The sequence below is a fragment of the Callithrix jacchus genome, chromosome 1 (assembly GCF_049354715.1).
Source record: "Callithrix jacchus isolate 240 chromosome 1, calJac240_pri, whole genome shotgun sequence".
Classification (NCBI taxonomy): Eukaryota; Metazoa; Chordata; class Mammalia; order Primates; family Cebidae; genus Callithrix; species Callithrix jacchus.
Window position 1 is genome coordinate 5,952,945 of NC_133502.1, and position 144,179 is coordinate 6,097,123.

The 144,179-nt window shown below is 35.6% G+C and overlaps 1 long non-coding RNA gene and 1 pseudogene across 1 annotated transcript; both read left to right on the top strand.

The window, feature by feature from the left end:
• The first annotated feature begins 28,836 nt into the window (after positions 1-28,836).
• Positions 28,837-74,668, top strand: LOC144578924 (uncharacterized). Its single transcript, XR_013525490.1, has 4 exons — positions 28,837-28,976; positions 42,631-42,737; positions 44,856-45,007; positions 70,331-74,668. It is a non-coding gene; the product is annotated as an uncharacterized LOC144578924 (long non-coding RNA).
• Positions 35,444-36,278, top strand: LOC100399727 (fatty acyl-CoA reductase 1 pseudogene; annotated as a pseudogene).
• Positions 74,669-144,179: the final 69,511 nt, after the last annotated feature.

Consider the following 144,179-nt stretch of genomic DNA (forward strand, 5'->3'; position numbering starts at 1 on the left):
AACTAAAGCTAAGTATTCACGAATTTCAAATAGCGGAACAATTCATAGAACCAGAAAAAAGATGCCAAAATATCTATTATTATGGAAATATTTGTTTTTAAGTCATTGGTTGTTTTCAGAAAGTAATTCAAGTGTTTTCTCTTTCATTTTCAGTATTTGTAAGAGGAGCAATGATTGCTAACTAGTTTTCACCAAATAAAAGCTGTGTTTATACTAGGCCCATCATTAAATGTTCTTGGAAAAATACTTACTTGATAAATGAAGCTTGAAAAATATAATTTATATTTACTTATTCATAATTCTTGGTAGCCCTGAATCCTGCTATAAATAACTTTTTAATGTTTCAATCCACAGAAATTGCATATGTGTGTGTGTGACAGTCTTTTTTTTTTTTTTTTCGATTAGGCATCCATGTTGGTGTTCTGACAACTGAATACCCAGATGACTTTTGAAAATATGTTGGAGCACAGGGGTACCACCCTGAAGTTTAGTGTGAGCTCAAGTCATGCCAACTTAGTCTTCTTCTTATTATTATTATACTTTAAGTTCTGGGGTACATGTGCAGAATGTGCTGGTTTGTTACAAGGTATACATGTGCCATAGTGGTTTGCTGCATCCATCACCCCATCATCTACATTAGGTATTTCTCCTACTGCTATCACTCCCCTAACCCCTATCCTAGCTATTCCTCTATCCCCCCAACCCACAGAAATTGCATGTGTGTGTTTGTGACAGTCTTAACAAAATATTGCTTCAAATTGTGATGTAATAGTTTTCTCCTCTATAGCCATTGAATTATCATATGAAATTGCCTTAGATTATGATTTCCTAAATGTTAGATACTTTCCAATCTCATATTTGGTGGGAGTTTAAGAAGACCATCATAACCGGATCCATCATATGAGTATGCAATGAATTTATATATTCATTTTTGAATCTAGTTGATTTTACTAGAATAAGTTGTCTATGGTTTAGATTATGTAGCTGAGGACTTTTCTAATTTACCAACATAAAAACATCAATGTATAAAAAGCAACCACTCATAATTTCTTCTGAAGATCCTATACAAATATGTTTTTTAAATTATTTCAATTTTTTTAAAAAACAGAAAATTAAAATTTAGATTTTTGTTTTTTCAAAACAAGTACTTTATATTTTCTCTCAAATATAAATTAAAATAAAAATCAAAGAGAGACCCTAGAAGTGAGAAATAAACTCGTGAAATTAAATATTTATTGGCTCAACTTAATAGCTGCATGAATATTTCAGAAGAATAAACAAATTGATGGTAGAACGATATGTTATTCAAAATGAGGAATAGAAACAATATTACCAATAATCATAATAACTAGAATATCAAGGTGACGTTAGATGGTATCATATGATCAAAGCACATAGAACAGGAATGACTGTGAGAATAGGACAGAAGAAAAAACCTAGAAGTCTTGAAGATGTTATGGCTGAAAATTACTCGTACTTGTAAAATTCATAGCTGTTACATAGATTATTTTTAAAGTCCATGAAAATAAACCTCAAGAAGCAGCCACACCCAGGCACAGCATAGTCAAGCCATTAAAAGTTAGATATATGGAGCGAATTTTGATAGCAGCAAAAGACAGATGACCTGTAACATACAATGAAACATCAATGCAATTAACAACTGAAATAAGAGGATGAAAGAAGATTGGACATGCTTAAATTGCTGAAAGAAAAAAAGAGAAAAAAATTCCCACAAAACAAAACGGTCAACCCAGACTTCTGTTAGTGGTAATATCATTCATGAGTGAAGGCAAAATAAAGACTTTTTTAATACGAATAAAACCAAGAGAACCTGTTGCCAAGAAACTGTGATACCAGAAAAGAAAAGCAAGCATCAGAAGTGGTTAGTATTTGAGTATATATAAAATTTTGTTTCTTTTCTACTCCTTCTTCTTATTCTTTTTTAAAACATGATTTACTGAAACTAAAATTATGACACTTCCTTGTTAACATTATCATATAACTTTGTGTATTACATGTAATGATTATAAGGACAGGTTGCAGTTTTGCCAAATTTTAGGATCATTTATTGTAATTTAGACTGAATTAGAGCACAGTATGAATGGAAAACTCACAAAATAATTTTAGAAAGCTTACAATACGTGCTCAAAATAAAATTATATTATATAATATTTTATCAAGTTTAAAGTGTCTCTTTTACCAAGCATATAATTAGGCTTTGTTTATTTTATCCATTGACAATCTGTTTTTGAAATGTTTAAGTCCATGACATTTTATTTATTTATTTATTTAGAGACAGAGTTTCACTCTTGTTGCCCAGGCTGGAGTGCAATGGTGTGATCTCGGCTCACCGCAACCTCTGCCTCCTGGGTTCAGGCAATTCTCCTGCCTCAGCCTCCTGAGTAGCTGGGATTACAGGCATGCGCCACCATGCCCAGCTAATTTTTTGTATTTTTAGTAGAGACGGGGTCTCACCATGTTGACCAGGATGGTCTCGATGTCTTGACCTCGTGATCCACCCACCTCGGCCTCCCAAAGTGTTGGGATTACAGGCTTGAGCCACCACGCCCGTTCATGACATTTTAAAGTAATTATCAGAATGGTTAGATTTATACCTAACCTATTTTAGTTTTCTTTTCAAGAACATACAGAAAAGAGAGAGCAAAGGAATAACAACAAAGAAAAGAAAAAAACAGGAAAGAAAATTTGAAAATAAAACTAAAATAAGTTAGGATATATTCAAAAGTAGACGTTTAGTTTTCAAGTTATATTTTTGTAATGGACACCATGGAGTTAACAACATATATACTAAGGAGGTCTCATATCTAAAGATATTTTAATTAAAATATATTTTAATATTCTTATAACTGAATAAGATAAGAGATTGGGGAACATAAATTTAGCCTTTGAAACTGTAAAGCTTCTCCCTCAAAATTCCATTTTAGTAGAATTTGATGTTACAGTATAATCTCAAATTAGAAAAATTTTTTCTCTCTCTGGATGTAACTTTATCTGATTTTTAATTTTTATATTTGCTTTACTTTATAGTTATAATCCAAATCATGTTTCTAGGGTGTGCCTAGTTTATTTGTCTTTTATTATAGGTGCTTGGATTATGGTTATCTAATTACAACCTAATAATCTGCATGCAATGTTTCTGTTACATATGAAATATATTCAAACAACATGTATTGTGAATGTTTTGATTTGCTGTTGTTTTTTATTCCTGAGTTTTCCCATCTGAATACTAATATTCTATATACTGACTCCTGCTTCCTGTCCTTATCTATAATTTTCTTTCTCATCATATTTTTTTATCCTTTGTACTATTCCTCTGTATTCTAAAAATAATATTCTAGTCTGCCTTCCATATCATTCACTCGATTTTTTTCCACAGAAATCAGTTTTTCTCAATCTAAAGACTAGTTTTCTCAGTTCTACTGTTTCTACCAGCTTCTGCTGTGTCTCAGATCACCCACAAGCTTTCTTCCTTTCAGTCATCTCTCTCAGTATATTGCATTTTTACAGAGACAAAATACTTCTGTACTATTTTGACTATGACAGTCTTGGGTGTGCAATGACTTTTGGAAATATCTGCTGCTTCTGATTCTTTCAGACTCATTTACTCTTCCTTTTTATGTGTTACTTGTGTTTTCTAATCAGCTTTCTTCTAGCATTACTGTCAATTTTTCACATTCATAATGTATGTCTAAGTACTCACTATGTATCACAGTTTATTTTGAATAATAGAGCATGTAACATAAGACAATTATATGAGGCCAGGATTGCCAAAATTGATGAATATGTTCAAGATAAAAGGTTCATGGGGGAAATAAAATGTATAGTAAGCTCTTTATGTGTTACCTGGCCACTTAAGTCAATGCAGAAGAAGCTCAATGCCTCCTATATTATTTAAATCATATTTTCATCTTGACAGAAAATGTAAGTAGTTCCTGGTCTAATGTCTATTTTATAGCAGTTTTCACCTACTGTTGTATTCACATGTGCCTTCTTTCTATCCTCACTTCCTGAGTCTTTTTTTACTCTTCATAGGCAGAACATATAGAAAATATTGACCCATAGCTTTTACTACTGCTCCCAATTCTCTTCCTCTATAATCCCTACATCCATAGGCCCTGTATGGTGCGTTTCTCTCAAAATATTTCCATACTCCCCCCAAAATTACTGTTTATTGCTACAAATTTCCATAATGCAAAATACTATTGGATTTTCATTAACTGATTAAATGAAGTTATTTTCTTTTATTTAAAGCAACATTTTGATGATTAAATAGCAGATATAACATTTGAAGTGTAGAAGAAAGCAGTTACCTCCATCACAGAACAATGAAATAAGTCAGGTTTGCTACATAGAAATAGACTAGACATTAGAGTCAGTGGACAGATGGTTGAAGAGGCATGAAGTACCTTCATACCTATTTAAAATGGTCTCTCTTTTATAAAGTAAAGCCAGGGTGTGCCAAAATCAAATGCCGAGGTTGGTTTTATCTCAATCCCATTCCATCTGCTTTTTAATTAGTGGCAATTCCTCCCAGATTTTGGTATTAATTGCTTATGAATTTTAGCTTCCAAAGCTATTGAGATATGTGCCTTTCTCTGTATTTGCATAGATTTTTGTAGTGATAATCAGTAATAAATGAATGAATTAGATTCCATTTTAAACCCGAGCACAATGTCTTTCTAGGTTTTAAAAGTTGGATAATTACTTATTCAATGTAATAGTATAAATTATTATTAAATATAAATGGCAGTCAAGATGACTTCATTAATTTTCCCAACCAATAATTTAAATGCCTACTATATGACAGGGATGTTTTGTTTTTATGGTAGATCAATAACATATTTTTTTGCATAATGGGGCTTTATATTAATTGAGGGAAGCATTAAAAATGTAATTACACAACTGATAAATCTAGCTTTGATTAGTATAGTAAAAGAGTGTAGTGGATGACAGCATATTATGAATATAGTTTGAGATATCAGGGTAGTGACAATAAACTGATATCTAAAAGATAAAGGGGACAAAATAATATAGGGAAGAGAGATAGTCAATGTAAGTATGGATGGTAAAGAGCTGAAGATGGAATAGAGTATTGTGTACTTAAAATCTGGTAGAACAAAGAGGTGGATTAACCCTTGGCAAAGAGGGACATTTCTTAGAAATGCTTGGAGGGTCTCATTAGCTTTAGTATATCTTTTGTCTGTCTTACGCATAGCATAAGCAGATATCTATGCATAGCATAAGCAGAGATGATCAGATTTGGTTGAAATGGTTACAGTGTCTAGAACTGTGCTTTCCAATACCCTAGCCACTGTGCTGGTCAATAAAGTTGCACTGGTCTACTTTCTAGTGGCTAAGAGCCATATGTGGATATTGGCTGCCATATTACAGAGCACCGATTTAAAGCGTTTTCCTCATGGCAGAAGTTTCTACTGAGTAGTGCTGGTCTAGAAAATGGAGTGTGACTAATATGGGAGCCAGAATAGATACAAGGAACTATCTTTAATGGAACTGTTGTGCCAGAAAGAGACAATAAGAACTTGTTACATGTATTAGTTTACTAGAAAAACTGTAATAAAGTACCACAAAGTGGATTGGTTAAAACAACTGAAATTAATCTTTCCCGGTTATGGAGGGAAGAAGTCTGAGAGCAAGGTGTTGACAATCATGCTGCTTCTGCAGGCTCTAGGGCAGAATTCGTCCCAGGCCCAAATGATCCTAGGTCTCTTGTCTTCTTATTTGAACACCAGTGATATTGGATTAGGGCTCACCCTAATGACCTCATCTTAACTTCATTATATCTGCAAATACTCTATTTTCAAATAACATCACATTTACTGGTACAGGGCATTAGGATGTCAGCAAATCTTTTGGGAAAGACAGGATTCAATTCATGGCATCTAGGGGAGAGACATTTATAGATTTGTAGATTATTTAAGAAGTGGATTAAATAGAGAACATTAAGTGATCAGTATATTTTAAATAAAGGTGTTAGAAGAGCTTCAGCTCCCTGTAAAAACAGAGGTAGGAGAATTAATGTGGGTTAACCAACATGTGGCAAGACTCTGGCTTCCTGTGTGTTATTAGAGTCCTCTGTAAAGTACTCAAGTTGGTAATTTATTGAAAAGGCCCCACCCAAAAGGGCTGTCTACCAACAAGAGGCGACAAATGGAAGAATTAATCTCAGATCAGTATGTGAGGGACTCAAATGTGGTCTATAGGAAAAGTAGAAAGAATCAACAAGTTTATTTTAGTTCTCACATTGGATGTTTAAAAAAGAAATGACAAAAGCACCGTATAGGACATAGAGAGCATTTCATTTGAACATTTGTAATTTAGAGTACTTCAAGGAAATACCTGATATGAAAATACACAGAATATTTTCAAAATACATTGATAGTGTGTAGATCCTATATAGATTCTCCAATTAAGATCTATGTCCATCTCTCTTCTACCAAGATGGAAATGGGAATGCTACTTGCTATGGCCATTCCAAGTCTTGGAAATAATTAACTTTTGTCCATAAGATACAATGAAACATTCACCCTCTTTTGTTTTTGTAATTAAATGGCTAAAATAGACCAACATAAGTAGATATCACGTTTCACCTAACATCTCTCATTCAACTCTGAAAATTTAAGGAGAAATCCAAAATATTTCAGTATAAAGAAATGGGAACCCACTCATGACATGCAGACTCATAAACAGTTCTATGAGATGGCTTATGGTGCAGAAGATTTTGGGTTACTCTGCCTTTCATTCAATAATGCAAGGTATATCTATATATCTTAATAATCTAAAACACATGCTTCCACAATATCCTCAATATTTCCAAATAACCTGGAGGGATCTGAAGCAGGATAATGCTCTATTTTTACAAAGACTTAATGGCAATTGGGACCTACTATTCATTTGTTCAACTATTATTTAACAAACATTAAGTTACTATCATGGGCCATGCACTGGCTTATTCAGGGCATTCTTTATGGATCTACTGATAAAAATGACTTTTTATTTTCCTTCATCAAATTTGATTATCCTTCATCCTAATGAAATCTCCAATTTACTTAAAACATTTTAGCTAATATGCATTGTAGAATATCCATATATTTAGCTTTTGTTTCTTGCTCATTACATTAACTATCATATGTAGTTTTCACAACAAAACCTATTTTAAAATATTATAATTTCATTTGGAGATAGGCAAGCAGCTATTCAGGGAGGTGGTTGTTTCTAAGTGCTGGTAAGAAGTAGTGCAGGGTTAAGATATGATACAGGTTCATCCCACAGTCATCCTTCTTTGTTGCATATGTAATATTTGGTCATTTTTTTAAGTACTCTGATTCTTACTCTACTTTAGATAGATTACAATTTTTGTGAAGGTAACTCCCCTATCTATATTTGTGTCTAATCCCTGTTTTCATTCTTGAAATCAATCTATGCTTGCTTTATGTTTTAAGATTTGGGGCTTTCTCCTTACTCCTATGCCTTTTATTGTCTTTGATACTGATGTCCACTGCTCCTTCAGCCATTGTCTTCCACACTGTAATGGAAACAGTTAAAGGCAGGATTGTCATTTAGTTCTTACCAGATCATTTGCAGCATTTACTATGAATAAAATAAAATGTCCCATCCTAAAGAATTTAAAAATCTTCAAGAAAGACAGCAATTAAACCCCAAATAACATAATGGAGCAGATATCAGGGATTCAATAAAATAGATATATGGAATAATTTTTTAGAATTTACATAATCATACTTTCTCAGCATTGTTACTTCACTCATTATATCACATAATTTATGACATAGCATATGCTTCTTCATGTTATTTTCCTTTGTTTCATTGTTGTTATTTTGTTTTTGTAACTAAGAAATAATGTGACAACTATAACCTAACTATGTGCTTAACACAGTTCTAGATAACTATCAAACATTCAGTTAAGATGTGTTGATTATCACAATTATGTAATTATGAAATTGAATAGTTTTGGTATCAATATTTTCCAACAGAGAAATGTCATCTTTAAAAGTTAAGTAAATATATGTAACCAAATGAGAATTTTTAAATGAGATCCATACTCTCAGCTTTGAATTACACATAGAAAAGAAAACATAATTTTCATTGATATGTTTTATTAAATCACAACTATAAAATATTATAAAATAAATAAGATGCACATATTTAGAAAAGAAAAACTTTGAACGCCCTCAGTATAGAAATTAAAATCCATGTTTTTTAATATTTAGAAGACTAGAAGAATAGTATTAAGTTATAAAGATGTGAGACATATCTTTCTTGAAAGGAAAAGCCAAGAGCAGCTGCAGTCAAAGTCATCAGACTGCCATGAAATTTGTAAAAGAGGGAACTTGTCAACAGTGTCTGCCATGGTCTGTTTCAACACAGCTGCAATTGGGATTTTCAAGCTGACCCCCATCTGGTAGGATGATGATGCCTTCTGGAAGATTCTCAACAGAGCCCAAATGACCAACAGAGTAGGTCAAAAACAGAAGGACAGATGGCAAAGTAAGTTGAAAACACTTGATAATTTTCAATTATGAAAAGAAAAAAAACCTTACTCCCAAGAATCCCTAAGAATATGCTTGTATCTGCATTTAATGCTTCATAATAAAGAATTTGTTTGGGATTTTGAGAGCCATGTGTGAATTTAAAGCTTGGAAAGTTTTTCATTTTTTACAATATTTAAAGAGAGCATGATACTTTTCCTGGGTTTAGGATATATTAGAAGTATGCAGCATTAATAAGAAATTCCCCCAGAAGCCTGTTTTATTTCTGCTTGTATCTAAAATAGAGTTTTCTAGTAATTGCAGGCTAGACACATATTTTAATAGTAGTGTTAAATATAAAATGTACAAAATTAAATCTATGAAGTTCACGGTCTAATATAAAATATATATTAATAAAACCTGAGTTCATTTAAACCACTAAGACAATGCATGCTATAAATACATAAATCATATAGATGTAATTTATATATAATATGTAGTATAGAAATTATATATTAAATATATATACATATACATATATATAAACTTGAATTTTCTGTTACAAATTATGTAGTACTTTAAAAAATATATTGCATTGTGATTGTATAGTATGAGCTTGTTTTTGTTAGAAACAACTAGAATCTACATAGAAAATTTATGTAATTTCTACATATGATTACTATAACTCAAAATACTGGAATTGTTTAATTTAAAATATTGCATTTGAATCCTATTGTATATGTAAATTACCAAGATAAACATTTGTTATAAATATAAAATATTCTTTTATGTTTTTACACATTGTAAACCCATTGATTTCTGACATTCATTCTCTGAAATTACGCAGTTTACTACCTTAGTTGTGTGACTTTTCTGAGTTATCCATATTGAAAAGACATGTGTATTCATGTGAACTTAGAATAAGCTATAGCTTAGTGATTTCTTACCTTTTAAAAATACCCATAACCAACTATTTTTTGACAAAACAGGCAGAAATATACAATGGGAAAGGGCACACTGCTCAATAAATGGGACTTGAAAAATTCGATACCCATATGCCAAAAAAAAAAAAGAATCCAGATTCCTAGATCTCACTATATACAAAAATTAACTCAAGATGGATTAAATATTTAAATGTAAGACTTGAAAGCATAAAAATCCTATAAAATGCCCTAAGAAAAACTCTTCTGAAAATTGGCCTAGGATTTATGACTAAGACCTCAAAAGCAAATGTAGCAAAAACAAATTTAGATGAGTGACGCTAATTAAAGAGCTTGTGCAGAACACAAGAAATAATCAGCAGAGTAAACAGACAACCAATAGAATTGGAGAAAATATGTATAAACTATGCATCTGACAAAGAACGGTACAAGAAACTAAAACAACTCAAGAAGAAAAAAACCAAATAACCTCATTTAAAAATTGGTAAAGAATATAAACAGACATTTCACCAAAAAAGGCATAAAAGTGATCAACAAATATGAAAAAAATTCTCAATATAACTAATCATCAGAGCAATACAAATTAAAGCAACAATGAGATATCATCTCAAACCAGTCAGAATGGCTGTTACTAAAAAGTAAAAAAAAAAACACAGATGTTGATGAGGATGCAGAAGAAAGAGAATGCTTGTACACTGTTGGTGGGAATGTAAATTAATACAACTTCTGTGAAAAACCATATAGCAGTTTCTCAAAGAACTAAAAATAGGTCTAGCATTTGACCCAGAAGTCTCATTAGTGGGTATCTACTGAAAGGAAAATAAATTGTATAAAAAATAAGAAAGACATCTACACTCTTACGTTTATTGCAACACTATTCACAATAGCAAAGTCAGGAAATCAACCTAAGTGTCCATCAAGAAATAATTAGATAAAGTAAAATGTGTTATATAGACACCATGCAATACTGTGCAGCCATAATAAAAAACAAAATCATGTATTGTGCAGTAACATGGATTGAGCTGGAGACCATTATCCTAAGTGCATTAACTCAGAAACAGAAAATCAAGTAGCACATATTCTCACTTAGAAATGGGAGCTAAACAATCTGTATCTAAGGACATGCAGGTGGAAATCATAGACACTGGGGTCTCCAATAGAAGTAAGGTTGGGAGAAAGATTAGGATTGAAAAATTACCTATTGGGTAAAGTGTTCCTGTATGGATGATGGGTACATTGGAAGCCCAATTTCACCATTATACAATATATCTACATAGCAAACCTGCATATGTAATCCCTGAATGTATAAAAATTTAAAAATAGTGCCAAAAATTATGAGGCTTATGTACCTGTTTCAACAATATTACCATTACTTAATTTAGCTGCTACTTTTTGTCCCTGAACCCCATTTTCTGACCATGCTCAGTAATCTCCAATGTTACCTTTTGACAGAGAAAGGGTTTTTGGACAAGAAATGGTCAACTCATTCACACATTCGAAAATAGCAAGCAAACTCTTTACAGAGCATGGGATTTGAGATATTTTAGTTTCTAATCTACCACATTATTTAGCTAATTTACTTGCTATTGCTGTGTTTCTGTGCCATTATTAATGCCAAATGAGCAATATATGTTATTTTTTAAACTGAGTATAATGGATTTATGTAAACTACAAAGCACTTTGGGAATTGCTGTTACATATTTAGTTTATATCATGTGTTTTTACATAGTAAATCAAATCTGAAACTAAAGAAAATCTAAACAGGAGAATTCCAGAACAAAATGGTAAATAAAAGACCTGTGACCTAAAATTCTGTCATAATCATGAAAGGTAAGGTGTAATATAACACGGAATTTGATACATGAAAGACAGGCAGGGAGACAGAGACCATTTTTCAAAATTGAAGAAATAGAATATACAGCAGTGAGTTCTGTGCTAATTGTTAAATCTGGATATTTTAGCCTCTCATAACACACAAAATAAAACATGCCTTTTTTCTTTTCTCATCAAAAAAATATGTAGATTAATTGCAATAGCAAACTCAAATGAAAATGTGTCATGCATGCATCATACAAAAAACACTTAAAAATATGTGTAGAGTTATATATGTTAACTTTTGTATTAAAAATAGCAGTGTATAAAATAAATCATGCTGACTGATTATTTCTTGATAGTTAATAACAAATATCACAAACTAGATGTTATATGTTAAATATTCCTTTACAATATACACTTAATTATATTCTTGTTTGCATTTTCACAGATAGGTGAAAGAAAACACACTGCCTGAGTATTTTCCACATACCCAGTGACTTTCTCATTTTTTTAATTTTGAATTTTATAGATACACATTAGACATATATATTGATGAGATACACAAGATATTTTGATACAGGCATATGATGTGTAATCACAAGATGGTAAATGAGGGACCCATCACCTCAAGCATTCGTTATTTATTTGTGTTAAGAAGATTCCGATTGTACTTTCTCAGTTATTCTAGAATGTAGAACAAATTACAGCTAACTTTACTTACCCTGTTGTGCTATCAAATACTAGATCTTAATTATTCTAAGTATATTATTGTACCCATTAACTATCTCCCTCAGTACACTTCCCAGCCCTTGCTAACCATCATTCTAGTTGCTATCTCCATTAGCTCAATTGTTTTAAATCTTATAGCTTCCACAAATGAGTGAGAATATGTGAAGTTCATGTCTCTGTGCCAGGCTTATTTCATTTACCATAATGTTCTCCAGATCAATCCATGTTACTTCAAAGGACAGAACCTCATTCTTTTTATGCCTGAATAGTGTGTACATGTACCATAGTGTCTTTACTCATTCATCTATTGATCACTAAGGTTGCTTTCAAATCTTAGCTATTGTAAACAGTGCTGCAATAAACATAGGAATGCAGATATATCTTAAAATCAAATCAAAATATATTAAATGGTGAGAGATAGAGCCATAGATTTATTCTTCTGCATTTGAATATCCTCTTTGCTCAGCACTATTTACTGAAGGGACTGTCCTCTACCCTAGTAGTATTTTAGCTAATTAGACAAAAATTACTTTTTTCCATTCTTCTAGTCATATTTCTTTTATGCAGTGTTATAATAAATATGTTCATGTTACTTTTCATACCTGAGTGATATGTCAATTATATTTATAATACAAACTAAGTATCATTAAATAATATTTAGTTGAACATTTGTTTCAATGGTAAAAGCATGTGGCCAACACCTTAGAAGAATAACTTTAGTTCTTCTCTAACTTAGTTATTAATTCAATTGGTTAAACATATATTTTGAAAGAATACATACCATCACAAACTTTCTCCCACTTAAGTCAAACTAAAAAAAATAAATATTTTGCTGAGAAAAATCTTTAAGATGATTTTTTAACACCTACATTGTTCTTTGACATTCCACATTCATTGTATCACAAGGTAAATTTTATACAAGAGTATAAAGTTTTCAATGACATTTTTTGGCTTTTACTTTTTGGATACTTTCCAAGTTAAAGATCTTATTTTTTAAATCATGTGTTCCTTGTGTGGAATTACATAAATTTTATCCTTAGTTTCAGTACAAGAATCTGTTTTTCTCTTAAATAAGTGATTTTGTCTTGGAATTGTGAAAGGCTGAATAATAGCTCCATAAAATATCTGGATTCTAATCCCCAGAACCTGTAACTGAGTCCTTACACGGCATAGGGAATTTTGCATATGTGATTAAATTCTTTCAAGGTGAGGAGACAATCCTGTGTTGTCCCAGTGGGCCCTAAATATAGTCATATGCATCCTTATAAAAGGAAGGCAGAACAAAATTGACCACAGAAGAGAGAAAGCGAGGGTACCACAGAAATAGAGGAATAGAAAAAGAGAGAAATTTTAGGATGCTATTGTGCTGACTTTGAAGATTAAGAAAGGTGACATGAGCCTAGGAATGTAACAGCTACAGCTGTAGAAGCTGAAAAGGCAAGGAAATTGATTTTTCCTTAGAGCCCTCCAAAGCAAATGCAGTCCTGTTAACACTTTGTCTTAGGACATGTCAAACTTCTGACTTTCAGAATGGTAAGTCAATAGATTTCTGCTATTTTAAAACATTACATTTGTGGTAATTTGTTACAGCAGCAATAAGAAACTAATGAAAATACTGAATCATTTAACTGTTCATGCTAGCTTTTTTGCCTCTATCATTAACATTGCAGGACCAAATTGCTCCCATAATTTATTTTATTTTATTTATTTTTTCAGAAAGGGATCTTGCTCCCTTGTTCAGGCTGGAGTACAGTGATATGATTATGCGTTACTGCAGCCTCAAACTCTTGGGTAGAAGTGATCCTCCTGCCTTAGCCTCTCAAGTAGCTGGGACTACAGGTGTATGCCACCATGCCCAACTTATCACAATTTTAATCAGCACACTTGTTTGGTCTGCATAGCAAGCATTTTGCCCTGGATACAATTCCCAGTTTCATCTAAATTTTCCTCCATCATTTATCATTTCTGCTGATTTTCAATCCTATCTGATAGTATTTCATTGTATTGTGTTAATTACTCTTAGATCAGCTAAAGGCATCCAACAATTTCATTTGTTATCTTTGATTTTCCATCTTATCATTTTAGTCTCAAGCATTTGGAACTTTGTAATGTATTTCCTAAAATATTATGATTCTTAGTAACCTTTGAAGTATTACACCATGGGGAATTTTATCTCCAAGTGCCTAAGGCACTAACTACCTGGTAGTAAGTTAAGGACTTAAGAAGATACTAAAAGTTTTATAGACTCTACAGTACTATTAATAATACTGAAGCCATAGTGCACTAAATTTACTGTTATGTATTTAAGACAAAACAAGCTTCTCAGCAGGTTTCAGGACATCTGTATTCTATTATTCTTGCAAAATAGTAATGAAAGAAAGAATGTAAAAACAAATACCCATTGATCATGCATTTATGTCTATTATTGTTTTGCTAAAGTAAAAAAATATTTTATGCCAAAGAGAGATCAGACATCATTCATCATTCATAGATTTAAAAACATGTCTGCACTAAATTCCATAAATATGCAGAATATTTTCATCTCGATTTTTAATTTAATATTAAGGGATTGGAACTTAAATACTAAATGAAACTACTTTGATGGCCAGTTAAACATTGCAACATATTTTCTTCTAATACTTTTATTCCTTTGACTTTCATTGTTAGATTTTTATACACTGGTAGTCCACACTTTTATTTAGGGTAGAGATGAAATAATGAGAGTTTTTCTAAAAAGGTGCTTTATGAATAAAACTTGAGTGGAAATGGAAACAGTTCAATATCAAACAGATCTTGATATTATTAACCATATTTTCAGTATATATTGATCTGTTAATATTTCTGTTGTCCTATTTCTGTGTACCTAGTTATTAAAGCTCTCTTTCCCCAGTTTTTGAAATGCTTTGAGTAATCAAAGGTTTCTGAAAAAGTATTCAATTTTTCAAACTGCTTTCTTGAGATGATATAACAAAGGCATACTAATTCAATATCATTGCAAAAACTACCAGTCAGGTAAATAACTTAAAAAAAAAAATAAAGTGTTGTTTATCTTCATTACTTTAAGTAAAAACAATGATTTGGATACTTTTACCAGAAAAATAACATGAACTTATCTTGAATGTTTTAGTCTACTATTATCTGCTAGAAAATTGTCTTTTAAAAACACTAATTACTAATGTGCTCTCTGTAGATCAGTAATTTACTCCTTTTTTCTCATAGTGAGACATCACAGTAGAGAAATTAAGTAATTGAAATGAGGAGAAATTTAAGTTAAAATTAAAGTATAACTTCCTGATAGGTTAGAAAATTAAATAAATCTTTTGATGAAAGTTTATGTAGCAGAAATTAATGGAAGTTTATGTAGCAGAAATTTATGCTTCATTGACAAGGGGCAAAGTATATACTTCCCAAGGTGCAAGAACTTCTGTTTATATTGTTCTCAATATATCCTCAGCACCTGGACCATGATGGGCACATTACATGTGCTTGATACACCTGTTAACTAGCCAAATAAACAAATATAATGATGAACGGACAGCTGGCTAAGTGGTTTAATTAATAGAATACACTTTTAATTCCATAATTTTATTATTTCTATATAATTTCTATGTGATTTTTCAAAGAGAGGACAGTTTGGAGCAGTCAGTGGTTATCCGAGAACAGAATATAATAAAATACTAAGAATCTTCAGAAAAGTAAATGCCATTGGCTCTTTGATTAGAAAATAATGTAACTAATATAAAAATAAATATATTGACAGTGAAAAATAGAAAACAGGAAATACTGAAGAAGAAAAATACATTTCTTTTTTCAAAAAATAATAAGACACACTAACAGTGGCAAGACTAGGTTTTGTTGATAACAAAATATTTTATGATGTCATAAACCTTGATAAACCTCAGTGACAAGCAAGCAAATGTTTATTGGATTTATATATACTAAAATGGACACAGAGATGTTAAAATTTTAAAAATACAATGCCATTAATGATCACTAAAATATAATAAAATGCTTAGCTGTACATTTAACAAAACCATGAAGGACTTCTGCATGAAAAATACACAACCCTGATGAAAACTATTAGAAAATATTTAAATCAATGGAGAGACATATTGGGCTCACAGATTGAAATATTTAACATAAAATAAAGATGACAATTTCCCAAAGTTATACATGGGTTTAACACAATCCCAGTCAACATCCCAGCAAGATCTACATTCGATGTTGATGTGGTTATTCAAAAATTTACTTTTTAATGTTGAGATTTGAGAATTTTAAAATATAGTTTAGACAGCTGTTCTGTGTGGGATGTGTATTAGGAAAATACTTACTTTTTTCTAGTCTGTTGTTTTTCAATTCATTCTCTTAACAGAGTCTTTCACAAAGTGAAAGTTTTTCATTTTGATGAGTCCCAGTTATCATGTTTTTGGTGTGAACTCTAAGCAGCATTTACCTATTTCTGAATCCTGAAAGTGTTTTTAGCGTTTTTCTAAAGGTTTCATAGGTTGTGTAAGTTCATGACAGTTTTGAATTAATTTTTATAAAATATATAAAATGTAGGTCCAGTTCTTATAAATTTTCTTTTGTTTTACAAATTTATCCTGTGGCTATCCAATTACTCTGCCACTGCTCATTAAAAACTCTATGTTTATGCCACTAAATTGCTTTAGTTTATTTCTCATAATAGGTTGGGCCTATTTGCTTGGGTCTATTTATGGGATCTCTACTATGTTCCATTGATCTATGTGTCTATTCCTCCAATTATACCATACATTCTTGTTTGTAGCTGAATAGTAAGTCTTGAAATTGAGTATTGTGACTCCTTCCCATTATTCTTAGTTTTAAACATTATTTTAGCTAGTCTACTTTGTTTGTCTTACTATATAAATTTTTGAACTCCTGATGGAGTAAAGATGTAAACATAAGACCTAACACCATAAAAACCCTAGAAGAAAACCTAGGAAATATCATTTAAAGCATAGGCATTGGCAAGGACTTCATGACTAAAACACCAAAAGCAATGGCAACAAAAGTCAAATTAGACAAATGGAATCTAATTAAACTTAAGAGCTTCTGCACAGCAAAAGAAACTATCATTAGAGTGAAACTGCAACCAACAGAATGGGAAAAAATTTTTGCAATCTACCCATATGACAAATGGGGCTAGGAGAGGGTAGGGGCCCAGGGGAGGGATAGCAGTCAGTGGGAGAATTGGAGAGGAATAGCACTAGGAGAAATACATAATGTAGATGACGGGGGGATGAATGCAGCAAACCACCATGGCAAGTGTATACCTATGTAACAATCCTGCACAATCTGCACATGTACCCCAGAACTTAAAGTAAAAATTAAAAAAAAAATTAAAAATAAATAAATAAAAAGTTAAATAATACAGGTAGAAAAATAGAAAAAATATATAATAAGACATTTCAATGAAGAAGATTTAAAGATGGCAAGTAAGCATATTAGATGTTTACCATTATTAGCCATTAGAGCAATACAAATTAAAACCTCAGAAAATAGCCCACACACATCAGAATGAAATGAAAAATATTGACAACACCAAATGCCAACAAGGACACATAGAAATGACATTACTCCTACCTTGTTAATGGTAATGTTAAATAGCAAAAATGCTATGAAAATATTCTGGCAGATTAAAAAAAATAAACATGGAATACAGTAGAAACTAGTATTATGTTCCTTGGCATATATCCCAGAGAAATAAATGCATTTTCACACAAAGTCTACACATTAATGCATACAGCAAGCATCTTTATTTTATTTATTTATTGATTGATTGATTGATTGATTGATTGAGATGGAGTTTCGCTATTGTTACCAAGACTGGAGTGCAATGGCACGATCTCGGCTCACCTCAACCTCCGCCTTCTGGGTTCAAGCAATTCTCCTGCCTCAGCCTCCCGAGTAGCTGGGACTACAGGCATGCACCACCATGCCCAGCTAATTTTTGTATTTTTAGTAGAGAGGGGGTTTCGCCTCGTTGACCAGGATGGTCTCGATCTCTTGATCTCATGATCCACCCGTCTCAGCCTCCCAAAGTGCTGGGATTATAGGCGTGAGCCACCGTGCCCAGCCTCATCTTTATTCTTAATAGTCTACATCTGGACACAACCTGGACGCTCTTCAATGGCTCAATGGTTAAACAATGTTTAGTACATTCATCCCATGGAAGAGTTCTCAGCAGTAATAAGGAAAATCACTGGGACACGTAACACATAACATTCCGGAGAATTATGCAAAGTCAGAAACATCACTCATAAAAGGTTTTACTCTAGAATTTCACTTATGTAATATCTTTGAAGTGGCAAAGTTGTTGAGGGAAATAACAGATTAATAGATTACAAAATTTAGACAGAGGTTCTAGTGGGAGGAAAGTAGGTTGAGACGTTCTTATGGTTTTCTATATTTCTATTGTATCAATGTCAATATCTTTGTCATTTTGCAAGATGTTACCATTGGGTAAGACTGGGTAAAGATCACAGGGGAACTTTCTGTATTATTCCTTGCTTCGTGTGAATCTAAATATATCTCAAAGTAAAATTATTAACTGAAATGAGGGATTGCACACCTATATACAATATTAATATATATGCATAGAAATCTGAGAATTTATCCAGTAAGCCAGAAATTAAAACATGGGAAATATGAAGCATAATTTAAGGAACATGACTATTGGGAGGAGAAGGTCCAACATATTCCTGAGAGGAAATATACAGAAAATATTCGCAGACTGTGATCAGCCACATAAATTAGGCTTATCCTCTAATGAAAAATAATGAAGAAATTTGTACTTTTCAAAAAATAATAAAGGTTGGAAAACATCACTTATTTAACAAGACAGTAAGTAATTTCTTAATTAGATTAAGGAGAAGCAAGTTTAGAAAGTTGAACCCATATTTGTGGCTTATTTCCTCTGCAGTCACTTGTTGGTCAAAGATACATGGCAGAGAGTTTGAGAAACTAGGAGGACATTTCTTAGACTTGCACTCCTGGGATAAAATGTAGGACCCCTGGGCCTGTCAAAGAAAGTATGCTAGAAAATGCCTTTGACAGTGGGTGAATCACAATAAGGACTCATAGTAGGAATAAGAATAAAGGAAACATGGAGCAGTTATCACAGCATAAATTTGCTGAAAAGGTAAGTAAAAGTAAGTAAAAGGTGGCTCATGCCTGCAATCCCAGGAGTTAGGGAGGCCCAGGCTGGTGAATCACTTGAGGTCAAGGGTTCAAGACCAGCCTGGCCAATATGGTGAAACCCCATTTCTACTAAAAATACAAAAATTAGCTGAGTACAGTGGTGGGCACCTGTAATTCCAGCTATTTGGAAGGGTGAGGCAGGAGAATGGATTCAAACCAGGAGGCTGAGGCAGGAGAATCACTTGAACCTGGGAGGTGGAGGTTGCAGTGAGCCAAGATTGTGCCACTGCACTCCAGCCCAGGTGATAGTGCAAGACTCCACCTCAAAATAAATAAATAAATAAAGGATGTTTTCAGACATAAATATCAACAAAAATGACAGTTATTCATTTTTACTAACAATTCCTTAGTCCTATAACTCCAGCAAATTATTATAAATATATAGTGAAAGAGCAAGAATTGGTGACATAATCAAGTTTCACAATTTATACTTCAGGAGACATGATTACTTCAGAAAGAGAGGAAAGATAGTTTATTAACATTTTTATTTTACTAAGACTAGATCATTATATGACTGGGGAATTAACCACAAAGCAATGTGTAAGCTATAGTACAATGAAATTCTGCCTAAATGCATACTAAGGTACCTTATTTAATATCATCCTACCTAGGAGAGGTGATTAAGAGTGACTCAAAGTAAGTTTCTCTTTTCATTCGCTGAAAATAAATCCATTAAATAGGGAAATTAGTAAGAAATTCATTTATTTTATATACAAATTTTTTTCTCTTTAAGCACATGTGAGAAATAGAAGGTAAGAATATGTAACAATATGTTTTGCTCTTACTTGAAATGCAAAATAATGACTAATGAAAGAAAAAATGAATTTTATTTCTTCACTTCAAGCTTCTGCTGAATTTAAAATACACATTTTTGTGTTGTTCAATTTTGCATATCTTTTCTGAGTAGATGTCACATGATGTCTATGATTATTAAGATACTCCAGCATCAATTATGTGTTTCAGTGTTTTATGTTTTATTTCTTTACTTGTCATTCTAAATCGCATTAAAATATATAATCATGATGTGTATAATATGAGTTTATAAATATATGTAATTTTTCATAATATGCATTCCCTAATTTCTATTTTTAATATATATTCTTGTGTATTATTTGCTTTTATACTATTAACTATATTGCCCTGTTATTGTATGCTGCACATTTTTAGTTTGTTTATATCTTTGTTGTTGTTGTTGTTTTTTGAGATAGAGTCTCACTTTTGTCATGAGGCTGGAGTGCAATGGGGCGATCTCAGCTCACTGCAACCTCTGCCTCCCAGGTTCAAGCAACCCTCCTGTCTCAGCCTGCTGAGTAGCTGGGACTACAGGCAAGCACCACCACGCCCAGATAATTTTTTGTATTTTTAGTAGAAATGAGGTTTCACCATATCGGCCAGGATGGTCTCAATCTTTTGACCTCGTGATCCACCCATCTCCACCTCCCAAAGTGCTGGTATTACAGGCGTAAGCCACCATGCCTGGCCACTTATATCTTGAAGAGTTTAGGCTATGCGTTTTCCTCAGTGCAACAGTTTTTAAATTAATCCATTTGAGATTATGCAAATTCCTAACTGCTAAATTTCTTACTCCACCACAATCATAATATTAGTATTTCCACTGAATTAGATTAAACATTCAGAGTCCCAGAATAATAAGAGTAGATTAAATGCATATAATTTTGAACCTAATTAATACAGCTGATACTCCTTATTGGAATATTCATTTTTAATTAAATTAAAAACTGCTTACTTCAGTATGGTTGAAAATGCCCAATACCCAGTAAAATGTATTCATCTTGTGAACTTTTTATAAAGACTTTGTAGAAAATATCATTAGGAGCTGCATATTTGTTTTTAGTCATTACATTAGAGAATACCAATATATTTTATGCCTCTTATTGAAATTGCGAATCCTTAACAAGCAAAACTGTTCATACAACTTAACAGGCAGCATTTTCCACCTATACCTCTACTGCCCACAGATGGGAGAACACTCTCCTATTTTTAAATATGAAAAGCTCATTCATAATAACCTAATGAAGTTTCGTGTTTTGATTCTTCAAGGAGTATTTGAATCTCCTGTCATCACTGCTCTAATTTATAAACTCTCTAATTCACAACTCCATCTTGTTCTTCTCTAATTAACAAATACATCTAGTTTCTTTCATTTTACTCATCATATTGCACAGCATGTATTTTGTCTTTCTCTTTTACTATATTAGAATTCCTTTGTGAGCAGAAACATTATTTGACTACAAATTAGTGAATCTTATCTTTCAAATATGTAACAGGACTTCTGATATAGCTGATGGTTAAATATTTTTTATATAACATCATTTTGCAACCCTCAATCTGCAACAGATCATGCTTCATTATTCTTCCAACATTTGTGTATGTTTCCTAGGGCCACCATATTAAGATACGAGAGGTAGATGCCTTAAAACAACAGAAATTAGTTCTCCCACAGTTCTGGGGATGAGAAGTCTGAAACAAAGGTGTTAGTAGGGCCATACTACCTTCTAAGGCTCTAAGGGAGAATCCCGTTTCTCTATCTAGTTTCTGGTGGTCCCTAGTGTTCTATGGTTTGTGGCAGTACAACTGCAATCTCTGCCTCCATCTTCACTTGGTCTTGCTTTCTCTTTAAGTCTCACTATATACTTCTCTATTCTTATAAGGTTACAGTCATTAGACTTAGGATCAAACCCAAATCCAGGATGATTCCATCATGAGACCTTTAACCAACTCCATCTGCAAAGACCCTATGTTCCAATAAGGTCACATTCTGAAGTTTCAGGAGAATACAAATTTTGAAGAGACACTATTCAACCTACTATAGTGTTTTGCATTGATAAGAATTTAGTTGATACTTAAAAATACTCCCTCCTGGGTAAAAAGACAGAATTTTATTTGGTTTAATACTTTCTTTACATCATAATGAGAATAAAAATCTCAAAGGATGAAATACAAATGATGACAGCAAAATGAATCATCTATTTTTCTCTCATGTTTAAGAAGCCAAAAATCCTGAATCATTAAAATTATAGAGGCTGGATGCTGTGGCTCATGCCTGTAATTCCAGCACTTTGGGAGGCCAAGGTGGGTGGATCTCTTGAGGTCAGGGGTTGAAGACCAGCCTGGCCAACATGGTGAAACCCCATCTGTACTAAAAATACAAACTAGCTGGGTGTGGTCGTGTGCACCTGTAATCCCAGCTACTCAGGAGGCTGAGGCAGGAGAATTGCTTGAACCCAGAGGCAGAGGTTGCAGTGAGCTGAGATCACACTACTGCATTCCAGCCTGGGAAATAAAGTGAGACTCTGACTCAAAAAAATATATAAATATAAAGATGTAAAGATTTCATAAAACTTTTCTTTCAGATCTTATAAATAGACAGAAAAGGAGGTGTGTACAGGACATTGGATATATCTTAGAGATATTTTGAGTTTGTCTCCAGACCATCTCAATAAAGCAATTATTGTAATAAAGCAAATCACATAAAATATTTGGTTTCATGGTGCATATAAAAGGGATGTTCACACTTAGTAATCTATTAACTGCACAATAGCATTATATTATGTCTAAATGAAATAATGTATATATCTTGATTAAAAAATACTGCTAAAAATGCTAAAATCATCTGAGCCTTTAGTAAGTAATAATCTTTTTGTTGATGTTGATGGCTGCTGCCTGATCAGGATGGTGGCGGCTGAAGGTTGTGGTGGTGAAGACAATTTCTTAAAATAAGATAACAATGAAGTTTGCCTCCTTAATTGGCTCTTCCTTTCACTAAAGGATTATCTGTAGCATGTGTGCTTTTATCACAGCATTTTACTTGCAGTAGAACTTTCAAAATAGGAGTCAATCTCCCCAGACTCGGCTGCTGATTTATCAAGTTTATGTAATTTTTAAGTTCTTTGTTGTCATTTCAACAACATTCACAGCATTTTAACTGGAAGATTTCATCACTCATTCCACCACTCTAACAATCCAGCCACTTCAGGATGATAGGGAACACAGTAAGACCAGTGAATTCCATGAGCATGAGTTCACTGCCACATTTCTTTAGCTCTAACATGGATGCCTTGGTGAGAGGCAATGCTGAGTGGAATTTCATGATGGTGGATTAGGCATTCTCTGAGTCCACATATAACCATCTTGGAAGAAACAATGTGTGCAGGATAGGCAAACCCATATCCAGAGTAAGCGTTTATTCCAGTGAGGATAAACTTCTACCCTTTCCATGATAGAGGAGGGTCAATATAATCAACCGGCCACCAGGTAGCTGGCTGATCACTCCAAGAAATTGTGTCAGATTGAGGACTCAGTGTTGGTCTCTGCTCCTGGCAAGTTAGGCACTTAGCAGTGGCCATAGCTAGGTCAGCATTGGAGAGTGGAAGTCCATGTTGCTGAGCCCATGCATAACCTCCATCGTTGCCACCATGTCACTTTGTTTATGGGCCCATTGGATGATGAGAGGGGTAGCTGAGTGGTGTCCAAAGAACAGTCATCCTATCCACGTGATAATTAAAACCCTCCTCTGGTGAGGTCACTCATTGCTGAGCACTCACATGGAATACAAATATTTTCACGTTTTTGACCACTCAGAGAGGTCCAGCATATATCTCTTCCCCAAATTTCTTTGTCACCAGTTTTCTAATCATGCTTCTTCCAAGTCCTTGACCATCCCACCAAACCACTGGCTTCAGCCGATGAATCAGTATATAATCCCACATCTGTCCATTTCTCCTTCCATGCAAAGTGCGCAACTAGGTGTACTGCTCAAAATTCTGCCCACTAGGAAGATTTCCCATCACCACTGTCCTTCAGGGATGTCCTAGAAAGTTGCTGCAGAGCTATAGCTCTCCACTTTCAGGTGGTGCCTACTTATCATGCAGAACCATCTATTAACCAGGCCCTAATCTTCTCTTCCTCTGTCAACGGATCATAGAGAACTCCCCATGAGGCCATTGGTGCAAGCTGGAAGAGAGAAGGCAGGGTGGCAAAAGTGGAGACTATGGGCATTTGAGCCACTTCTTCATGTAAACTGTGTCTTCAGGACCTGCTCAAGCCTGGTCAAGTATATACCACTTCCATTTGATGATGGAATGCTGCTGTGCACTACCCACTTTATGGCTAGATGGATCATAAAGGACCCATTTCATGAGAGGCAGTTCAGGTCACATGGTGACTTGATGACCCATAGTCAAACCTTCAGTTTCCACTAAAGCCCAGTAATGGGCCAACAGCTGTCTCTCAAAAGGAGGGTAGTTATCTGCAGAAGATGGCAGGGCCTTTCTGCTAAATCTCAAAGACCTCCACTGTGGTTCACCCATGGAAGCCTGTCAAAGGCTCCAAACAGCATCCTTATCTGCCACTGACACCTCAAGCACCATTGGATCTGCTGGGTCATATAGCCAAGTGGCAGAGCAGCTTACACGGCAGCCTAGACTTGTGGTGGAGCCTTCTCCTGTTCTAGACATCATTCAAAACTGGCAGCCTTTCAGATCACTCAATAAATGGGCCAGAGCAACACACCCAAATAAGGAATGTGTTGCCTTTAAAATACAAATAGGCACACTAAGCATTGTGTTTCTTTCTTGGTTGTGGGAGGGGCCAAATGCAGAAATGTATCTTTCTTCTTTTTTTTTTTTTTTTTTTTTTTGAGACGGAGTTTCGCTCTTGTTACCCAGGCTGGAGTGCAATGGCGCAATCTCGGCTCACCACAACCTCCGCCTCCTGGGTTCAGGCATTTCTCCTGCCTCAGCCTCCCGAGTAGCTGGGATTACAGGCACACGCCACCATGCCCAGCTAATTTTTTGTATTTTTAGTAGAGACACGGTTTCACCATGTTGGCCGGGATGGTCTCGATCTCTCGACTTCATGATCCACCCGTCTCGGCCTCCCAAAGTGCTGGGATTACAGGCTTGAGCCACCGCGCCCAGCCAGAAATGTATCTTTCACCTTAGAAGGAATGTGTTGACAGGCCCCACACCACCAGAGCCCTAGACATTTTGCTGTACAGCTTAGAAGGTCCCTGAATTTTAGTCTGATTTATTTTAGCACATAAGTATATCACCAATAAGTCCACAGTGTTTGCTATCTCCTGCTCACTGGATCCAATCAGAATAATGTCATCAGTGTAATAGACCAATGTGATATCTTGTGGAAGTGAAAAGTGATCAAGGTCTCTCCTTATAAAATTGTGACACAAGGATAAAGATTTTATATACCCCTGAGGAAGGACAGTAAAGGTATATTGCTGCCCTTGCTAGCTGAAGGTAAATTGCTTCTGGTGGGCCTTATAGAGAGAAATGGATAGAAAGGCATTTGCGAAGTCAATGGCTGCATACCCAGTACCAGAAGATGAGTTAATTTGTTCGAGCAATGAAACTGCATCTTGTACAGCAGCTGCAATTGGAGTCATCACTTGGTTAAGCTTGTAATTATTCACTGTCATCCTCCAAGATCCATCTATCTTCTGCACAGGCCAAATAGGAGCACTGAACTTGGTTGTGGTGGAAATCATCACCACTGTGTCTTTCAAGTTCTTGATGATGGCACTAATGTCTGCAAACCCTGTAGGGATGCAGCATTGCTTTTGATTTGCAATTCTTCTAAGTAGAAGCATCTCTAATGGCTTCCATTTGGCCTGTCTCACCATAATAATCTTCACCCCACCAGTCAGGAAGCCAATCTGGTGGTTCTGCCAGCTTCTAAGCTTGTCTATGCCAATTATGCATTCTGGCATTGGGTAAATGACCACAGGATAAGTCTGGGGACCCACTGGACCCACTGAAAGTCAGACATGAGCTAAAACTTCATTAATTACATCACGTTTATAAACCCCTGCTTTAACTGGAGGACCACAGTGATGTTTTGGGTCCTCCAGAATCAATGTCAGCTCATAACCAATGTCCAGTAGCCCCAAAAATGTGTGACCATTGCCCTTTCTCCAATGCACAGTTACCCTGGTAAGAGGCCAAAAGTCTTCTTGGGGAAGGATGGGAGAAAGATTAACAGCATAAATTGTCAGTAGGGTGTCAGGGTCCTTCCTCAAGGGGACCTGGCCTTCCCTTCATTCAGAGGGTTTTGGGTCTATAAACTGAATAAAGTCTGGAAATTGAGGGGGCTTGATTCTGTTTTTATAATTCAAATTAGTATTATTTCCATTTGACATGGAAGTTTTCTGCTTATATAAATTAAGTAGGAATGCAGTAGGCTTCCTATCAATTTTACTTCTAGGAACACTGTGATAAATTAGCCAATGCCAGAGTTTGGCATGATACAGATTACTCTCATTGTTGGTTTGCCTCTGCTGCCCATTACAGTAGCTATGCCCACATTGCCTTTGATGGTCGAGTGCCAGCACTCTGCCCCTACCACCTTGGGATCCAATTATTCCCATCGTATTTAAATTTTGCAGTTGAGTGACTACAGTTCCACTGTTAGATCTGACATACAGAGAAAAGAAATTACAGGGCTCTTCAAAGTTTCAGGTACTGCCCTCATAAAACTATTTTGTGAAGCATTGGTCAAGGGTATAGCTTCCCGACCTTCCCAGCTGGAATGAGTAGGTCTAAAGTAACTAATCCACTCCACCATCCCAATCTCCCTAAGCCTTTAAATCTCTTCCTCTACATTAAATCAAGGGAGATCAGGCATTTCCAGCTTGCTCACACTGGGCCATCTTTTAATCCATATTTCAGCTAACCAAGCAAATAAACTATTAGAACCTTTTTTTAAGTCCCTGAACTGCAACATTGAATGCAGAATTCCTACTTAGTGGGCCCAAATCAATAAATTCAGCCTGATCCAACTCAATATTCCTTCCACCATTATCCCACATCCTTAATATCCATTTCCAAGACTGTTCTCCAGATTTCTGTTTATGTAAATTAGAAAATTTAAGAAGTTCTTTTTGAGTATAGCACACCTCATCATGGGTCACACTCTGAATCTCACTTCTCGGGGCCAGCTGGGATTTTAGTTAAAGGTCTAGAAACCAACAGGGGTGTTGGAGGTGGCTCCTGAAGGGAATCAACATTATCTTGCCTGGCAACTGTGTCAGGGAACACCATCACTGTTGCCTCAGGCAGCACAGGGTTTATCTTCTCAGGCAAACATGGAAAGTTTGACAGCAGCATGGGTTGGAGAGGGGATCTTGCCACTACTGGGGATGCAGAAGCTGCTGCTTCTGAGATTGCAAGCTCAGTGTCCCTAGCTTCATTAGAGTCCTCCCACACATCCCCATTCCAAGTAGCAGGATCTCAGTTTTATCCCAATCAATGCCCTCACTTTACTAGTAGACACCTAGTGTAGCTATACATGGACCTTTTGCTACAGGTCAGCCGCTTGCATGATAAGAACTTGTGTCTGATTTTCTACAATTTTAACTCTTTCTCTATGGGAGCTAAGATGCTCACTCAGGGCAATCTTAGCAGATTTGAAGCTCAGTATCTGCTTCTGAAGCTGGGAATTATAATTCCTGAGTTCATCCTTTTTCTTCATCACTTTGTCCAGTGAACTTAGGAGCAACCAACCAACTTCATTAAAGTTCATTTGTTCTCCACATATAGTCAAAGGTCACTAAACTCCTTGCCTCTCAAGAGAAGTGAATCAGGGGTGTCACAGGCATTTATTTTCCTAACTCTAAACAGTTCATACCAAGGACAATCAGTGTTCTCCATACCTAGGGGTAGAGTCCTTAGCATTTTTGGGTCTAATTATACTAGGCAGACACCTCCAAAAACCCCAAAACCAACAAAAGAACTTCATCCTTAATATTCTGTCCCTCTAGAACCACTCCTGGGACTGTATTTGTTAGGGTTCTCTAGAGAGTCATAACCAATAGTAGATACACACACACACACATACACACACAGAAGAGAGGATTTACTTTGTGGACAATGAATGTATGGATAAGAATTAGCAGCAGCCTCAATAAATGATGGTGCCTAAATAGAGAATAAGAGCAAAACAAAATCAAACAAAGCAAAACAAAAAAACAAACGTGCACCAATAACAGAAACAAAACTTGTTTTGCTGACCATCATTAGACTCTAAGAATAATAATGCTAATAGAATGTGAGTATGCAATTTTTATATTTTTAGGACATTACAGATGCATGACTGACCAACTCTAAATAAAAAAGACTATAGGGAATCACTTAAACAGTAAACTGAATATCTCTCTTCTCTCTTCAAAAATTTAACTAGATTTGTCAGAACAGCACAAAAATGAGACGAAACTGTGACACACTTAGAGAAAGTAAAAAGCAAATGAATAGCGTTAATCAATTTAGCACAGAAATATCAAGAAGCAAGCGGATTGGCAGAACACCATTATCAGAATTCGGGGTAATATCATTGAATGTAAAAGATAAAAATCAGTGGTTTTGTTTGTTTGTTTTCCCCAGAGTTACGTGAAATTATTAAGAAGCAGTTATTTCTCCATTCCTCATTCCCACTCCTTATAACTCAGTGACTAATTCTGTCTTAACCAAGCAGATGATTAGAGGTGAATTGTTCAGAAAGAGTGAATCAGAGGGACTCTGAAAAGATAGAATCAAAGCAAAGCCCAGAAAACTTTCTGGTGAGGGGAATCGAGTGAAATTCTAGAAGTGAAAGTGGAACTCTTTCAGTCCTCTTTGCTGATTCATCTGCTAGAAATCTGAAAAGTGTGATTATAATGTTATAACCATCAACTCATGAAGTCTAAATTCCAAATAATAGGAAACAGAAAATAAAGGTAAGAAAATAATTTTAAAAAATCTTACTAAAGAATGTGAATAGTAGAAAGGGCATTATTAGGAACATACACAATGATTGAAAACTATCTTGCAACAGGATACACCATCGTGAAACTGATCATTTGGGACATAGACAAATTTCCCAAAAGTTTGCATAGAAAGGATTTTAAAAAAAAACAACTGATACATATAATACATGTAAAGCATTTAAATAGTGCTTGGAAGATGGTAAATGCTAAAAATACAAAATATGTGTGTTTTTAAATAGAAGCAATCATAATAGTAATAGTAGTGGTTGTAATGTAAAGTATTTACAATGAAATATTTCTAAATGTACAGCTGAGAAGCTACTTGTTTAGAATATCTGATATTATTTGGAATTGCTTAATACTTACAGGATTACTGTGCTAAAATATATTTGCAATAATGTTTACTTTATCCATTAAGATTTTGAAATTAAAATGCACAGAGGGCCATGTAGTGCAATGTAAGATTATATTTGTAAATTTATTTTTCAATTGCAGATATGACTTTGCTAGCTCTTTTTAAAGATGAAATTGTTTCCTGCTAAAATCACCTGAGGAAGAAATTAAACATACTTTAACTGGGCTGTACCCCTGGGAGGTCTCGGAAGAGTCTGTTTATATAAGAAATGTATGAATTACTTTTCTTACCTCCTGAGGTGCTCCAGGATAATGACCTCTATTGAAAAAATATTAAGTGCTTTATAACTTCTCAGAACAGAGAAAGTTAAGTAAAAAGTACAATGAATAAAACAAAACAAATTTAATATTCAGAAAGGTTTCAAATGAAAAAAGTTTTTGAAATATTTTTTCCAGTTATTTAAGCCATTAACTATTCATAAGAAAGATGCTTTGAATAGAAGGGTTTGCCTTTGTGTGCATGTCCTTATGTCAATTTAATTGTTACAAAAAGAAAATTTCTATTTTTCTTACAGCTGATGACATTTGACAATCTCTTTTTGAACATACATAAATATTAAATTTTGCTACTTGAGTGCTACTTAAGAAAAAAAATTACTTCCATAAATGGAATACTGAATTTTGCAAAATTAAAAAAAAAAAACAGATAACCACAAAATACAAAAAAAAATTAAGGTAGACCGAATATATTCATTTTGGTTTTTAAGTTTATGGTATATTTTCCAAACCACAAATATTAGTACTTTTCTTATATAACTTGAAATCTTAATTTCTGCTAATCTATACAATGCTATAAAATATTACAATATTCTTACATTTACCAAATTTCTTCATTGAGAAAAATACAGTATAATAGCGTTGTGAACTTTCTGAATTTCATAAAGACATATCTCTATTAATGCAAAATTTAAATGATCTTATTACCCAAATTTCCACTTTATAAAATGATAGCTATGATTTCTAATATATTTTAATGTGTATAACATACTGAGAAAGAATTATAGATTTCATATAAATATTTTCCTTGCTTTTTATGATTCTTATGTTTTAAATATAACTATCTTATTTATTTAAAAAGAATGCAGTGAAATTAGAAAGAACTTACATTTTAAAAAGTTAATATGGTACTTACTATGGTTTGTCTGTGTCCCCACCCAAATCTCATCTTGAATTTTAGCTTCCAAAAGTCCCCATGTTTCATGGGAGGGACTCAATGAGAAGTAATTAAATCATGGGGGCAGATTTTTCTCATTTCATTTTTATGATATTGAATAAGTCTCCTGCAATCTGATAGTTTTATAAAGGCCAATTTATTTACAAATGTTATCTTGCCTGCTGCCATGTAAGGTATGCTTTTGCTCCCTCTTCACCTTTATCATGATTGTGAGGTCTCCCCAGTTATGTGGAACTGTGAGTTCATTAAAATTATTTTCCTTATGAATTGCTCTGTCTCAGATGTGTCTTTATAAGCAATGTGAGAATAGACTAATACAGTTCTTTTCCTTTAAAAAGATAATTTATTAAGGTGAATGTCTTAGAGATCTACTGTATAGACTAGTGCCTCTATTCAGAAATACTGTATAGTATATTTAACATTTGAATAATAGTTCTCATGTAGTGTTCTCATCACAAAACATAATAATAATGAATAAAGAGAGACAGAAAACTTTTTGAAGTGAAGGATATGTTTACAGCGTGGATTGTGATGACTTCTCAGGCATAGATTTGCCTCCAAATTCATCAAGTTGTATACATTAAATATGTAGTACATCATTTTGTTTAAAAAACACATATCAATAAAGTCATTTTTAAAAAGACATAATAATTGTAATTATTTCCATTTTTCCTCAAATTTAGAAGAAGGCAGCTATTTTATTATCTTCAACATGTTATCAAAAACTATTGTACCAATAACATAGCAAGTAAGTATCTATAAGTCTTATATATCAATGCTTTCCTACAAATGGAATTTTAAGAAATATTGTACAAAATTGTTGTACCATAAAATTTCTGTAAATGACACTGAACTAGAAAAAAACTATTTTAAAATTTACATGCAGGCTGGGCGCGATGGCTCAAGCCTGTAATCCCAGCACTTTGGGAGGCAGAGGTGGGTGGATCACAAGATCAAGAGATCGAGACCATCCTGGTCAACATGGTGAAACCCCGTCTCTACTAAAAATACAAAAAAATTAGCTGGGCATGGTGGCGCGTGCCTGTAATCCCAGCTACTCGGGAGGCGGAGGCAGGAGAATTGCCTGAACCCAGGAGGCGGAGGTTGCGGTGAGCCGAGATCGCGCCATTGCACTCCAGCCTGGGTAGCAAGAGCGAAACTCCATCTCAAAAAAAAAAAAAAAATTCACATGCAACCAAAAATTTTTTAAAAGCCCAGATAGCCAAGGCAATTCCTAAGCAAAAAGAATAAAGCTAGAGGCATCATGCTACCCAACTTCAAACTATACTACAGGGCTACTACAGTAACCAAAACAGCATGGTCCTGGTACAAAGACACATAGACCAAAACAGAATAGGAAACCCAGAAATAAGACTCAACACCTACAAATATCTGATCTTTGACAAACCTGACAAAAGCAAGCAATGGGAAAAGTTTTCCTATTCAGTAAACGGTTCCCTATTAAATAAATGGTGCTGGGATAACTAATTAGCCGTATGCAAAAAATTGATACTGGACCCCTTCCTTACACCATCTAAAAATTAACTCAAAGTGGATTAAAAACTTAAACCTAAAACCAGAAACTATCAAAACCCTGGAAGACAACCTAGGCAATACCATTCAGGACATGAGAAAATGTTTCATGATGAAAACACCAAAAGCAATTGCAACAAAAGAAACAAAAGCAAAAATTGACACATGGGATCTAACTAAACTAAAGAGCTTCTACACAACAAAAGAAACTATCAACAGAGTGAACAGACAACCTACAGAATGGAAGAAAATTTTTACAAATTATGCATCTGATAAAGGTCCAATATCTAGCATCTATGAGGAACTTAAATAAATATACAAAAAAAAATCCCAATAAAAAGTGGGCAAAGAACATAAACAGACACTTCTCAAAAGAAGACATACATATGACCAGCAATAATATAAAAACAAGCTCAACATCTCTGATTAGAGAAATTCAAATGAAAACCACAATGAAATACCATCTCAAACCAGCTGGATGAATCCTATTAAAAAGTCAAAAAATCTGGCTGGACACAGTGGCTCATGCCTGTAATCCCAGCATTTTGGGAGGCCGAAGCAGGCGTATCATGAGGTCAGGAGATCAAGACCATCCTGGTCAATACAGTGAAACCCCATCTTTACTAAAATACAAAAAGTTAGCCAGGTGTGGTGGCATGTGCTTATAGTCCCAGCTACTTGGGAGGCTTAGGCGGTAGAATTGCTTGAACCAAGGAGGTGGAGGTTACAGTGAGCTGAGATCGCCCCACTGCACTTTAGCCTGGTAACAGTGTGAGACTCCATCTCAAAAAAAAGGAGTCAAAAAAATCTAACCAAACCTCCTGGTTCAAATGCCGAATGGGAATGTTTATCCCTGGCAAGGGATGTCACCTCTTGCCAGCATCACTATCAGGTAATAAATAACTGATGGATCTTTCCAAACATGCCTACATGTGGAATCCTGGACCTTTGTATGATATTTGATAACAGTAGTGACCGACAAGTCAGCCAGTCAACCGGGAACTTGAGGACCAATAGTCCATGGTAGGAGCGTTATATAAGATACTGGCCAATACATATTGTGTCTCTGATCTTTCAAAACTTCATCTGCGAAAAAGATTACTTCCACCTAGCATGTAAAATTTCAAATGGTGCGGTGACTATACTGAGTATGGATATCTCAATCTTAAAAATATCCCCATTTGATGTAAGGGGAATGACCTTATAAGGCCTAGACTAAATCTAGCTGGAACACTCAAAAACCACAACTTAGAACTATTTCTTCAAGAAATGGGGCTTTACTTTCCCTGTGGCTCCTGGCTACACTTAATCCTTCCAAAGCACTGTAGGGAAACATGAACCATAGTGGTGGCAGTGGTCTGTGACCTATTATTTTTAAACCCAATTGACATGGCAGTATCATCTGTTGAAATTCCAATCTGGGTATTTTTCAGGAGAGTGCATTCTCTAGTGCACACTGAACAAGGAGATCACTTATCTCTATGCTATCAGATGGAGATTTAACAGAGAGAGAGTCCTAAGGAGGACATGCCCATGACAATCCTATATTAGAAAAACCATGTATGGGGAATTCTATAGGCAGAGGCCTAATCCGGTTTGCCAGTAGTCCTCTTTTTGAAAGATGGGTACTTAATTCTATTACGATGCAAGAAGGATAAGAGGCAACGTTATAGTAGAGATCCAACAACAATCCACAATTGTCTAGCTTCTGTGGAAATGCAAAATAGGTGAACTCTCGATGTCCTTACAGTCAAAGGAGGAGATGCCTGTGTAATATTAAACGACATGTGCTATTTCTGGATCAACACTGCCAGTCAAGTAGAAGAAAACTTATAGGTGCTTACGGAAAAAAATTAGAATTATTAACAGATTGAGAGAAAATTGGGGCTCTGGTCCCAGTTGCGGTTGGCTACAATCCCTTCTTAAGGGTTCTGGTCTTATATTTGGACCTGCTTAGCTCCTTTATTAGGATCGTTTTTTCCTTGTACATCTTGTGTTCATGCTCATGCCTTTTATACCAAAGCTATAACTCAAATTATTTCTTCTCACCTAGAGGCTATCAAGCTCTAAATGGTAATGCAAATGGAAACATGTATGATTGCACCTTTCTTCTGAGGATGCTTAGACTGGACCCAGTAAGAACCCTAGCTGCTATTCCCCATACAATATCCCTCTCCAGCAGGAAACAGCCAGAAGGATTGTTGCCTCACCACCTTAACAGCAGTTAGGATATGCATTCCTGAAGAGAGAATGAGAAGGGAGGAAGAAATGGGTCAGGCAGGCAGTTCGGGTGAGCCATTGGTAAAACTCCTTTAAAAAAGAACAGCTTGAAAATCAAACTAAGGGCTCAAATAAGAAACAGCTTGCATCCTTGAATGGAAATGAACACAGATGAACAAATTACACTCCTTTTTTGGACCCATTTCTCTCTCCTTGGTATGCCTTAATCTCTTTTCACCTATTTTACATATTCCTACATTTCTGTGATTGGCCACCAGCCATCTTCATTTACATAGAGTTAATCATCACTTCAGTCCCTGATTGGTCTCTGGCCCAAGTGCCAGGCCAAGCTTTCACCTCTTTCTCCAACTGGTTATTTACACCATCATACCTCTTTCTGAGTGGTGCTTTATCTAAAATGGTCTGCAAACCAGTCAGCACATTCCTACCTTCCCAGTTCATAAAAACCTCAGAGGCAGCTTCATAGCTGGCAACCCTTTTTTGGGCCCCCTCTGTTGGCTGAGAGCTTTTCTGTCACTTAATAAATGTAACTGTGCCTTACTCACTCTCTGTTGTCCATGCACCTTATTCTTCTTATTTGTGGGACAAGAACCCAAAGCTCACCATTAGAGGTGAATGACAGGGGGAAGTAAAGAAGTTGCAACACTCTCTCTCACTCGTAGAACTAAAGGATTGATAAAGCTGCAACAATAGTAGGAAAATTCATGTTAACAAATTAAAATCAAATGTGAAAATAAGAAAATATTTCTCCCAGGCATTTCACTGAACCTCATTAAGATATTAATCAGGGATCTGCTGTTGCCCTCCACAGGACTGGGACTGTGAGGGGGACGTATGGTGAAGCCTGGTTTGCAGCTGCAGAGCCTGGGGCCACCGCCTGGGGTAGAAGGCCGCATAGAGGTGGCTAATTATAACAGAATACCTAACTGCTGAGGCAACTCAAAGCAAAGTAGTAATCTGAGTGGTGTAGAATGAATCGGGGAAGATTTCCTCTAAGAGTACCCATGCTGGATGCTCTTCTCAATCAGATCTGGATCTTAAGCCTGGGAGCCAAAGTTTATAGAGAAAGACCAAAATGGCTTCAATTCCAGAAAACTATGAAGGCAAGAATGTCCTCCTCACAGGAGCTACTGGTTTTCTAGGGAAGATGCTTCTGAAAAAGTGGCTGAGGTCTTGTCCTAAGGTGAATTCAGTCTATGTTTCTGTGAAGCAGAAAGCTGGACAGACACCACAAAAGCAAGTGGTGTCAAGCTCTTTGACAGATTGAGACATGAAAATCCAGATTTTAGATAGAAAATTATAGCAATCAACAGCGAACTCACCCAACCTAAACAGGCTCTCAGTGAAGAAGATAAAGAGGTCATTGTAGATTCTATCAATATTACATTTCACTGTGCAGTTACAGTAAGTTTTCTAAAAATTTAAGAGATGCTGTTCAGTTAAATATGATCGAACGTGACAGCTTATTCTCCTTGCACAACAAATGAAGACTCCGGATGTGTTCATGCATGTATCAACAGCATGCCTACTGTAATCCAAAGCATATTGATGAAGTAGTCTATCTACCACCTGTGGGTCCCAAGAAGCTTATTGATTCTTTAGAGTGGATGGATGATGGCCTAGTAAATAATATCATGCCAAAATTGACAGGAGACAGACCTAATACATACATATACACAAAAGCATTGGCAGAATATGTTGTACAACAAGAAGGAGCAAAGCCAAATGTGGCAATTGCGAGGCCATTGATTGTTGGTGCAAGTTGGAAATAACTTTTACAGGATGGATTGATAACTTTATTGGAGCAAGTGGTCTCTTTTGTGGCAGATAAAGGAGTTCTTCAAACAATGCATGCCTCCAACAATGCATCAGCATTCAGCATTAGAACATCTATGCCTATGGTGGTCTAAATGCGCAAAATATATAATACACTTAAGTCATCTCACCTTTCATCAGGACATCAAACCATCTTAGATCAGAGTGTGTGAAGTAAATTATAGTCTATTTTATGTAACATTTTAATGTTTATGCTCAGAAGACCTAGTGAACACATTGTGTTATGCCAGCTCAAATCTACAATAGCCACGAAAACCATGACTTAATACACTGAGCCCCAGAAGAAAGGGGTGGGATGGGGACAGGAGTGAGGAAATAGGAACACTGACCAGTATAACTGTACAATTCTGGAACATATTAATTAAACTGTGCCTTAACATATAAAGAATTTCTAATTCTAATGTTCAATGCAATGGAAGACATTTATTTGGACAGTAATACTAGCTAAGATGGTAGATATTTGATTATTTACTGATGCAGAGAAATGCACTGTTATTTCCATAGTAACAGCATGGTTAGCCATTTGTAGAACCATTGGAACTACAAGAGGAAAAACTATGGAGTACATAAAAAATATAAATCTACAAAATTAAAAGTTTTGCTATAGTTGGTACCTGAATATAAAAGCCCACATTTTCCTATTTCTGCTTTGGAGTAGGACTCTCCTAGGTGTTTGTTTGATTGTTTTTGTTTGTTTGTTTGTGTGTTTGTTTTCTGAGATGGAGATCCTCTCTTGTTGCCCAGGCTGGAGTGCCATGGTGCGATCTCCACTCACCACAACCTCCGACTCCCCAGTTCAAGCAGTTCTCCTGTCTCAGCCTCTCGAGTAGCTGGGATTACAGGCCCATGACACCACACCCAGCTAATTGTTGTATTTTCAGTAGAGACGGGGTTTCATCATATTGGTCAGGCTGGTCTCAAACTCCTGACCTCAGGTGATCCACCCACCTCAGCCTCTCAAAGTGCTGGGATTACAGGCATAAGCCACCATGGGTGGGTCTTTCCTAGGTTTTATAGAATTTGGTTTTCTATTGCTCCACATTTTATGATGCCCATTGTCGTTTTTGAAATGTCCTTGGATGATCTCTATAATGTTGTTGTAATAATTAAACAAAATGAGACAATTTCTAAGAAAGTGTTCTGTACACTGTAAAGAGCTACACAATTTCATCATTCTAATATTTTCAAATCTTGGTAATAAAACTTTGGCCCTTCTTCTGTTAGTTCCTAATTTATAATTAGGCTTTGCATTAAAAATACGTTATTTAGTTTATTTAATTTTGAACCAGAAGCTGATGTCTTTAAATTTTTTTTTCCTGACCAGGCACAGTGGCTCACACCTGTAATCCCAGCACTTTGGGAGGCTGAGGAGGGTGGATCATTAGGTAAGAGATGGAGACCATCCTGGCCAACATGGTGAAACCCTGTCTCTACTAAAAATACAAAAATTAGCCAGGCATGGTGACATGTGCTCAAAATCCCAGCTACTCAGGAGGCTGAGACAGGAGAATCACTTGAACTCAGGAGGCAGAGGTAGAGGTTGCAGTGAGCCAAGATCATGCCATTGCAGTCCAGCCTGGGTGACAAAGTGAGACTCCAGCTCAAAAAAAAAAAAAATTCTAAATGTTTAACTCTAGATTTTTTTTTACACTAGAAAAACTAAAAGTTAATACATAGTTTACATGTAGAATGTAATGGAGGAAGTAAAAAAGTGAGGCTATGTGAGACCAGGCTTTTTAGGATAGAAACAATTTAATTGAATCCCATGGTCCAAAGCCATGTAGATAGTTTCTCAGTTTTCTTCCTGGCAGAGCTGATCTACTGAAGGAGGCTTGAGTTAGCTATTTCTTCACATGATTATTAAATTTAAAGAGAGTAACATTTTGACATTGCTTTATGTCTTTAAGATCTTTTAAAGATACAGTTGAATCTTCAGTATTTAATTATAATTTTTCTGCCACTATTTGAAAAGCATTGACTATTTTATGTGAGTCTTAGAGACATAAAGTTAAATACTACTTTTATCTATAGTTGTTTTTCTCTGCTTGTTGATGTCAAGACATCTAGTCACCTTTCTCAACTAATAGAAAAACATTATATAAAAATTATTTACTTATTTATTTTTTATACTTAATTATTTATAACATGGTACTACACAATAGTGGTTAAGCATCTAGTATCTGACATGCCTTGCCTGACTTCCAATCATAGCTCGGATATTTACCATTTCTAAGATGGGGTGAATTACTTGTGCTCTCTGCCTCATTTTACCATTTGTAAATTTGAAATTATCATTTGTAATTGGAGTAATTACTATTGGTAATTTGAAGGCTGAATAAATAGAAGTGTGCAAAATAATTAGAAAGATATCTAGCATAAAGCAATACCCAGTAGGTATTATTTTTAGGGCAACATTTATTTTTTAATTGCAAACATTTTTGTTATAATCATTAGAAAAATAAACTGCTGAAGATGAAGAATGTACACAGAAAAAAGCAGATAACATTATTACTTAAAATAATTTTATTTTCTCTTATTGGAAGAAATGATTTACTTCTCAGACTTGTCTATAACATGTCACAAATAATATCTATTTCAGCCAATTGTGCACTTTTAATGGTAAGGAAATTTTTGATCACAGATTTTCATTTGATTCTCATAGTATTTTTCCATAGTTCATTGTTTATTTTGACCTTATTTTCCTGTTTTTAATGTCTACTATTTCCTCATCAGTATATTGTATTTTCCAGAATATTGTTAGCCAAGGCAAAGACTATATATTTTCTTTTTGATGCTTTGAGGGGTTACTCAATTTAAAGTAAATAGTTTGGCTTTTCCCAAATACAATATCATGAAACTTTTCGACACTTGCACTTATTGGCCTTATGAAAATTATTACTTCAGGTAATATACAGCAGACACTGGTAACAGTTGAATAATAAAGTAAGCACAGAATGATTATAAATAGTAAATTTTTTATGTCTCATAAACCTGGGTTTTAATTTTGGCTCTGTCAATGATTATATTATATTAATAAGGGCAATCATCTGATAATCTTTATCAATATAACTGTGATTAAATAAACCTAAACTTTAGAATACATGGAAAATAATGGTTTTGAAGTTGATAATATGGATAAATAATAAAACACATTAATAAGTAGAATTAATAACAATAATAATCATAGATACTTATGATTCTATAGGGTTTGAATGCCTTTTGTTAAGCAGTTATATAAATTTCTTCACGCTTAATAAGTCAACAACCTATTATCAAAACATCAAAGAGTGTATTATCATCTTGCAGTGGCCAGAAATAAATTAATATTCAAGATTTTTAAAATATATATTGAGACCTCATCCTCATTTTATGTATGGATCCCATGGTGATGTGAAAGATTTTATTTTTCATGAAAACTAATCACTGAAGCCAGGTGAATGGGATCCTTTGATTTCTAAGTCGAAGGAATTAGGTCTGCTTACTCTTTTTTTTTATAAAAGAAAAAGAAGTAGCATAAGGCCCTTCTCTAACCCATTAAAAAATGGATTTTCTATGGCAAACTGAGGTTCTGCTATCCCAAAGAGAGAAAGTGATGTTGGTTGACTAAGAAAATATATATCCACTACCTATGGAAAATTTCAAATAAGGTAATAGATCAACCATTTGGTAACTAATTTACAAAACATTTCTTAAAACGTTACTTTTTATCTACAAGATTTAGGGGCCTGAGTTCATGGCAGCAGGTTAACTGCTGCTTCTAGTTGCCTTGAAATTGCCCCAAATAGCAGAATATTAAAGGAAAAAAGTGTAAATTACCTATCTTCTAAATATTGCATCAGGATTTAGCACCCAGGCACCTCCCCACCCATTGTCCTGTTGCTAATGACAATTTATTAAATAGTAATTATAACTACTCCGACCTTTGCAGCTGCTCTTAGAAAATTCTAGCTAAAGTTCTGATTTATCTATCTATTGGTAGATCAACTGATTGATTGATCAGTTTCCTGATAACAGCTCAATGAGAAAGAAACTGTCATTATTCCCAGGTGAGTGAAAGGAGACACGAAAAAGGCAGGCAATATCAGCCTGAAATTGCACAGCTGGTAGGTGTTGGAGACAGGCTTCACTCAGAGTGTGACTCACAGACACTGCAGCCTGCAACACAAACCTCCAAGCTATTCTGCCTACTTTAGCTACAGAGGTTGCGGATTGGGAGGTGAGAAGAGTAATTCGTTATAGAATTGGTCTGCCAAGGAAACTGGGGAAAAGTATACAATGATATGTTCACAAAACATTTTTATCACAGTGTCCTCTGTTTGTCAAGACACTACAGAGAGGAGATGAGTTCAGAAAAGAATTCACCACTTTGCAAGAAAGAAATATTAAGAGTCCAACATTTTTTTGAACTTTAAGTGTTGGAGTAGGCAACTTTCTTATTCCCAACTAGTTAAAACCAAAAGTGAGAAAAATTTTGATCAATAAAAGCAGATGGAAGCCCATCCTTCTGTGGAGAATTAAATTAAAAGGATGATCAATATACCTGCTATCCAAAAGCTTTAAGATGCCCCACAATAGAAGTCCCTCTGAGTGTGTGTGGAATGAAGTGTATTCTTTCAATTGGACAAAATTGTTCAGTGAAAAGAGGACAAAGTTATGGCTATGTCATAATACTTGACAAGTTTAAAGTACTTTCAGTTAATTTTAGAAAGGGCAAAATGATTAGATTAAATTGACAGTTCTAGGAAGGGGGAGATCCAGACAGCCAATCTGACCAGCATGCATTCTCCTGAAGTTTCAAAAGCAAAACACGTACCAACATTACACATGCTACCATAAAGAGAATGGAGATTGTTTTACACCTAATTTCACATCAACAACATAATTTGGCAAAAGAGAATAAAATAATGGTTTCAGAAATCTAAGTAAAAGATATTCTGGGTCTAAGATTTGGTATTCCATCAAAATGTCCATCAAGCAAGAAGAGAAATGAGACATTTTCAGATATACTAAGACTCAGAAATTTCACTTCTTTCACAACGTTGCTTAGTGAAAAAGTGAAAAGAGAATGCATTCTGTAAGAGAAAAAAAAATCAATATTCTCAACTAGTTAAAACCAAAACAGAAAATACACCATCCAAATGCATTCTATTTCACAGTATGAAGAATAACAGCACTACAATAAAAGCTGTGCACCTCTCCTAGAAAATAACTGTTGACAATGAACAAAATTTCATAAAGTTCTGAGAATAAGTTTTCTGTAAATTAGTAAATATTCTGAAGTACAGTACAGAATCTGGCCAGTAGTAGGAATAACAGATGAGCAAATTATTCTTCTGTCAGTGAGAAAAAAATAAATGCAATTAATAAATCTCATAGGTCTGAGAATCTATAAAAGACAATTCAAATAAAAAAGAAAGCATAGACATAATTTTGTTATTAATATAATTAAGAAAATGTTGTGAATTTGATCATAAGGTTTTTAATATTTCACTGCTAACAGCAGACTTTTGCTGAGAAATAATTTTGAATCTTTTTAAATAGGTCTAGCCCTCTAGCTATACTTGTATATTTAACACTTTGTAAATGCTATTATCAGTTTTTAATTATTTAAACAAATCTTGAAACAAAACATAAGTTACTGTTACAGTTACATAATAGAATTTTCATATGTAAACCTTAGCAATAGAAAAGGGAAGGTATAGAGAAGTTTGAAGGTAAATAAGAAATCAGTCAATTGAGGATCTTACATTGATCTTGAGTTAATAGATCAATAAATACAAGATGCATAATTTAAAATTAATAATGAAAAATGTATAGAAAACAAACTCAATACAAATCTGTTAACCAAAAATTCTAAAGTATGAAGAAGTCAAATGATCTGTATAATAGAGTGATGTGATTACATTTTATAAGAAAATAACTAAGAATAAAAAAGTTAAAGTAGAATACAGTAGGTAAGTGGGACGTCGGGATAGTATGTTAGTTTTCAAAGACTACCACCACAAAGTATCACTAATCAGGGTTTCTCATAATCTCCTTCTCAGGTTCAATATTTCAATGATTTTCTATAACAATTTATAGAACTCAGGAAACACTTCACTGAAGCTTACAAGGTTATTATGAAGGACATTATAGAAGATACAAATGTACAGCCTGTTTAAGAGGTATATAGAGCCAGGTCCAGAAGGGTCCTAATAGAGTAACTTCTGTCCCTGTGGTGGAGTTGGAGTGCACCACCTTCCTGGCAAGTGAATGTGTTCACCAACCCAGAGGCTCTTTGAATCCAATCGATTAGGAATCTGTGTAGAGGCTTCATTCATGGGAGCATGATGGATTTATTTAGTCTCTAACCCTACTCCCCTTGCCTGAGGATGTGGGGGTAGGACTAAATATTTCTGGCTTCTAATTATGGCTTCATCTTTCTAGTGATCTGCCCCCACCCTGAAGCTGTCTGGGAGCCCACCAACAGTGGCCTCATAAAAATGAAAAGGTTCCTGTCACCCAAGATATTTCAAGGAACTTAGACGATCTAGGTAAGATGCTTGTATCACTCCCATAACTCAGGAAATTACAAGAGTTTTAGGAGCACTGTATAAGCAACCAGGTACAGAGATCAATATGCATATCTTATTGTGTCACATACCTGTAATCTTTCCAGCAGATCTTTCTAGCCCAGCCATATCCTTGACGTTCTCATCCCAAAATTCTTTGCAACATAACTAAGCTGGTAATTTTCCAGGTATTCAAGTTTTAGTTCTTTTTTGCCAAACAATTCTTCAATTTATCTCTCTCCTCATTCAGTTTGCTATAAGCAACAAGGAGAAACCAGTACACACCGTCAATACTTTGTTTGGAACTCTTCTTAACTAATTATTCATGTTTACCACTTAGAAGTTCTATTTTTGACCAAACCCTCAGACGAAACTCAGCCAAGTTCTTTGTCACTTCCTAACTGGAATCACCGTTCCCCCAATTCTCAATATCATGTCTTCATTTCTGTCTGAGACCTCACCACAAGCATCTTTGACATTAATATATCTACTGATATTCCATTCATGATTATATATTCATTCTCTCTGAAAATAGAAGCTTTCTCTGCAGCTCTCCTTTTTTCTGTGTCCTCAGCAGAACTGCCCTTAACGTCCATATTTCTACCAACTTTCTTTCGGGCAATGTAGGTTTTTCTTCCTACCATGCATCACAGTATTCTTCCGGCTTCTGTTACCTCATTCCAAAGCCACTTCTACATCTTTAGGTTTTTGTTACAGAAGTACCTCACTGCTGGTATCAAAACATGCATTTATTTGCTAAGATTGCAGTAAGAATGCACCACAATTCTGGAAGGTAGCAGTCTGAGGTCAAGAAGTTGGTAGGGTCACTTTGTATTGAGGCCTCTCTTTTGGCTTGTAGAGACTGTGTACCTCCTCTGTCTTCATATGGTTATCATGCTGTACCCATCTCTGTCCTAATGGTCTTTTCTTATAAAGACACCAGTCACATTGGCTATCAGAGCCTACTTTACTTAAGTATACCTATTGAAAGACCTTATTTGAAATACAGTCATATTCTCAGGTTATAGCTGCTAGGATATCAACATATAAATTTGGGGAGAACACAATGTAGCCTACAACAGAGGGCTACTTTAGAGTTTGGCAGTGACTACCAGATGTCTGTTCAATATCCATTATTTTGTTAGTGACAGAAACACAATTTTATTACAATAGGCAATATTCCTAGTTAAAGATTACAGTTTTATGGCTTTATTGTAGGTAAGTTTGGCAAATACACATATCAGAAAATGTTAACTGTAAATTTCAATTGCCATTTTGAGAATATGGAAGATGGAAGTAAGTTAAATATATTGTGCCAAAAGATAAAAGTGTCCGAGGTCTCAACAGGTAGCTGTCATACTATCCCTGGAAAACTGATAACTTGAGATAAATTTGGTATAATTATTCTGAATACACACCTCATGATATAGTAGCTTACAACAAATACTTATTTCCTGCTCACAGGTTGGCGGGTGGACTGTATTTTCACTAATCGGAGCTGGGGGTCAGCTGGACTTTAGACTTTCAAGTCTACTCTAGCTGTTTTCATTCCAGAATCCAGGCTAAAGGATCAACAGCTTCCTCATCTGTGTTCTCCTGATTTGGGACAGAGGAGATGTACAGAGAGCTGTGGAAAGTTTCTAGACTTCTTTAAGACTTTTCTTGGAAATGTCATAGTAGAATTTCCACTTTTATTTTATTGGTCAAAGCAAGTCATATGGTTAAGTCCAAGCACTGAAAAGTTAGAAACAAACGGATGCAAAATTCTATTCCAGGAAGAGAGGAAAACATTTGGAACAATATCTGCAAATAATCCAACATTCCACGGTTGTCTAACGCCCTGCTGCTTGTAATAGAAAAAAATGTTTATTTTGTTTAATTTCCTATTACTCGTGATGTTTGTTACTAGCATCCTGGTACAATTTTAACTTATACCCACAGCTACAGTTTTTAAATTTCATTTGTTAACTCTTCAGTGTTAACAAGTTATTTTATGATTTACATTTTAACTTTCATAACTGTAATCGTAATGTAAAAAAAGGCTTTTTGAATCCAAAAACCAAATTTGAACTAATTTGTAGATGCCAAATTTGTCTGTAGGTTCAACCAGACCAGAGTTTAGGAGAGTACGTCGATGGAAAGAGGATGATAGCAAGCATAAGACTCACTGTAGACACCTAGAAGATGCTGCAAAACGGTAGCTGCGTGTCAGCAAAAGACCAGCGGATGTGAACAACCATGGCCTAACAGAGGTAACAGGCTGTGGTGAGCTTTGTAAAAACAAATTCATGACACCAATTGACTTATTTAACACGAGAAGAATCAAGATTTTCACACTTGAGAACATATTTAAATTAGCCAACCAACCTAATGTACGTAATAAAACAATACCATTTTTGGAAGCCAGAGAACCTATATTTTTCACTTGTAGAGTTCAAAAAATTCTGCCTAAGTGAGTGTTGCATACTTTGTGAAGGAGTGAATATATGAATGAGTCAGAGGGGCAAGTCTTTTGGAATGTTCTTTGTAACTGAGTAAAACAGTGCTGTCAATATTTTCTTGTGTTAATGTAAGCAGATCTGCCATTAATACTAGGCAAAAAAGGAAATAATTTATAAACTTTCACATATTTGATATATTATGATAAATTATTCTGAGTGAATTTTAAAAACTAATAACTTTGAAAAGTAAATCAAATTTACTTAAAATCTATCGGAACTATATTTATAGTTTAAAAGTCATGAAAAATGAGTTCACATTTATTGACAAAAATAAAACTATAGAACTTTTGAATCAGCAAAATTAGTTTCATACTTCATAGTCTTTCCCAAGAGATGAATTAATGTATGGAGCCTATTAATATTGCCTTGTGAGAGTGAGATAATTCTATAAATACACAAAGAAGTTTATAATTAAATAAAAATAACCTTTCATAGTGTATTGATACTGTATGATTAATAATTGCTTTATAAATTTGTAATGCTGATGATATATTTGTATTACATTTCAAATATTAACATAATTGTCTCAACATATGTTTTTATATGTGTTTCCTATAAGATACATTCTAGATAGTATAAGTCTCCACATGAAGCAGACTCTGCAGTACCTTTTCCTTTTAGGGAATTTGTAGTACAATTTTAGACTCTCTTCTGATGCTAATTTAATCTTATTTAAAATATAACAATTATTAGTAAAAATAATAATTAGTAAAACACATCCAAATTCTACAGCATGTTTGGATGAAAATGCAATGATGACCACATCCACAGAAAAAATATTCAATATAGAAAACAACAATTCTATCCAACTTTTTCTACCTATATTCTTACCATTCTGTTTTATAATTCCAAGTTGGATCCATTTCTGTATTCAAAAACAGAATAGTATTTGCCACTCTTCAAATACAGTAAGCTTTTTCAGAAATCTGTCACTTTTTTTTCATATAGTTTTCTCGTTCTGTCTTCCACCTGTTAAAACATAGATAACATTTAATACCTTAGTTAAGTATAATATTTAAGTGAAGATTTCTGTGACTATAAAAAGGTCATTAAAGTTCTTCCTCCTTTGAATTTTATATTTGCACATCTCATTTAATTCCTACAATAAATCTACCCCTTTGGTAGACATAAACACCTTCCATTTTACTGATAAGAAAAGAAAGTCATAGAAATCACAGAAATTTATCATTCAACAGCAACAAAAAGTATGTGTTAAAGTTTGCTTTTATTTAAACCAGTGTCAATTAAAATTCCAGTTCTGTCTACTATCCTAAACTGCAATGTTACTTCTCTCTCTCCCTCTGGCAGCTCTTATGCTTAATGAATTGCCTTCTAGTTCCATGTAAGTTTATGATTTTCAGTAACTTATTGATGTGGTCTCTGTAAGAAGAAAATATATTTTGTGATATCTATAGACCCAGCACTCAGCAATTTCCTGACACACAGTAGGTGCCAAATAATATTTATTAATCTGACCTGGAAATAGACTCCGTCTGTCAGGGCGTGCTACCCCATTTAATCTATGGAAAAGTGTCTTTTGCATTTTTTGAAAATTTTCCAGGAAATAAATTGCTTTTGAATACTCACATTATTCCAGTTTGACATGCTTGGAAAGATTGTGTGAAGCCCTGTAACTAATATAATCAAGGTAGTGTGACTTAAAGGATTCACTGACTTGTAGCGCTTAAGAAAGCATTTGGAAACCTTAACTTAGCTCACTGATAGGAACTAACACGTTTAATAGTTCTGTCAGAATGCCTAGGTACTTCTCTGAGAGATGCTATGGGAATTTTTATACATCAACTGTAGTAGATATAATTTATTGTTGTGTCCTTCATGTCTTAAAATGTGTAACTGATCCTGATCTTCAGGGATTGTTATCAGTTGTATTCAATGGCCATTGCCGTGTATTTGGGAAACACAAAAAGAGCATCTTTAAGTACAGTGGAACACCACAGTGCACGGCATATCAAGCCATTTACACTTTTTGGCAGCTTCCTGGAGTCTAGCAATGTTGTTTCCTGCCATTAGCAGATGGAGTCTCAATGTGAGAACTGCTGCTGTAAAACCTGCAATATGTCAGGTTAAAGATTAAGTGAAATCAATGTTGGAGGGTGCTATCATCTTATATATTAAAATTGTACGTAATGTGCCAATTATAAGCTTCATGAACTTACTTATTTATAAAACAAGATTTATGGCAAAAACTTCAATATAGATAAGGCACATTATGGAAACAAACTTATGTCCCTGATGTGAGTGACAGATGCTATTGAAGCTGCACAACATCACGCTTCTCTGCTTTTCAAATTAAAGATGTACAAAACAAGAACATTTGTATGGGTTGCTGTTAAGGGTGATGAACCAAGATATTGACAGCTTTTTAAAATGTTTAAAGTGTGTATACTCATGTGCAATAATATCAAGAATTTTTCTTCACACTTTTTCCAGATAAATACAGGGCTAAGATACCTATTTTTGTACTTGTTTAAATTCATATATGTTTATAATTGTGAAAAGAATTTGATTGCCAAATGAGACTCAGTTCAGAGATTTTGCCCACTATTTTAATGATCCAATAAATTGACAAAGGATAAACAGGGAGAAGTCAGATTGATTCCTTCCTTCACATGTCAGACATAAGCTGGTTGGTCCTAAAATGTGTGGAGCTTCTAACAGGGGATACAGGTGAGTTACTCCATACATTGTAAAACAGCTGTACTTTGTATCCTAGACTTTGTAGACTTTGTATAGCTTATTGTAATATGCTACCAAAAGTCATATCTCATCAATTCCTATATCCTGGGCTTGCTTTGCCTAGGCAATGTGAAACCAAGGATATCTTGCTCAATCCTAAAAATTCCTCTTCATCTAAAATATAATTTGCCTGTTTATAGGAAATTGATCAGTAGCAGCTTTGTAAAAAAAAAAATAGGTTGAGTTATCTGCTTTTATTCCTTTCCATCAGTCAATCAAGAAAGGAAGACATTAAAGGCCATGTGTATTACCTTCTCCAGCCAGTCAGCATGTCAGTGATCAATTTTCTATAAATTCTGTGATGAGGCAAAAAAGAAAGCTACTACCTTTGACAAAGGATCAAAAATCTATGTATTCAGCAAACAGAAACAAGGAAAGAAAAATTATATTAAATGTTTTAATACCTCTAAAAAAATAAAATGGTTATAGATTATATTAAATATTTGATAAGGTTTTCAATATCCATGATGCAAACATACTTATATAGACTGATGTCACATTCTTATAAAACCATTATAATTTTCAGACAACAATAACAAAAATGTAATTTATAGAGCAACTCTGGCAATTGAGTCAGATAGTCTGAGGAAATGATTCAAGGGAAAAAAATTTCCAAGTACCAGACAGGCACTTAATTTGTAGAAGCAATTAAGAAGTTAATCAGACCTCATCCTCTCATTCATATTCCACAGACCTTGAAAATGTGCAATTTGCATTCCTTATTGAATAATAGTAGAGTGTTTGCATTTACCTTGCCAGTGTACAGAGCTGGCATCATAGATAAGCAACCGGTGCAGTCACACAAAACCCCAATGTAAAAAGAGTTTAATGCTCTGTGGTTGCCATCTTGAAATTCACAATAATTTTATCTTTGAATGTGTGCTTTGTATGTGAGGTCAGATGAGACAAGAAAGCATATGCTGAGGCTTGGAGTCTGGGCGCATACATGACTATTCCACACTGCCTCCCTCCACTCCTGGGTCTGGTTCTCAGCTGCCTATTTCCTGACTTTTGGTGCTCCATGCCCTGCCCAGCTCACTCTTCCATCAGCAGCCTGTGACACTGCCACTCTCTGCCCCAACTGGAGTCTGAGTGTGGACTTAGGGAAAGTTGGGACCATCTTGGTGGGGAGCATGGGAGTGTTGGCAGCACCACCACACATTCATCAGAAGAAGTCATGGGAGCCTCTTGTCTACACCCACACCAGGCATCAATTGCGTGCACAACACGACCTAATAATCACAGGAAGCAATTGCCAAATTGAAGCCTCTCCTTCAGAATGACAATAAAAATGACGCTGGGATTATCAAAACCTGAAGGCTTGGTTAAGAGACTCCAAAATTCTAAAACATAGGCCTCAGAGGTGTCATCTAGCTGGTAATGGTATCTCTGGAGACCAGAGGAAGGGCTTAATAGAGATGGGATTCAGGTCAGGGCAAGGGCCATTGCTAGGGGGAAGCTTATAGGACAAGGAAGTAAACTGCAAGAAGCAAGTCTTTTTCTCTTTTTTGTCTTCAAGTCTCCATCAAATAGCAAAATCTAATGGGGAAAGCTCTGTCAAAGGAGAAAGGTGATGTGAGCTTTGGGGTGAACAAAACCTTCATCTCTAAACTATCTGTAGCCTCAATGATCTTACTCACACTTGCAATGATTGCTGTAATGTTTCATTAACTTTTGCTAGTGGACATGGAAGTATTAACAGGTGCCCTATAAATAGATTGTTCCATACCAAAGATATAAGAACAAACTAATTTTTCCATAATAATTAGGACCAGTTACGCCTGCCCACAAAATAACCTCCTTCTTGGCCTTTGACCAGTAAATACAGGAGACTAAAATTAATAAGTGTGCCTCTTAACTTCAGGTTCAATGTACACCTTATAATTAGTGGCATAAATGAGGCTTCCATAATCCATTACAAAAATGTGTATATATGACAAACCATTTGAATATCACAAATTTAAGCCCATTGATAAAGTCTTTATTCTGTTAAATAGTATGTAAATATTTAGATCTGAATATTGTGTTAGTTTTCTTCTTTTTTTTTTTTAATGGTCTAGATATAAATTTTATCAGCTAAAGTCTTATTAAAAACGTTTTGATTTTCATATTGTTTTATTATTATAGTAGCTATGTTTGCCATTTGACTGTGTATTTCTGTATTCGTCCATTCTTACACTGCTATAAAGAACTAACTAAGACAGGGTGATTTATGAAACAAAGAGTTTTAATTGACGCACAGTTCCGCAGGCTTAACAGGAAGCATGACTGAGAGGCCTTAAGAAACTTACAATTGGGCCGGGCGCGGTGGCTCAAGCCTGTAATCCCAGCACTTTGGGAGGCCGAGGCGGGTGGATCACGAGGTCAAGAGATTGAGACCATCCTGGTCAACATGGTGAAACCCCGTCTCTACTAAAAATACAAAAAAATTAGCTGGGCACGGTGGCGCATGGCTGTAATCCGAGCTACTCAGGAGGCAGAGGGTGGAGAATTGCCTGAACCCAGGAGGTGGAGGTTGCGGTGAGCCGAGATCGCACCATTGCACTCCAGCCTGGGGAACAAGAGCGACACTCTGTCTCAAAAAAAAAAAAAAAAAAGAAACTTACAATTACGGCAGAAGGCAAAGGAGAAGCAAGCATGTCTTACCATGGTGGAGCAGCAGAGAGAAAGAGATTGAGGGGAAAGTGCCACACACTTTCTCACACACTGAAAGTGCCATCAGATCTTGTGAGAACTCACTCACTATCATGGGAACAGCAAACAGGAAATCAGCCCCCATGATCCAATCGCCTCTCACCAGGCCCCTCCTCCAATTCAACTTGAGATTTTTGCAGGAACACAAATCCAACCCGTATAGATTTCTTGCCCTGTCGCCAACCTGGAGTGCAGTGGCACGATCTTGGCTCACTGCAACCTCTGCCGCCTGGGTTCAAGCGATTCCCCTGCCTCAGCCTGATGAGTAGCTGGGACTACAGGCGCTGCCCATCACACCCAGCTAATTTTTTGTATTTTAGTAGAGAAGGGGTTTCACCATGTTGGCCAGGCTGAACTCCATCTCCTGACCTCTTCACCCACCTCGTCATCTCAAAGTGCTGGGATTATAGGCCTGAGCCACCACGTCTGGCCTTTATTTACTGCTTAAAAATATTAATCACGGTTATTTAAGTATCATGTTAAAAATACTTCATACCTACTGATATGAATTTGAATCTATGTCTTCACCCAAATCTCATGTTCAATTGTAACCCCCATGTTGGAGGTGGGGCTTGGTGGGAGGTTGTTGGATCGTGGTGGCGGAACAGGATCCCTTTGGTGCTGTTTTCATAACAGAGTTTTCACAAGATCTGGTTGTTTAAAATTGTGTGGCACCTTCCTCCTCTCTTGGTCCTGCTCCAGCTATGTATGATGGCTGCTCCCACTTTGCCTTCTGTCATGAGTGAAAGCTCCTTGAGAGTTTGCCAGAAGCTGATGCTGCCATGCTTCCTGATAGAGCCTGAAGAACCATGAGCTAACTAAACCTTTTGTATTTCTTCATAAATTACCCGTTCTCACGCAGTCTCAGGTGTTTCTTTATAGCACTGTGAGAACAGATGAATGTACCTACATTATCTCTCATAATTTTTCATTTATTTAACCTAAAAATACCTATTTTTTATTTTAACCAAATATTGACAATGCATAATTTTATAATTCAGATATCTATAGTTTTAATATCTTAATATTTTGATATTGACAAAACAAATATAATTTTAAATTATAAGCTATTGCCAGTACTGGTAGATAAAACTAAAGGATCTCTCAAGAATTTAAGTTAGGAGAGAGATTTGCTTTCTAAGTGAGATTTATAATATCAGCAAAATAATGTATTAGTATGATTGCTGGGCAGTGCAGTGTTAAATACTATAAGTAACTCTTATATAAACCTCAGAGCACAACATTCAAATTCAAAACTCTTTAAATACCACATTCTACACATCTACTTTGGATCACTCATGATTGGCAAAATTTAGCTCAGTTACAGTTAAAGTAGCAATGGAACCAAAATAGCTTTATCTAATTGTCTTTAATCTTATTAACTAGTGAAAAAGAATACTCCTCATAAAAATCTTATGGACTGGAAGGGACATATTTTTGTAGTACATTTGATAAACAGTGAAGTGATCTGTCAAATATAAATGACTCTCTGCTCAGGTCTTCCCAGATCTCTCACTATTGGTCTCATGACAAAATGCTTTTATTTTCATTGAGTGAATTTACTGGGCTGTCATATTATCTCTGCTGAGTCAAGGTCTTTGGTTTTTCAATTTTAAAAAGATAAACTCTCTAAAGAATTTAGCATCAGTTCCCTAAAAAGTCACAGATATAGGACAGAGAGTTCATACATACCCAAACCCAGTTTGGACTATTATTCACCATACTATTATTACATTAGTATGGTACATTTCCCATAATTATTGAACAAATACTGATATATTATGTTAACCAACATTCATATTTTATTCAGATTTTGTTAGTTTTTCCCTGCTATTCTTTTTCTTATTCAGGATCTCATCCAGAATATCACATTACTTTTATTTATTATGCTCCTCTCGGCTGTGATAGTTTCTCAGACTTGTCTTGTTTTTGATGACCTTGACAGTTTTGAGTATTATCAGTTGAACTGCTTTTAGAATGTCCCTCCATTGAGAATGATCTGATATTTTTCTCATGATTAGACTGGGGTTATGGGTTTGGGTGAGGAAAACCACACAAATAATGTGCTATTTCATGATATCATGTAAAGGAAACATACTTTCAGTGTGCATTAGCCTTTTATTGTCTATCTTCATCAACTGGCTAAAGTAGTGTGACATTTAACTTATTCATAAGTAAAAAATCATTTGACACATTACTATTATTAAAGTTATCTTTTAGATCACTTAGGAATAAGTTAACATAAAATAATATGGTATCTTCATTTAGTCCTTCTCTGATGCTCACTGTTATGCTTCTCTGATGTTCTTTGGTTCTTGCTTCAGAGCCAAGTTTCTAAACTATATTATTTTATTTTTTCTTAAATTAGTTAACCAGTTTTTTACTGCACATCTGCTTATGATGAATTACCTCAGCTTTCAATTGTGAATGACTATTCTTTTGAAACTTTGAAAGATAATTTTTCTGTATACAGAATTTCAGAATGGTGTTTTCATTTATTATTTTATTTCTGGCAAAATTTTAAAATTTGATTCCACTTTCCTTTCTCTTGCATGGATTCTGACAAGAAGTCTGCTGTAACTCTTATTCTTCTTCTTCTATAAGTAAAGTAGTTTCCCATTCACCACCCCAGCCTCTTTTGAGATTTTCTCTTTGCCTTTGGTTTTCTGAAGTTGTGTTTTGTTACTAGCTGTGTTTCTTTTGTTTTTATTTTGCTGGTTGTTCTCTAAGCTTCCTGGATCTGTGGTTTGATATCTGTCTTTAATTTTAAAAAGTTTTTGTTCATTATTACTTTAAATATGACTTCAACTTCTTTCTCTCTTTTCTTTCTGTTTTTGCCTCTCTCTTATATTTTTTTTCTCATCTGGTGTTCTAATTGCAGGTGCGCTATTCCTTTTGATATCATTTATTGGATATTGTTTATTATTATTGCTTTTCATGTGGGAATGTTTCTATTTACATATCTTCTGGCTCATTAATTCTTTCTTCAGACATACCATGTCTACTGATGAGCTTTTCAAAGGTTTTTCTCATTTTTGCTATGGTTTTTGAGTTCTAGGACACTTTTTTTTTTTTTTTTTTTTGAGATGAAGTCTTGTTCTGTCTCCCAGGCTGGAGTTCAGTGGCATCTTCTTGGCTCACAGCAACCTTGGCCTCTCAGGTTCAAGCAAGTTTCCCTCCTCAGCCTCCCTAGTAGCTGGGACTACAGGTGTGTACCATCACATCCAGCTAATTTTTGTATTCTTAGTACAGATGGGGTTTCACCATATTGACCAGGCTGGTCCTGAACTCCTGACCTCAGGTGATTTGCCTGCCTTGACGTCCTAAAGTGCTGGGACTACAGGCATGAGTTATAGGACTACTTATTTATTAGAATTTCTATCTCTCTGCTCATATCATCTATATGTTTTCTCTCATTAAATTTTTTTCCATTATTTTTTTAACATAGTAATTAAAGCTATCCTACATTATCCATCTTATAATTTCAATATCTGTGTAATATATGAGTCTAGTTGTCAGGGTTGCTTTTCTCTTCAGATGATTTTTTTTTGTCTTTTACCAAGTTTTGCAATTTTCTTCAAAAACCTGGACATGATGTATTGAGTAATGGGGACTGACTTAACCAGGCATTTAGGATGAAGGTTTTTGTTAATCTGGGCAGGAGCTGGGCTGGGTTAAAAGGTTTTTCATAGCTGTAGGTGCTAAAATCTTTAAATTTTGATAGTGTTCTTTTTCGGGTTTTCTAATTATTTCTTCTCAGACAGAGCTGTGTCTTTTTGCTCTTTTACCTATAATCCATTGTTATTATACTGGTGTCTTATTCTAGTAGGCTGTGAGGTGTGTAAGTTGGGGGGATGCTCTATAATTATAAAAATAAGTCTCAGTATTTTGATGAGCTTCCACAAGTGTTTCACTTAAGATATAATTTCCTGCCTTATCCCTAAGGCCACTTTTATTTCCTCACCACAGTGTTCGCAATTTATTTCATTTAAATCCTTCCCCATCTTGACTATGTTTTCCCCAATGTCTTTTGAAATTTTCTGAAAAATGCTATTCATTTAACATAAAATAATACAAAATAATGAAGAGCTCTAGAACCACAGTATAAATGGAAATTCCTAATAAAGAACAGCTTCAGTTTTGGATAATGATTTTCACCATCCTTAAGAATTCCAAGCCAAGACAGTACAATAGAAATAATGCCTCTGAGAGCCCCAGTTCTGTTCTATCAGTTAGCTGATTTGTATGAACTATTAAACATTATTGCACATTGCTATGGGTATTTTTCTAACAATAAGTCATGTTTCAATGGATGTATCACATTCTTAAATTCTTTTTCTTACCATTGCACCGAAATCTGCACTCAAGCAGGGCTCTCAAATGAGCAACCAGAACCAATGTTGCAATTTCTTATTTCACAGCGTTAAAATTATCAGTCACTCCTAAGATACCCATATCTTTATAATGTTTACAGTGTCACTAAATTTCAAATATCAAATAAAAATGTAACAATTCTAAAGCAGGACAAAAGAATCATGACTATTTTATTCATAATTGTATTATCTCCAACATTTTTCAATTATTGATACATCAATGAATTTTCCAAAGACATATGACTTAGAAATTCATTTTAAATTGTGGTACAAAGAACCTAGAATATAGATACATAAAGCAGTGAGATCAATAACATTACAAAGCACAAGTTTTGCATGAGAAGGATATTGAGATTATATAGATCTCATTTAAATGAGGGGGAATTGTTTTGGAAAAAGGTACCCGGATCTTCCAAAGTTAATTCAGGAAAATAGCAACACTCTATGACATTCTTATCCACTTCTAATTGATACAGTGGTTAACATATCAAACAGAATACAATATCATCTTCATCCCATTTGGGAAATTTACCTTTTTTATAGATTATCAGGATATCTGGGGCTTTATCAAATCTGAAAGTTTATCCGTAATCCATTCATAAAATAACTAGGTTTTGTTTCTGGCCTGGGGTTTTAAGGTAAGCAATCTGTTTTTAAATTTTCTTTCCTTTCTACTCAGTCTTTCAAGCAGCCTGTGTTCAGTTGTCACTTCAGGATATATTTTTGTCTTATTTTATAAGTGGTCAGTCAATCATGGTGATCCATTCGGTGACCACTCTCAGCGTAGGTTGAACAAGCATGAGGTGTCCAATGTAGGGTTAAACCAGCAGCAGATATGATATCAGTAGATTTTGATGCTGTTCCGTAGGAGGCTAATGTTACTCTTCAATCACAGAGTTTGGAAGGCTATGCAATATTTCCCTGTGAGGTGGCAGGTTTTTGTCAGTTCGTCGCAACCATTTTGAAAATCAGGCTACTAGATAGCCTTGCATGACTTTGCTGATTAGACTGTGTCAGTCGCCTGCTTTCAACCTTCCTTCTGCATTTTTCTGAGAGGCTAACAGCGTGAGTAAAAGCAAAACCAGTATCTCCATTTTCTTTCATACCAGCCAAATATAAGTTCCTTGGGCTCCTCTGGCAAGTTTTCACTGTAGCCTCTATAAAAGGCATTTGACCAAATGAGTCACACCAGTAGTGAAGTCACTCTCATCAGCCCAGGCACAGCAGCATTTCTGATCAAGTCCATTACAGGAACAATGAGGGGAGAAGGCATTTTTTTTGGTTGGCAAGAAGTTTAACCTCACACAAACCTTCATTTGCCCCCAACAAGAAAGAGATTTATCCCGTCTAATGTCGCAGTGTTTTGCCAACAGACTCTAATTTGTTTGGCCCCTTCACCCAAGTATCAAGATCTTCATTTTACAGTCTAGTTAAAATTTACCAATTAAGGGTCATAATTTACTGCAAGGACAAATGTGTCTGAAAAGGTGTTACTGACCCTTTGTGTTTACAGTGCAGTCCTATAAACCTTGATTACTCTATTTAACATAGAAAAGAGACAAATTGATTCATCTTCGACCACTAGGATTTGAACTATCTAATGGGTATTAATGTCTCTTGTATCCCCTAACCAATTAGGTTTTTCTTTCGGCTAATTAATTTTTATAGGGCTCATAAAATCTTACTCTGGGGATTGTAGGCAAGTTTATATCAAAAGACATTAGAAGACGGGGAATAAAATCAAGGCATGTTGAGTTGAGCTTATATATCCCGAATTATTGCTTATTCATAGTATATTCATTTATATAATTTGATGAAATATGTTTAAAATAGTTCCATGCCAAGGTAAAATTTCCCTTACATTGACAATAACCTCTCCCATCTGGGGTACTTATTAACTAATCGATTTGGCTGAAGGGTGCGTACTTTCCCATTCTGAGCATCCTGGAATGTTCTTTCTCATAAGCTGGACATCTGATATTTTTATCTAGTGGAAGGTCAATTTGCAACTTGATTGATGAAGCAAGTATTGTATAGGACATCAAAACAATCCCAAACATCACTGTGAAATAAGTTTATTTGACAAAAAATAACAAAAGAAAACAGAAACAAATATATTGAAGAGAACCATAGCCTATCTGGGGTTCTTGTTAAAGAGCAATTTTTCTTATTTCTCTAGTAAAGACCTTTTGACTTCCCTAAGTATTGTAAACAGAGTTAATGTAGGGGAGCAAATACACCTAAAGGTCTCAGCTGGGTTCCTTCTACTGGCTGTAGTCTCTGCACAATTAGAACTTATATCATATTGTTAAGAGGATTTGTATAATAATAATTCAGGGTTAAACAGGTAAGTTGAGTTCTTATTCTATTTTTTTTTGTTTTTTTAACCATTGCTCAGCTATGCATCTGCACTGCAGCTCTGCGGCCTCAGAAGACTAATACAAATATTGTTTCTCAACAATTGTTATGGCCGGGCGCGGTAGCTCACGCCTGTAATCCCAGCACTTTGGGAGGCCGAGGCGGGTGGATCATGAAGTCAAGAGATCGAGACCATCCTGCTCAACATGGTGAAATCCCGTCTCTACTAAAAATACAAAAGCTTAGCTGGGCATGGTGGTGCGTGCCTGTAATCCCAGCTACTCGGGAGACTGAGGCAGGAGAATTGCCTGAACCCAGGAGGCGGAGGTTGCCGTGAGCCAAGATCACGCCATTGCACTCCAGCCTGGGTAACAAGAGCGAAACTCTGTCTCAAAAAAAAAAAAAAAAAAAAAAAACAACAACAATTGTTACATAGCCAAGGCCTTGCTGCTGTGACGTTCCAGATGAGGGCTAGGTGAGAGGTAGGTAAAGGATGCTCCCTGGGCACCTGGCTTGTGCAGCAAATGGAGAATGTTACCATTCCCTGAGTTAAGAGTAAGATACCTAACCTTAGAATCATTGGAGAAGAAAATGAAATGGCAATTTTGTATATGCAGATTTTGAGGTGAAATTAGCAAAGCTAAATATTCAATAGGTAAGCTGGTGTTACATATTTGAGAGCTATGAATATATGCATACTGGTTAAAATTGTAGAAACGAATGAAGTTCCACAGGAAGATTATGTTTTTTGACTTAGTGTAGCTTTTGCTAACCAGGTCCTGTGAGACAAGTACATCTTAAAGTTTAAGACAGTCACTGTATACAATGAACTAATGTCCTATGTAACTACAATGGCATTAGCTACGTATCAACCTTGTGAGAACTTAGAAAATGTTGACAAAAATAATTTAGAATTAATGTCATGACAACTTACATAAAACGTAAAGGAAACCCTTCAGCAATGTAATTCTAAATACCACTGTCTATTTTGCTATAAATTCACAGATTTTGCTTCTCTGTTTTATTTATTTATTTAAAACAGAGCTTCACCTTTGTTGCCCAGGCTTGACTGCAATGGCGCTATCTCAGCTCATTGCAATCTCTGCCTCCCGAGTTCAAGTGATTCTCCTGCCTTAGCCTCCCGAATAGCTGGGATTACAGGTGCCTGCCACCACACACAGCTATTTTTTTTTTTTTTTTTTTTGCAGTTTTAGTACAGACTGGGTTTCACCACATTGGCCAGGCTGGTCTCAAACTCCTGACCTCTGCCTCAGCTTCCCAAAGTGCTGGGATTACAGGCCTGAGTCACTGCACCCAGCCTCTGTGTATATTTTATACCCCACAATATACTTTTTGTCTTAAACATGCAAACATCTTTTAAATAAATTAGGAAAATAAATGGTATTTTATATTTATGCATATTTACTGTCACTTGTGTCCTTTAATATTTATTTACCCTACATTCACATGTCCATCGGGTTCCATTTTCTTTCATTTTAAAAAACTCCCTAGGGCATTTGTTTTAGTGAGGGTCAACTGGCTTCAAATCCTCTCAGATCTGGTCTATCTGAAAATGCCTCTGTTTACTTGCATTTTTGAAGGATATTTTCATTAATTATAGGATTCTGAGTTTGTTCTCTCATTGCTCAGCACTTTATGTTTTTCCATTAACCTCTCAGAAGTAAACCATCATTCATTTAGTTGTTTTTTGCCCTCTTCAGGTGTTTTCAAAAATTTTCTTATGATTTTATGTTCAGTGTTCAATATTAACGTGTCTGGATATGGAATTCTCTGTATCTAAAGTGTTTTCAGTTAAGCAATCTGGAAATGATAGCTTTGATGTTTTAATTTTAAATTTTGGTAACATTTTGACTTCATTTTATTAAATCATTTTCTCCCTCTGCCTCTGTCTCTGTCCCTATCTCTTTCTTTCCCTGCTTCTCTCTCGTACTTTCTTTCAATACTGAGTATCACTGATGCTCTGTTTCTTTATTTTTGACTATTTTCTCCCATTCCTGACAATCACAATTCCTACCAATACATCTTGAAGCTTATTGACTCTTATTTCTGTTATCTCCAAGCTGCTATTACATCTACACAGTAAAATTTAAATATCAGATATTGTGTTTTTTATTTATATATGTTCCATTTGGTTCTTTTATATATTATTAATTGATGTTTTAAGTTCGTCTAAAATTACATTGCTAAAGTTTCTGGTAGACCTTGTTGACCCTTTCAGGGAGATTTCAATTTTTGTTGGAACTTGCGTCTCTTTTGTTCTGTCTTTAGTCACTTTTTCTTATCTAAGGCTGTAAGTCCTTACTGCTAAGGCATGATCTTTCTGAGCTTTCTGCCGAATGTCCGGTAACATAGTGAGGTCTCTCTAACCAGGTTGGGACAGGATCCCTGCACCTCCCAGACCTGCATGGCCTCTGACACCTCTGCTTGTCTTCCAGTCCCTCAGAAATAACTCATCCAAAAACTCTGTGAACATTCACCCTGTCTGCGTGTAGCTAATTCCTCAGCCAAGAACCCATGGTAACCCTTGCCTACCCTCTGGGGCTTCAACACCGTGTAGTCATGTTCTCTCTCATATCCTGCCCATAAATTCTAGCTTCAGCAGCACCCAAGTCCGATCTCTATCTTTTCCATTCGGCAAAACCTCCTACGACCTTCAGGCACAGCACTGCAGCTCACAGAGAGTGTGTATGTCTTTTTCTTCTTTTAAGGATCACAGTCCTGATCTGCATGTGATCTAGTATCTGAAAATCGTTTTGACATTCTTTTTCTAGATTTATGGTTGATCAGATGGGAGGGAAAATTTGGATAAGTTATTCCAGTTGTACATTTATATCTCTTGTAAAGTTTATTTTTTTTCTACATGGATTTTGTAATTTGAAGATTTGAGTTGCAATTCTTGATGAAGATTGGGAAATTCTTAGTTATTATGGTAAACAAATACAAGTCCTGCTGCTGTTCACTGCCTGAGAAGCCTATTAAAAGGCACGGATTGGCGAAGGGAAAGCAGCTTTGCTAATCAAACAGAAGTTGGGAAAGGGCCAGGCTCATGCCGCTGAAACACAATTTCCAGTGAGTTTAAGAAAGGAAACTAAGTATGAGAAACACACCAGAATGGTGCAGGATATGGGGTCTACATGTCTCGCTTCAATAACCATCTTGAGTTAGCGTCCATCTGAAGTACGGGCTCACACCATCTCAACAATGACTGGGCTGTATATTAAGTTACTTGAGGTGATCTCCAAATGGCAGAGAATTCCTCAGCTGAATCTCTGGGCCTGGTTCATTTCAAGATTAACCCCTGGAATTTCTAAGCAAGCAAATAATTAGATAAGGAAGCACAGTGCCAGGAGTGTCTGGTGGGAAGGGAGGGGAAGAATTTTGAAGTACATCTCAAGGCTAAGACTAGAGAAGCAGAAAAATGTTTAAAAATCCATTCTGAGGGCCGAGCACGGTGGCTCACGGTAATCCGAGCACTTTGGGAGGCCGAGGTGAGTGGATCACTAGGTCAAGAGTTCAAGACCATCCTGGCTAACATGGTGAAAACCCATCTCTACTAAAAATACAAAAAATTAGCTGAGCATGGTGGCACACACCGGCAGTCCCAGCTACTTGGGAGGCTGAGGCAGAAGAATTGCTTGAATCCAAGAGGCAGAGATTGCAGTGAGCCAAGATTGCGCCACTGCAGTCTAGCCTGGGTGAGAGTGCAAGACTCCATCTCAAAAAAGAAAAAAGAAAATCTATTTTGAATCTAAATTGCCTAGTTATGTATGTCATCAAATATTATTATTTCTGTTCCAAGTTTCTGTGCTCTCTCAGAATATGGTAACATTCGATTTGCCTCACTTTCTACGGTTTCTTACCCTGTCTTCTGAAGTTTTCACTGGTTTGCCCTTGTTGCATTATTTGTGTTGAATTAAGAAGAATCTTTTAGTTTGTCAATTTTATTTTCAAATTTGTATTGGAGGCCATTTTCATCATGAACGTATATCTACTTTTTCAAATCAGTTATATATTCTTTATATTTTCCAGTTTTGAGCTAAAATTGTGAATATTCTTTCACCTTCTTGAAGTTAAACTGAAACAGAATTATATTTATATTAATGCCTGGGTCTTAGCATTCCAAATATCAGAAAGCAACTTTTGTTTCCCTAGACATGGAGGCTGTCAGAACCCTCTTCAAACTCTCAGTCGTCTTTCTGAGCAGGCAAAGGACTTCACTATAAACGTGGCTCCAAATACCAAGTTCCTTTTTTGGTGTGTTTCTGTGTTCTATCATTGATTGTTGGTTCAATATATAAATAAGAATTTTTCCAGGCATCTTTATGTAGTGCCTCATATACATTTTATTTATGAATACAGCTATTATGTTTACTATATTTTAAGTGTTTAATGGACAAATGAACTGATTTCATGCAGAAATATATAGTAAAACAATGGTACAAAACTATATGAAAATGTGCTCAATACAATTAGAAGTAAGAGAAATACAACATAAAACTACAATGAAATACCATTGCATACCCTCTGAATTAATTTTAAAACATTACAGAATGCCAGTAAGCATGTGAAGCTACAGGAACTCTTCTGCGTTATTTCTTGTTGTTTAAAATTCTATGTGTTTGATTTTTAATGACATTGAAATATATTTTTTACATTTATTTTCTAGTTGTTTGGTGTTAATATATATTGATTTTTGAATGTTGTATGAAATTAACATTGATTTCAAATGCTTGTTATTTTTGATTTTGTGCATATGTAATCATATACTTGCTAATATTAATTTTTGTTTCTTTTTCTTTCTGAGGTTAATACATTTATTTCTATGATTTATACATTTTATTTATTTTTATTGCTATAATTCCTTTAGTCAGAATACCAGCATTATATTGGTATTCTTACTATATCAACAATAGAATTGTTAATATGGACAACTTTTTTGTTGTTGTTTCTACACTAGTATGTAAAGACAGAGATGATATAATATTTGTATTTAATTTTCTTGCCATTAAGAAAATACTGATTAACAAATGTTGAATTTTGTCAAGTAATATTTTCCATACCTTTTAAAATGAACCAAGTTCATTCTTTGATTTTAACATAATAATACATTTAAACACATTAGTACATTTGGTATTAACACACTAATATGTGATAATAAGGAAAAACATATTGATTTAATTTCAGATGTTGAAACCTTGTATTTCTAAACCAAGCTCCACTTCTCTATTACATATGATTTCTTCTGTATATTGTTACATTTCTTTTGCAAGTATCTTCCGTTTATGATACTTTACAACATCGTTTGGATCTGTGTTCATGAATGATATTAACCTTTAATTTTTCTGAACTTTAATATTCTTGTATGATTTTACAATCTTTATTTTGCTGTTTCATAAAATGAATCAGAAAGTTTTCCTTCTTTTCTATTACCCGGAAGACTTATATAAGATCATGATTAGTTTTGAAAACTCTTTAGATAGTCCCTAGTGAACATACTTGGACCTAGAGTTTTCTTTGTGAAATTTAAAACCTGATATGTAACTATTTATATTTTTAATTTATTTTTTACTGGGTGTCTATTTTCTAAAAAATTTGTCCATTTCATGTAATTAGAAAACATGTTGTAATAAAAGTAGAAACATCCCAAATATTGCTAATCTGGTGAATTGATAAACTGAAGTAAATTCATACAGTTGAAATGACTAAGAAATTTGAAAAGGCTAAATCATTGATATTTGCAACAACTTGGGAGAATCTTAACTTCTCGAAGGCAAGAAAAAGAAGCTATCTTCAAAGCCTGCATACAGTATGATTTTATTTTTACGACATTCTGGAAAAGATAAAACTGTAAGGAGAGTGTTTTTGAATGACTGACATTGGAAGGAGGTTTCATACAAGAATTTCAGACACTGATGGAATTGTTCTTTGTACCAGTTTTCATCATGATTACACGACGATATACATTTTTAAACCTCAGAATATTATATACTGCAAAGGGTATATTTTTATGTATGTAAACTACATTTTTAATATAAAAAAGTACAAAGAAACAAAAATCTGATGCTTTGAAGTTATGCTTAACATCTTGTCAACTGTAGCATCTGTCCCGATATTTCCTTTTTTTAATCTTTTATCAGTCATCTAGGACAGCTCTCTTCTTATTGTAATTTGGGTTAAATAATATATGTGACACTTGAGCATTATGAGGCCAATGATGATTATGGAAACTGTGAAGTTGCCTGGCTTTATTTTGTTTCTTTGGAAACCTTAAGAAAAGGAAATGACAGGTTTAGGTCAGCCAACTCTCAAGCCATAACATACTGTAAAAACCAGAGTTCTTAGTAGCATTTAAGGTGACATAAAACTCTTATAGCCTCAGGACTGACTGATGAAAATCAGGCCAGGAATCAAATACCAGGGTAGGAAAGCTAGTAAGATATCGAGTGCTAAGCCATGATATATATCCTAGGTCAAAAATAGTGTCATGATTGGAATGAGTACATAGCCTTATTCTGGTATGTGAAAATTTGAATAGCAGAGTCTGAGAATTCCGAATGCACAGATTTTCTTGAAACTTCTGTTTAAGTATCTACTTTATTTCTTTGTGAACAAGAGCAGGTTCCCCTTATCTGAAAACCTTTCAAAGATCACATTTGAAGCAGTGACTTTATCAAATGACACTTGTCCTCTTCCTTTCTCCTATTTACTAGAGAGAGCAATTCACCTTGTCCTTAGACCAACTGTTCTGTGCAGGAGATGTACAAAGAGGGAAGAGAAGAAACACACAATACAAGGGTGAACAGCCTTTATCCCAAGTATATAGCAATACAGATAAAATAAGCAAATGGTATAATAAGCAAATTGATATGGAAGGAGAGAAGAAAAAAGATATGTATATATTTACACTCACCAGACTATAGAGGAAGCATCACCAAACTGTTTCTGGTGATTCAGTGCTGTTTCTGAGAAATCTCTATTTCAATGTATTCTTATATGTTAGTTATTGAAATCTCTCATAGCCTCAGGACTGACAGTGGTGAAAATCAGGCCAGGAGTCAAATGTCAGGGTAGGAAACTAGTAGGATATTGAATGCTAAGCCATGATATATATCCTAGGTCAAAATAGTGTCATAATTGGTATAAATACATAGACTTCTTCTGGTATGTGAAAAGCAACAGCTTGGGCTCCAGTCAGACACTACACTCACCAGACTACGGAGGATTCACCACCAGACCAGAAAGCATCACTCTGGGCTCCAGAGTTGGACACTCATCCGTGCACAGATAAGGAGAGGTCTCATGAAGCTTCCGTGCAGTCAGGGACCCTAGCTCTTTTTGTAATGAGTTGTTTAGCATGAAGCCCAGTCACAACTTCACAACTGGGCACAAGGAACACAAAAAGATCAACCTGCTTTTCCAATATTCTGTTGTTTTTCGATAACTAACGTGTAGGAATAGACTGAAATAGAGATTTCTCAGAAACAGCACTGGATGAACACCTCGAGGGGCTCACATAACCTGTTCCAGGACTTGCTGACCATTGTTTGTGTCCACGCTCAATTAAGTTCAAATTTAAAATTTAACTTTTCCTCCATACCAACCTCCGTGGAGAGAGAGAGAGGCTTTACCAAGTAAGAAGTAGCTTAAACTCCAGAGGAATTCTAGGGCACTACTATCATGCATTGAGATGAAATTTATAAAAATATGGAGAGTTTTCAGAAGATGTTTTTTAGATGTGCAGAATGTAAAATTGGATGGCAAAAGGAATCCTAAACGTACTTATACTCTCCCATGATGCAGGATTGAACTTTCTAGCCAGGATATTGGAGCTGTGCTAACATGTTTCTGGAATGGCTTCTTGAAGCTTGGATATAATAATGACCTATGGACTGACGAAAATGCCTTCCTAGAGTATTAGAAAGAGTTGAGAAACTGTGGGGGCCAATATATTAGAAGCAACTTTTATGTGAGAGCAGAGTCATCAACTGACTGTGTTACTCAGAAGGGTTCAGAAGACCTGCCTTTAAAAAGCCAATTTGACTTAGCTTAGGTTCACCTCAAAAGCAGCAGTCATGGTTAGTTCATTCAAGAGCCTTTTGTGGCGGCACTTAAGCAGTTAGGGAGGCTAGCTGATACTTAAGCTAACCAGGCATCCTATTCACTTGGCTGCCGTGTGTCTCTTTTTTAATGGATCATCTCTGGTCAGCAGAAAAATTGCATATTTAAAGCTCAGAAACACAATGTACATGCATCATCATTCTCAAAATTTTCTTTTCTTTTTTTATTTGTTTTTTCTTCAAGTCCTTGATCAACCAGGCAACCTTTTTACTACTTATCACCTGGGGCTCCATCTTCACCTGTACCTTAAGTTGCCTCTCCCTTAATTCAAAGAGAACATCTACATTTACCACTCTAAAATTCGTTCATATCCTTTCATCATCATATTATAAGTCCAGTCTCTGACAAGGTCTACAGCTACCATCAACGTATTATAGCAATCTATTGGTGAGCCAGATCCAGTTAATTTCTTCTTTGGTGATTGGCCTAGGAAAGCCATCATGTGTCCATAAGTGCAAACTGACAAAGAGGCATCAATTCAACAGCTAAATGCTATGGTATATGAGCCACCTATTTATATAATTTATTTTTAACTTCTGCATTTGTTTGGGCCTAATTTTGGACATGCATCTTCAACACAGAATAGATTATAGCTGTTTCCATTCAACTGAATGACTCTGAATCTGTGAAATCTCAACTCATGGTGCAAAACATCACTAGTTACTTAATGCAGGGTAACTAGCAACTGATTGACTCTACCATGAGAGTGTCATGTTTGCCTCAGAATCCTAGAGCTATTTCTGTCACTCTTTTTTTTTTTTTTTTTTTTTTTTTAAGACAGAGTCTATTTTGCCCAGGCTAGAGTGCAGTGGCGTGATCTTGGCTCACCACAACCTCTGCCTCCTGGGTTCAAATGATTCTTCTGCCTCAGTCTTCTGAGTAGTTGGGACTACAGGCACGTGCCACCATGGCCAGCTAATTTTTGTACGTTTTAGTAGAGACAGGGCTTCGCCATATTGGCCAGACTGGTCTCAAACTCCTGACCTTGTGATCTGCCCACTTCAACCTCCCAAACTGCTGTGATTACAGGCATGAGCCCCTGTGCCTGGTTCACTCTGTTTTGTTTTGTCAATGAGGATACCAAGTAGCCAGAGACTCCACTTAGCATACCCATTCTCCTTAGATCTTCTGCATCACGTGGCCCAAGTTGCAGAGTAGATTTCACAGCCACCCAAACCTCCCTCAGTAGGTTTTCTCCTTGGAGATCTACTAAAACACATCTAACTCTAAGGTCTGCCTCTTATTAATTGTGAGACACTGAAAACTTCACCATGTTTCATCAAGGCTCTGATTTCTGAATTACAAACATGATGAAGAAGAATGTCCTACCTTCTAAAGTTATTGGGAAAAAAACTATACGCATAATATATAATTGTGACATTTTACTGCCAACATAGTCTATAACAGTTTAAATTAAACTATGAATAAAATTAAGACTTGTCTCCTTGGAGTCTAATCACTAAATCCAATTGATATTTTTCAGGACATACTTATTTCAGTTCACCTTTCAATAATTTCTTACTTCTTATGTTGGATCCTTCTTCACTTTTTAAGGCTTTTTCCTTCAATGTGACCTAGAGCATTTTCGTTTCCTAGTCTTCCTATTTCTCAAGAAAGTTATTTATAAAATTGTGGTAAGATTGTGATTTTTGGTCTTATTCTATTTTGGTAGTCCTTCCTTCTCACACACAGAAAGAAGATACCTCTAAGATTTCTGTCTGTGGCCTTGTTCAAGTCGCAACCTACATTCTACAACTTTGGATGATTTAATATATGCTCAACATCTTACTTTTTGCCTATATGTTGATGACCTCCCAATTTATATCTTTATTCTAAATGCCTCTTCCCAGAAGAAGACTCATATGTCATTCAAGATCTTGCAACATTTTCTTACATACTTCTCACAATATTAAACACAATTAGCGAAATTAATTATTTCCACTATGTTTCACCTATATCAGATTATATGAAAACATGCATTATTTTTATCTTTCTAAATCAAATATCCTTTCTTATCCGTGGTGTCAAAAATCAAAACTCAGCCCTTCTGAGGACTCTCCCTGTCCAGGGCCTAATACAGTTCAGAGGAAATACATTTTCCAGAACCTGTGGCTGAGTCCTGCAATCTCAGCTTACACTCCGCCACCCTGCAGGGACATCTGTTGTCTGAGGCGTGAGGTTTCTATGCCGGTGGCTGCTTTGTCTGTTTCTGTGTTATATCTGGATACAAGGAGCTTTGGGAATTTGGCAGTGCGTGGTCGAGCCAGCCTTCCTGGACCACAACCTGCCACTGTTCCCCGCCAAGATCCTGGATGTTTTACATCATCTTTGAAAAGAACTGTTTATAAAAGCCTTAACACCCACGCATTTTAAAACACAATCTCCTTCCTATTTTGGCTCTTGAGGGCTCTCTCTTCAACCTCATTGTCAGTTTCTGCCTCATTCTGTCAATCACTTTCTTTTACAGCTTCCACCTCTGTGAATTCTGCATAGTCTCCCCACCCACACCCCTTAATTCTTTGGGGTGGGAGGAGTTGAATAAGAATTGAAATGTTATCTTTTCTATTTTCCGTATAACACATCTTGTTTCATCAGTATGTAATGTGGCTATTAACTTAATCAGTCAGATGTGAGACCTTAAGAATCATTTGAGGTTTTTCCTTCTCAGATCATCAATTCTTAATGTTTCTAACTTTAGATTCTCTCAAATCCGTCCTCTGCTCACTGTCTTCCCTGCCATTCGCTTAGCAAAAGGCCCCATTATTATGCCCTTACTTATCTCCCTGCCTCCAGCATCAATTCCCTTTAATCAATGTTCTAAGCTCTTGATGGTGCAATATTTGTAAAATACAAATCTCATCTTGCTACCACCTACACCACACCCACCTGCTTTAAACCACTTATTGGATGTTTTTAAAAATTTCCCTTTGCCTAGAATTTAACTAATTACCTAGTTAATGATAGTTCCTATGTACTGTAGGGTCCCTCAATGCCAAGTATGAGTACAGGCTGTATATTCCGTATCTCCTTTGGTCTACTATATCCTTGTGATATATATTATGCCATTCTGAGACGATGAAACTGAGAATTCGAAAGCTTGATTAATTGGCCCAAGTAATCTACCTTGCTACTGATGGAAACAAGACTCCTGTTCAGATCTCTTTGAATAACTTATCATTCACATATAATCTTCCATATTAATCCACATCTTTGACAGTTCCTGTCATATCACCTGTGTTCTAGTCAAAGCAAAATATTGTTTTTTATTCATTTGTTTGTTTGCCCCAAATGCCTGTCAGAATTTTGTCACTTTAAATGTCTTACTTCACTCTGTTTGTAATGCTGATCATGGGTTCCTTTCTTAGTCCAGTTCAACTTGAATTTAGGGTAACAAAAGTGACACCAATGCTAGAAAAATGTCACTGACAAGCAGTGTTCATATTAAGTACCCCTTTTATGCACCCAGAAAGTCCTATGCCTGCCACCATCATTGACTCCCTGATGTTGTCATTTTTTTTTCTCTTAAGTAGTTTCATAGTAGGAAGGGATCTTGAGAGTAGGACATGTCTTTTTCACTTTTATGTAACACCAGAAAAATGACAATTGGTGAGAGGCAATGGACACAAATGAAGACAAATTTGCTAAGTAAGTGAAAACATGAGTAAATGAATGCATTTTAATGTTGTTCAGACTATACTGAGCTCTGATTCTTTAGTTACCATGCAGGCTGGAGATGACATCCTTCATGAGCCCAGTCATGTGTTTGGATCATGACATTCTTTTTGAATGCCTCACTGCCTCTGATAAGGTTTCTATGTAGGTTGCAAAACCCCAGAGCTGTAATTTGCTTCTGTTCTTTTTCTCTTTTGAGTCCCAATATTCTCAAACCTTCCCTATTTTATTGGGATCATTAATGACCTACTATTTTAGCTTATTTTTTTCACTCTATTTTTGAATCAGTCATCTTCTTTGACAAGCTGGATGAAATTTTTAATGAAATTTTAAAATTAAAACAATATTAATTTTCTTGTCAACATACCTGTCTGGGGTCAGCAGAATTCTAGGATGGCCCCTAAAATTCCCGCCACCTGATGGATACTTTGTGTGTTCCCTTCTGCTTGAGTGTGGGCAGGGACATATAATGGGATAGTAACTCTTGGGATTATGTGACATTATTTAATAAGACTCCATCCACTACAGCAGACTAGAAGGAGATTCTTCTGCTGGCTTTGAAGAATCAAGTTTCCATGCTGTGACGGGGGCATGTTGATAGAATCTGAAAGCAGACCTTAGGGGCTGGGAATAAACCCTGTCTGACAACTATCCAAAAACAAAAGGGAGGGGGACCTTGGTTCTAGAATCAAAAGGAACTGAATTCTATCAAAAACCATGCCAAGTTGAAAAGTGGACTCTGAACTTCATATCAGACTGTAGTCGCTGCCAATGATAAATTCAACTAGAGAGACCCTGGGCAGAAGTCCCTGCTTTACCTGTGTAGCACTCCTGAACCACAAAAACTGTCACATAATACACATGTGTGTTCTAAGCTGCCATGAAAGTGGTCATCTGTCATGACACAATAGAAAATTAACGCACTGGTCCTCATTTCTGTCAATAGCCCTGTGGATGTTGCTGGTATCTCACTTTCATGTATCTTGGTTAATAGTGGGATACATTTGATTGTCATTGTATTGGTCTCTTCCTTTTTCTAATGGAGATAACCTTAATACTGCCTTTCTGCTGTCTTTTACAGATCTCCATCAAATCTGAGGGGTTTTGCTTAACAATGCTTTATTCTGCTCCACCAGTTAGATACAATACTGTCTGCTTCTAACAAATTGCCACCATTTATCAGCAATCAACGTGGACCTAAAATAGAAGGGAAAGAAAACTCCAAGGATTACAGAGGAAAACTTCATTTCCTGACCTTCCAATCTGTACTTAAAAGGCAAGCATTGAATTTGTGTGCTGCTGGAGTGTTATTAAATAGAATCTTTAATTTGGATAATAAAAATATATATTTGCATAGTAATTTGAACATTAATCTTCACAATACAATGAGAAGTCATGAGATATATTATTATCTTCATTATATCATGTATATGATTTCACCAAGGTTATTTAAAGGATAGTAGTAAAGCTGATCATGGAGTTAATTTATTTTGCTGTATCAATCCTACACATGTTGCACACCTGCCCTGCTTCCTAAGAAAATATAATCACTTGTGTATTTTATTTCAAACATCATAGCATTCATAAACTCTTACTGCACTCTCTAACTTTTTAAAAATGCTACTTCTTTTTCCAAATATTTTTAGAAAAATTTTCAGATATGTAGCATAGTTGAAATAATTTTAGTGTCCATTAATATATCTGTCAAGTGTCTACCATTGACATCCTACTTCTTTCTTTTGAGTTTTTACTTACAATTGAAAGTACAGATCTTAAGTGCTCATTGTCTCAGTTTTGACAAAGGTATGTACCTTTTTAAGACACCCAGAACAAACTGACATGTTGTTCCAGATTATAAATATTAAGAACTTTTGTGTAACACCTACAACAATATTCCTCTAGCCTTAAAGTACTTGCTAAAATCAAAACTTGCTTAAACCATCAGCTTTCTTTGTTAACCTGAACCCACAGAACATACTTTTCCAGCCTTGCTTACCCTGAGGCCATTTACTTTAGAAAACTACTCTGCCTGGCACATCACACTCTCTTTCCTTGTCCTTTTTACTCCTGATCAACCTGCTTCCCTGAGACATATAAAACCTTTGCTTATGGCCAGAAGGCAGGGGTGTCTTACTTTCACGATGACCCTCCTGCTAACCATGAATAAAGACCTTCTTTTTCAGATCCACTCCCATGGTGCTTTATTTCAGGGCATTTTGACAAGTGAACATAAAGCTCTTTTCTTTAGATAACAAAATGGTACTAATTTATTACATAATTAATGGGAATGCTACTTACAATGAACAAATATAAAGATGGTAAATTGATCAATAGACATGTCTTATTTTGATATGCATGTTTCTGTTTTGTTTTGTTTTCTTTGTTTTTGCTTTTATTTCCCATTTGCTTATACTATCTCTTTTACTTAAGTAAAGAAAAATCTAAGCAGGAAAGAATACAGGAAGAGCATGCACTATTCCTAATACGGTAGAAATTTGGTGAAAATTGGACTTTAGACACATGCCCTCTTTGAAAATAATCCCCAGATAGGCATTTGAGGGTGAAAAGAAATTGCAAATGAGAAGTAAAAAAAAGGTGAATAAGTGCATGTGAATCCTAGTGCTTTTAAGAGCCTGGATTAGTCATGATTCAGTTCGTAAAAGTCTAGTTATTTCAACCAAGAGCTTGTTTTCTATAAAAGCTGTGAAATTTCTGAAAGTTCAGATGCTAGGCTGAACCTCAAAGAATCTTTCTCAGAATATGTACAACTGGCTCTGGGCTACCCTTCATATGTTGAAAGCGAGAAATCGTCAGTTACCTACAATGCTGTGTCGGGGCTTAGAACAAGACACTTCACAATATGGCAACTTGGTCGTTGGGAACACTGCAGAAGCGAGAAGGTTACTCTGACGATCTCCCACCTTTCTCCCTGATGCATGATCATAAGTAAATTATTTGGCCTACCTTACCTGATAGTCGGTCATAAGAACCTCATTGTAGGAGGCTTCTATCTTATATCCAGAGGCCAAGAAGAATCTGAACTAACAAGTCTTCCTAAGTTCCCCCAAGTTCATTACCAGTAGGTCATACCCTATTTTTGTCCAATCATACTTCTACACAAGTGTCCAGCTTAAATCATAAAAACAGTGTTTGTCCTAGATCTTTGGGTCTTCACTTCTGAAGGCTCCCATGTCACATTAAACTTTGATTAAATAAATTTGTTATGCTTTTCTCATGTCAATCTATGTTCTGTTATAGGAGTGTAAGCCATGAACCTTGACATGGGCAAAGAAAATGAATTACTTTTTCTCCCCTTTAGCTGTCAAGGCAGTGGCTTCTTGACATCTTGGAATCCAGAGAATGTATAGCAAAACTCCAATGCTGGGATTAAGAGAATAAATAAGTTGCCACTACAACTACTTCTGCCCTTGGTACTGCTTCTGCTTTTACATCCATAAATGTAGAAAACACTCTCTCTATTTTTTTATTATTTGCCAAACTTGCTTTCTAAAAAACCAGAGTGAACAACAGTTAACTCCCGTGAAGACTAATTAAAGAAAATAGATTTTATTTAGAACTGAAAATGGAAGTACAAACTAGTATGGGAAATAAACCTCTTAGACCACAAATATCTTCAACTAGAAAAAAGCAGGAATGGGTTGAGTGAGCACATTGCCATAAATATGGTAATCTATTTATGAATAGTTTTCACTTTATCATGTTGCATGTTCTTAAAGCTAATTACATAGTTGTGTCATGTATTGTACATTTAAAATAGTATGCAGGAATATTCCATTTTTAACTATAAGTATCTTTTACAATTTTGTTTTGAATGGGTCATGGTCACATAACTTAAAATAAATCAAATTAAATTGAAGCAGTGGATGGCAAGGCAATAGATATGAAATAAAAATGATTGTTCCTTTTGAAGTTAAAAAGTATATAAATTAAAATACCATTCCGATGAACTGTGTAACAAGAGCTTAACTAGTGCCTAGAAGCAAAAACAGTTTCCACTAATTTAATTAGGAAAAAATTACATGAAATAATTGACCAAAAATGACCACTGATTTCCCCAAGAGTTTCAGTTATAGTCTTGGAAATCAGGTCATAAGCGGCACTCCAGGCTTCTCCTTTCTTTACAGAGCTAGTTGATGCCAAGTGGCCAAATCTGAGAACAACGGGGTTAACCCAATTTTAAGTTAGTCTTTGATGCACTTCCAAATCTCCTTTTGTGGGAAATGAAAGTGAATTGCTTTAAGTAGTTGCACAGTGGAAATAGATCAGAACAGTCCATCTCCGGCCTTTGTAAGAAGATGGTTTAGCTTATTTCTTCTTTGGAACAATATGTCTTGGTTGATTGTCCGTATCTGTTTGAAACAAAAAGACCTACAGATACCTGAAGCAAATGCAGCCCCATTCAACAAGTACAGTCATCTCCATGGAAAACTACTTATGGGAGATTTTATGTTAAACACAATGTTAACGGGTTTATGTTTACTGGAAAATGTGTTTCTGTGAATTAGTACTCCCTGTTTCATGTGCTTCTGTATTGAATACTAAGAGGCTAGAAAAAGACAAAGATTGGGCTAAGTTAGTATGCAGTTTTACAATGGGAAAATACTAAATCATGTTTCTAAATAAAAAGAAAACCTCTGGCTTGTTTTGCATAATGAGAGATAGTTCATTTCTTACAAAATGCCTCCCTATTGAATAAGGTTGAAAGTACACACAATACCCATATGGTCCCCACAGATCATTTATCATTAACTCCTTTCAAATATAACTTCTCTTTCACCTACAAAGAAACTTAGACAACAAAGGCCACTCCTTATGTTCAGCAGAGCATATTTGAATGCAACCTACTATGGTGGAGGTTATGGCACCCTCCTGCCCTGTAACTAACTCATTATCATAATGCCAAATTTTCACACACACCTACATAAAAAATAACTGGAAAGACATGCACCAATTGGAGCAATGATGATAATACCAGCATTGACTTATTTAAAAAGCTCAATTAAAGATTATTAAGAACAGAACAGCAGAATATTCTTGCTTCTTCCTAACTTTCAAAAAGAATAGTAGATCAAAAAACTTACAGCTAAAATCTACAATTTACTTAGGGATAAAGGTATCCTTGTAAACTTTAAAACATGAAAAAAATGGTGAAAAACTCGTTGGCTGCTACCATATCCACATGGCAGCAGCATTTGTTTAGGAGGAAACAGCTAACTAAGGCAATTGGACATCTGTTGGCTTGAAAAGAAGACACTAATTTTTATGCATGAATATACTTAAAATTGTTAATTTTAAGTTTTTAATTATAATATAAAAAGGTATAGCCATATATTTGTTAGTGAACCATCTTGTTATTTTAAAATATTGTAAATAAATATGAAAAAATTTGCATCTACCCTGCTTTCTTGTATGAATTGAACTTTATGAAACCACATATTTGAAATGAGACACTTCAATTTGTACAAGTTGTTCAACTTCAGAAGGAGTAAAGGCCAGTTTCAGTGGCTTACGCCAGTAAACCCAGCACTTTGGGAGGCTGAAGTGGGCAGATCACGAGGTCAGGAGATCGAGATCATCTTGGCTAAGATGGTGAAACCCCATCTCTATCAAAAATACAAAAAAAAAAATTATCTGGATGTAGTGGCATGTGCCTGTAATCCCAGCTACTCAGGAAGCGGAGGCAGAAGCATCACCTGAACCTGGCAGATAGAGGTTACAGTGAGCCGAGTTCATGCCACTGCACTCCAGCCTGAGTGACACAGCAAGACTCCATCTCAAAGTAAATAAATATATATACATATATATATATATATATGATAAATTACGTTATCATTGTTTTGCAAACACACATGAAAAATTGATCTATAAGATAATTATTACTATTTTAAAATATTGCAGAAAGAGAAACAACAGAGCAGTGTTTGCTTCCTGAAAGGAATACACAACGTATAAAATAGTATTGATCTCTGTTGTCTCCCAAAATATCAGACTATATTTTGATTGTAACTCTGTAACGTTTGTCAGAACATACAAGAAACAGTAAGAATGTTGTATGACATAGGGATGCTATCAGAAATATCGAAATAATGTAATTGTCTGTGGGATAAACAACCACCTAGAAATAATGGCATGAATTCTAACACTTTGTGAAAACAAATTAGAGTACAGATTCAAGAAGCTAAGAGTATCCTTGGCAGGATAAAAATGGAGAAAATCTAATCTATGCATACAATAAAAATACAGTGAAACTCAATCACAAAATTTCAACAGCAATCAGAGAGGTTAAAAACACTTTTTATACAGAAGGAAACAATGATAGGAATGATGGCTGACTTCTCATCTTCAATGCCGGAAGGCAAAGCAATGATATCATTAAAGTTCATGAGAAAAAGATAAAGTTGACTTTGAATACTCTATCAAGTGAAATAATATTCTAGAAGTAAGGATGAACTATGACATTTTCATATAAGAAAAGCTAAGTGAATTCATTTTTACCTGTGCTACTAGAAATGCTAAATAAAGCTCTTCAAGCTTAAGGGAACAATTAAATGATAGAGACTCTATCAATAGAAAGAAATGCAAAATGAAAGAAATAATAAATATATGAATAGATATCAATAATTTTAATTTTTTTCTTCAGTTCATCAAAAGCAATTAAACTAACACTTCAAAGAAAAAAATGAGAATGTGGTGTACTGAATATTAGAAGTAAAATGTGTTACAATGATCATATAAAATATGATAGGGAGTGCAATGTGAAGATACTGCAATAACGTTATTAGATTTTACCTGAAATGGTACGACATAACATTTAATATACTGATAAATTAATTAGACATGCTTTAGCCTCTGGAGAAAACATTAGAAAAAAATACAAAAATTTTATGAGACCAACATCTAGATGTAGTGGCATGTGCCTGTAATTATCTGGATGTAGTGGCATGTGCCTGTAATCCCAGCTACTCAGGAAGCGGAGGCAGAAGAATCACTTGAACCTGGCAGATAGAGGTTGCAGTGAGCCAAGTCCGTGCCACTGCACTCCAGCCTGAGTGACAGAGCAAGACTCCGTCTCAAAATAAATAAATAAATAAGATAAATTACGCTATCATTGTTTTGCAACCACACATGAAGAAATTGATCTATAAGATAATTATTACTATACCAACATCATCCTGATACCAAAACCTGGCAGAGACTGAACAAGAAAAGAAAACTCCAGGCCAATATCCACAATGAACATAGATGCAAAAATCTTCAATAAAATACTGGCACACCAATAGCAACAGCACATCAAAAAACTTATTCATCATGATCAAATAGGCTTCATCCCAGGGATGCAAGGTGGTTCAACATATGCAACTCTATAAATGTAACCTAGCAAATAAACAAAACCAAAGACAAAACCCACATGATTATCTCAAAAAATGCAGAGAAGGCCTTGGACAAAGTTCAACAGCCCTTTATGCTAAAAATTCTCAATAAACTAGGCATGGAAAGAACATATCTCAAAATAACAAAAGCTATTTATGACAAAGCCACAGCCAATTTCATACTGAATGTGCAAAAACTGGAAGCATTCCCTTTGAAATCTGGCATGAGACAAGGATGCCCTCTCTCACCACTCCTATTCAATATAGTATTGGAAGTCCTAACCAGAGCAATCAGGCAAGAAAAAGAAATAAAGGGTATTCAATTAGGAAAGGAGGAAGCCAAATTGCCTCTATATGCAGACAACATGATTGTATATTTAGAAGACCTCATTATCTAAGCCCCAAATCTCCTAAAACAGGTAAGCAACTTCAACAAAGTCTCAGGATACAAAATCAGTGTGCAGAAATCACAAGCATTCCTATACACCAATAATAGACTTAAAGACAGCCAAATCAAGAATGAACTGACATTAACAATTGCTACAAAGAGAATAAAATACCTAGGAATACAACTAACAAAGGCAGTAAACGACCTCTTCAAGGATAATTACAAACCACTGCTCCAGAAAATAAGAGAAGACACAAACAGATGAAAATACATTCCATGCTCATGGTTAGAAATAATCAATATTGTGAAAATGGCCATAATGCCCAAAGTAATTTATAGATTCAATGCTATCCCCATCAACCACCTTCACAGAACTGGAAAAAAACCACCTTAAATTTCATATGGAACCAAAAGAGAGCCCGCATAGCCAAGTCAATTCTAAGCAAATGAACAAAACTGGAGGCATAATGCTACCTGACTTCAAACTCTACTACAAGACAACAGTAATCAAAACAGCATGGTACTGGTACCAAAACAGCGATATAGACCAAAAGAACAGAACAGAAGCCTTGAAGGCAATGCCACACATCTACAACCATCTAATCTTTGACAAACCAGACAAAAACAAGCAATAAGAAAAGGATCCCCTGTTTAATAAATGGTGTTGGGAAAACTGGCTAGCCATGTGCAGTAAGCAGAAACTGGACCCCTTCCTGACACCTTACACTAAAATTAACTACAGATGGATTAAAGACCTAAACACAAGACCTAACTCCATAAAAACCCTAGAAGAAAACCTAGGCAAAACCATCCAGGATATAGGCATAGGCAAGGACTTCATAACTAAAATGCCAAAAGCATTGGCAACAAAAGCCAAAATAGACAAATGGGACCTAATTAAACTCCAGAGCTTCTGTATAACAAAAGAAATAATCATTAGAGTGAACTGGCAACCTACAGAATGGCAAAACATCTTCACAATCTACCCATCTGACAAAGGGCTAATATCCAAAATCTGCAAAGAACTAAAACAAATTTACAAGAAAACAAACAAACCCATTCAAAAGTGGGTGAAAGACATGAACAGACACTTTTTAAAAGAAGGCATGTATGAGGCCAAGAAACATGAAAAAAATGCTCATCATCACTGGTCATCAGAGAGATGCAAATCAAAACTACATTGAGATACCACCTCACGCCAGTTAGAATGGCGATCATTAAACAATCTGGAGACAACAGATGCTCGAGAGGATGTGGAGAAATAGGAACACTTTTACACTGTTGGTGGGAGTGTAAATTAGTTCAACCATTGTGGAAGACAGTGTGGCAATTCCTCAAGGACCTAGAAACAGAAAACCCATTTGACCCAGCAATCCCATTACTAGGTATATATCCAAAGGATTATAAATCATTCTATTATAAAGACACATGCACATGTCTGTTCATTGTGGCACTGTTTATAATAGCAAAGTCCTCAAACCAACCCAAATGCCCATCAATGATAGACTGGACAAGCAAAATGTGGCACATATACACCATGGAATACTATGCAGCCATAAAATACGAAGAGTTAGTGTCCGTTGCAGGGACATGGATGAACCTGGAAACCATCATTCTCAGCAAACTGACACAAGACGAGAAAATCAAACACTACATGTTCTCACTCATAGGTGACTGTTGAACAATGAGAACATATCTACACAGGGAGGGGAGCGTCACACACTGGGGTCTATTGGTGGGGACTAGGGCAGTGCAGCAGGAGTAGGGAATTGGGGAGGGATAACATGGGGAGAAATGCCAGATGTAGGTGATTGGGGGATGGAGGCAGCAAACCACATTGCCGTGTGTGTACCCATGCAACAATCCTGCATGTTCTGCACATGTACCCCAGAACCTAAAGTGCAATAAAGTATATATAATATATAGATAAAAATTTATGCATTACTACATTCCTTTGTTTACCCTTTCTCTTTTTTTGTCTGTATCACTTTTAATTAAAAACAGTGGAGGTCATTGTTGGTTGCTTGACTAACCCTATGGACAACTACATTCTCCAAATTTAGCTTCCAATCATTGGTCCAAAGTTGCCCAAATAAGTCTATATTAGCCAATAAAACATAAATAGGCTACGTGAACTATGGCTTCCATGAAAGTCTATTACGATACAAATAAACTGTGAAATTATGGTGTCCATTTGTCTTTTGTTCTTCTGGATTGCAATGTCCTAAGTGATACTAAAAGTGAAGCAGGCACTTTGTGACCACAGAAAAGCTCACTCCACTTGAAAACAACAGAGAAAGGAATTGTGAAAGACCCTCATGTGCCTGATAACCCTGGGGTTCTTTCCTTAGCCCAGGACATTTCAAACTTCTGGATATGAAGAGGCAGAAAAAAAAAAGAGCATCTGTTTAAGACAGTTTATCAGGTTGGTAGTTGTGAATACCCAGTTCTTCTGTCTGAACAGATTTTTAAATGCTTCTGTTGCAGGTTGAACTGATAGTCTCTATAAATAAAGAATAAAGTTACTCTAGCTGGTCAATCTACTGGCTTATTTTAGGAGGTAAGAGTGACAGTTTTCTTAATAATCAGTGGGGACATAAAGGTGAAAAGATTTTCACTGCCTACTTCATCTTCAACATCACTTAGTGCAGTCCAGGTCAGAGAAGAACAAAAGACACAATGTTTTCACAGCCTATTTTTCCCTTTATGGGTTCTTAGGAGCCTCATTCTGTGAAGTCAAGTTATGTCTCACTGGACAGAACAGAGTTACCTGGGTACCCTTAAAGCAGTAATTACCTTTGTGAACACTGTTAGTGTCAGGAAAAAGAACAGCAGGTAATCATTGGTGAGGTAAAACTTGTTCAATTTCTCCATGAGGTGCTGTGTCTATATGTGCACGTGAGGTCAATATTAGAAATTAAGACAAGTCTCTAATGAAAACAAGTCACCTTTCTTAATTCAACTCGGTCCCCCACAGATAATTTAAAATTACTTTATTTTACAAAATCCTGCTAATGATGAATATCAGAATATAATAGGCTAAGAAACTGGACATATTAAAATAGCAAATTTATTAAAATTAGAAAGCAAACTAATATTGTGAAAGAATAATTCAGAGCGTAAATCAACGTTTTTGTTGAAAGCAGTACAATTTTTTTCCTACTTATCAAAATTGCAGGCATGTATATGCTATAGTGTCATAGAAACAAATTTGAAAAATCCTATGAGGTCATATAGGCCAGACTTCCAAACAGTTTTTCATATTTCTATAGTTTCTGAATTCCTCTACATATTTATTGTATTTGTTGAATAATTTACAAGATAGAGAAAATACATCATTTTGGTTTAGGCACGGTGGTTCACACCTGTAATCCCCGTACTTTGGGAGGCCAAGGTGGGCGGATCACCTGAAACCAGAAGTTGAGACCAGCCTGGCTAATATGGCAAAACCCTGTCTCTACTAAAAACACAAAAATTAGCCAGGCATGGTGGTTCACGCCTGTAGTCTCAGTTACTCTGGAGACTGAGGCAGGAAAATCACTTGAACCTGGAAGGAGAAGTTTGCAGTGAGCCAAGATGGCTCCACTGCACTTCAGCCTGGGCAACAGAGCAAGACTCCATCTCAAAAAAAAAAAAAAAATACATCCTTTTGTCTCCCAAATACTGATATATATTGTATTCTCATGGCTCAGGGAATCTTTTGAGCTTTATTATCCATACCTTACTTTTCTACTCTAGTGAAGGAGTAGGGTACTACCACTGTGAGTATCAGAACAAATCAGTAAGTTCACACAGTGTATGTTGACAGGGCTTAAGGAAAGTGAATTAAGAACACACAGTCCTCAGAGACTGAAGTCAGGAAAAGAAAGCTTCTTACCACGGCAAAGAAGTCCTATGTTGCAAAGAGCTTTGCAGATGAGCAACGTAAGACAAATTAGAAGGGGAGCTGGGGCGACAAGGCCAAATTTCATCAGCAATAAAATCATCTCTAGGTAAGTCAATAGATAATTACTTCAATAAAAGCTACTCTTCTCTATTTTATGTTTTACTCTTTTTCAAGAGAGAGGAGAGACTCCCCCTTTGTCATGCAGGCTGGAGTGCTGTGGCGCTATCTCGGGTCACTGTTACCTCTTCCTCCTGGGTTCAAGCGCTTCTCCTGCCTCAGCCTCCTGAGTAGCTGGGACTACAGAAGCCCACCACCATACCCAGCTAATTTTTATATTTTTAGTAGAAACAAGGTTTCAGCATGTTCGCCAGACTGGTCTCAAACTCCTGACCCCGAGTGATCTGCCCACCTTGGCCTCCCAAAGTGCTGGGATTGCAGGTGTGAGCCACCTTGATAGGCCTACTCTTCTAGATTTTAACTTTGTGGAATGGATAATATATTTTATTTTTTGGTATATTTATCCACATTTCTATTAGAAGTATCTTGAAATTGTATGGAGTTTTTAAATCTCACCTAAAATACTAAAATCTCTTTTCTGGGCTTCTCAAAAAGGTTTACTGCCATCTGAAACACTGGGACATAGGACAATTGGTCCTGTGATCCTTGAAGTTGTGTTGTTATCACACAGAAAACTCTAGAAAGGGAAAGAGATCTGCTATAAAGCCTTCCTCCCTCCCCTCTACCTTCTCCACACATATGCATCTGTGTGACAAGACTTCTTGTTTAAATTTATTGACACACAACATACTGAGTAAAATGCATAAAGTGTGAATTAACACAGTTCACCTATTCTCAGTTTCTCTTGCACCTTCTTACAAACCATGTTCAGGCATTTTTTTTTAATTTGGAACTTTCTACTATCAAAGTGAACTAATCTGAATAGTATAATAATGCAGCCACAAATTTATCACTAGACTTACATCTGTGTAACCCCTACACAAATCTAGCATCCAATGGTGCCCGATTCTTAATCACATTGTAACCTATTCCCTAGGAGTTACCACTATTCTTGTAACTATTATCATTAACTAGGATTGCTTGTTCTTCAGCTCCATGTAAATGTAATTATACAGTATATACTCTTTTGTATCTAGGTCCTTTTATCCATCATAATATCCATGAGGTTATTTCATGTCATGTGTCTGGAAATTTCCTTCTTTTATTTATTTTTATTTTTCTTTTTTTGAGATGTAGTCTCGCTGTGTCACCTCAGGCTGCGGTGTAGTGGCATGATCTCAGCTCACCACAACCTCTGCCTCCCAGGTTCAAGTGATTCTCCTGCCTCAGCCTCATGAGTACCTGGGATTACAGGTACATACCAATATGCCTGGCTAATATTTGTACTTTTAGGGAAGACGAGGTTTCACCATGTTGGCCAGGCTGGTCTTGAACATCTGACCTCAAGCGATCGGCCCTCCTTGGCCTCCCAAAGTGCTGAGGTTACAGGCATGAGCCACCTCACATGGTCCATTTCCTTCTTTTAAATTAATATTGTAGACCAGCTCACTCTGCCATTACTTCTATTTTCATGCTATGACATAGGCCGGGAGCATAAACCCAGACAATTATAAATTACAAGTCAGGATTAAAAACACAGGAAGAATTTTCTTCCTAGAATTCATTGACTCAGTTACTACTATTCCAGGTAAATTTTTGAGTTAATGTGCAGTTTGAATTATTTTCAGCCCATTCTGCTTAAAAGCATAAAAATTATCTTTCACAATTTGGACATTAACAATTTGCACATTCTCTATCCATAGAGAATAGGAAGAAGGACATATGGATTAATTTATTTCCAAAAGCAAGTTGCTTGCAGAAATTCACATTGCCTCCACTATGCATTTAATCTTTCAAAAATACTCATGGAGATCCAGCAAGAGTCAGAAATTATGTTCAGCACAGGTTATGAAATGATTTTTTAAAAAGTATCAACTATACCAAGAAACTAATTTCAGGGCTGCACATTTTTTCTCCTAGGCCCACAAGTATAGTAAAACCTGACAGCACAACGTGTAAGTGTTAGGGCAGAAATATACATGTGGTACTATGAAGGTACTGAGGACAGAGAAGTAAATGTTCTGGAGCTGGGAAGGAGAGACAAGGGTGGTGAACGCTAGTGGTACCATTAAACCATTTTTAGTGGAAGTGATGGAAGCAACCTTGGCCTTTAGTAAACCAAAACTGTCCTGAGGTAATGGCTTAATAATAATGTGTATTCTCAACAAGAAAATTTTCTTACAAACCTATGCTGTGTGCATCTATACAAACACAAAGAAGAGATATTTTAAAAAGGTATATGAGTTAGAAGATATTGGAAGTTAAGGTAACTTTATTCAGCAGTCACAATGTTATGGAATTTGTTAATATGAGTTCTGAGTAGCACCCAAGTTGTTTCAAAGTTAGATTAAAGATACTGTCTTTAACTTGTGTTTGTATCTTTCTTCCCATAACCGTGACATAGTATTATCAATAAGACTATAAAATCTTTTGAAAGAGCTGGGTTTAAGCAATACCACATTAAAGCACTCACATTGAAATATCATTTCCTATAGTTCCTCTTCCTCTTTACCTCCATTGATCCCTATGTATGAACCAGACCCTTGTTTTGTTATCTCAGAGTTAAGAGCAGCATTCCTTTAAGAGTTGAAGATTTTTCTTTTCTTTCTTTCTTCCTCCCCTTCCTCCTCCCCCATCTCCTCCTCCTGCTCCTCCTCCTCCCCCATCTCCTCCTCCTCCTCCTCCTCCTCCTCCTCCTCCTCCTCCTCCTCCTCCTCCTTTCTCCTTCTCCTTTTTGTTTTTTGGCAATGGAGCCTCACTCTGTCTCCTACGCTGGAGTGCATTGGTGGGATTTCTGCTCACTGCAACCTCTGCTTCCCAGGTTCAAGCAATTCTCCTACCTCAACCTCCCAAGTAGTTGGGATTTACAGGCATGCACCACCATGCCCCACTAATTTTTGTATTTAAAGTAAAGACAGGGTTTCACCATGTTGGCCAGGCTGGTCTCAAACTTCTGACCTCAAGTGATCCACTCTGCTTTGGCCTCCCAAAGTGCTGGGATTACAGGCATGAGCAACCGTGTGCCATGACTTGAAAGTTTTTCTGATAGAACTGCTTTTTTACAGAATATGTTATTTCAACTATGTTATTATTTGTATTTTATTATATTTAATAATAATAATGTTGATTGTGTTTGATCAATTTTCAAATTTTAACAGAAATCTGTGATCTCTTTATGAACGAACATTACATAAAACTTGAGTGTGGTCTCTATGTTCCAAAAATATCCTTACATTTTAAACCTCAGTTATTATGGGATTCATTTTTTTGACTAAGGCTTTTATAAAATATTTACCCACAAACAAATACAATGAAGGGAATACAGTGTTACAACCCTCAGATTCTTCGGATGCCAATCTCAGTCAGAGCTGACCTGGGCCTCTCAAGAGAAAGTTACACATCAAAGGAAAGGTGATAAAGTTCTCATCTAACAGTTAAAAAACGCTGCAACTCTCCGTGACTTTTCTTTCTCAAGATGGTTTAGATGTGATTGAAATAGGTAACATTCTGTCCAAATTGTGTTACATGAAAAGGTATTTCTGAAGGAAGCCTAGCTGCTGCCAACAGTTTGCCCACATAGTTTTCATGTGGTCTTTGTATGTAGCATCATTATTCAAGTAATATTTATTGAATTAGGAACATTCTTAATTGGCCAGGTTCTCTATGAGTTATAATTAAGACACTATAGTACCTCACATTAAAAACACTTTCTGAAACCAAAATTCAGCTTCCTTGTTCCCCATACAAGATGCTTACAAGCTTCTAGTAACCATTGACTAGCAACATGACGCCCAAGAAATGCACTGAATTTCCACGTACAGAAAGAACTGCTTTTATTAGCTGCCAAACACAGCCAAGAATAAAGTTTTGGCAACAGCCAAATAAATCTCCTAAGTGGATGTAAGTACACTTTTCTTGGCTTTCTAGGTAGGAACTTTATAGGGGCCTCTGGATGCCGGCTGAGAGATGGATTCCATTATTTATCGATATATCATCTACTTAAAGTTGATAAAGATGTTACATAAATATTTTTACCTCTTAAACTCCTATTGATCAGCAATAGAATATATAAATTACATAACAGTATAGGTTCACTCCTCTCTTCTACATCATTGGTTTTCTTTTTAATTTATTTCATGCATACTGTCCCTCTAGTAGCTAGATTGGGCCATGTGACCAAAATCTGGCCACTGAAATTTAGGGAAGGGTGGTGGGTAACCCTGTAGAAGTGAAGTTTAGTGAAAGTGGATGGCAGTTCTCTGCAACCCCATCCCTTGCTTCTCTCTGCCACAGGGATTATGAAAATGATGGCTGGGACCCAAACAGCTAATTTTTGTGTTATGAAATGTACTATCAGTGAAATAGCATTTTATGTCAAATTGCATTCATTTGCATTTAATTAAATGTCTTCGATGTAGTTTTTAATGGTATGATACTGATAAAAGAAACGACATGATATATTCTCAGTCTTTGGAAGGCACAAAACTTTATCTTGTGCAAGAAAACAACTGGACCTTTGCTTTTTGATATTAATAATGTGACAAGAGCTACAAGCATTTGTAAGAAGCAAAATATGGAACTATTATCTTTCATTACCACACTTGTGGATTTTGTCAACAAAATGTTAAAATCTTAAGCTGATTCCAGGAAGAAAATACCGCTGAAGAACTATTTATTCATTAGCAGTAGAGATGGACATCTTCACAAAGTCCTGGGTTTGTGCCAAAAAAAAAGGCCTCATTGTGGTAGGAAGGAAGTTAACGGTAAAGATGTTAAAGGTCTCTGGTAGAGGTGAGTCTTCACTGTTTCTTCATTTGCATGCTCTGACCAGCACTGCTGGCTGCTGGGAGAGGACACCGCAGGCTCCAGTGTTCTCTCTCTGCAGCTGCCTTCTCTCCATATGGTTTCATGAGTTCCAGTCACTGTAGTCCTTCTGGCCAACTTTGCCTGCTTAGTTCAGGGAGCCTGCCAGGCTTGGCCTAGTTACCCACTTCCTGTTATGGCGCAGAAACTCTCAAGACTACAAGCTGGAACAATTGTAGGATTTACTTTGTTGAGTTCCAGTCTTTTAGGGTTTATTTTCCATTGTTTACTAATGTTTACTGTCTTGAAAATTGTCGTTTCATGTATTTTAACATTTATTAGTTGATTCATGCAGTAGTAAAGATCTTGGTCTGAAGTAGAACACCTGTTTGATTATGTCTTATTTTCCTGTCTATAATAGAATATTTTAGGAGAATATGGGGGGAAATACAGGAAAAAAGGGGGACACAAAAAAGAAAATATCTTCAATAATAATTATTGCAGTTGTATCTCTCCCTATCATTTGACCATAGCATTATCCATGAGAGGACTGTAACGTATCTTATTTCTTCTATCTACCCGATCTTCTTTTCTTTCTCTTTCTTTTTTTTTTTTTTTTTTTTGAGACGGAGTTTCGCTCGTTACCCAGGCTGGAGTGCAATGGCGCGATCTCAGCTCACTGCAACCTCCACCTCCTGGGTTCAGGCAATTCTCCTGCCTCAGCCTCCTGAGTAGCTGGGACTACAGGCACGCGCCACCATGCCCAGCTAATTTTTTGTATTTTTAGTAGAGACGGGGTTTCGCCATGTTGACCAGGATGGTCTCAATATCTTGACCTCGTGATCCACCTGCCTTGGCCTCCCAAAGTGCTGGGATTACAGGCTTGAGCCACTGCGCCCGGCCTCATTTTCTTAATGTTTTATTTCATGAATTCATTGATTTATTTCACAAATACTTGTGAATCTCCATTTCATATTTGGCACTGTGGAAAGGGCCTTTTCTCAGGAGATTCCTTTGATAATTCTTACATCTCCCCCTCAGTGATCTGAAGAAAGCCATCTCTGTGTTTACAACTACATTTTTGATGGAAGGGGGAAATTAAAGTACAAAATCTTGAGTGTTGTCATATTTGCACTGTAAAAAGATGATTATGGCTGCAATATGAAGGATGTGTTAATAGATTAAAGTTACTTGGGAAAGAAACGAATAGGAGAGCTGTTAAGATGACCCAGTCAAGCTATATAAAGGTCCTATATTTAGGCGGTAGTAACAAAGATGAATAGGAAAATATACATGGAAAAATCTAGAGAGTAAAATTAAAAGTAAGTGATGATTTATTGGATATGGCATATGAGGGAGAAAAAGGTATCAAGAAGGGCTCCACTGTGTCCGCTTCTTAGTATTTTAACCATAAGTAGTATATCAAATATTTAATTAAAATATAAGAATGATTTTCCAATCTCTCTTACTCTTTAGTTCATTTTTTCATATGGGGCAATAATCATTATAACTATTATATGGAGGTTTGGAAAGATAACTTCGAGTAATATATCAAACAAATATTAGTACAGTGCCTCGCACATAAAAAAGTGATTCCCTATTTTAAATATTGACACAATTTATTATTTTTATTGTTAATAGAATAGCGTTATAGTGATACTTTTTAGATATGCATTTAAGTCACTGTCAGTTATATCGATGATTTGAATATTGAGTCCCCTCAGTAAGGTAATAGTGATTAATGGAAATCAAAGTAATATCTGCATTTTGGTTAACACATTTCGATTTGTTAGTTCGAATCAGTTCCTCTGAATCAAACTACCGCTACATACTCGGCTCAATTTGGGTTTTAGAACTATAAAAGTGAAGCTAAGATGGACTAAGGTGACCAACCAAGGTACTCTCAATGTTACTTCTGTAAAATAAAAAATAGATTTTTCAGAAACCATATTTATTTTACTAATAGCAACTATAATGGCATTAACAACTCCTAGCAAATCTTAGAATATAGAACCACAACTCATTAGTTTCACTAAAGAATTTAAAAAGCTTTCTTCTCCCAGATACTAGTATTGTTCAATAATCATATACATAGTTACAGTATGACGCAATGAGGACCTCAGTGAACTCTCTCTCTCTTTGTAAAACAAGAAATATACTAGCAAAACAACCCAAAACCTACCACAGCCGAGCTCTAGCAGTAAGAGTGACCCTAGAGATACTACTGAATGTAAGCATGACAGCAGGATCTGTGATGCTTTAAATTGAGGCTACTCCTATCACTCCTTTTTTCCCCAGATCAATGGCACAGTAGCAAAAATACAGCAGTACTGCAGACAATGGGGAGATTTAACCTCTTCTGGAGTTCCCTTCAAAGCATCATACCCAGAGGATAGATGATATCTTGTTTGAACTTGCAGATTACTACAGAATCTCTATTCTCAGACTGTGGTGTTGCTTTTTATTTAACTCAGAGAACTCAGATCTGCTGCACAGTGGGGGAAGAGAATAGAACATTCAACAATAATAGTTTAAGATTTCAATAACCCACTTTCAATAATGGATGTGGTAACTAGGCAAAAGATCAACAAGGAAATGGAACACTTGAGCAATATTATAAACCCCTAGTCTTGACAGGCATGTACAGAATACTACACGCTGCAATAGCAAAATACATATCCTTCTTTTTTTTTTTTTTTTTTTTTTTGAGACAGAGTTTTGCTCTTGTTACCCAGGCTCGAGTGCAATGGCACGATCTTGGCTCACTGCAACCTCCGCCTCCTGGGTTCAGGCAATTCTCCTGCCTCAGCCTCCTGAGTAGCTGGGATTAAAGGCACGCGCCACCATGCCCAGATAATTTTTTTGTATATTTAGCAGAGACAGGGTTTCACCATGTTGACCAGGATGGTCTCGATTTCTTGACCTCGTGATCCACCCGCCTCGACCTCGCAAAGTGCTGGGATCACAGGCTTGAGCCACCGCACCCAGCCTATATCCAGGACAGACCATTTGCTAGACCAGAAAATAATCCATCAATTGAAGGGATAAAAATGATACAAAACTTATGATTAAGTATTGAAATCAAGGCAAAGCAATATTGGCATGAAAATAAACATACTGATTAACAGAATAGGTTTCAGTTTGCAGAAATAAACTCATATTTATGGTCAACTGATACTCAATTGACCATAAATCAATCGAGTATCAATTGACCAAGGATGTCAATATAATTCAATGGAGAAAAAGTATTATTTTCATACACAGTGATAGGACAAATGAATATCCAAATGCACAAGAACAAATCTAGACTTCTATCTCATCTTACACAAAAATTAACTCTAAGTTGTATATAGATCTAAACCTAACTGTCCACATTTTAAAATTTATAGATGAAATCATATGAGTAAATCTTTATGACCTCAGGTTAGGCAGTGAACTTTTAAATACCACACCAAAAGCACAACTGGCAATATAAATAAAAAAAGATAATTTGGATTAATCAGAATAAAAACTTGGTGCATGAAAGGCCATAATCAAGAAAGTGAAAAGTCAAGTAAAAGAATGAGAAAATCTATTTTCAAATCACATTTGACCAAGACCTTGTATCTAAAATATATAAAGTAATTCTAGTACTCAACAATAAAATAAAAAACAACAAGTAATCAAATGGGCAACGGATTTAAATAGAAATTGCTAAAAGGGAAAGAGAAAGAAATACAATTGGCGAATAAACACATAAAAAGATGCTCGACAATTAGTCATGAGGAAAATGCAAATCAAAACTAAAATAAAATACTACTTCTCATATGATGGGATGCTTACAATAAAAAAGACAGAAAATAAGAATTATTGATGGAGATACTGGAACCCTCTGAAAAACTTATAGTTCTTCCAAAAGATTAAACATAAGTTACAATATAACCCAGAAATTTCACTTTTTGGTGTGCACCCAAAATAAACCAAAACTTAGATACTCAAAAAAAATCTTACAAATAAATTTACAAGGCAGCATTATTTATAGCCAAAATATAGGGAAAAAACAAAATGTTTAACATCTATTAATAAACATGTTATACCATACAATAAAAATATAAGACAATAAAAATAATGAAATAATACATGTTACAATACAGATATAATGGAACATTAATACATGCTACAATATAAACGAACCTTGAAAACATCATGTTAAGTGAAAGAAGCCAGTCACAAAGACCACATAAATAACAATTTTATTTACATGAAATGCTAGTCTAAGCAAATTCAGAGACAGAAAATAGATTAGTGGTTTTCTGGAGCTGAGGCTGGAAGTGGGGTCTGGAATGAGAGAGTGCAGGGTGTGAGGTCAGGATGGAATATGGCTGCTAAAGTATATTGGGCTTTTTGAGCATCAGGTAAATATTCTAAACAGAGATTTTGATGATGCTAAAATCATTCAACTGGATGTTTTAAACTGGTGAATTTTATATGTGTAATATCTCTATAAAGCTATAAAATAAAAATATGTTTCAAGCAACTAATTGAGCATGCTATTTTATTCATTTAGTAAACAGACAATTAAAATGGATAGCTTTTCCCATGAGAAAACACAAAAAGACAACTAGAAAATTGCCACAAATTCAGCACACTACATACAATTTCTTTAAAAATTTTCAGTCTCCTTCTGTCCTTAAAACCACCTTTCAACCTTTTGTACCCAGAAAAACATCTGATGTATAATAGTAGGAGTTTCATAAATCCTTTTCATGAATGAACATATTAAATTTTTTATGGAAAATGTATTTGTTTTACTTTGCAGTGTTAGCTGCAATGCTGAACTTAACATTTTGATGAAATTCCATGCATTCATTTAATTTTCATTATGAATTTTTTTAAGAATTTCACTTTATGTCTGCTTAAACTACTACTTTATCTCACTGTAAACAGTTACTATTATTGGGCCTTATTTTATTGCTGTTAATAAACATTTACTAAGCATCAAAATCACACATCTATTATATACATAATACATTATATAATGTATATATGTTATATAATATATGTAATACATATACTAATATATATTTTTGTTATATATTTTATTATTGTATATTTTTATTATATATTACATGTATTATTTTAAAGTCAATCTTTTTGTTTTTAAAATAAAATATTATATGATTTTAAAATAATGGTCTGATGCATCTATCATTTTGGAGTATGTGGAGTATAGAATTTGTCACATAAGTATATGATTTTTATATGCATTATTCCTTACAAACTTTTGTTTTCGTCTAAATATGAAAAAAATATTTCCAAAACTTTTTCAATTACTGAATCCTTTTTCCTATCTGGAATGGAATGACAATGATGCTGAGAACACAGGGTAACAGTAATACGCTTCCTGCTTTCAGTGATCTCCTAAACTTTGCTTTGTTGTCTGTATTAATTCCTTTTCTTTCAGTCAGCTCCAAAAGGTAAGAGTTCCAGGTTAAAGCTGCAATGTTCTCTCTCCTTCCAACCTGAATGATTCCAGGAGAGGCTTATGATTTACTGTCTCTTCTAACCAAGCTACTTAAATCAATGAAGTTAATTTTATGAACAATTCTAAACTCTTCTATAGTTGACAAGCAGTTTTTTCACTCTCTCTTCAGGTTAGGTAGGCAAGCTGTGGGACAGTCAATATTGTACCAGGCAATTTTTCTGTATTTCTGGTTATGTAACTGTGCTTTAATCAACAAGTTTGAAGAAAATGTTATTTTATGTAAAATAAAGGGCACTATCTTATTTTTTCAAATTAACAAAAAGAAAAAATACTTCCCAGAAGGAATTTAAAATATAGCAAAATATTATAGTGATTTCTAAGGTAGAAAATTATGGTAGTTTTGGATGGTATTCTTTTTCCACTAATATCTAAATACCTGTGAGAATTAATACATATTTTCAACAAATGTGAGTGAATATAATGCAGAAATCCAAAATAATAAGAATAATACATACAAATTACATATTCAGATAAAACAGATACAGAATAATAATCAGGTTATCTTTTCAAAAGCTAGTTATGCTGAAAACATAAATTATGTTCTTATATACAAAAGTTGTCATTACTGATAATGAACTATTTTAAGAAAATTTCTTCTAAATATATGGTAACTGTTTTATTAAATAAGAATACTCATTTTTCTTTAAGATTTTTTTTAGGTGATTTACTTTACCATTCAATTGAACATAATAAATAATCTTGGCAAATTTGACTCAAGAAAATTCAACTAGGGGCATTCAGATTTACGAGAATTTTCAAATTTATATAATTAAGGTTTTCTTCCTTAAAAGGCATAAAGTTCTTTTTAATTAATTTCTGAATTAAAATTGTTTGCTCAAACAAATGAATATTTCAATGAATATATTATTACATCTTTATCATTTGATATGTTTTATTTGGTGAGTAAGACATTTCGGGCTTAAGCAGAAATACCTTACCCTCTTAAATAGGGGAAAAGCAAAAATTCATAAGGAAAGTATAAGGTGTTTTATTTCCTACCAGTGGAATGGTTAATAATCAAAATATAGTGTTATAATCTAAATTACTGTTAGTCCTATGTTCAGGAGGAAGGACAACTTTAGTTAATGCTAGAATTAGAAAGAAAATAAAATCCCACAAATATTTTCATTGTAACTGCAGAAGCATGCTGAACATGAACTATATTCCCTACAGGAAGCTATAAATTTCATTTATTGTTATACAGATATTATTGATTCCAGGACCTGAGAAAAATATCACATTAGTCCCTAAAATTCTTTTGCAAATTAATAATAATGTTGGTATTAAAGTCAATCTCTCCATAATTTATATTTGGTATAATAGTTCATATGTTAAATTCATAAAACTTACAGAAATATTAATAGTCTTTCTTTTGAAGTCCATATAAAATAAATTAGCAATAAATTACTGAATTGCATTTGTACTTGTTATAAGTTGGCATTGGTGACAGAGGATACAGAATATTATTTTAAGCAATGTCACCTTTTTCATATAAAGAAAAAGAAGTGATTTAATTGTCATAAAAATATTAACTACTGTCACTTGAGTAAAATTTCTAGAATCAAAGATAATAAACATAAATACATTCTTAATAAATGGACACACTTTATTCTTGTGTCTATATTAAATTAGCAGATAATATGTGGTTAGCAACAAAAAGCATCAGTTATATTTCTTGTCCTTATACTAAAACATATGTATTAAATCTGTCCAGGCACAGTGGTTCACGCCTCTAAGCCCAGCACTTTGGCAAGCTGAGGTGGGTGGATCACTCGAGGTCAGGAGTTCCAGACCAGCCTGGCTGACATGGTCAAACCCTGTCTCTACTAAAAATACAAAAATTAGCCAGGTGTGGTGGATTATGTCTACAATCCCAGCTACTCAGGAGGCTGAGACAGTAGAAACCCTTGAACCCAGAAGGCAGAGGTTGCAGTCAGCTGAGACCACACCTCTACATTCCAGCCTGGGCAAAAGAGCGACGACTCCAACTCAAAAAACTTAATTAATGAATTAATTGAGGGTGGATCACTCGAGGTCAGGAGTTCCAGACCAGCCTGGCCGACATGGTCAAACCCTGTCTCTACTAAAAATACAAAAATTAGCCAAGCGTGTTGGATTATGTCTATAATCCCTGCTACTCAGGAGGTGGAGACAGTAGAATCTCTTGAACCCAGAAGGCAGAGGTTGCAGTCAGCTGAGACCACACCACTACACTCCAGCCTGGGCAAAAGAGTGAAGACTCCATCTCAAAAAAATTAATTAATGAATTAATTGAATTGAATTAAACATAATAAAACATATGTATTAAATCCAATTACTTGACACATTTTTTGGTTAGAAATTTATTTCAGTGCTATACACAATGCAATATATTTCAATAATTTTTTATTTAGAATTCATACTTTTTTTTCACAATTGTTGTGATTATTTATCACATTATACTCAGTTGAGCTGATTTATCTGCAAGTATTAAAATTGCAGCATTTAGACTCCAGATATTTCCAGAAGTTAGTAAATATAAACCATAAGGGGAACATATCTACCATATAGATTTTATTAAAATAAAACAATGAAAACCCTGCCAAAGTTCATTGCATTTCTTTTCATGAAAAACATACTAGTTCAAATTTTGAATGCCTTCTGCTGGAAATCTATAGAAGAAGTCACAGGTTATATCAGTAAATAATGATATGTTACTACAAATAATGAATAGTTTTAACTCTGTTGTTTTTTAATTTATATGTCTTTTGGACCTCTCTCTCTCTCTCTCTCTCTTTCTCTCTCTCTCTCTGTCACACACAGACACACACACACACACACACACACGATTGATAATATTCATAAGTGCCCTGCTTGTAAGGTTTTCTTGCATGCTATGAGACTTATATCCTAGACGAAACCAATCTGAACTGTGAAAATCCTCATTTCCACAGGGAATTTTATTTTTAGATTTTCACTCTCCATCCATCTGCCTTTGAGCAATCTTCTGTGCTTTAAGCATGAGCAAGCAGTATTAATCCAATTTCTAGTTTCTCTGAAGCACATTATGTTAGATCATATGCACTTCAGTGGTTCTCCTTAGAAACTCTGTGTTTACTTAACTGTTTCACTATCAGCCTTTATCAAAAGAGTAGCAAAGAAATACATAAAACTAGATTAATTTTATTTTCTATCTTAGGAAACAGCTCAATAATTCCAGAACAAATGAATCATATGATATGATGAAATACTATCTGACACAAAGCAAAATTACACATTGATATTTGAGCAGATATCAATAAACTAGAAAAGAATAGCTTATTGCTGTAATGCTTAGATACTTAAATTATGTTTGAGGGAGCAAATGAAAACTTCTTCAATTTTAGTAAAATAATATAATTTTATATAAAATCATTATAATTTGTATACATTTATTTTCATCCCTTCAAAATTATTTTGAAATATTAAAAATACAATGTATCTACTCAATGGGTGAAATTATTCTAGAAATAGGGTAATATAAATTTAAAACTTGTAATAACTTTTAAAAGCAAAATGAAAATATTGTCCAATTTAGTCTTTATTATTTTCAAAATATATCCACTGTCCCTCCTCTCCACAGAAAACAGACTGATTAGGTCTGCATAATGCAAAGCTTGAAATAACTATTGACAATTTCATTAAACATTAGATAGTATTAAAAACAAATCTGAATAAATGAGCATTTTAATATTATTTAAATTTCCAGGGTAATTCCAAAGACAATAACAAAGTTACTTGTTTTATCTAAAGGGAGTACAATAAGCATATCAATCTATCAATATATTTAGTAGTGCCACAAATAAACAGCTGGTCCTGAAAATTTCATATAAGCCAGAACTTAGAACATGTGCTGTTCAACTTAAAACAAAGTGGATAAAATTTAATTCGATTTTACACATATTTATGTAAGGACTAAGTAATAGGTACAAGCTATGGTAGTTACTGCCTCTCTCAGAAAAATCACTGCATGGTAATAAAAGGAAATAAAATAAAATAAAGACTCATGGAGAAAGATGAAATAAAAAACACTCAAATTCGCATTAGATTTAGAAATTATTTGCTTCATCTTCCCAAGCACATTATTTTTCTCTGCCACAAAAGGTGTTTAATATATCCTTGCAATGTGAAATAATTAATGCCAGAGTTTAGCTCAGATGCTAATCTCTTTCCTCAAATTTCAGAACTGTTTTCAATGCATTACTACTGTTCAATAGAAATATTAGGCTATTACCTGGGAGGGAGCACTTTGATCTATTATCAGCTGTTCTCACACATTTGAAACCTATGGTGAATTAAAATGACAGACGAACTTGAAATGTGTTACAAAGAAAACTTCTTTTAAATGGGTGGAAGGAAAAAGGAAGATTTGAGAGGAACAAATAGAACAAAGTGTCCTTCAGCACCAAGGACAGAGTGTGGACTAGAGATGCTAACCCCAGAGCATATACACAAGTTTACAAGCCTAAGGGGGAATAAGAAATAAAGACCACCAAAACCAGGAACACAATCTGGGTTGGGCTGGTCATAGTCCCAAAAGGAAATAAAATGTAACCTATTGAAAATATTTCTCACAAGCTTCAGGCAGAGTTAAGGAAACAAAAAAGGTATAGCAAGCAAGGCATCCAGATACTAGCAATGTCAGAGCATCATTCTGCCCATAAATTGAAGAAAGAAAGGATAGGAAACATTTTTACGATTCTTCAATGAGAACTTGAACTAGTGGTGAAAGGGATACCCAAGGAGTTGTGGAGAAAAGCAGCTGCATGCGAAAAATAATGCATCCCCAAAGCAAAGGAGAATAGAGGATCTTCATTCTTGCCCTCCAGTCTCACTTTGCTGCTTTCCTTGTGTTAATCCTAATTATAAACCAGCCAGCATCGTGTCCCTAGGGACAATATCCAAAGGGGGTGACACATGAGGTGATGAGAGCAAAAATAGGGTGTGCAAGTAAAAAGAATAACCACATAATTCATCTGTGCTCAAAATTTCAAGGTTCACCGTGAAGAAAAAGACTAGTTGTTCTACTGTGGTTAAATTTTAACTTTTTTAGTTTTTACAGGTACATAAGATTTGTATAGGCCAGGCAAGGTTGCTCATGCCTGGAATCCCAGCCCTTTGGGAGTCTGAGGCAGGTAGATCACCTGAGGAGTTTGAGACCAGCCTGGCCAACATGATGAAAACTTGTCACTACTAAAAATACAAAAATTAGCCAGGTATGGTGGCACTTGCTTGTAATCCCAGGTACTTGGGAGGCTGAGGCAGGAGAGTCACTTCAACCCGGGAGGTGGGGGTTGCAGTGCACCTAGATTATGCCACTGCACTTCACCTGGGCGACAGAGTGAGACTGTCTCAAAAAAGAAAGTTGTATATATTTATGGGGGTATATGTGATGTTTTGATACACGCATACAATGGGTCAGTAATGATCATATGAGGGTACTTGGGATATCCATCATCTCAAACGTTTACCCTGACTTTGTGTTGGTTTCACTCCTCTAGTTATTTTGAAATACACAATAAATTACTGTTAACTATAGTTGTTACATTTTGCTACCAAACACTAGATCTGATTCCTTCTAACTGTATTTTTGTATCCATCAACAAAGCCCTCTTTAACCTCTCCTCCCCAGTACCCTTCTGAGCCTCTGGTAACCATCATTCTATTTTTTATCACATGAGACCAAATTTTTAATAATATGAGGAGAATATGCAATGTTTGTCTTTCTGTGCTTGGCTTATTTGACTTAACATAATGCAATGTTCTCCAGTTCCACTGATGTTGTTGCAAATTACAGGACTTCATTCTTTTTATGGCTGAGTAATATTCTATTGTGTATGTGCACCACATTCTCTTTATCAATTCATCCATTAGTGGAAATGTAGGTTGATTTCATATTTTGGCTACTGTGAGTAGCTGCAAAAAATATGGGAGTGTAAATATCCCTTTGATGTATTAATTTCATTTCTTTTGAATATATTTGCAGCAATGGCGTTGCTGCATTATATGATAGCTCTATTTTTAATTCTCTTAGGAACATCCATACTGTTTTCCATAGTGGCTGAACTAATTTACATTCCCATCAACAGTGTACAAGCATTCCCCTTTCTGCATGTATTTGCTGCCATCCATTTGTTTTCTTCATTTTGATAAAAGCCATTTAACTGGAGTGGGATGATATTTCATTGTGATTTTGATTTGCATTTCTCTGATGATTAGGGAGGTTGGGCATTTTTTCATGTACCTGTCAACCATTCCTATCTTTTGAAAAAACATATATCTTTTCAGATATATTGTCCATTCTTCAATTAGATTCTTTGTTATTGCGTTTTTGACCTCATTATATATTTCGGTTATTAACCCATATTGGTTAAATTGCTTGCAAATATTTTCTCCCGTCTTATTTGTGGATTGTTCTCTTTGCAGTACAGAAGCTTGGTAGCTAGATGTGATCCCATTTGTTCATTTGTGCTTCGGTTGCCTTTGCTTTACAGGTCGTACTCAAAAAAACCTTTTCCCAGACCGATGTCCTGTAGCATTTTCCCAGTGACTCCTTCTAGTAGATTTGTTGCTTCAGGTCTTAGATTTAACTTTAATCAGTTTTGAATGGATTTTGTATATCAGGAGCAATGGTAGACTACTTTTCTTCTTGTGCCTATGAATAACCAGTTTTCCCAGCACCATTTTTTGAAGATACTGGGTTTTCCCCAATGGATGTTTTTCACATTTGTTGAAAATGAGTCAACTGTAAATGTGTAGATTTATTTCTTTGTTCTCTATCCTTTTCTACTGGTCTATGTGTCTGTTTTAATACCAGTACCATGTTATTTTGTTTCCTATAGCAGAGCATAAACTGAAGTCCGGTAATGTGATTCCTCCAGTCTTGTTCTTTTTGCTCAGGATGACCGTGGCAATTCTGGGTCTTGTGTGGTTCCACATACATTTTAGTATTATTTTTTCTATTTACATGAAGAATATCATTAGCATTTTAATAGGTATTGCATTGAATCTCTGCTTTGAGTGATATGGACATTTTAAAATAAGATTTTTCCAATCTGTGAACATTAAATATCTTTCCATGTTCACTATCCTCTTCAATTTTATGCATCAATATTTTATAATTTCATTACAGAAATATGTCACTTCTTTGGTTCAGTTTATTTCTATTCATTTTATTTTATTTGTAGCTATTAAAAATGAGATTGCTTTAAAAAAACTTTTTTGATGTCTATTTATATCTGTCTCTTAGCAAATTTCTGTGATTATTATTATTTTTGATAGCAAATTTCTGTAATTATTATTATTTTTGATAAGTTTTTCTTTTTCTTTTTCTCTTTCTCTTTTTTTTTTTCTTTTTTTTCTTGAGACAGAGTCTCACTCTGTCACCCAGGCTGTAATGCAGCAGCGTGATCTTGGCTCACTGCAACCTCCATCTCCTGGGTCAAGTGATTCTCCTGCTTCAGCCTCCTGAGTAGCTGGGATTACAGCTGCACACAACCACACTCAGCTAACTTTTGTATTTTTAGTAGAGATGTGGTTTCACCATGTTGGTCAGGCTGGTCTCGCCTGACTTTGTGATCCACCCACCTTGGCCTCCTCAAGTGCTGGGATTACAGGTGTGAGCCACCGTGCCCTGCTTCAGTAGGTTTTTCTTTTAGTCTTTATACTAAATATATGAGTGATTCATACACTAAAATTATAGTATTATTTAGTATTTGTGTGTCTACTTACTCTTACCAGTAAGTTTTATACCTTTAGAGGATTTATTTTTGGTGTTCTCTTTTTTCGGACTGAGAAACTACCTTCAGTCTGGTTGTAGATTTATCATTTTGAGGCTATTTTGTAGGGTTTGCTAGTGTACTCTATTCTTTTTTATTCATTATTCCTTTTTCTCCTCCAATTGTATATTTTTAAATAGCCTGTCTTGAAGCATTGTAATTATTATTTTCTGCTTGGTCAATTATGCTTTTGAGACATAATGATGCATTTTTCAGTTTGTCAATTGAATTTTTCAGCTCGAGGACTTTTGTTTGAATTTTTAAAATTATTTCAATATCTTTGTTAAATTTCTCTGAGAAATTTCTCCATGTCTTCTCTGGATTGTCTTGAAGCTCATTGAGCCTCCTCACACAAGTTTTTGAATTTTTTTTTTTTTTTTGTCCGAGAGATCCCTTATCTGTCTATGTCACTCCAGGACTGGTAACTGGTGCCTTACTTAGTCCATGTGGTGAGGACATGGTTTACTGAATGTTCCTGATGCTCATAGACATATGTTTATGTCTGGGTATAGAAGAATTTTTATTTTATGAAAACTGGAAGGTATTTTTTTCCAGTTTTTATAGTTTGGACTTGTTTGTGAGAGAACTTCCAAGAATTCAGATGGGATTGGGTATTATTCCCTAGCCTGTAGTCACTTCAGCCATTCCAGCACTAGGTGATGCCCTAAACCCGCGTATGTCATGACTCCTGCAGACCCCTTAATACACAGCCCTGGTGGACTTCAAGAAGATAAGGGAGAATTTCCCGGGTTCCCAAAAAGACCGTTGCTTTCCTCCCCTCCTTTCCCACAAGGAGTCTTTTTCTGCACTGGACTGCTTAGGATTCGGGAAGGGTAACATGGGCACTGTCATGGGCACAGCTGGCACTGTGCTGGGTTGCACCTGAAGCCCACATCTTCTCAGGCCAGCATAGTACTGGCTGGGCTCTCCCAAAATCCGTGGCAATCACTGTCTGGCTGCCACTGACTTTTATTCAAGGCCCAAGGCCATTTTAGTCAGCAGGTATGAACCCTGCTGAGACTGTCTGTCCCACCAGGGCTGCTGTATTCCCTTCTGGTCTGGGATGTGTCTACAAACACCATCCAGGAGGAAAGGCCTGGAATCGGGGGTATGCATAGTACATTACTTTACTGTGGCTGAACTGGTATCCGGCTATAAGACAAAGTTCCCTGTACTCTTGTCTTTTCTTCCCCCAAGTAGAAGGAGTCTCTTTCTGTGTTTCACTGCCTGGAGTTGAAAGAGGGGTAATCCGTGCACTTCCTTGGCATCTGCAGCTTGCATCTCACCAGGCTGAACCCTAAGGCCAAAGCCTCCAAGGGCTAAAGAGCAACGGGGCCTGCTCAAGGATTGCAGTTTCAAGGATTGCAATTGCTGTGGCATAGCTGCATCTCAAATTTATTTAGAGCTCCAGTCTACTTTAGTTAGCAGTGGTAAAGGGGGTGGAGGATTCCCTTCTGGTCCAGGACTGATCTAAAGGCTGTCTCAGTGGACACCAGTGGAATTCTGCCTGATGTGTTTAACTGTATCAGGGTGGCACTGAGTTCCAATGAAAAGTGCCACACTCACTTCACTCTCCCTGCCCCAAGCATACAGGTTTTCTCTCCCTGCTGCTCTGCCTGAGGCTGGGGAAGGGGTGGTATAGGCCGTGCGAGATTATCCTTCTTATCCTTTTTGATGCTTCTTTCCTTGTCATTATGTTACATATGGTTTTGATTAAGGTGCTTTCTTTGCTTGAATAGTTGCTCAATTTGTCACTTCTGTGCAGAGGACAATTGTTAGAGGGTTCTATTTAGCTACCTCGCTCTGCCTCCTTATGGTAACATTTTTATAAACTCATTTAATTAACTACAAATCGTGTAGAAAGCCTATTTCTAAGTTTGCAAATTACCACCCAATGTCTATGCTTTGGAAGACATAACCACAATGTCAATGGCATTGCTGCTTTAAAACAAAACACATTGCAATTTGGGGAATTTGCATTACTTCTTTTTCTTCAACTTAATTGGTATTGAATTTTATCTTTTTGCTATTTTATGTGATATATTACTGTGTAGGCCAGAATTAACTTTATAGCAAATAAATTTTATTTTGTAAAACATTTGCTTATACATAGAAATTTTAAAGAAATTACATATTATTTTTTAATTTGGTGCAATTTATTTTGAAAAGTATAGCTCAGTGTCCAAAATAGAAAGACTATGTTAAGTCAGGAGTATTTTACTTTCTTTATTTTGTGGATGTAATATGTCAAAGCATTTGTGTATATTTTTATCCTTAAGCTCACAAAGATCACTAGATACAAAAATGGCAAAATCAATCTGGGAAAGTCAGAATAAAAAAAAAGGAGAGCTGACTCCTCTCCAACTTCTGCTCTATTAGTCATAATTTTTCACATAGTTTTATAGTATTATCCATTAGAATACTTTTAATTTGAACTAATGTTTCCTGAGTCCACTCTTACCATGACAGTTGTCATTAATAATGCATTCATCAAAAAACTTACATCTTTCCCATATTTTAAAATTACATTAGTGATAGTGGAAATAGCTATATTTGAGAGGAGCGTGTATGTGAGCTCAATCCCTGTTCAGCCTTCTCTTCCATCTCTCTGTAAACAAACATGTCACATGCTCGTATTCTTGCTTTCTAATCTCAGACTTGTGTAAGGATAGCAATACTTGCTAGTGATCAGTCTCCCTTTCCTTCTGAGGTTAGAGCAGATATTACTGATGCATGCGGAGTCTTTCTCATCAAATAGAGATACAACCAAAGACTATTTTTAATCATTTCTCTGCAGCCAGAATGAATTGCTAGGTGGCTGCAAGAAAGTTGAGACCTATTGTTCTTTCCTGAGCAAGTTACACATCATTGAATTTTGAACTGAATCTTCAGGTGCAAATTGGAATGAAAATACTTATTTTTAAGAAACTTGCTTGTATTTTATAAGATGATATATGAAAAATGTCTCACATTTTAAAGGCACTTAATAAATGTTAGCTTAGCTCCTACTTTCTCCCTCTACCATAAATATCAAGATATTTACACTATTTCATTGTGTATATACCATGTTGCTAAATATTTTATATATGTTTAATATTAATGTTCTAATTCATCTACTTTTATGTTTATTTTTTATATAAATTTATCAAAGTTAATATAAAATTTAGTGTATGACTCGTTTACCATACATATGTCTATGTTTAGTTCAACAATTCAGTTCTAAAAATATTTCTTGAGTACTTACTAATTATATAATGCCTCTCTGGGAGGTACAATGACATTGAAAGAAAACTTAGGCAGAATGATTGTGCTCTAAGAGTTCAAAAATCAATGAAAAAGAAACAGATATATAAATTAAACATATTTACAAACTTTGTTGATGTTCTCATCGTTTTTATATGAAGTTCAGAAAAATTATCTTCCTTTATAGCAAATCTATTAAGGTTGGCCCCATCTAAGAATAAGTGTCACGAGTCTAGTCATAGCCAAGCTAGAATAAAAACATTTAGACATTAAAATGCCTTCGTTTGCAGTTTCTTCATGCAATCCAGGAGTGGTCCTGGGAACTTTAAATTTGGATCCTGTAGTTGTTTCCCAAAGGTCAGATGGGGTCAGAAACATTTTATTTCTCCAATTGTTATCTGTTATATCTGTCTGTCTCTGTTTCTTTGTCATACACGCTTTTACATATGCATAGATCTTTCCAAATAGTGTCAAGCCTAAACAAGAAAAACAAAGACCTTTTTAACTGCCTCATAACTCATGAGTTTACATAACTGCAATAGAGTTAGCATAGTCTCATTGTTATGCAGGGCCATGATAATTCCTCTCCTTTGCCTCCCCACCATTCTTTTAAAACATGCTATTTCGGGTCTACCTGGAATAATAAATGGCTAACATTAAACCATATATATTTTACAACCTGTACCTTAGCTACACAAAGACCAAGTGGAAGCCTTAAAATTACTTCTTGTAAGTACTTGATTAAATTTTCAGCCAGGGGTCATTCTTCTCCCCAATCTCTCTATGGAGAAGAGACATTCATTTTCTTCTTCCAGTTATAAGAGCTTTTCAAGGAGGAACAAGTGGTCTATGATTTTGATTACTGTAGAGAAAACTAGTCAAATAAGGACTTAGAAGAGACCACTGAATTTGTTAACTAGTGTGTCATCGGTGAATTGAGCTCTCAAAGGCTGCAGTTTCAGCAAATTGGTAGGAGGAAAAATAGCAAAGAGTAAGTTGAGACTGGAAGAAAAAGCACTGGAGGTAATAGTACTATTCTGATAATTTTGCCAGTGAACAAATAGAAAGATTAAGAATGGAGATGTGGAAATACTGGTTTTAAAGGACCAGATTTCAAGATATCAAAATGAGAAAGCTTACTATCCCCAATGAGACATTGCTAAAGAAAACAAAAACAAAACATACCCAAGAACCTGAATTTGTAGAAAATTATTTTCAAGAGGCAATTTGTGTAGAAGCCAACTTCTTGTCTGGGATGGTTACATCACTAGTATTTTGTTGTTGGAGAACGCATACAAAATATTTTGTTATGTCGGTCTGATTTTGGGGATGGTCTTAGTCATGTCTTCAAATCATCATTGAACTTTGTACTACAGCTTGTTGGAATGCTCATCATGCCTTTATCACTTCATTCTTAGGCTTGGCAGAAGGACTTCTTAAGTTTCTGTGGTGTGTGGGGGCAGCCATAGCTTTAGAGGTGATAAGAACATGACAACTTCTGTAGTTCTGGCAAGGTTCTAATGGCTAATAGCTGAGTTTGTTAAAGGAACACCACACGTTTCATAGAATGGAGACCCCAGGGTTTACCTCATCTCTGCACTAACTGCATTTCACAAACTAAGGATTCCCCATGGAAAAGGCATAAAAGAAAACTGGCAACTCAAGAGAACTTTCTTGCCTTATATCAAAGATGGTAGGAATCAGGCATCAAGCCTCCTCTCTCATCTCTTTTACGGTTTTCTTCTAGACTTAACTCTACAAAGCCTCATTTATTAATGAGGCCAACTGAACCAATCACTGTTTTGTCTAAGCATTGCATAGTGATCGGAAGGGCTATTACAAGGCAACACACTGATCAGTTCTTGTGAAAAGTAAATGAGATAATGCCAGTTATTTACTTAGCATAATCAATGGCACAGAATAAACAATAATCAGTTAAGAACTGTTAATATTGTCTGTCTTCTTACTTTGCTGTTTTTCTTTTTTTTTGTTTTTAAGAGGAAGTCTCACTCTGTCACCAGGCTGAGTGCAGTGCCGCAATCTCAGCTCACTGCAATCTCCGCATCCCAGGTTCAAGTGATTCTTTTGCCTCAGCTTCCAGAGTAGCTGGGACTACAGGTGCAAGCCACCATGCTCAGCTAATTTTTGTATTTTTAGTAGAGACAGGATTTTACCATGTTGGCCAGGATGGTCTCCATCTCTTCACCTCATGATCCACCCACCTTGGCCTCCCGATATTTTGTTATTTTCTACCTTCTATCTTTCAAAAATAAATTCATACACATTTTCCCAATGTTCAGCAAAGCTTAGCTTATATTTGATCACTGCCTAATGATGAGTACCTGGTTTCGATCACATGAAAATTAAGCCCTGAAATCTTTGGGCAAATCTACAGAAAAGCAAGCCTGGCCAAGATTATTAATAACCAGATGAACAGAAAAACATATCTTTAGGGGCTGGGCTTGGTGGCTCATGCCTGTAATTCTAGCACTTTGGGAGACCAAGGTGGGTGGGTCACCTGAGGTCAGGAGTTTGAGACCAGCCTGCCCAGCACGATAAACCCTGTCTCTCCTAAGAAATACAAAATTAACTGGGTTTGGTGGCACATACCTGTAATCTCAGCTACTCAGGAGGCTGAGGCAGGAGAATCACTTGGACCTGGGAGTCGGAGGTTTCAGTGAGCCAAGATTGTGCCATTAAACTCCCGCCTGGGCAAGAAGAGTGAAATTTCGTCTCAGAAACAAACAAACAAACGAAACATATCTTTATGTGTCTGTTTGTACTTTTGCTAATTACATTTCTAGAATAGAAACTGCAAGAGTAACAATGAGAAGACATCAGCAGTATTATATGCTAACAGATGACATGTTTTTGTCTACATTTGTTTTCAAAACAAGATTATATGGGAAGAAAATAATGTCCTATTACAGTCCATAAAATATAGCTGCCTGGAATGTCTTCCTAAGGAAAAGCTTGCTTCATCAAATATAACTGAATAAAAGTTTTGCTCTTCGTTCTTTTAGAAATTTAGAAAGCACATTATGTCAAATAGTCTTTTAACCCCATTGCCATGTATGTACCTATGCGACAATCTTGCATGTTCTTCACATGTACCCAAAAACCTAAAATGCAATAAAATATATATTAAAAAATGAAAATGTTTAAAAAGTGAATTGCTTAATTTTACCTAAACTTTACCCTAAAAACCTGAAATCTCGCAGTACTAATGTTTTGTATGACTCACTCAGTAAAATGTTTGAGTAGTCTGAATTCATAGTTCTTATTCCATCTCTGACTAAACATTGATAAATTTCTATTGTAAATATAGAAAACCTATGCTGCTGCTAAAAATTTGCATGACTGAAGTAGAAACTGCCTGCAATAGTAAAGAGAGTGGAGAAAAAGACGCAAAGAATGAGATCTGAGGAACTGTGCTTTGTACAGGTCAGTGGTCGGAACTATGTGGAAATGGAACTTTTGGAAAACTCTACTTTTTTTTTGAATAAAATACAAATGTACTCTGCCATTCTGCCGCAGAAAGTGTTTCATTTTCTGTGAAATATGTTTATAATATTTATACTGTACAATACTTTTATTGTCTTCTTCTGAGAGAAGAAGTTTAGGAAGAGCTGAAGTCATCTGCTAGGTCTTAAAGCTCAGACTCCATCAGCAATGTCTGATGGACCATCAGCGATGTCTCCATTCTGTGCTATTACACTGCAATTTGACATTGTGCTGTTGAAAAAGAAAAACAAATTATATGACTAAGCTTTTGAAAAAGCTGTATTTCTATATAAAATCTCCTTTGATGTCTTTTATTCTATAGTGACTGAAACATTTACAATATCAATTTTAAGCAAAAAGCTGTCGATCATGGTTTAGCACCAATTACAATCATGAATGCCCTATATATATTTCTCTTATTATTATGGTTTTTGAGATAGAAAATGCTTTGAAACCTCAGAAAATTTAGTTGAGCTTTTATTTTTCCACTAGTATATCACATTTTAAAAGGCTGTTTTACCTTTCCAAATGTGAATATAGACTTCTCTTTTATAAAACAAGAGGAATTGATTTTTTCTGTCCCTGTATTATTTATTCTTTTGATTTATTTGTTGCTAGTCAAGTGAGTTTCAAAGATAAGAAATGTAAGTTTTCTACCCACTGAAACCCTATAGATTGCTAAAGGAAACAAACTTTTGATCAAAATAATTCCAGGAAGCAGGTGAAGTACCAAAGTAAATGAGAATGCCAAGTGTCATGTATTGTGGTAGCACAAAGGTTGAAATAAGCTATTTTCCTTAGCGTGGAAAGAAGCATAGAGTGAAGCAGACTAGGTTTGACCTAAGTTCAGGCTTCACAGAAAAAATTACTAAAATGGGGCTTACCAGGTGAATAGGATCTCTAGTATTATAGGACTTAAAAGGCAGAAAATCACAGCATCATGTGTACTGTACAGAAGCTTCAGTTATTACAATATAAACAGGTGGAGCTATGCCATGAAGAATCTTATGTTTATAAACTGGAAATAACTTATAAATTAACTGTGTCTATATGCAATTAAGATGCCAGGTGGATAGTTCCAAGCTGACACATAGGTTTAAATTCTAGAAGTTCAGATAGTTATTGCATCATTAATTCATCTGGAACACATAAATATCAACTGATTTGGAATACTGAAGAAAGCACCGGGTTGATGAAAACAGGATATAATTTTGATAATGTGGTGTTTGAGTTGCTGTGTGTATGAAGATGGACTATCTACTGGAGGAATTAGACATTTGTTTAATTCTTAAGAAAGAGACATGGGCGATAGTTAAAAATTTGGGAGATATTATCTAACTTTTAATGAAAAATATTGTAACTATTTTAAGGTAGGCACTTCGATAGATTCTAAAAAAATATATCTTGTGAACAAGGTGACAGATTCCTTATTTTTTTGGAGTTGCCAATCTACTGAATGAAGGGGAAAAATGTTTCCATGTGCATTGTAGATCACATTTTTCCAGGTTATCCAATTTTAATCTTTCCTTCTATTTGAGCTGTTTTACCACTCAGTCAACTTAGAGATATCTGATGCCAATGAAAAGTAATTATTGTCAATAGATGTACAAAATTCTGCCCATTGGAGGTTCAATTGACTTCCATCCACTCCCATGTAAAAATCCTTCATTGCCCTCTGTTTACATACTCATTTGAATTCCTCAACTCTAAAGGTGCCTGTTCTTTGAATTCTCCATCCCATTTGTTAAAACATTATCTTAATAATTAGTTAAATAAAATATTTAACAGATTTTTATTTGATACCTGTAAAAATCCTTCTATAGAAAATAATCTTAACAATAGAAACTATAGATATTCAATATCATTTACAATACAATGAATGCTTTGAAAGGAACTACAAGTCTAATTGGAAAGTGTACTATAGGTGAATTAGGCCATTTCCTCCCCATGAGACAATACAAAGACTAGAGCCAGAAGGTTTGGTAGCAATTAGTCAGCTGAATAAATGGAGGTTTGAAGCAGAATAAACAAAGTTCAGGGATCTGGAGGCAAATAACAAAGTTGCTAAATGTAAATAGAGGATTCCATTATATTTGGATAAAAGCAAGAAAGAGGAAGAGTTTAAAATACAAAAAGCAGTCAACACTAAAATCAGAAGCTCTTCCAAGAATATGTACTTTTCTCAAAGAGAACTAAATGATTGTATTAGGCTGTTCTCAGACTGCTACCAAGAAGTACTTGAGACTGGGTCATTTATAAAGAAAAGAGGCTTATTTGACTCACAGTTCCACAGAGTATACAAGAAGAATAATGCTGGCATCTGCTCAGCTCCTGGGAAAGACTCAGGAAACTTATAATCATGGCAGAAGGTAAAGGGGAAGCACACAAATCACATGGCCAGAGTAGAAGCGAGAGAGAGAAGAGGAAGTGGTGCACACTTTTTTTTTTTTTTTGAGATGGAGTTTCGCCCTTGTTACCCAGGCTGGAGTGCAATGGCGCGATCTTGGCTCACCGCAACCTCCGCCTCCTGGGTTCAGGCAATTCTCCTGCCTCAGCCTCCTGAGTAGCTGGGATTACAGGCATGCGCCACCGTGCCCAGCTAATTTTTCATATTTTTAGTAGAGACGGGGTTTCACCATGTTGACCAGGATGGTCTCGATCTCTTGACCTCGTGACCCACCCACCTTGGCCTCCAAAGTGCTGGGATTACAGGCGTGAGCCATGGTGCACACTTTAAAACAATGAGATATTGTGATATTTAACTATCATGAGAACAGCACCAAATGGATGGTGGTAAATCATTCATGAGGAATTGTTCCCATTATCCAATCACCTCCCATCAGACTCCATCTCCAACACTGGGATTACAATTCAACATGAGACTTGGTAGGTATACAGATACAAATCATATCATTGCTCCCCTAACTCTTCTCAAATCTCGTGTTCCACTCACATTTCAAAATTAATCATGCTTTCCCAGCAGATTCCCAAAGTTTTCACATGTTCCAGCATTAACTCAAAAGTCCAGAGTCCTAAATGTCCTCTGAAACAAGGCTGGTCCCTTTTCCCTATCAGCCTATAAAATCAAAAACAAGTTAGTTACTTCCAAAATACAATGCAGGTATAAGCATTGAGTAAATATTCCCAATCCAAAAAGGAGAAACGAGCCAAAACAAAGGGGCTACAGGTCCCATGCAAGTCCAAAACTCAGCAGGGCAGTCATTAAATCTTAAAGGTCAAAAATAATTTCCTTTGATTTTATGTCTCACATCCAGGACACACTGATGCAAGTGGTGGGCTCCCCTCAACTCCTGCACTCTGCATCCCTGCAGCCTTACCACCATGTGGAAGCTGCCAAGGCTTATGACTTGCACCCTCTGAAGTAAAGTCCTGAGCTGTACCTAAGCCCCTTTGAGCCATGGCTGAAGCTGGAGTGGCTAAAATACAGGGAGCAGTATCCCTAGGGTGCAGAGGAGAGCAGGGCCCTGGGGCTGGCCCATGAAACCATTCTGCTCTCCTAGGACTCTTGGCCTGTGATGAAAGGGGCTGCTACAAAGGTTTCTGAAATGTCCTAGAGACCTGCTACCCATCAATCATCTCAGCCATTATCCCTTTGCTCTTTTTTACTTATTCAAATTTTTGCATCTGGCTTCAATTCCCCGCTGCTTAAAATGGGCTTTTCTTTTCTACAACATGACCAGACTGCAAATTTCCCTAATTTTTACATGGCTTCCCTTTAAAATAAAAGTTCCAATTTCAGGTCATGTATTTGTTCAAGTGTATGAGTTTAGGTTGCTAGAGGTGGCCAAGGCTGCCGTCAAATGTCTTGTTGCTCAAAAATTTCTTCCACTAAATACCCTAAATCATCACACTGAAGTTCGAAGTTCCACGGAACCTTAGGACAGGGGCATAATGCAGTCAGGTTATTTGCTAAGGCATAACAAAGTGACCATTGGTCCGGGTCACAATTAGTTCCTCATTTCCATCTGAGACCTCCTCAGCCTGGCCTTTACTATCCATATCACTATCAACATTTAGTTCAAAGTTATTTAATCAGTCTCCAGAAAGTTTCAAACTTTCCCTCATTTTCCTGTCTTCTAAGCCCTCCAAAAACTTTCAACCTCTGACTGTTACCCAATTTCAAAATCACTTCCACATGTTTCAGGTATCTTTATAGCAGTGCCCCATTCCTTAAAACAAATTTTTTTTGTATTAGTCTGTTCTCAGACTACTATAAAGAAATACCTGAGACTGGGTATTGTATAAAGAAAACTGTGGGGATCGCTCCTGCAAAGGGCCCTTGACAGGACCCTCGCCATCTTGAGCTTGAGCCCATACACCTTTCTCCTCTCCTGGAGGCTGTTGAGCTAAGGGAAAGGAGGAAGTCTAGTTGCACTGATTTTATAAACATCAATCTTTGCCTCTGACATTTGCAACAGAATGGCTGAGCTCAAGCCTTATGGTCTAATGAGACATTGTATGGTTAGACATTGTGTGCTTCCTAGTTCCTTCTCTGCACAATAACTGTATGACTTCATTTACCTCTGCTAACTCAATCATATTGTTTGCATATGATCCTATATGAATAGGCAAGGTTAGAATGACATTTAGAAAGGTCCAGCTATACCTTGTTAACAATCTTACTTGCTTGCTTAACTGATTTTAGAAAAACACATGTTTAGATTTATGATCCCCTTTTTGCAAGCTTTATTGTCCCTTTGCTGTACACCCTTTGATTAAGAGTCATACTTTCTGTACCTCTTTTCTTGTGATTTTTGTTCTTGATTTTATTTCAAGATACAATGGAATGTACGTCACTCCTCAAACACTGAAAAGTATATAACCTGTAGTTTGCACAAATAAACTTGCTGTCTTGGCACTTCTTGCTCCGGCATTGCCTGGCAGTCCTCCAGACCCCGCTCTCTATCTATCTTTTCTTCCGCGCACTCCCTCTTCCAGGTTAAGAACACTTGAGTGGGGCTGAGGCTCTCCGCTGGTCGGAAGCCCCCCGGCAAATGTGCCGGACCCCCACAGAAAACATATGTAATTGGCCCACAGTTCTGCAGGCTGTACAGGAAGCATGATGCTGACATCAGCTCGGCTCCTTGGGAGGCCTCAGGAAACTTACAATGATGGGGGATGGTGAATGGGAAGAACACACCTCACATGGTCAGAGCAGGAGCAAGAGAGAGGCGGGGAGGAACTAGGCAGTTTTAAGCGACCAGATCTTGTGAGAAGTCATTCACTGTACAGTATCAAGCGGCGATGGTGCTAAACCATCCATGAGGACCTGCCCCATGATCCATTTACCCCTCACCAGGCCCCGCATCCAACACTGGGATTGCAATTTGAAATGAGATTTGGTGTAAACATGGATCCAAACTATATCAACGTTGTTCAAAATATTGAAGCCAGAAATATGATGAGGGGTGTACACACACACACACACACACACACACAGTCTCTCTCACTCCATCTCTCTGTGTATGAATTATTATTTCAACAGTAATATATACATACACATACATATATGTGCATATATATTTCTGTAGGTTTAGGTTATAGGTCTATATATTTTTCTGTAGTGTGTGTGCTATTTTACATCTCTGGATGTATGAGCTCTTTTACCTATAGAAATATAGCTAGATAAATAGATATAATATACTTTTCTATATATAGAAGATACATATTTCTACACCTGTATAACTACATATCTTATATCTATTTATATACCTAGATTTCTGTAGGTAAAAGAGCTCATATACACACACAGACACAAACACACACATTTCTAGATAGTGACAGACAAATACATTAAATCGTGGCAAGGTGGAACTTGACAACTGATTAGGAGTAAGCAGAGAAGAAGCGTTTGCTAAGATATTTATAATAATAGTATCTTGAACACAGAGCTCAATTCATATATGTTAAAAGAGTGAGTGTGAGAATGAGGAATCCAAAATGACGGCTGGAACTCTGGATATTCAATTGGATGACAAGCAGTGCTATTTATGTGAAAGAGCCTTAAATATGTTTGAATGTGGATAATCACCAATAAAAAGAAAAGTTAAAGAATAAAGAAAAACTATAAATACTATTTAGTAGGCAATCAAATAACAATTTATTTTCCCCTTTGAGTGCACATTTACTTGTTGCTATTATAAGTGTAAAGGACTATAAAGACAGAATTATTAGAAGGAATTCCAAATACCAGAATAAGTTATGTCTGGATTATTTTCACGTTCTTTTCTCTCTTGACATTTCAATATTTTTAAGCAGTTTTCATCTAAGCACTGATTTTGTGTATTACTGAGATGAGATCATGGCTTTAGAATTATTCTCTTTTAATTTCTAACCTCCTATTATGTGATACTTTCATCAAATATCTATTTCCCAAATAATTCCTGTATAACCATTTTTACCAATACCTACATAATTCTTGTTCTAATATCGTGGTCCTCACAGATGAAATTCAAAATCCTTTACAGTTGTGAATTATTATTTTAACAAATACGGGCTAGGCTTTTAAGAAACTACAAAAAAGTCAACTCACCCTTGTTTTCACTGAGATAAATTTATTACTTACATGTAGCTTTCTTCCAAAAAGATTTGGTTTATATTAAAAATATATGCAAATAAGAAAACTGCTAATATATAGTGTTTATAACTAATGCTCTGAAAATAATGGAGAATGATATACCTCACTATATGTGCCTACAGTTTCTGTAATTGAATGTTCAGTTGAGCTCTCAGCTTAGGTATGGACCAACTTTAACAGTGGTTTCATATACTTTTCATTGTTAAATAAAAGAAAAAAATCAGTTCCTTGGGATCATTAGTATTATTTCTTAGAAGTGAATTTTAAAAGGAATTTGTCATTTGGAACTATATTCAATGTAGACTCAGCATAACAGATAATGCAGTTAAAAGTACTTTTGCAGTAGAATAAATAATTAGTGTTCAAATTGAATGGTGAATGTTGAATTTAACTGGGCTCTGTGCTTATAGAAAGTGGTTAGAGTTGAAACATACCCCTATCCATAGCACCTTTTTATAATTCAAGAAAAAGCCAACTGCAAAAGAACCAGCCTTCCCTATACGATACACTGTCTCTTCTTTTCACCACTCCAGGAAGACTCACAGATGGTTTCTTTGTTCACCTGCATCGCCTTCATCTTTGTTCACCAGTAAAACCCACGATATCTTTCTTTTCCTTGAAATCTTTCTCATTATGATCATCCTTCCTATGCAATAGCCTGAACAAAATCATCTTAATCATGCAGTGTATCCTGTCTTTCAAATGACTTAAAGGCTACATGGGAATTGGGAGTAAAACTTTTGAGCATGATTATTTTCAGGGTCTCAACTTTTCTAACTTCTTTTTCCTGTTTAAAAAAGTTTAGACCATAGGTGAGATATCTAATTCCTATTAATTTTGAAAAGTTTAATTTTTATACATTTATTTTGTGCATCCAGCCTTTAAGCATTCACAAAGCCTTTTTTATCTATATATACTTATTGTTCTAAATCAGAGAGAATAACAAGTAGTTTTATAAAGATGAAGAAATAATCAGGTAAGATTGAAGAGAGAAATAAAAAGAGTAAAAGAATAGCTTTAAGGTTTTTGTTCCTTCAGATCTTTAGTGTTGCCTGCTAATTTTTTTCAGAATCTCTCATCTATGTGCTAACATTTTGTATTAGCTATTTCCACAGAAATGAGTTCATTATGACACTTCTATTTGCATATTCTGGTTTAACTGCTTGCACTGTCTGTCCTTTTCTGGTGATAATGGAACATAGAACAAGAAATTCTGCTCTTAAACATTTATAAATTGGAGAGTTGGCACATCCTGTTCTTAGGTATGACTTTCAGTTCCCTTCTTTACTTCATTATCCAATATACATATTTTAAACACTGTTCTTCCCTCCAGAAAATATCAAAGCTTTTCTGCACTTTGTTTTTTTCCAACCTGAAACTCAAATGAGCAATTCTGGAAAATACAGGCAATACTCTTCTCACATGAGAGACACTCTTGGGTTTCCCATTTAACTGGCCTTCTACTGAAGTGCCTCAAGCAGGACCTCTGCAGAGTTTGTACTCGGCAGCCCCTGCACTTTCTGCCCATCCGGCCTCCAATCTGAATCCTAAATATTTCATAATCACTCACAGACTTTTTCAAGGGAACCATGTAAGAGAAGAGAATGCAATTACAGCGTTATATAATACAAAATAGCTTGAACTAATCTTAGCTGTTGTTAACTTGTGGTATTGCTATAAGGTGGAGGCAGGGAAGTGCTGGGTGGAAAAGAACAGCTCCATGGTGAAAGCTCCACCCCCAGGCCCGTGCCCATGAACCTAGGGGAGGACAGGCATTTTTGGTTTCATGCCCAAATGTTGCGTTTCCCAAGACCACCCTGGCCTGCCACATCCCCATCCTGTGCCTATAAATACCTCAAAAGCACTTGCAGTGGAATGAGGCAAATGGGAATCTGGCGGGTGGTGGGAGGAGAGCTCCTCTGCTGAGCAGCTCAACTCCAGGAGAAAACCACCTTTCTACTCCGTTCCCCTTCTCGTCTTCCAATCCACCTTGCTAAGAGCCACCACCACTCAATAACAAACCTTGCACTCATTATCCAAGTCCATGTGTGATCTGATTTTTCCAGTATGCTAAGGCAAGAATCTAATCTCGTTGACAACAGCCAAGATTAGTTCAAGCTAAGATGGGTTCAGCACAGGACCCAGCAAAATTCCATCAAATGTTGGTATGAAAAACTCTAATAAATACCCTTTAACATATTATAATTGTTTGTCATTTAGAGTTATAAATACCTACATTTTTCATTACTGTTATGTAACATCTAAAATGCTATAAGAAAAAATTGGTTACTAGCCAATGATTGAAAATTTCTTATAGAATATTGTCATGATGATTTTCTATTGAAAATAAGAGGTTAGTATTATACTTAGTTTTTAGGTTTTGAATTTCAGGTTAAAAATTCTAATTTGATTTTTTTTAACAATAAAACAGCATGACAATAAATAGTAATTCAGTTCTTGAGTATCACTTAAACTTCATTTCTTGCCTTAGAAAAAAGTGTTCAAGGCAATAATGCATGAACTCCAATATCTCTAAGACATTTTTGAAAACATAATATTGAAAATGAGCACCTTTATGCCCTTTCTCCAGGAGAAACAGACCAGTGAGAACTATGCCCTGTTTTGATCATAAAACACTGTAGGCCATGGAGGAGAGAATGAGAAAAGGGGGAATTTTAAAGCATGAGGCACCATTTCTCCTCCTAGTGGCAAGTACTTGTTCCAAAGAAACCCTGATACCTACCTTATCTTATAAGATGGTCAAATGTGTGGCCCACAGTAGCTAAACTAATTTCCTAGTCCTTATTTAACATTCCATCCGTTCCACTAAAATTGGCTTGGAAAATTGGAAGTGAACTGTGCGGTAGGAGAGAAGAAAGTTGGGGCTAAGTCTTCCTTTCATTCTATGTCTACTCATGATATTTCTCACATTCATGTTAGACCAGAGTCCTTTTTGAAACGTCCAGTATTAAAATTTTCTATTTGAGCAGGGTGCAGCAGTTTATGCCGGTAATCTCAGCACCTTAGAGACTAGGATGGGTGGATTGCTTGAACCCAGGAGTTTAAGACCAGCCTGGGCAAGGTAGTGAGACTCCGTCTCTACAAAAACTAAACAAAAATTTCTGGGCATCACGGTGTCTGCCTATAGTCTCAGCTACTCAGGAAGCTGAGGCGAGAGGATCGCTTGGTCTCAGGAGGTCAAGGCTGCACTGTATGTGTGCCACTGTAGTCCAGCCTGGGCAACAGAAAGAGACCTTCTCTCAAAAAATAAAAAAAAAAAAAAAAGGAAAAAAAGAAAAAGTTTTACTTGATTGAATTGTGTGTATGAATTGGGGAAGTTGAAGCTAGAGTATCAATTGCATCTTTGAGGAAGTAGATGTGTGTTGGGGAAGGTAATACTGTGAAAGATCAAGGTGGAAAAAATGACAGGAAGCATGATTGGGCCAGAAGCATGACTGGTCAGGGTGAGCCTTAAATAATGATGCAAATCAGATAAAATATTGGTCAATTCAGTTGGAGCTCTGGAGCAAAGAACGCTTTTAGTGGAATCCAAACGTGGGCAGAAATGGTCAGGCCCTATCTGGCAGCCTGGCTTTCCTCGGTTATTGTCTGGCGACTGCTAGGGAAATGTGTGGCTTGGACTTTAAACCAATGACTGTTCAAAAAAGCACTGCAGCTGAAACCTGCTCAGTTTGCTGTAGTCCTTAGAGCTAAATGGAAAACTCTTTTGAAGGAAGATCCAAGTCAGGCAGACATATGGCTGCCACCTTTAGGCTATCTTTAATTTCTCAAGATAACATAGGTTTCATTCAGGCCAATCAGCAAGCTCACTGAGTAGAATCATGTTTCTGTAGGGGAAAGTCACAATTCTTTTCAATGAAGTTAGCTTTCAACAGTTCACTAATATGGGAAAATTTTCCAAGTTTTATAAATTCTTTTATTTGCAGACATACTATGCCATATAATTATTCCACAAGATACAGTGAGTTGTTGCTGAATAAAAAACATTACAGGGGCCGGGCGCGGTGGCTCACGCCTGTAATCCCAGCACTTTGGGAGGCCGAGGCGGGTGGATCATGAGGTCAAGAGATCAAGACCATCCTGGTCAACACAGTGAAACCCTGTCTCTACTAAAAATACAAAAAATTAGCTGGGCACGGTGGTGCGTGCCTGTAATCCCAGCTACTCAGGAGGCTGAGGCAGGAGAATTGCCTGAACCCAGGAGGCGGAGGTTGTGGTGAGCCGAGATCGCGCCATTGCACTCCAGCCTGGGTAACAAGAGCAAAACTCCGTCTCAAAAACAAAAATTACAGATGTATTTCCAAGTAGAAAAAAAATGTCATGGAAATGTTGGGTCTGGACTCTCAGCTCATCTCCCTCTAGCTGAGAAATGTGCTCTAACATTGCACACTCAAAGGAGCATGATTCAAATACACACCACAAAAAAATTAAAATATTTAACTTCATTTGATAGTGAAAATGGCAGCTGTTAACTGCCATGAATGACAAGCGTATTCTATAATCCAAAACAGTTTTTAATGCAAAGATATGACTGTATCTATTTTTAATAGTGGACATTTCATGAATTTCAGAAAATCTTTGCAAAATTCTTTATAATAATCAGTGAAAGAGAATGTTGTATTAATAGAGATTAAATCTCTATGTGCAGGAATTAGGGAATGTAAGTCATTATTTCAAATCCTAGGAAAATAAGGGTATTCACAAACTTTATCACTCTACTGACTCTATAATCTTTGGAATGTTTTGCCTGTTAACATTTTATTGACTACTTATTCCTTTTACTAAACTCAGGGCAATTTCTGCTTCTGGCTATGACATACTAGATTGAAAGAAGACTAAATAATACCAGCAATGAATATCTAGAAAAGCTATAAAACGTGATTAAGCAATTAAAATATTGCAAAAAATGAGTTGAAACCATGAATCTCCCTTCAAACAAGATTTTAGGACTCAAGTTATCAGAAGAGAGCTCCTAAGAGAATGTGACAGAAATTCCTTCAAAGTAGTTGCGAAATTTAAGTGGGAGTTAGAAAGTCCAGCAGAAAGCCTGTAATCCCAGCATTTTGGGAGGCCGAGGCGGGTGGATCACGAGGTCGAGAGATCGAGACCAACCTGGTCAACATGGTGAGACCCCGTCTCTACTAAAAATACAAAAAATTAGCTGGGCACGGTGGCGCATGCCTGTAATCCCAGCTACTCAGGAGGCTGAGACAGGAGAATTGCCTGAACCCAGGAGGCGGAGGTTGCGGTGAGCCGAGATCGCGCCATTGCACTCCAGCCTGGGTAACAAGAGCGAAACTCCGTCTCAAAAAAAAAAAAAAAAAAAAAAAAAAAAAAAAAAAAAAAAAAAAAAAAAAAAGGAAGTCCAGCAGAATGTGGCCAGTAATGGGCTGAGAAGCAGATCATGGGTTTTGATGACGGCATTGGGCTGAGGAGACAAAAGTTACAGAATATGCTGGTTGAAATAAATAACAGTAAAACTAAGTAGTTTTGTGTCCATTAAAGACATATAAAATGTAATTTAAATATTTTTAAGTTTTCAAGTCCCAGATGATGATTTCTGTCAAATATGTGTAAAGTCTTGTGCTGCATAATGACATTGCAGCCAATGACAGACCACCTAGGTGAGGGTGGCCTCATAAGATTGTATCATATTTTTACTGTACCTGTTCTGTGTTGAGATACACAAATACTAACCATTGTGTTACAAATGTCTGCAATGCTAAGTACAGTCACATGCAGTACAGATTTATAGCTTAGAAGTAATAAGCTCTACCAGATAGCTTAGTTATATAGTAAGCAATACCATCTATGTTTTTCTAAGTACACTCTGATGTCAACACAACAATGAAATCACCTAATGGTTTATTTCTCAGAACTTATCTGAGTCATTAAATGACACATGACTATATATAGAAGAAACAATGAGAATAGCAAAGGTTTTTTATTCTGAACTTGCTGTGGTAGGAAACTTAGCTACCTTCAGTTGAATTTTGACAGAGACTCAAAAGTAGGCAGAAGTGTAGGAAAGCTTCATGATGGAAAAATAGGAAGGGTTTAATAACTCTGATTGGCGGCCATTGATGGTAAAACTATTCATGTGTTAATCAAAAGAGGGGCATCCTATATGATTGATTAGGGGTGCATATTAAGCTTTTTTGTGGCTGATTCTATGCATTAGTCCATTTTCATACTGCTATAAAGAAATACCTGAGACTGGATAATTTATAAAGAAAAAGAAGTTTAATGGACTCAGATTTTCACGTGGCTGGGAAGACCTCACAATCATAGGAAGACAAAGGAGGAACAAAGGCACATCTTACCTGACAGATGGCAAGAGAGCATGTGCAGGGGAACTGCCCTTTGTAAAACCATCAGACCTTTAGAGACCTATTCACTATTGCAAGGACAGCATAGAGTACTCTGAGCTAAAGGATGATTTTCTAACATGCTAAGAACCTTGAAAAAATATTTGAGGAACTGCTAACTAGAATAACCAGCTTAGAGAAGAGCATAAATGATCTGATGGAGCTGAGAAACACAGCATGAGAACTTTGTGAAGCATACACAAGGATCAGCAGCTGAATTGATCAAGCAGAAGAAAGGATATCAGAGATTGAAGATCAACTTAATGAAACAAAGTGTGAAAACAAGATTAGAGAAAAAAGGAATAAAACGAAATGAACAAAGCCTCCAGGAAATATGGGACTATGTGAAAAGACCAAACCTATGTTTGATTTGTGTACCTGAAAGTCACAGAGAGAATGGAACCAAATTGGAAAATACTTTTCGGGATATTATTCAGGAGAACTGGCAAACTGAATCCAGCAGTATATCAAAAAGCTTATCCACCACAATCAAGTCGGCTTCATCCCTGGGATCAGAGGCTGGTTTAAAATATGCAAATCAATAAATGTAATTCATCACATAAACAGAGCCAATGACAAAAACCACATGATTACCTTAATAGATGCAGAAAAGGCCTTTGATAAAATTCAACATCCTTCATGCTAAAAACTCTCAATAAACTAGATATTGATAAAATGTATCTCAAAATAATAAGAGCTATTTATGACAAACCCAAAGCCAATATCATACTGAATGGGCAAAAGCTGGAAGCATTCCCTTTGAAAACCAGCACAAGACAAGAATATCCTTTCTCACCACTCCTATTCAACATAGTATTGGAAGGTCTGGCCAGGGTAATCAGGCATGAAAAAAAATAGTATTCAAATAGGAAGAGAGGAAGTCAAATTGTCTCTATTTCCAGATGACATGATTGTACATTTATGAAACCCATCATCTCAGGCTAAAATCTCCTTAAGATCATAAGCAACTTCAGCAAAGTCTCAGGATATAAAATCAGTGTTCAAAAACCCAAGACTTCTTACTCACCAATAACAGCCAAACAGAGAGCCAAATAATGTTTGAATTCCCATTCACAATGGGAGAGAATAAAATACCTAGGAATACAACTTACAAGGGATGTGAAGGACCTCTTCAAGGAGAACTAAAAACCACTGCTCAAGGAAATACGAGAGGGAATTAAAAAATGGAAAAACATTCCATGCTCATGTTTAGGAAGAATCAATATCATGGAAATGGCCATACTGCCCAAAGTAATTTATAGGTTCAATACTATCCCCATCAAGCTATCATTGACTTTCATCACAAAATTAGAAAAACTATTCTAAATTTCATATGGAACCAAAAAATAGTGCACATAGTGAAGACAATCCTAAGCAAAAAGAGCAAAGCTGGAGGCATCACATTACCTGACTTCAAACTATACTACAAGGCTACAGTAACCAAAACAGCATGGTACTTTTACCAAAATGGATATACAGAACAATGGAACAGAACAGAGGTCTCAGATACAATGCTGGGTATCTACAACCATTTGACCTTTGACCAACCTGACCGAAACAAGCAATGGGGAAAGATTCCCTATTTAATAAATGGTGTTGGGAAAACTGGCTAGCCATATACAGAAAACTGAAATTGGACCCCTTCCTTGCAATTTATACAAAAATTAACTCAAAATGGATTAGAGACTTAAATGTAAGATCTAAAACCATAAAAACCCTAGAAGAAAACCTAGTAAATACCATTCAGGACATAGGCATGGACAAAGACTCCATAACTAGAACACCAAAAGCAATGGCAACAAAATCCAAAATTTACAAATGGGATCTAATTAAACTAAAGAGCTTCTGCACAGCAAAAGAAACTATCATCAGCATCAACAGGCAACCTACAGAAAGGCAGAAAAGTTATGCAATATATCCATCTGACAAAACCCTAATATCCAGAATCTACAAAGAACTTAAACAAATTTACAAGAAAAATCAACCCCATAGAAAACTGGGTGAAAGATATGAACAGACACTTCTCAAAAGAACACATTTATGTTACCAACAAACATATGAAAAACACCTCATTATCACTGGTCATTAGAGAAATGCAAATCAAAACCACATTGAGATACCATCTCAGGCCAGTTAGAATGGCGAGCATTAAAAAGTCAGGAAATGATAGATGCTGGAGAGGATATGAAGAAATAGGAATGCTTTTACACTGTTGGTGGGAGTGTAAATTAGTTCAACCATTGTGAAAGATAGTGTGGCGATTCCTCAAAGATGTAAAACCAGATATACCATTTGACCCAGCAATCCCATTGCTGGGTATATACCCAAAGGATTAAAAATCATTCTATTCATTCTTCCATAAAGACACATGCACACGTATGTTTATTGCAGCACTCTTCGCATTAGCAAAGACTGGGAACCAACCCAAATGCCCAACAGTGACAGACTGGATAAAGAAAACATGGCACATACATACATATATATATATCATGGAATACTATGCAGCCATAAACAAGGATGAGTTCAGGTCCTTTGCAAGAACATGAATGAAGCTGGAAACTATCATCTCAGCAAACTAACACAGGAACATAAAAGCAAACACCACATGTTCTCACTCATAAGTGGGAGTTGAATAATGAGAACACATGGACACAAGAAGGGGAACATCACACACCAGGGCCTGTCAGGGGGTGGGAAGTTAGGGAAGGGATAGTATTAGGAGAAATACTTAATGTAGATGATGGCTTGATGGGTTCAGTAAACCACCAAGGCACATGTATACATATGTAACAAACCTGCACTTTCTGCACATGTATCCCAGAACGTAAAGTATAGTAAAAACAAAAACAAAACAATTTTGCTTACCATATACACCTAACAAATATCAGCATTCAACATATTCAATGGTGAAATATTAAAAGCTTTTCCCCTAAGATAGAAGCAAACATGAATGTCCCTTCTCACAAATTCTATTGAGAATGCCACTCTAACTACTATCCAATTTAACAAAGAAAGAATAAGAAATGAAAAACATAAGGATACAAAGGAAGAAATAAAATTCTCAATTTTTGTAGATGCATGATTTTGTACAAAAAAATTTTAAATTAATCTTTCAAAGAAAATTAGAATCAGGAATTGAATTTCTGAAATGTGCTGCCTAAAGAATCAATATACAAAATTCAAATGTAGTTTAGTATTTCAATAATATATAATTAAAATGAAATTTATAAATGAAACCATTTGTAATAGCATCACAAACTTCAATATCTATGAATAAACCTAACAAATGTTGTACAAACATTCCACCCAGTCAACAATGAAATACTATTGACAACCATGAATGAAGTCTAAATGTTATCACTATCCATGTTCACAGACTGCAATCCTCAGTTGTATGAATGTCAATTCTCTGAAAAATGCTCTGTATAGTTCATGCATTCTCAAACAAAATCTCAGGTTTATATATATTAACATATATATAAAGTAACATATATAACACACACACACGCACGCATACATGTTACTTTTTACAATATTACAGGCTGATTTTAGAATGTATATGGAAGTCATAAGAGGCAAAGAAAACCAAGTGTCTGAAGTATCAGTAAAGAACGCAATGTGATATTTGCATTAAAGAAAAACGCTATGCAATTGGCCTTGAGATATATCAGAAAAGTGTTCAACCTCATTAGTCATCATAAAAATCCAATTTAATCCCAATGAGAGATGATACCAACAGAAATGACCAAAATTAAGAGACTAGCAAATGATAAATTATGAGAGATAGTGTTTCTATTTGTGCTGACACTGGAGGAATTTTATACTAATACAATCATTTTAGAAAGTATTTAGTAGCATAAATTAGATAATTTGTATCTTCTAGAATGAGCAGCTCTTCTTCCTATCATATATCAATCAGACACAAGTAAAAGTGTGTATCAAATGACTTGTAGATGTATGTCTATAGAGCATTATTTATAATAATCTCAAGCTGGAGAGGTGGCAACTGCCCTACAATAGTAGAATGCATATAGCTTTGTAATGATACCATATGATATTATATAATTAAAAAATACAAAGAAAGCATGCTTCGTGGTGTAAAGAGATTGAATCTCCCTTTCTCTCTCTTTATTTCTCTCACATAAACATGCATGTGTGCATGTACACACACACACACTCACACACTCACACACACACACTTACCTGAAAGAAGCCAGACAAAAAAGTTAATATTATAAAAGGAGAATCTAGCCCATGGTGCTAGAAGTTATGCTAATGCATACTTTAGAGATGAATGGGGCTAGAATTCAGACAGTTGTTGAGTGCAGCCACAGAGGTCCTGGGATTTTATGTTATTTCTTTTTCTCTCTGTTAAATGCCTGGACATACTTACTTTAGAAAATTAAACCCCATGAGTAAGATTTCTATACTTTTAAATATATTTTTTAATCAAAAGCCTAAAATGTCAAGCTATCATGGACTTGACATAATTAAAACACATTTTTTCATACTTTCGCAGATAAAGAAAATTTCAAGCTTACCATATTGACATTATTCTGCTAGCTCACATTATCAAACCAAAAACATATAGACATCTGGCACTTGATACCTTTCATATTTGTAGGACACCCAACCATACATCTTCTTTGGCACCCTACGTAGGAGAAACTGTATTCCCGCTGTTTCTTTGCCTGTCTGAAATTTATTCCTGAATAAGATCCAGCTGGCTTAAATACAAATCTATTTTTACTGAGGTGATGCTTAGAAGCTCACATCAAGGTCTTAAAATAGAGGCTAGTGGTGAGACTCAACAAAATACAAGCTAGTTTCTCATATCATTCACACTCAAATTGGTGTACAATCTGGTCATCCATAACATCAAATCGATGCCAAGGGTTAAAGTGCTATATCCCAGATGCCTCCAACTACATCTGCATTTTGATCAAAGTCAAAGGTCTTATACCTGTAATACATTTTTTTGACATGTTTAAACAGGACTCTGTCATAGTCATACGTTAAGAGCAGCAAAATATTCCCAGAAATGATGGTGGTATTACCTGGAAGTAAGAGTGCTATTATCAAAGCTTCACAGCAATTTTCCCAGCAGTGTATTCACAGATAACCCAACTTTTATGCCCCGCACATACATGAGCCCAGCATTTCTGCCTTTAGTGATTTCACTTGCAAATTTCTCTCCTTACAATGAACAATTATGTCACTGGTTTCAAGTTGGCAGATTTTGTTTTACGTCTGGTATCAATTTTACCTGCACACCTGTAAACACTAAAGCCACAGAGGTAATAAGAGTTGAGGGGGTCATATTCGACTAAACAGCCTGACTTTATGCCTTTCATGTCTAACCAGTATATTATATTCCATGGCAGGGAACAATATTAAATACATTATTAAATAAGTACAGTTATAAGTGCTAATGCCTTCTTTTTATCATTTGCATACATTTATGGGGTACAAGTGTAATTTTGTTACATGAGCAGATTGCAGAGAGGCAAAGTCAGGATATCCATCACCCAAATATGTATTCATGTATTCTTACAAATGGTTTTTACTTTCTCTTTGTCCTCTCCAAATGGGTGGTGCACAGCCTGTACATTGCTGAATTCCACTTTAAAACTGTCAATGCGACATTATCCCGTCATGTTGGGTGATTATGTCACTTTAGTACAGTACCCTCTCCAATCTTATACCCGTGATCTACTGTCTTCAACATTAGGAAAATGATTTATTCCTTTTCTAGTTAAAGATTTTCCTTGTGAGATATTTTCTGTTAGCTATTTCCTAATATCCCATCCACTATTTTGTAAAGCAACCTGGTGCTAAACCAAGAGACACAAAAAGTTGGCCTGCATGTATATTTTAAAATGTTTTAAATTATATAATTTACTTGATATTCATAAAGACATGCTTTTGAAATCTCCTAAACAGATGGAAACCCCAAACAAGAGCAGTTTCAACTCCATGTGGTAACCGCTGTCCATAGACAACGGAGCAGCAGCTACTTCTTTCAAAGGGGCTTCACGCACCCTCTTACCAGCATCCACCATTTGCACAATAATTGCAAAGGCATTTATTCTTGTCATATATTATTTACTTCTGTTTCCTCACTGTCCACAATGCATTTGAATTGGTTAACTGCTACTAAAATCCCTAATAGACTACCTATTAGCTCTTGTAATTTTCCTCACAAAGAGAAATTTATAAATTTCTGTTGCCCCTGAAACTAACTTTTTACCACAAAAAGAAACGATTTGTCAATTAGCGAATAAAACCTGCCTCCAGTATAATCTCCTCTTGGAGCTGATGTTGGGCCATCTCTCGCAGGCTTAATTTCCTTGCTTTGGAACTACAGGTGTAAATGTCGTCAGGAAACATTATAAAACAGTCCTTTAGATTCTGCTGAAATAAAAAATCATTTAATGTGTGTGTGTGAGTTTCAGGGGTAAAGGATCAGTGCCTACCAATGTACCCGAGCTGCAAAGTTTCTCAACTTGTTCAGCTTAATATTTATTGGAACTTAGTGCCTAAACTATCCAAATATGTTTTTCTCCTCTCCTTCTGTTTAACCTAATAAAATAGTATAGTGGATAATAATGTGGCCTCTAGATTGAAACTTAACCCCCCTGACTCTTCACATTAAAATATATTGTGGCTTTTTTTCTTTTTTCTTTCTTTTAGATGAAGTTTTGCTCTCATCACCCAGGCTGGAATATAATGGCATGATCTCGGCTCACTGCAACCTCTGGCTCCAGGGTTCAAGCGATTTTCCTGCCTCAGCCTCCAGAGTAGCTTGGATTACAAGTACCTGCCACCGTGCGTGGCTAATTTTTGTATTTTTAGTAGATACAGGGTTTCACTATGTTGACCAGGCTAGTCTTGAACTCCTGACCTCAGGTGATCCACCTGCCTCTGCCTCAAAAGTGCAGGGAGGTAGCCATGGCTCCCAGCCTATGATTTTAATAATCAATGAGATAATATGCTAATAAAGTTATATAACAACATATAGCACATAGTCAGGGCCCAATACATTTTGCCAGGGAAAAAAGCAAACACACCCACACAATCATGCATAGGGGTGTGTGTTTGAATATTTATGCATTGTACATATAGGTATAGTTGTATTCATACATATGCTATCATATATAATAGTTATAAAATATGCAAACAGACTTCTTTTTGGTAAAGAAAAATGTAATGAAAAAGTGCAGGTCAATATACAGTTAAATTTTAGCATTTCACAGTTATAACATACTGAAATGTTGAATTGAATTAAATATTTAAGCAACAGTGGGACTTGACAGTTTCTAAAAGTCAAAGTGGAAAAGTATCACTGGGGAAACTGTAATATGGAGTGCTTAATCCACCTTGACTATTAGCTGAAGAACTTTTTTTTTTCCTGGTGACGGAGTCTTGCTCTGTCATTCAGGCTGGTGTGCAGTGGCACAATCTCAGCTCACTGCAACCTCCCCCTCCTGGGTTCAAGTGATTCTCTTGCCTCAGCCTTCTGAGTAGCTGGGATTACAGGCATGTGCCACCATGCCCAGCTAATTTTTTGTATTTTTAGTAGAGAAGGAATTTCACCATGTTGGCCAGGCTGGTCTCGAACTCCTGACCTTGTGATCCACCTGCCTGTGCCTCCCAAAGTCCTAGGATTACAGGCATGAGCTACTGCACCCAGCCTAGCTGAAGAACTTTTAAACTGTCAGAGATGAATAAGTATCAAATGCTTTCCTCATTCTGTGTTGTTCAGATGACTTTGTAGCTCTGCTACGTAACCAAATGTTTGACTTACTCCAGTATTAGCTCTTAGGTTGGCATTCTTATATTTTTTGAAATTATGGAATTTTATTAGAAAGTTTCCAAACAACAGCAATTTTACTTCTAGTAAATTGCTTCTAGTAAAATTGGGAAATCTTCTAGTAAAATTTACTAGAAGTAAAATTCTAGTAAATTTTACTTCTGGTAAAATTGGGAAATCTTTGCATATGTCAAAAGCAAATGTAGCAACACATTACAATCTGAAGAATAACGTATTTTCACTTAAATATACTTAAGTATACCATATTTATTTACAACTTTGTATACATTGGTAATTTCAAGAAATAAATTTATGAGGACAGAAGCAATGTTGTCTAAAAATAAAAGATCTCAAGTGTCTATATCTTGAGCGAAGACAGTAAGAAAAAATAATTTTCCTAAAAATTGAAAACTGTTTTCTGACTTTAAATTTCAGCGAATGCAATGCAATAAAGACAATGACTAAGAAATTTTAAAATTTAGAAGAATTTTATAGATATGTATTTTTTATTTGAGTATGATGAGTTTAGGTCTAGATTTTTATTTTTATTTTTGTTATTTTCTTTTCTTTTCTTTTTTTATTGCATTTTGGGTTTTGAGGTACATGTGCAGAACATGCAAGACATATGCATAGGTACACACATGGCAGTGTGTTTTGCTGCCTTCCTCCCCTTCACCCACATTTGGCATTTCTCCCCAGGCTATCCCTCCCCAGCTCCCCCCCACCACTGTCCCTCCCCTCTTCCCCCCAGTAGACCCCAGTGTTTGGTACTCCCTTCCCTATGTCCATGTGTATATCCAAAGGACTATAAATCATTCTACTATAAGGACACATGCACACGAATGTTCATTGCAGCACTGTTTACATTAGCAAAGACCTGGAACCAACCCATATGCCCATTGATGATAGACTGGATTGGGAAAATGTGGCACATATACACCATGGAGTATTATGCAGCAATCAAAAATGATGAGTTCATGTCGTTTGTAGGGACATGGATGAATCTGGAGAACATCATTCTCGGCAAACTGACACAAGAAGAGAAAATGAAATACCGCATATTCTCACTCATAGGTGGGTGATGAAAAATGAGAACACATAGGTCTAGATTTTTAAATCATCTTCTGAGATTGTAAGCTTCTTAAAAATTTAAAAGAAAAATTTCTGTACTATCTGCTCAAGTATTAAATAAAAATAACCAGCAGAAGTATTTAAGCAAAGTAGTTTGAACTGAATAATCTATTTGCTGACATACTTATATTTCCTTCCAAATATAAGAGAATTACATGATGATTTATTATTTCTAAAATGGAACACTAAATAGCAGAAATCAAACACTTTTCCAATCTCATTAGTTTGGAATCTAATTCAATGAATGAATTGAAAAAATGGTGATATTAATACATTTAAGGTAAGAGTACATACAAGTACTGGTCCTTTTCTTCCGCAGAAGTAGTTCTCAACCAAGGATGATTATGCCTCCAGGGACAGGACTATTTGGTAATATCTGAATACACTTCTGGCTGCTACATTTTGATTGCCACTGTAGCTGGCACCTAGCAAGCACAGACCAGTAATGCTGCAAACATGCTACCATGCAGAAGACTCTTCCCAAAACAAGTAAAGACTTGAACCAAAATATCAATCATGCCACGGTTAAGAACGCTATTCTACAGTCAATTGTGTGCATTTCATAATTTCTGAACAAGATAGCCAAATACTAAAGAAAAAGACAGAGTTGAAATAAAATAGAAGGTCATTTGTCACAATTCATTAGATCCGATCTTTTTATATAATTGAATTTTATGTTCTGTTTGGTAAAGATAACTTGCCCAAGGGCATTAAGTCTATCCTACTTATCTATAGACTAATTTTGAGGCAAGGACTCAGATCTCTTGATTCTTAGGCGACAACCATTTCTAAAAATGAGATATTTCAGAATTCAGGTCATTGCACCCAGAGTTCATACAAGAAGATAAAATGTATTCTGAAATCCTTGATTTCAATGATGATAGACACTTCAGTGACTTTTTTTTTATCATAAGCTGAAATGGAATTCAGTTTTGAAGAGAGTTGAACATATCACCTTCATAAGATAAAATGTTGTCAAAAGAAGTTATTTTAAAAGTATTTTGATGAAATGAGGGCATTTTGCTGGTGCTTTCTAATTGACATATACTATTCATACTTTATTTTTTATTGTGGTACAAATTCTAGTTTATTTTCAAATAATATTACGTTCATTGCATTTATCTACGTATAATTAGTATGATTTTGTTTTTGCCAAGCCAATATAGATCCCAGTAATCTTTATTGTTAGGTGGCAATGTTGTCACTTTTAAAAATTTGCATCTGAAAATTTATTCTGGTTTTCAGTCATGAGAAAATGTGCCTGTTATAAACCACCTTGCACAAAATGCTTTCAAATCTCTTATTATTTTTTTTTTGGTTTGTTTTTACTTTTTTAGATACCTGCTACTCTTCAGGAAATTGTAATTACTACAGTAAGAAGTGAGACATTTCTTAAGAGCTTTAAATCAACCTTTTCTGGCTTAATAACTGCTAAGCACTTAAGGTGGGTTGCTTGTGATAAAGAGCATCCAGTCTGCACATTACTGCAGTGGGGCTGACAGTCAGGGTGAATCAACCAAGGGAAGGGAAAGAAAGAAAGAGATAAAAGAAAAGTTGTATTATTTCAGAATTCAGTCCAAATAGGAATTGTACTGAAGTCAAACTTGACCTCAAGCCATTCAAATAAGAAATACAACAAGAATAGAAACTCCAGTTGGCTGTGAAAAATTTCTGGATCATGCTTACAACTTAGAGAATCTTTTCGATTGCCTTTTGTTTGCTTTTGTGAGGTACATGCACAAAGCATAACGTGTCCCAACCCCTCACAGAGGCAGAGCCACATGTACACTGCAAGGTCTGTATGTTGGCTCAACTCCATGTCAGCACACTGTCAAAATAAAGAATGATATATAAATCTGTGCATCGTGCCAACAACTGCATATAAACTACCTGGAGTTCATCCAGCTTTGCACAGAGGGCACCTTTGTACAGCAAACCCAGAATATTCTTATGATGTCACGTTATTGAGGGATGCTATCAAGTATCAAGGGTAGAGATTTGTAAACTTTTTGACAGAGATATTTGGTGAATCTTTCCAAATTCTTATATTCTGCATACGCTTTGTGTTACAAAAACTAGATGGTTTGTGTTTGTTCTACAGTTTATCCATATAAATCTGCATATTTTAAAACATACTCATAATTGCATGGAAATGTATCATAAACATGACAGAGATATTACATAGCACTTGACATAGGTGAAAATCAGGCTTATGTAAACAGAAATAGGGTATCTCAATGAGAATTCTAACAGAATAAAGAATGAGTCGAAAGGAGCCAAAAAGATTGATTCAGTCAGGCTCACGAGCTTTCTGATTTTTGCAGTATTAAGGGGAATATAGCTACAATCATGGTATACTAGAAACCACCATTTGAGAAATTTTTACTGGTTACCTGGAGTATTTCATTAAAAAAATTAAACTGAAGTAATTCTGGGAAGATGAGCACTCTGACAAGGATTAGATTTCATAGCAACTGAGAATGCACAAGAAAAGCCAGATGGAGAAGTTAATAATATAGCTGTTTTTGGTATCTCTTTGTAACCAAAGTTGTTACTTGTGATTTTCCACACAGTAATAAAAGCCTTATATAATTTCCCTGCATACGCAGTGATCTCTAGGGTCCGTCCCCAGGGCAGGGGTTGGGAAGAATGGAGTAGTGCACAGAAGCGCACTGAAGAAGGTGTAAGGGTAAATTCAAGGTTTGTAGTCAGAAAGACGGAATTAGTCTTTACTAATGAATTTGCTACCATTGGTAAGAAAATCAGGAGAAAGCTTCCTGTATAATAAACTCCAATTCTGGAATATTTATACCCTATCCAGAAAGTCTAGAAGCATTTTCCTTTCAGATATTTTAAGAAGAGAACTTAAGAGAACGCAGATTTTCATGTATTTTGGACACGACAAAAATGCTGTATATCTAAAAATGCATGTCATAACAAGAAAATTCCATGCTCTGATGACATAGTCTATTTTCAAACATTTGATCACCAATAGGAATAAATAGAAGAGTATTTTAACACTGCAGTCAGAAGGTAAGCAGTCTTCAGGTGCATTCCTTGTCTAATACGATAATAACTACTCTACATTTCAACCTGAGTTAGAAAAATCCATTCATTATTTTGCTGCAAAATCCTTAGCGGTGGTTGTAGAATCTTACCAGATGAAGAGTCCTTTTAACTTATAAAACTTCCCCATGTCGGTGTTTTAAAGTTGAAATTCGTTTGACAACACTGTGATTCATGTCAGATTGGGATGTTTATTTAATATTTTCATTGTTTTACAGAAAAAAAGGGAAATTCTTTAATAAAATCTAATCTTATTTCTTTATTCACTGGTAGGGACTAATTGTTTCATTATTAACTACAAGATGATGATTTTATAGCTGATGTAATTTGATGCCAAGTGTTTTAGTTTGATGCCTCTGGCTAGATTTGTATGCCACCCAATTTTACTCACTATATGCAGTGATTCATTAAAAAAAAAAAAAACCTTTAAAACTTCTCTGACTTTGGAATATTAGGTTTGTTCCTCTGCAGCAGGTACCACCATATTTCCATCCCTGGCAATATTTTTGATAGAATTTGCTTTACCTTAATAGCGACACACTGGCTTTTGTATGCTTATTTGGTACAGTAGATGTGCTGTCAATTAATATTCAAATAATCTATATATTTCATTTTTCATATTTTTATTCTGAAGGAAAATCAAACCTATGAGAAACTTGCATGTACATTATAAGAAATGTAGTTTCCTTAAACATGTTTTCAGCCATAAATATATTCATTATATTTCCTGCTATCATGTCATTCATGTGATGACCTTGCCCTGCAATCACATGTGCAGTCCTTTAATCAAGAGCTGAATCCCTCTAGTTCTTGCCTGTGTATGTTCCCTCTGCAGATTCTTCAATTTTTGTATCATGTTTAGAGTTTGTGATTGTTATCTGTGAGCTGGCTACTCTAGTAAACATAACTCTGCAATAACCAGAACCCAATAATGTAAACTTTGTTTTAAGACCTACAGTTATAAAGGCAAAATAATAATTCCAATATGTAAAAGTAGAGTTCTATAAATTTTCAGCATTTTGTAAGAAAACTGGAAATGGATAGCTTCACCTTTCAGTGAAAATCATTGTCAACAAGTATAATCATGAAAAGGTGGGCAAAAACATGGACTTAAAACATTGGAATGATTTTCATTTACAAATTCAATGAGAGTGGGCAGAGAAAGGAAAAAGCTAGGTAGGAAGAAACATTTTACAGTAAACATCATTAAGATCATTACTTTTTTTCTCTCTCTCTATCTCTTTGAGTGAAAGTCTCACTCTGTCACCCACCTGGAGTACAGTGGCATGATCTCAGCTCACTGCAACCTCTGTCTCCTGGTTTAAGTGATTCTCCTGACTTGGCTTCCCATGTAGCTAGGACTAGAGGCGGGCACCACCACACCCAGCTAGTTTTGTTTCTTTCTGTATTTTTAGTAGAGATGGGATTTCATCATGTCAGCCAGGCTGGTCTCAAATTCCCAGACTCAAGTGGTCTGCCTACCTCAGCCTCACAACATTCTAGAATTACGAGCATGAGCCATTGCACCTGATCAAATATCATTACCTTTAAAATTTTTGTTTCATAAAGGAAAATAAATCTTTAAAAATGTGTATTCTTCATTGGTGCTTTAAATACATTATTTTAATTCTTTCTTAGGAGAGGTAAAATGCCTTTTAAACAACTGCTACTATTTTATCAATGTTATAGTAAGAATAATCTGAGTTTCAGAGAGGTGCAAATGACTAATTTGATGTATCAAAATTACTAATTTTGAGAAAATCAAATTGGAATCCTGATTTTGCTGAGTGTAGTGATCATAAAGCCATAAGCCCTAACTTGTTAGTATTGTCTGCCCTGTAGACACAAAGTTAAATGATTTTTTGTAGTCTCATTGGGACAGGGGTGTTCACTAATTTTTAGTGTGAAAGTATGCCCCTAGATAGCTTTCAAAAGGTATGAATTTGCCGGGCGCGGTGGCTCATGCCTGTAATCCCAGCACTTTGGGAGGCCAAGACGGGTGGATCACGAGGTCAAGAGATCGAGACCATCCTGGTCAACATGGTGAAACCCCGTCTCTACTAAAAATACAAAAAAATTAGCTGGGCACGGTGGCGTGTGCCTGTAATCCCAGCTACTCAGGAGGCTGAGGCAGGAGAATTGCCTGAACCCAGGAGATGGAGGTTGTGGTGAGCCAAGATCGTGCCATTGCACTCCAGCCTGGGTAACAAGAGCGAAACTCCTTCTCAAAAAAAAAAAAAAAAAAAAAAAAAAAAAGTTTGAATTCATTTGCCTTATCAATTCAGTTTTATTTATTTGTTTCTTTAAGCCTTCTTTTCTAGATTTACATTTGGCTGAATGCAAACAGTTGTATCGAAATGTGACTTCGGTAGTGTGATACTAGCTAATGATCGGCATTCTCAGAGTGGCACAAAAGTTAAAATAAATGGTTTTTCATTTATTATTATTAGTTTTGTCACAGTCACTACAGAAATATTAGAAAATACAGTGACCCAAAGAAAAACAATGAAAACTATTCTGATTCCACCATCCTGAGGTAACAGTTTTTCTATAGCCATCCAGAAACTAAACTCTAATTTTTTTAATTATTTCAAGAAACACATTTTGTTATGTATGTTATGCTTTTATGTCAACAATAATTAAGGCCCATTCATTCCTGAAGTTGTCTGTGATTGCATTTTCAGTCTTTTATGGCATATGAATCTAAAAATGTGTTTTTGTTAGTGAAATGAATAATACATGTTCCAGTTGAGAATATCTGTTTCTCAAATGCTTTTTGATGCCTCATAAAAAGATAGAATTTTGTGTAGTATACAGTGAATTAATAAAATGTTTTTTCTTGTATGTATATATGTATGTGTGTGTGGAGATATATATACATATGTATATATATATTTGTGTGTGTGTGTGTGTGTGTGTGTGTGTGTATTTAATAATCCTCTGTAATGCCTTGGTGTTAGTTCCTTAGTTATTGGTCCAAGACAATGATAAAAAACTGTAATTTCAAAGACTGAGTGAATAGTTTGAATAGTTTTCTTTAAGTAGAATCCAATTTTCAGAATTTTCCTACATATATATATTACTATGGGAATGGAGACAGATGTTTTTCCACTATCAATGCATATAAGAAACTATGCATCATATATTACACCATATTACATCTTCTTGCTTTTTCATAATATTTAGTTTTTCACTCATTTCAAATTCACAATACTTGTGGACAATTTTGATAGATTAAAATGAATCACAAAGTTAAAATGTTTAAAAGTTGAAATACTTGTAAATTATGTAGAGAATTTTGATAAGAAATTTTCAGAATTTGGGAAAATATGACTGTAGTTACAGAAAGTTTATTATTATGCTAAAATACATTATTTCTGTAAAGATTTTATAAGATGTCACTAGTATTTTTCTGTTAAAGTTAGTATTGGCTTTCATAGAAGGTCTTTCATGTATATGAAGAATAAAAATTCTAGAAAATTAATAAGATTCATCAAAATTGTATTTCCCATAACTTGATCAGAATACATCTAGTAAGTAAGTGAAGGGATGTATATAAATATTCAACAACACCACCTTTACATAGATATTTATTTTACAGCTATAAAAGTATATGCCACAGTAATAACTGAGAAAATATTTTCAATGGTCTATTTTCAAGACATGATAAATCTAAGAACTGGCAGCCAGCCCAAAAATGTAACAAACCATGCAGCTCATGCACCTAAAAGGTCACAATAAGTGAAGAGAATGTAGAGGAGGGGTCAACACATAAAGGGAAGAAAGTTTTGTTAATGGGAAATTGAAACTTAAGCAGGGAAGAGGACCAGGATATTACCTTATAACGTGGATAATAAAACTTAGGTGACATCCCCAAAGATTGTAAACCCATAGCACTTGACCAATGAGGAACTGGGGAGGGACTTGCATGCTGGAGATAAATTACCAGTTGTGTCTGTCCCAGGTGTGCCTGCCCACCAGACACCCAATCTTGCAAGACAGTTATTAAAAAATTTCACTTTTGCTGTTCTCCATGCCTCTAAATCCATTCTTTGGGTTTCAATGGGTGAGTGTGTTTCTCACAAACCTAAGGGCCCATCCATGATCTCTCCCTGTGTCAAGTGGGACAGCAGCTGAGAGTGGAGACCCATGCCCACTCTGTCTGGGCAATACCAGTTCCCCACAGAAGCCATAGATCAACCCATAGATCAATCCACTGTTATTCACAAGACAGTGGAGGTGACAGAGGGAGAAAAGCAGGCACGGTGGCAACCAGGCAAACTCTTGCTTAAGCCATGGTAGAAAAGTTGGACTGTAAGTACTGCCTTTAGTGGTTGGGCATTTTTGGAGGTCTCGGGATGTGCAAGAAACCTCTAGTAAGGGGGTGTTGAGTACACAGGGGTGTAGAGTACACAGGGGTGTACAAGAAACCTCCAGTAAGGGGGCTGAGTACACAGGTAAAACCTCTGACACGGAGACTGGCCAAAAATGGGAGACAAAAATTTTAGGTCTAGGGGACAAAGAAAAGAGGGTGTCAAAGAGACTCCTGTGACTGGGTATCCCAGTTTTTTGGCCTCCCTGCCCCAGGAATGAGGGAAGAGGCCCTGGAGGTGTGGTAATATTGGTCAAGTAAATATTGGACCCAAAGAGTTCTACAGAAAAGTGATTTATTAGGCAGAGAGAGAAAGAAGTAGGGAGACAGAGAGAGAGAGAGCACAAGCTCCCATGCTGCCATGGGAGGAGATCCAGAGATGGAGTCTGCACAGGTTAGGGACAGGGGGACTTTTAATCTGGGAGTTACTCCTGCCCCATTCAAGTTCTTGTCCCATGAGAAGAGTTCCCTCAAACTTCCGCTGGAGTGATTTGTCTTTGACTTTGGTATCTGATTGGCTTCCTGGCTTGCAATAGAGCCCCTCCTCCCAATGCTTTTGGTGGGCTTTGTAAACAAAGAAAGCTCACCTGGGCAGCTTACCTTTCCCATGCATGCAAAAGTTAGACAAAGAACTGTAGTTCCTGGATGGAGATGTGAAAGAAGGCAGATCAGGCATGTCACTGGGAAATTTCTGCCTTTGAAACCATGCCCCTTGTGGACTTGGGAAGAGAAGTTAGCACAGTCCCTTACTCCGACACTACACTGGAGAGTCCTTGGGGGAGAATGTTGCAGGTTCGGAAGGGGACAACCCTTGAACCAGGGACAAGGAAAAGCAAAAGATGATAAAGTATTGCTGTTCAGATACCATTCCTAAGCCTTTGGTCTTTTGACCTAAGTTTGGCTCAGATGAAGATTGGACATGACAAGCTTTAATTCTCTTTGTGAATAACTAAATCCCATCCTCACAAGAAGAGATGGGTTCCTCTCTCTGCTGGATCAAGGAATTAGCCTGCATGTTCCCCCTCAAAGAAGAATGAAAAGAGAAACTGGGAGAGGGAGAAAGGAAACAGGGGAGAAAGATAGAGAGATAGAAGAAGAAAATGAGCCAGAGAGACAGGACATTCTCTCTTTAAAAAAAAGTCTCACTTTTGCTGTTCTTTGTGCCTCTAAGTCCATTCTTTGGATTTGGATGCTGTTCTTTGTGCCTCTAAGTCCATTCTTTGGATTTGGATGCTGTTCTTTGTGCCTCTAAGTCCATTCTTTGGATTTGGATGCTGTTCTTTGTGCCTCTAAGTCCATTCTTTGGATTTAAATGCTGTTCTTTGTGCCTCTAAGTCCATTCTTTGGATTTGGATGCTGTTCTTTGTGCCTCTAAGTCCATTCTTTGGATTTGGATGCTGTTCTTTGTGCCTCTAAGTCCATTCTTTGGATTTGGATGCTGTTCTTTGTGCCTCTAAGTCCATTCTCATATAACTAAAAAGGCTATGATAGTATCTCAGCTGTCTAAGGAACTATAATTTACTCTCATCAGTTTACAAATGAGAGAAAAGTAAAAAATTTCCATAGAAAGAAGTACTTTGGTTTCAAAGACCCTTGAAGAGATGAAAGTAAATTGATGTTAATAATATAGATAAATGGATACTAGACAGATAGACCTATCTTACAAAATCTGTCTTTTTAATTCTTTTTGTATGTGATATGAGGATAAACTGAATTATTTCAACTAGTTAAATTTGATTCTTAGGGCAATACAAATGTACTTAACGGATCTACTTGTATTATTTAGAAAATATCCCCCTGATACAATGCTGGTAAGAAAAAATAATGCAGTTAAGCAGGTTCATTTTGATACATGTCCTTGATAATTCTTTAGAAAAGGATACAAAGAACAACTAAGTAGCATTATGTATTTTATTTACTTATTAATTTCTATTACTTTGTTTTATATACATCCATTAATTACAGTATATTAGAAAATGTCAAAATAAACACAGTAAATTATCAGCATATACTTTTTATAAAATTATGCATTTGAGATTTTGTTACATCTGAGTGAGTTGTTAGGAAAGCGCCACACTTCGAAATCTGATTGATTCCTTTATTGCCGGTGACCGAGAGTCAGCTCACGCTCAAGATCTCTCAGCCACAGGGAAGGGATTTAATTTCCTTTTATATGTTGCTCAGGGTAAGGGGGCAAAGTGGAACTTTACAGAAGCAGAATAAGCAAGTTAGGGGAGGAGACTGGTAACTAGGAGGCAGGAGGCTCCCATGACTGTTGATCAGCTAAGGAGGATATACACAAGTGGTTCCCATGATTGCTGGTTACCAAGGGGGGCATTCAGTACTTTCCACATAATCAAGGGCATATTCACAATAGCAAGTGGGCTTGTCAAGCAGGATATCGTTACAATGGTTATATGTTTCTACAGTTTTAAGCACAACATGACCCAGCACAGTGTGGCCCAGGTATGTACTAAAGGGAGAAATGGTGCAGGGAAGAGAAGCCAAGATGGAGTCAGTCAGGCTCACAGCTAAGATGGAGTTAGTTTGGTTCATCTCAATTTGACTGATGATAACAATATTATATATTATACAACTTCCATCTTTGATATTGTTATATTCTGTCAACCTTAAAGGTGAAGTGTCATAATACATTCTGTTGATGTTTCCATGCTAAATTACTTTACATTATACCCATAAGTATCTACAAATGTTAATTTATGAAATTATTTTATATTTAAATCTTCTAGGTTTAAAGCACCAATTTTGCTTTCACATAAGTGATTTTCTTCTGTTTTGTCAAAAAGAAAATTTAAAAGAATAATCTGCCTCATAAATGGAAAACTTTTTCATTGAATTCAAATAAAGCTTCTTCCACAATATGAAATTTGAATTCTTTGATACATTTTATTGTGTTACTTGCAGGATATCCTTGGTTTAAAAAGAGCTACTGAATGTTTAGTCCATAAACCAGCAAGTGGGTATTTTGTTTAAATATTCAAGACTAACTTATGTATTAATCATAAAGTGAGGACAGAGGTGCTGTTTCATGACATGCTTGAAAAACTACTGATCATTTAGCTCAAGAAAATTTACTTTTAAATTGCATTTTTCTTTATGCAATTCAAATAAATGATCCCCTTAAATTTAACAAAAATATTTATATATATTCTTAAAATCTATATTAAGCAAACAAGAAATCATTCCTATTTGATTTTACAGCTATTGAACTGTAAAGTACAAATAACAAACTTGTTATTACACTTCAGTTTGCTTTGGAGAACTACTAAATGTAGTGGAGTGAAGAGAATTGGTAAGGGAATAATGTGTAACTACCAAATTTAGGTTGTAAATAGAGGAATATAAATGATAGGTTATCATTGTACTATTCAGTTTATTCTTAAGAAAGCTTGGTGCATAATTTCAAACTCTATAAATTTATACAATTTATCACCTATGATTTTAGTCCAGAGAAAAGACTATATTCTCTTAAATTATGAGAAATTTTGTTCAAGACATGTTAAGTATACAGTACTGTTTTTTTTTGCAGTTAGATAAACTAAATAAAGATTTATATTTATGTGTACTTTGCCTGAGGCTAAAAACTGTGACTGAATTAAACAACTATTTTCCTAGTGTAAAATTGTGTTGCTCTGATTAAAATTCTTTCTTCTTTTTATTATAAAGACATAAGGTAAGAAAAGGGGCATTATCCACCAAATCTCTTCCAGATACTGTGCTAGGTATTTTTACAAAGTCTTCTCAATTCTTATTAATAAAAACAATCAATTATAGTAAGTATTATATATTCACTTCTATTTATTTTGCTCAATATCATAGCTAATAGGAAATATAGCAGCTTCACATATATAATACTGAATACATGTTCTATCTAGCATAACTGAGTGTGTTATGGAAGATATTGGTGAAGTCTAAAAAAATTATAGAAAATAAGTCTTCATAGAATAAATTAATAAAAAGTATAACACTAAACAAATTTTAATCTATTATTAAAGAATCATAAATGCAATAGACAAAATATTTTTAAAATTCCTAAAATCAAGTAATATCACTGCTATAAACTTTGTCATAAACCTCACACTTCACTTTGCTCACAGGAAGTCACTTTTAACACCTGGTGTTGCTTTTTAAAATTTTTGTTGTTTGACAGATCCCTTTGAATAATAGATTCTAGCCCTAGGTATATTCCTACTTTTAATTTAATAGAACGATAGAAGCATGAAATCCTTCTTTGTAGAAAATACTCTGCTGCTTTATTTTAGTTGCACATTAACATCAGAAGAACAAGCCATGATTGGCCTTGCAAAGTCTTCACTACAAAGGATCTCATCTAAAGATATGAACTTCACTTTAGAGAAGAATAGCTCCCACAGAATTTAAAGATATGTGCCCCCTTTGATGTAAGCCAAGAACTTCTTTAAAAAAAAATGAGGACATTAAAAATAGGGCGATAGTATGTAATTAGCAGCCCACAAATTTCTACCAAATTTTTACTAATATCGTTAGGACAACTCAGAGAAGTGCTCTCTCGTGAAACACATTAAAGTGAGACTAGGCATGTGCTGTGGTTCATGCCTGTAATCCCAGCACTTTGGGAGGCCATGGCAGGCTGATCACTTGTGGTCAGGGCTTCAAGACCAGCCTGGCCAACATGATGAAACCCTGTCTCTACTTAAAATACAAAAATTAGCTGGGCATAGTGGTATGCGCCTGTAATCCAAGTTCCCCAAGGGATGAGGCAGGAAAATTGCTTGAACCCGGAAAGCAGAGGTTGCAGTGAGTGCAGATTGTGTCATTGCACTCCAGCCTGGGTGACAGAGCGAGATTCCATCTCAAAAGAAAAAGAAAAAGAAGAGAGTGAGACTAACAAATACAGCTATTGCCACAATCCAAGGTCTTCCTGAAGCATAATCAGAAAGGATGGAGCTATTATCAACATTTAAAGTATTAGCTCATGAAATGTTGGCATTTGAAACACCAGCCATTTTTTATCCAGAAAGTTCTTTATGAAGAGATTTCAACACCAGTAAGGGGCTCAGTGCCTATGCCAGTCAGGAAATTAGAAAGGCAGTTCTTCCTTAACACCATGCTGTCTGTTCAGTAGCCTGCTTCATCTCTCCCTCAGGAGCTCTCCTTAGAAAACTGAGCTTTTGGTTTGAGGACCAGCGGTGTCTGTTACTTAGCTTTGTAACATGTACATTCAGTTGATCCTTTGGTCTTTCATGCCCTTATGCCTAATTCTCCAGAGGAAAAAAAGGACAATAAATTAACAGCAAATTACATATATATATATATATAATTTGTGTGTTATACATGTAATTTGTGTATATGGGTTACATGTGTAATTTCTCTGATTTATATGTTGTATATACATATATGCTATATATACATAAATTACATATACATATATGTTTTATATATCTATTTCACAGAATCAAAAAGCTGCTCTTCACAGACACAAAAAATATCAACATTTTAGAACTGCTCATTTGGTGAATGGATGTTCTCTATTACATTACAGTGAATTCACTGGACAGCAATGTGGTGTCCAGGGAGCATGCCTGTCAAAAGAAAACAGTGACAACACCATTGATGTGGACATCACAAAGGTACTAGCATCCCACTGGCCTTTCAGTGCTGATGAGTGACACCAATCTCAGTGGTATGTCACAGCAATTCTCGACAAAACATGACCACAGTTATCATAGTGGCCTGATAAAACACACACATAAGGGTCGTAATGCATCTTCAAGATGTTGTATAGGCAACAAGAGCTGGACAGTCAGTACAAGCAGAGGCTGAATGTACTGCTTTGGGAATCTGCTTAAGAGATTTTGGAAGAAATAGTTGAATGGTCGTGGATGCTCTAAAGTAGTGAGTAGAAGATAGAGACTGAGAAATACCATTTACCACCCTTTATGTGAACTATCCTTTTCTTTTCTTTCAACCTATTGTGCTGGTGAATGAAAATGTGCTCTGGGGACAAATACAAATTTAAGAACACAGAGGTCCTAGTCTGTGCAACTGGACATTGCCACATTACACATTAGCCTGAGGGAGAGAGGGGTAATTACAGAGTCTCTCTCCTCTGTAATTTCCAGAGGCTGATTCAGATGATGAGCAAATACCCACTGACTGTGAATGTGATTTATTGAATACAAGTAATGAATAAATACTTGGAGGAAAAAGGAGTGCCATGTGGTGATGGCTATCTTGGTCACTGCAGCTTGGCTATGTGCTCCTTGTACAGTATATTAACGTGTGAATTGTCCTCCTTCCCTCTCCTTCCTCAACATCAAAGAGGTTTTAACCTTGCTTGCTTTGATGCCAGAAAGATGTTCAAAGTTTTGTCTTAAAAAAGTTATGAGACTGAAAAGATGGAGACAGAATCTGAGTTTGGGGAAGTGAGGAGGCTATGGGTGGGGCTATCTTTATTAAAAAGAAGATAAGGGAGAGCCTTTGAGCGAGAGGAGGTAAGAGAAGTGCTGGGAAGATATGCAAACAAGTTTCAAGACTTTATGTGAGAGTGAGGTTTGAAGAGTGACAAGCTCTCAAACAGCTAGTTATTAAGGGTTAAATGACTTGGGAAGGTGGGGAAAAGGCATTCTCAAGTAAATTCTCAAAAGACTGATTCTGTTCAGGCCCATTACTCTTTAAATGAGTTACCTGACCATCTAATGCTGTAGCACAGTCTAGGACCAGGGTGTACAGCTGGGAGAAGGGAAGATTTGATGCAATTTTATTCTCTATCACTGTGAAAAAGAGAGAATTTCAAATATTTTAAGTGTGAAATTGCTTCTGAATAAAAATATTTAAATAATTTTTAAAATATTATTTCAAAAAGACCATAAATCTTCATGCTGGTCATCCACGTACTCTAAATTTCCATGTGCTACTCTGTGTGTCAGACCAACAACCATGACCATTAGACAGGGATAGACTCAATGCAGCCTGGGCATTACTAGTGAAAATGTCTAGGAAAGGGGTCTCAGCTCTGAGGAACCAAACGGTAATCCTGGGGTCAAGTTGCCCAGTCTTCTATAGGTATAGGAGATGTGGCAAACACAGGGATAATCCATGGAATCAACATTTGCGTAAAAATACATGATTGGCCACTCTCACCCTGGTTTCATTGGTTATTGTACTCAGATGGGGGAATTATCTGAAGAGGCTGAGTGATCACCTTCCAGGTGGAAGTGAGAACACCAGAGAAGAGAGTCATTAACCTGATCGCAGTCCACACAAGATCAAGTGAAACCACCTATCCACACACAACTCCACCACAGATAGAGCATAATGCTAGCATCACCGCAACACAGAGAGAAGTGTTGTCACAACAGGGGAAGGCCACGCAGCCAACCTCTTTTTTATTTAAACATTTTTAAATTGATAAATAAAAATTGTATATAGTTATACAGTTGTACAGTGATGTTTTAAAAAATGTAACATGGGCATAAAATATGTAACATGGGCATAATTTCACATACGTGGTTTGTGGTGAGAGCGCTTATTTACTTTCTTAGCAATTTTGAAGTATACAATATATAGCTATTAACTATAGTTCCCACGATTACAACAACCTTTTTATTTATCAGTCTTCTTTTCACAATAGTGATGAGACCTAAAAAGACAATCAGATGCCTAGGGAAACCTAAAGCACAAAAGAAATAAAAATAGCCACATAAAAAATGAATCTCAGAGGAAACGAATACTTTAGAAAAACTATGCAAGTGCAAAGTTCCATATACAAGTCCCCAGAGATACTCCATTTTTAAGAAGATGGGTTAGAGAATAAGAAACAAGACTTGTAAATAGATATCATAATTGCTCCAATTAATAATAGTAATAATTAAATAGAATAATGTAGAGATGGAACTGAAATCTTCTACATATAATGGAATAAAAGGTAAATATATAAAATATGTTAGAATATTATAAAACACAAAGGATCAACACAGAAGGTTGATTTCCATTTAAAATGCATTTCAAATAGAGGTGTCACACATTAACACATTAATTCACACCTTTTCATTTTCATTTTTTTAAAGAAGGGGTCTCACGATGCTGCCCAGGCTGGACTCATTGACTCAAATATCTGGACTCAAGGGATCCTCCTGCCTCAGCATATCAAGTATCTGTGACTACAGGTTCATGTCACCCACCCACCTCAATCACACGTCATATCCTTAAAAATAAGGTTACTAGTCTCAAGGCTAAATGTTACTGTTGTCAAAATGTTCAACATCAGTACTAAAATCCTAGAGGAATGTGGATGGGCACTTAAAAAATTCTGTCCAGCTAATTTTGTTCAGTGTGAGTTTAAATATCATGCAAAAAGCTAGTTTGATAAATGTAAAATCTGCATTCATGGTGGGGAAAAATGCAAGCTTACTGGGAAAAAAGAAGCCCCAAATAAAGGAAATGATACACTATGAGATTGAAGTAACAGTGGATTTCACCCAGCAGGGCTCTGAAAATAAATGTTGACATCACATTTTGCAACAGATTGGTACAATCAATCTAATAAGCACTGTTTAATAATTAGCAGAATTAAGAGATTTTATGACATAAGAGATGTAATAAAGAAAGCCTTACATGTTTTGGTTGACAATAGAAATAAAAAAATTTAGAAAGGAAATATAGTCATGTAACTTATAGTCCAAATATGAATTAAACTAGAAGGTAACATGACTTTATTCAGTTAATGGAGTATTCAAAAAGCGATTCCAATTAGTCTTGAGTGTTGCACCAACTTCCTTCAAAAGAATAAGTTTTAGAGGAAGCAGATTTCATAACCCTTATAGATTCAATAATATTCTTGTTCCAAAGGTTAGATTTATATCACTGTATTATAATAGAAAGTGTTTATGACCCTTTGTCTTTCAGAA